The following is a 144,179-nucleotide window of genomic DNA, read 5'->3' as shown; positions in this document are numbered from 1 at the left end:
ACGGCGCCGCTACAAGGCCTGGGACGGCCGAGCTGACTGTACGGGACTTGGCGGCACCTTCCGAGGGGGAGAGAGAGACTCACCACCCCCCACGGTCGGATACCGCCTCCTCCCTTGACGCCTAGCCGAGTCACCGCCAGGGGCAGCGACAGATCAGCCCCACCGACGGAGGACGAGCACAAGTGCCCGAACCCCGCCGGCGACACCTCTCCGACACCACCCCCGGCGGCATCACGACTGGGAATGGCTCCTCAAGTGCGGCGCCCCACTGAGTGTCCCGCCCTTACAGAACTCAGGGCCAAAGAGGCGTGTTGCCCAGCCACCGCGACTGGCTCCGCACGGTGGGGGGCTCAACCTCCAGGATCCCGTTGTCCTGGGGTACGGGTCGGCTCGCCTAGCCTAGTAAAACCGGCTGGTACCCGAGGGGACGCCACTCCCCTTACACTAGCCCAAATCGGCTGTGGTCCTGCGGGTGCAAAAACGACGAAAAAAAGGGGGAAAGGAACCAGAAAGCTGTGATCGAGCGAAACGCGGACATCCGGTGAGAAGCAAAGCAAAAGCAAACAAAGACCGCTCAAGAGAAACAAAACCACGGAAACCAAGAAAAGTCGGGCCGTACCATCTGTCCATCCAGTGATCAAGAGCAAATCGTAAGCAAGCGTGGGTCAAGCTGGGGCCGAGGGGGCGCTACTCCCCTTGCTGGCCGAGGCCAGGGCCGACGCGGGGCGAGGGCCCAAGGAGCCCAGTCCAACAGCGACCCAGGCCACTGCCAACCCCCTGCGGGGCCAATCCAGCAGGCAATCCATCCGGCAACCAAAGCAAGTCCAGGTCAAACGCGCGTCAAGCTGGGGCCGAGGGGGCGCTACTCCCCTTACTGGCCGAAGTCACAGCCGCCGCAAAGCCGGGGCCAGATGACCTCGGCTAAGCAGCAGCTCTGACCACGGTCAGCCCCCTGCGGGGCAAGTGGCCCCAGGCGGCCGAAGTTGGCGTTTTCGGACCTCTGATGACTCCCGCCGACCCTCGTTGACTTACTGTGCCTTATATTGTCCTATTGGTCCTATACCCTGCTGACCCCCCTTACCCCAAGTGACCCAAGGTGACACCCGTTAACCTCTGGTGACCCCCTCGACCTCAAGTGACCCTTTCTGAACTTTGATGATTTCCGCTGTTGACCTCTTTTAACCCCCTGTTCCCTATGGTGACCCCTCAACCCCCGCTGACCTTTGATGACTGAGTGTCTCAGATTGACGTCTTTGACCCCTTGTGACCCCCTCTGACATCTGATGACCTGTGGTGACCCCCTTTCGACCCCTTGCTGACCTCTGGCGACTCCCTCTCACCCCGAATGACCTCTGGTGACTCCCTCCGACTTGCTGATCTCGTGTCTGACGATGACTCCTCTGACATCTGATAACCCCTGACCCCTGTTCACCTCTGATGACCACCCACTGACCTCTGGTGACCTCTACTGACCCCGGTATCCCTTCGTCAGGTGTTTGTGCTGCTCCAGTTCGACCCGGGCATGGAGTACATCCCCAATCGGGGCACCAAGGTCGACCTGAGTCGAGAGGACAAGTCCTGACTGCTGCTTTGCAGTGCGCTCACTGACGGGCCCTACTCGCACATCTAGCCGCTGGTGGCCGCGGCGGCGCCCTCAGCGCCCTCAGCGGGCACCCGCCAGGCTGATGGAATTGTTATCCTGGCTGGCCGCGAGAGTTGGCGTTGGGGCAAAAACAGCGGACGGAAGACGCTGTTGGCTGCAGAGGGCATGAAGATGGACGACTACAGAAGCTGGGACCATTTTCAGTAAGCATTCATCTCGAATGCAGCGAAAGAATGAAGCCGAAGTTACATCTCGCTCATCATCGAACGGGGGTGGGGTGTTTGACTCGGCGTTTGGGTCGGGCCGCTGGGGGCGTCGCCAGGCCACGCGGCTGGAGGGGCTGTCTGTGAGCGCACTGGCACCGCCTCTGTCTGTCGGTGGCGTGGGCATATCAAGGCGGCGGGAGGCCACTCCCGACCTCCCTGGATGCACATTCAGTGCCTGTGGGATGGGCGACACGGTCGCTATGCGCCGGTGGAGTTGACACGAGCGTTTGTTGTGGTTTGGTGATGTTCGTTCGCCCGAGTGCGTGTTGTGTTGTGCCAGGGCCGGATGCTGTTGTGTTGTAAGTGGATAGAGATGTCCAGAGCGTAGGACCGTTGTGCGCGTGCGTCGTCGTCGATTGGTGATTGGCCGTTGCCGCGTTATGTGGTATCACTGCTACGCATATGTTCGCACCACGACTGAACTTTCAGCAAGCACTTCTGCTGAGCACCTGGGAAGGGCGGCGCGGGACGCCACCAGGGCGCACCACGGGATCGGTCCCCAGTCCCCTCGAGTCCCCGCGTGCCACTATGTCCCTCTGCCCTCCGAGCACCGTGAGACGTTCGAATCATTCCACTTCACCCGGCCCGAACCGCCGGGTCTGCGCTCCGCTGCGCTGCGCGCTCCGTGATATCTAGATGTAAGCTACCGTACCGATCGCGTCACCCCACTGTGTGGATGACGTCACTGGCCGCGAGCTGCCTTTTCTCTCTGGAGTGCCGCGTGAAGACGGCGCTCTGAAATCAAACTCACCCTGTGTGGTTTTGTTTGAGACTGTCACTGTTCCTTGAAGTGCGATCTTTCCATTCTTCGATATTATCATCACTTTGACATAAGAAAACACCTTTTGGTATCAGCGTCTTGTTAACCTACGCTGAAAGTGTGGACACTAACTCAGACTTTTGAAACATACAAACACGAAACAAGACTTTTCCAACTCCTACAAACCCGCGTCTAACTCTACAAATATGCCGTATTCTCTGTCTAACCCAAAGCCCGCCTCTGGGTGCCCGTCATTGCCTTGTCTGTGGTTCACTTGTTCGTAGTGAGTCCTGTTCGCCTTCCTGTCTGTACGCAATGCTCCGCGCCAGCCGTTCGCACCGTCGTGTTTCTACCTGTATTACACACTACACATGGGTGGGAAAAAACGATTTTATCTGTCAACGAAGACTGTGTACCTACGGATGCGCGCAGGTCGAGGCGGCGGGAAAAGCAGAGGATGATACGCCAGGAGCGTGGAGAGGCAATGGCGCCCAGGCAGGCGGAAAAACAGAGGATTTGTTGCCGGCGCGCCGCTCTACATGCGTATGTTAATCATTTTATTAATACATTATTTTTAAGCACTAAGCAGATAGCTGTGTTTTGCTCCATGACTGCAGTATGGTATGATCGAGTGTTGAGCTAATTCGCGATGGAAACTAGGTGCGATGGTGGCAGAGCTGGATTGCATGAGGTCACGAGAAGAACCGAGGCGAGCCGCAAAACACGTGACCATCCCTCGGACACGTCGCACAAATCCCTCCAGAGACATTAGCGTAACGACTGAGTCCACCACAGCCGGGTTTCGGCACCGATCATGTATTTACAGACGATTTCAAGTGACCACAAAGTACACACTGATGCCACTGCCATCCTCTATACCTGAAACACAATAATGACCATTAGGTTATCACATTTCGCTGTGCATTACAAATGAAACACAACAACGACCATTAGGTTACCACATTTCGCTGTGCATTACAAACGCACAAGAAACATACCTAGGTACGCACAGTTTGTATTATAATCATTTCAAATACAATTCACCGTTCGTAAAAAAATCACTGACATCCGGCATTAAAGATTCCACCGATATTCCATAACATACGAATGCTGCCGTGAAAAGGAACTCCATAACCATCATTTTAGGGATTTTTATTTATGTTTTGCTATCCAATAACGCAGAATTCCGAGCCGGACACATCCGTGTTTTGTTTATGTTAGGATAGGAACTTGATTTCCCGCAGATAGAATGCTATTCCTGTGATGGATGATGCTATCCTTAGTTACTTAACATTGAGAACGTAAAAAAGATGAAAACGCGACATGAGGGTAAAGAGTTTACTTCCTCAGCCAACCCAGCTCCCATATAGGCCATGTCCCATCTACTCTGAGCATAGAAAAGGGAAAGAACGCGCATTTAGACACCATGGTGTTTAATGTAGGTATGTATATTGTGTTTATCTACGGAGTACAGTAGGTGCTGTAGGTCCTATATTGTGCTGTATTTTAGCCGGTATTCGCCGGAAGACCTCCTCACGGCCATACTACGGACTGCCTCCCAGCCCCGCTCGAGCTCATCGATCCCAACCGGGTCGGTCAATGAAGAGATCCGTGAGTGTGCTTCGATGTGGTCCAGTTTGAAAATGGTACAGAGCAGCCGGAGCCCGCGTCATTCTCAGTCACAGGCAATTGTTGCCTTCATCTTCCAGGGCCCTGTAGAGAGAGCAAATCGAACTGTGCAGGAAAAGCTCACGTGCTGGAGGGCGGATAACACGCCTGCCGACTCCCTGAATCCCGACGGCACGTCTGAGAAGATTGGATGGTGTGATGTAGGCATTGGAGTTAGCGCCACGAGCGTCACCTGGGTAGCGGTGGAGTTTTGCAATGTAGCAACCCTGGATGTTGTTGTCTCGTTTTGTGTTGAACGCGAGAGTGCAAGGAATCGCCGCGTTTAAGGGCTTATGAAAGGGTACAGACATGAGTATTGAGTAGGTACACGAAAAAGGAAGTTGGAAGTAAGACTGATATAAAGACTAAGGATATCACGAAAAAGGAAATTGGAAGTAAGACTGATATAAAGACTAAGGGTACACAACAAAATGGCGACGAGGAACAAAAGTGAGGGACTGCTGCGATGCATGTAAAGGACCACGCCGTTGCGCCAAAATTGTATCAATTTAAGGTTGAGTGCAAATTACGAAAAGCGAAGTGCGCCACATTTCTATTATTGGGAAGACATCGAAAGACTGAAGAGAAATTGAAAATCGGTGAATATGGCTAGTAATCTACCACCACCCATGGGCCTGCAAAAAGGTGAGGAATTTTCCCAGTGGATAAAATCAGTAGAAGTGTACTTGGGTCAGGGTGCCATAAACGTTGTGACACATAAACGTTGTGACACCGGGCCGGAGAAGGTCGCCGCAGTCCTGACAGGCGCAAGGTGCCCCTGAAAGGACTGTGGTGCCCCTGACAGGCCCGCGGTGCCCTTGCTAGGCCTGTGGTGCCCCTTGGCAGGCCTGTGCTGCCCCTAGCGGGCTTGTGGTGCCCCTGCTAGGCCGCTGGTGCCCCTGGGCCCTGGCAGGACTGTGGTGCCCCTGACAAACCTGAAGTGCCCCCCAGTGGCGTAGCCAGAGATCAGCGAAAGGTGGTGCTCGCATGGTGCTCGAGGGGGCGACTTTTTCCCTTGAGAGGGGCGCCATTGTCAGCTAGTGACAGGGGCGTCAGTCTAAAATGTAACGTCATGTTCATCCATGATGTATTAGGTGTTGCAAAATACGAGTGTAAGAACCAGCTTTCGCCGATTTTTCATAAAATCCAATTAATGCAATTTACAGCCCGGTGTTTTTTTATCAAAAAACCTTGATCTTGATAACTTTTAAGTATGATATAGGAAGCGAGCTCGGGCTACAGACATTTTATTCTCAAAATATGCATCCATGCGAATTCGAAGCGGTAAAATGTACGTTGATCGATAGGCACAATCTATATTCTTTGCAAAAAAAAAAAAAAAAAAAAATACAGGCTTACTCACTGATCCAAAGTGACCTGTGGGCTGCAGCCTGTGGTCGACCGGGGTGGCCGTGCTTAGAATCTCAAACCGCACGTATGTAGGATTCACGCTACGACTCATTGCCTAAATTGGGATCAAGGAAAGACTTGAACATTTAAGACCATGAGATCTAAACTCATTGTCATACCAGCAGCGACTGCAGTCAGAGGCGACCGAACGCGATACGTTCTGGATTTTTTCTCCACAAATCACCTTTACAATACGATGTCTAGTGCGTGCAGCCCCTACTTGTGGACATGCATGACTGCCTCCAGTAACTGACTGTCACTAGCCTCCAGAGGGCAAAAACTCCAAAAATTGCAGTTTTAATTAAAAACATTTTTTTTTTCTGCAATAACTTTTGACTCAAGACAGTGACATTTATTTTGCTAGCATCGTCTTCCTCTCGTCGAAACGCGTCGAATGAATTATTCGTTGACCTTGAAAGGTCATTTTGAAAATTTGACCTCATGCCAAGGTCATGACCTGACCGGAAAGGGTCATGCTGCATACGGTCGATCCGTATTGTCGAGCTGAATACATCTGACGTGTTTTCATCGCCCCAGCACGTCTCTATCAAAAGTTATAGCCAAAAAACTGCTGGTGACCGTTCATGACCTGAGGATCCTTGTTTACTAAAATACACTGGAATGGAATGAAATGGAATGACCTCAGAGGCAGACAGAGGAGTCACAGGTGCAATTTTCCGATTCAGTGTGCCATGTTTACCTACCTACGAACTGATGTTCGAGAGGGTTTTGAACACCATAGGTCAAAAAGAGGCACATTTAAATTTTCTCCCATTGACTCTTATTTAACCCGCGCCCTGCTGGGGGGAGGGATGGGGCAGAATCTGCCTCCCCCTCCCGTTTTTCGCCAATAACTGCTAAACGCGTTGCGCCAGCGACGTCAAACTTTCAGTGCCTTATCATACATAAATTTCACAAGTTCCCTGTAAATCTGAGCGAAATCCGTCGGATTTTTTTTTGTTGAGAAAATGACGTTTAAGTGACGTCATGTCACGCCATTTTCGCTTTGAAAACTGCAAAAGTTCAAACGCCGCTAACATCTTCATTTTAAAAGAACCAAGACGTAACAAAGAAGGTCATACGTTATTTTACTTTGTCTATCAAATGGCTATCTCGGTTTTTTGAAAATCTTGGATTTTGCCCCAAAAGTTAAACTGATTTTTTTTTTTGGAAAATTCAATGTGAAATCCAAAATTTTGTGTTAATCGAAAAAACGGAATATATGTTAGAGAAGTGGTTTATGTGCACATGCATACCAATTTTTAGAAGAATCGGTTAAAAAATGTGGGAGTTATTCAAACTTCTATGACGTCACGACACACAAAATTTTCGAAAAATGATTTTTTGGAACTTCTTAACCTGATACGGAAACAAAAATAGCACCATTCGATTGGCCGTGAAAAACTGCATCAGATAGACACCTTTTTAGGTCTTAACAATCAAATTCAAAATTTGACATCACTTCACCTGACCTTGACCTGACCTCGATCTGAAATTCATCCAGATGTGTTCCATATCACTAATTGAGTGTGCCCATTGAATTCTATGAATAAAGTAACCCATAAAACATGTCTCGCACATGCCCTCTTCTATATTTCGTATTTGGTGACCTGACCTTGACCTTTGCATGACATTGTATGCAACGCGTCTTGTCTTGGTAGCCTAAGAACACGTTTTGGGCAATCAGTCTCAGTCCATTCTTCGACAACTACGATGCAAGGCCGATACTGTAGAAACTTGCATTATGTACCCTTACCTGACCTTGACCTGACCTCTGACTAGAGGTGGCAAAAGGTGATAATTTTGGGAACCAGACCCGACTGGACATTTCTGGAACCAGTCGGACCCGGTCTAAGTTGGAATCGGAACCAGTTGAACCCGTTCCCCAAAAGTCAATTAATACAAGCTACTTGTAGGTATCATTAGTTACCTCATGTAAAACAGCCTTTTTCCCACTGGAAATACTCATGAGCTACTGTATGCAAAGAAACATAGGCAAGTGTTTTCTTTCCATTCACTTCATATTTTGCAATAATGTGTATGTGTACAAGGTGTATATGTAGTTAGTTTATGGTAGGACCCGGATGGACCGGTCAGAAAATTTTCAGGAACCGGTCTGGACCCATATGGGTCCAGACTGCAGGGTTGTGCTTGACTCATGAGTCGAGTCAGAAATTTGACTCAACTCTGACTCAAATGAGTCAGATTTGAGTCGAGTCGGATAAAATGTTGAGCTGTTGAGTTGAGTCAGAGTTGAGTCAGACAAAAATATTAAGGCGTTGAGTTGAGTCAGAGTTGAGTCAGTAAAATAACTTGACATTGAACTGAGTCAAACACCCCCCCCCCGCTTAACAACTTAGCCCTGGCCCTGCTGCTGGTTTTTTTTTCACCCCCCCCCCCCGCTCAACAACTTTTTTATCTGAGTCAATTTTGAGTCAACTCACTTGACTCAACAAAAAATTTGAGTCAAGTTTGAGTCAACTCATATTTTCATTGAGCCGCTTGAGTCATGAGTCGAGTCAAAGGAAAAAATCAGCTCCTTGTTTGAGTCAGAGTTGAGTCAGGGCTTTCTGAAGTTGAATGATGAGTCGAGTCGGCAAATTTTTTTGAGTCGAGCACAACCCTGCCAGACTGGTTCTTTGGACCGGGTCCTCGGGTCCACATTTTGCCACCTCTACCTCTGACCTACTAAAGCAAAAAATCGGCCCTTAAGATCTGCCTTCTTGAGAGCTTTCGATAACCGTTTTCCCCGTCCTTCTACGACCATCGGTTCGGAAGTTAGACAGGGGGCAGAATCTGCCCCCCCCCCCCCCAACAGGGCGCGTATGGCTGAATAGCCCAGCGGGGCGCGGGTCAATGGAGAGGTCGCAAAATTGACCTGACCTTACGAAATACGAGTAGGTCACCAATATCAAAATTCCGAGATATACATTATACATTGTGCACATACTGTTACTCTTATCATCGCTGAATAAGTTTCAAGGCATCCACAGTGATGCAAATGGGGTTCACGAGTGGCCATAAATACTAAAAAGTCAAGTTTACCAAACCGAGTAAATCGTGATATGGCCACCCAAAGAAATGTTTAGGGCATCTGAAATCACATAGCTTTAATGTTTTTGTCAAAACCGGCCTCGTGCATGATTGTCAGAAGTCGTGACATTTTCTATGTCGTAAAATGCCTGTCAGGTACTTGCAGGTTCAAACGCCGCTAGCGTGCCGCGTTCATTTCATACAAACTGCAAAAATTATACACCGCAATGATCCCTAAAGCCTGCTGCTTCTAATGCCGGGTCACGAAAAGCCGTATCTCTTTTGGTTTGGCGGTGAACTAACCATCTGTCGTGCTGCAATCGCTGTTTTTTACTTAAAATTATTTGCTTTCGTTTCACCTACAGTAGTTAACATACCTAGTGTGTGCCCCTTAGTCCACTTAGTCTTAGCCTTCTCCAATCATTTCTGAGCCGCACCGTGAAAGAATTAAGGCGTTAGCACAGGGCAGACCGGCGCTATAGAAGTTTTTGTCCGGCGCGGTCGGGTGTCGCGGTGGGCGGCGGGTGGGCGGATTGCTTTCACTACAGATTCGCAATTTCGACAGACGTTTGACTTTGACCTGCTATAAGTGGGGCACGTTGGCGTGCATACCCCAGCGGGACACTGGCTTAGATCAAGAATATATCAACTCTTCTCATTGTGCTTTTGCGTATCATGCTATACCTACATGAACCGCGCCACCCCCACCCCTACCCCCCTCTTCTCCCACCCCTCCGTAGCTGTTTGTGGTGCTTGTCTGTAGCTGGCCTTTTTTCATTGCGAATGCTTGCTAGTCACGCCATTCAATTATCGGCAGACGAGGCGGTGGAGAACCTGCTGTACCTGGCCAGAGAGGTGAACAGCGTACTGCATGTGGAGGAAGACTCCGGTGAGCCAGATGCCTCGCAACCAACTATGGTCATGCGGGGAAATAAGATATCACTGTACGTAGAAGGGAAACCATCCTCGAAGGAGATGCGGAGGACTCCAAAGATTTCCTCCTCCTGTGGGGCATAGCCTTCTATGTTTTCAATAAAAAAACAATGCGGAAAGTAGCAAACACAAATTGGTTCCTGCGCTCTAAAATATTCATGCTCAAGGAAGAGCGGACGCCAAATCCTGCGGTGGTGAAAGATGATATTTATTCACTTTCGATGATAACACAAAAGCAAATATTCTAAATAGACAGACGTTTCGGCCACAGGGTGCCTTCGTCAGTGACAATCCGATATACTAATACATTAATAAATAAATCAATATAATCTTTTACACTTTCAAAATACACATGACCTGGACATTTTTCAACCATTCTGCACATGAGACTCGAGATTATAAAAAACTAAATATACATTTTTGACACGTTCAACTTTTAAAGCATGACCTTTCGATAAGATGATAATTGATATGCTACACTTCTTTTTCTCTTATACAAACATACACAGCACAATTGTCGGGCATAACTGTTATCAGATGTCGTTCAGTCGTATTCTTCCTTTCGAGATTCATTCTTAAATGTTTCATTTTTTTTCTCTCTCTCTTCTTTCTTCTCCTTTTCGTTTTCCTTTCTATGTTTTCTTAGTTTTCTTTAACGCCATTTTGGCTCCGGATTTTGCCCATGTAAAAAAGCCCGGCTTCTCATTCACTGTGTTTTCCAAAGAGATGTGAGCTGCTTCCAAAGCCTTTCGTATTGATTTGGACATTCCTTTTTCTATGACCTCAGCCTGGTTCCAGTTCGGTAAAGTTTCACATGTTTCGATGTGTAAGACCATTGCATTTGAACGATTGTGATTTCTTACGTCGCGCTTATGTTCTTTTAGTCTTGTTTCTAAACCTCTTCCAGTTTCTCCTATGTACGACTTATTGCAAGCTCCCGAGCAGGGAATTTTGTACACTACACTTTCTTCATTTGTTATTTCACGTTTTCGTCGAGTCAAATTCGCAATTTTTCTACCAGAGACTACTGCTACGTTCGATCCGATGTCACGAAGCTCGTTCGATATCGAGTCGGCATGTTTCGAGTGAGGTATAGATATAAATCGTCCTCGTTTCTTTTGTTCTTGTTTTCGTTTTTTCTTTTCTTCCGCACTTCGTTTCCATATTTCTTCTGCTTTCTTTTTTGCCCTAATAATGAAGCCTTTTGGATACTGTAACTTTTCAAACGTATCAAAGATATGTCTAATCTCTTCTGTTAGAAAGTCGTCACTGCAAATCCGGAAAGCTCGTAAGAAAAATCCAATCACTATACCACTTTTTACGCGCTCACTATGACCCGATAAATAGTGTACGTAATCTTCCTTGTTCGTTGGTTTGCGGTACACTGAAAATTTTACCCCACTTCCACATCTCATTATGAGTGTGTCCAGAAAAGGTATTTTTCCGTCGTTTTCTCGTTCGATCGTAAATTGAATGTTCTCTTCCACCTGATTGAGGTTTCGTAGTTTTTCGTCAAGGCAAAGATCTTCCGGGACCACCACTAACACGTCATCAACATAACGGAGCCACGTACATTCATTTCCCATAATGCTTTTAAATCTGTTTTCTTCTAAGCGCTCCATATAAAAACAGGCAGCCACAGGACTGAGCGGAGAGCCCATCGCAAGTCCACTAAGCTGGGCATACTCTTGTCCGTTGAAAGAAAAAGCATTGAAATGCATACAGAGTGAGATTAATTCTAAATAATGTGCTTTCGGTATCGGAAGTGATCGTTCGTCTAGCATATCAACCACCTCGTTTATCGCTTCCAATGCGCCTTCAACAGGTACGTTGGTGAATAGAGATTTTACGTCGAAGCTCGCCAATTTCTTGTTCGACATGTCGATGTTCTTAAGTTGTTCTATTAGTTCGGTTGAGTTTCTCAAATTTGCATCACTAAGGGATCCGAGTGCCCGTGTTAGAGGTTTGGCTAAGACTTTCGCGATTTTATGTGGCGCGCTGCCTATCCCTGATATAATTGGACGCATCGGGTTCCCTTCTTTATGTATCTTTGGCAGGCCCTTGAGCTGGGGAGACTTTGGAGACTCTTCCAGTAAGTTGAGGAGCTTTTTTCCCTTCTCCGATTTTCTTAAGATTTTCCTTGCGTTCTTGTTGAAGTGTGTGTTTTGCTTTTTACAGAAACCTGCTGCTTTTTGTGAATATGTTTCCACATCGGCCAAAAGATCGTTCAGTTTTTGATGATATGTTGGACTATCCATAATGACGATCCCACCACCCTTGTCTGCTTGAGTCACTAAGACATTTTCATCCTTTGACAGTTCTTCCAATGCTTTTAAATATCGTTTCGGCAGGCTGCTCGGTTCGTTATCGCTTAATATTTTGCATATCGCAAGGATGCCCTGAATAAACCCTTTGTCGGCTTCGCTGTCCTCCCACTTATAGTTTCGATCAACATGTCCCATGTACGAATATCTGTCTATCCCAGAGTCAAACTTCAGTCCCAGTGACAGTGCTTCTTTTTCTGTTTGAGACAATGGACGCCTTGAAAGGTTCGTAATGATGTTGACATTGCCAGCATTTTTCCATTTGCTTTTGTCGCAGAGTTGTCTCAGTTTTTGATTCAGATTGTTTCGCTGTCGTTCGTTTAAAGTCGCAAGTTTCGATTGGAGGTGGTTCGGTAGTCGTATGCCTGTAAGCTCGTCTCGAAGTTCGTAGAGCCTGTTCTTCAAATCTTTACAAGCTTCTTCCAAATATGCCCTTGCTGCCGTACTAAATGGCTTTTTCTCCGCGTGCAGTGATGTCGGCGCTGACTTCGGTAATACCATTTCATCTAAGCAGTCGTTCAAAAACTTGTATCTGTTCAGGTTACTTGCTATCTTTTTTCTTAAATTGAATTCCTTCATTACGTTAACGTTACCATCGTTGTGAATTGACGAATGTATCGTGTCAGACATTGTGATATTTATTCACTTTCGATGATAACACAAAAGCAAATATTCTAAATAGACAGACGTTTCGGCCACAGGGTGCCTTCGTCAGTGACAATCCGATATACTAATACATTAATAAATAAATCAATATAATCTTTTACACTTTCAAAATACACATGACCTGGACATTTTTCAACCATTCTGCACATGAGACTCGAGATTATAAAAAACTAAATATACATTTTTGACACGTTCAACTTTTAAAGCATGACCTTTCGATAAGATGATAATTGATATGCTACACTTCTTTTTCTCTTATACAAACATACACAGCACAATTGTCGGGCATAACTGTTATCAGATGTCGTTCAGTCGTATTCTTCCTTTCGAGATTCATTCTTAAATGTTTCATTTTTTTTTCTCTCTCTCTTCTTTCTTCTCCTTTTCGTTTTCCTTTCTATGTTTTCTTAGTTTTCTTTAACGCCATTTTGGCTTTTCGTAAAGGCACGTTACGAAATTCTGAGGGGTATACGGCGCACACTAGCGTGTACCCAAACATGTTTGCCATAAAATTCTAGGAAGAAAACCACCGCCTTCTTGGCTCGTTTTTCCGCTATTGGCGATCGCGCAAAAAGTGTCCAAAACCCCGTTGACTTAACATGGGCGAAAATTGAAATGCACGTGCCACGTGCCACGAGGTTTTAAGCGAGTAGCGACCGGTGCCATCAGGTAGATCGCCTGCTGGAGCCCATACCCTGAAATTTTTACGAAGATTGAGCGATTCGTTTAGGCCCCGGTCAAGTTGTACTGATTCGCGGCCAGACTTTGCCCGAAATTGAAGGATTTTGCCCGAAAGCTCCGGGCAAAATCCGGAGCCAAAATGGCGTTAAAGAAAACTAAGAAAACATAGAAAGGAAAACGAAAAGGAGAAGAAAGAAGAGAGAGAGAAAAAAAATGAAACATTTAAGAATGAATCTCGAAAGGAAGAATACGACTGAACGACATCTGATAACAGTTATGCCCGACAATTGTGCTGTGTATGTTTGTATAAGAGAAAAAGAAGTGTAGCATATCAATTATCATCTTATCGAAAGGTCATGCTTTAAAAGTTGAACGTGTCAAAAATGTATATTTAGTTTTTTATAATCTCGAGTCTCATGTGCAGAATGGTTGAAAAATGTCCAGGTCATGTGTATTTTGAAAGTGTAAAAGATTATATTGATTTATTTATTAATGTATTAGTATATCGGATTGTCACTGACGAAGGCACCCTGTGGCCGAAACGTCTGTCTATTTAGAATATTTGCTTTTGTGTTATCATCGAAAGTGAATAAATATCACAATGTCTGACACGATACATTCGTCAATTCACAACGATGGTAACGTTAACGTAATGAAGGAATTCAATTTAAGAAAAAAGATAGCAAGTAACCTGAACAGATACAAGTTTTTGAACGACTGCTTAGATGAAATGGTATTACCGAAGTCAGCGCCGACATCACTGCACGCGGAGAAAAAGCCATTTAGTACGGCAGCAAGGGCATATTTGGAAGAAGCTTGTAAAGATTTGAAGAACAGGCTCTACGAACTTCGAGACGAGCTTACAGGCATACGACTACCGAACCACCTCCAATCGAAACTTGCGACTTTAAACGAACGACAGCGAAACAATCTGAATCAAAAACTGAGACAACTCTGCGACAAAAGCAAATGGAAAAATGCTGGCAATGTCAACATCATTACGAACCTTTCAAGGCGTCCATTGTCTCAAACAGAAAAAGAAGCACTGTCACTGGGACTGAAGTTTGACTCTGGGATAGACAGATATTCGTACATGGGACATGTTGATCGAAACTATAAGTGGGAGGACAGCGAAGCCGACAAAGGGTTTATTCAGGGCATCCTTGCGATATGCAAAATATTAAGCGATAACGAACCGAGCAGCCTGCCGAAACGATATTTAAAAGCATTGGAAGAACTGTCAAAGGATGAAAATGTCTTAGTGACTCAAGCAGACAAGGGTGGTGGGATCGTCATTATGGATAGTCCAACATATCATCAAAAACTGAACGATCTTTTGGCCGATGTGGAAACATATTCACAAAAAGCAGCAGGTTTCTGTAAAAAGCAAAACACACACTTCAACAAGAACGCAAGGAAAATCTTAAGAAAATCGGAGAAGGGAAAAAAGCTCCTCAACTTACTGGAAGAGTCTCCAAAGTCTCCCCAGCTCAAGGGCCTGCCAAAGATACATAAAGAAGGGAACCCGATGCGTCCAATTATATCAGGGATAGGCAGCGCGCCACATAAAATCGCGAAAGTCTTAGCCAAACCTCTAACACGGGCACTCGGATCCCTTAGTGATGCAAATTTGAGAAACTCAACCGAACTAATAGAACAACTTAAGAACATCGACATGTCGAACAAGAAATTGGCGAGCTTCGACGTAAAATCTCTATTCACCAACGTACCTGTTGAAGGCGCATTGGAAGCGATAAACGAGGTGGTTGATATGCTAGACGAACGATCACTTCCGATACCGAAAGCACATTATTTAGAATTAATCTCACTCTGTATGCATTTCAATGCTTTTTCTTTCAACGGACAAGAGTATGCCCAGCTTAGTGGACTTGCGATGGGCTCTCCGCTCAGTCCTGTGGCTGCCTGTTTTTATATGGAGCGCTTAGAAGAAAACAGATTTAAAAGCATTATGGGAAATGAATGTACGTGGCTCCGTTATGTTGATGACGTGTTAGTGGTGGTCCCGGAAGATCTTTGCCTTGACGAAAAACTACGAAACCTCAATCAGGTGGAAGAGAAAATTCAATTTACGATCGAACGAGGAAAACGACGGAAAAATACCTTTTCTGGACACACTCATAATGAGATGTGGAAGTGGGGTAAAATTTTCAGTGTACCGCAAACCAACGAACAAGGAAGATTACGTACACTATTTATCGGGTCATAGTGAGCGCGTAAAAAGTGGTATAGTGATTGGATTTTTCTTACGAGCTTTCCGGATTTGCAGTGACGACTTTCTAACAGAAGAGATTAGACATATCTTTGATACGTTTGAAAAGTTACAGTATCCAAAAGGCTTCATTATTAGGGCAAAAAAGAAAGCAGAAGAAATATGGAAACGAAGTGCGGAAGAAAAGAAAAAACGAAAACAAGAACAAAAGAAACGAGGACGATTTATATCTATACCTCACTCGAAACATGCCGACTCGATATCGAACGAGCTTCGTGACATCGGATCGAACGTAGCAGTAGTCTCTGGTAGAAAAATTGCGAATTTGACTCGACGAAAACGTGAAATAACAAATGAAGAAAGTGTAGTGTACAAAATTCCCTGCTCGGGAGCTTGCAATAAGTCGTACATAGGAGAAACTGGAAGAGGTTTAGAAACAAGACTAAAAGAACATAAGCGCGACGTAAGAAATCACAATCGTTCAAATGCAATGGTCTTACACATCGAAACATGTGAAACTTTACCGAACTGGAACCAGGCTGAGGTCATAGAAAAAGGAATGTCCAAATCAATACGAAAGGCTTTGGAAGCAGCTCACATCTCTTTGGAAAACACAGTGAATGAGAAGCCGGGCTTTTTTACATGGGCAAAATCCGGAGCCAAAATGGCGTTAAAGAAAACTAAGAAAACATAGAAAGGAAAACGAAAAGGAGAAGAAAGAAGAGAGAGAGAAAAAAAAATGAAACATTTAAGAATGAATCTCGAAAGGAAGAATACGACTGAACGACATCTGATAACAGTTATGCCCGACAATTGTGCTGTGTATGTTTGTATAAGAGAAAAAGAAGTGTAGCATATCAATTATCATCTTATCGAAAGGTCATGCTTTAAAAGTTGAACGTGTCAAAAATGTATATTTAGTTTTTTATAATCTCGAGTCTCATGTGCAGAATGGTTGAAAAATGTCCAGGTCATGTGTATTTTGAAAGTGTAAAAGATTATATTGATTTATTTATTAATGTATTAGTATATCGGATTGTCACTGACGAAGGCACCCTGTGGCCGAAACGTCTGTCTATTTAGAATATTTGCTTTTGTGTTATCATCGAAAGTGAATAAATATCACAATGTCTGACACGATACATTCGTCAATTCACAACGATGGTAACGTTAACGTAATGAAGGAATTCAATTTAAGAAAAAAGATAGCAAGTAACCTGAACAGATACAAGTTTTTGAACGACTGCTTAGATGAAATGGTATTACCGAAGTCAGCGCCGACATCACTGCACGCGGAGAAAAAGCCATTTAGTACGGCAGCAAGGGCATATTTGGAAGAAGCTTGTAAAGATTTGAAGAACAGGCTCTACGAACTTCGAGACGAGCTTACAGGCATACGACTACCGAACCACCTCCAATCGAAACTTGCGACTTTAAACGAACGACAGCGAAACAATCTGAATCAAAAACTGAGACAACTCTGCGACAAAAGCAAATGGAAAAATGCTGGCAATGTCAACATCATTACGAACCTTTCAAGGCGTCCATTGTCTCAAACAGAAAAAGAAGCACTGTCACTGGGACTGAAGTTTGACTCTGGGATAGACAGATATTCGTACATGGGACATGTTGATCGAAACTATAAGTGGGAGGACAGCGAAGCCGACAAAGGGTTTATTCAGGGCATCCTTGCGATATGCAAAATATTAAGCGATAACGAACCGAGCAGCCTGCCGAAACGATATTTAAAAGCATTGGAAGAACTGTCAAAGGATGAAAATGTCTTAGTGACTCAAGCAGACAAGGGTGGTGGGATCGTCATTATGGATAGTCCAACATATCATCAAAAACTGAACGATCTTTTGGCCGATGTGGAAACATATTCACAAAAAGCAGCAGGTTTCTGTAAAAAGCAAAACACACACTTCAACAAGAACGCAAGGAAAATCTTAAGAAAATCGGAGAAGGGAAAAAAGCTCCTCAACTTACTGGAAGAGTCTCCAAAGTCTCCCCAGCTCAAGGGCCTGCCAAAGATACATAAAGAAGGGAACCCGATGCGTCCAATTATATCAGGGATAGGCAGCGCGCCACATAAAATCGCGAAAGTCTTAGCCAAACCTCTAACACGGGCACTCGGATCCCTTAGTGATGCAAATTTGAGAAACTCAACCGAACTAATAGAACAACTTAAGAACATCGACATGTCGAACAAGAAATTGGCGAGCTTCGACGTAAAATCTCTATTCACCAACGTACCTGTTGAAGGCGCATTGGAAGCGATAAACGAGGTGGTTGATATGCTAGACGAACGATCACTTCCGATACCGAAAGCACATTATTTAGAATTAATCTCACTCTGTATGCATTTCAATGCTTTTTCTTTCAACGGACAAGAGTATGCCCAGCTTAGTGGACTTGCGATGGGCTCTCCGCTCAGTCCTGTGGCTGCCTGTTTTTATATGGAGCGCTTAGAAGAAAACAGATTTAAAAGCATTATGGGAAATGAATGTACGTGGCTCCGTTATGTTGATGACGTGTTAGTGGTGGTCCCGGAAGATCTTTGCCTTGACGAAAAACTACGAAACCTCAATCAGGTGGAAGAGAAAATTCAATTTACGATCGAACGAGAAAACGACGGAAAAATACCTTTTCTGGACACACTCATAATGAGATGTGGAAGTGGGGTAAAATTTTCAGTGTACCGCAAACCAACGAACAAGGAAGATTACGTACACTATTTATCGGGTCATAGTGAGCGCGTAAAAAGTGGTATAGTGATTGGATTTTTCTTACGAGCTTTCCGGATTTGCAGTGACGACTTTCTAACAGAAGAGATTAGACATATCTTTGATACGTTTGAAAAGTTACAGTATCCAAAAGGCTTCATTATTAGGGCAAAAAAGAAAGCAGAAGAAATATGGAAACGAAGTGCGGAAGAAAAGAAAAAACGAAAACAAGAACAAAAGAAACGAGGACGATTTATATCTATACCTCACTCGAAACATGCCGACTCGATATCGAACGAGCTTCGTGACATCGGATCGAACGTAGCAGTAGTCTCTGGTAGAAAAATTGCGAATTTGACTCGACGAAAACGTGAAATAACAAATGAAGAAAGTGTAGTGTACAAAATTCCCTGCTCGGGAGCTTGCAATAAGTCGTACATAGGAGAAACTGGAAGAGGTTTAGAAACAAGACTAAAAGAACATAAGCGCGACGTAAGAAATCACAATCGTTCAAATGCAATGGTCTTACACATCGAAACATGTGAAACTTTACCGAACTGGAACCAGGCTGAGGTCATAGAAAAAGGAATGTCCAAATCAATACGAAAGGCTTTGGAAGCAGCTCACATCTCTTTGGAAAACACAGTGAATGAGAAGCCGGGCTTTTTTACATGGGCAAAATCCGGAGCCAAAATGGCGTTAAAGAAAACTAAGAAAACATAGAAAGGAAAACGAAAAGGAGAAGAAAGAAGAGAGAGAGAAAAAAAAATGAAACATTTAAGAATGAATCTCGAAAGGAAGAATACGACTGAACGACATCTGATAACAGTTATGCCCGACAATTGTGCTGTGTATGTTTGTATAAGAGAAAAAGAAGTGTAGCATATCAATTATCATCTTATCGAAAGGTCATGCTTTAAAAGTTGAACGTGTCAAAAATGTATATTTAGTTTTTTATAATCTCGAGTCTCATGTGCAGAATGGTTGAAAAATGTCCAGGTCATGTGTATTTTGAAAGTGTAAAAGATTATATTGATTTATTTATTAATGTATTAGTATATCGGATTGTCACTGACGAAGGCACCCTGTGGCCGAAACGTCTGTCTATTTAGAATATTTGCTTTTGTGTTATCATCGAAAGTGAATAAATATCACAATGTCTGACACGATACATTCGTCAATTCACAACGATGGTAACGTTAACGTAATGAAGGAATTCAATTTAAGAAAAAAGATAGCAAGTAACCTGAACAGATACAAGTTTTTGAACGACTGCTTAGATGAAATGGTATTACCGAAGTCAGCGCCGACATCACTGCACGCGGAGAAAAAGCCATTTAGTACGGCAGCAAGGGCATATTTGGAAGAAGCTTGTAAAGATTTGAAGAACAGGCTCTACGAACTTCGAGACGAGCTTACAGGCATACGACTACCGAACCACCTCCAATCGAAACTTGCGACTTTAAACGAACGACAGCGAAACAATCTGAATCAAAAACTGAGACAACTCTGCGACAAAAGCAAATGGAAAAATGCTGGCAATGTCAACATCATTACGAACCTTTCAAGGCGTCCATTGTCTCAAACAGAAAAAGAAGCACTGTCACTGGGACTGAAGTTTGACTCTGGGATAGACAGATATTCGTACATGGGACATGTTGATCGAAACTATAAGTGGGAGGACAGCGAAGCCGACAAAGGGTTTATTCAGGGCATCCTTGCGATATGCAAAATATTAAGCGATAACGAACCGAGCAGCCTGCCGAAACGATATTTAAAAGCATTGGAAGAACTGTCAAAGGATGAAAATGTCTTAGTGACTCAAGCAGACAAGGGTGGTGGGATCGTCATTATGGATAGTCCAACATATCATCAAAAACTGAACGATCTTTTGGCCGATGTGGAAACATATTCACAAAAAGCAGCAGGTTTCTGTAAAAAGCAAAACACACACTTCAACAAGAACGCAAGGAAAATCTTAAGAAAATCGGAGAAGGGAAAAAAGCTCCTCAACTTACTGGAAGAGTCTCCAAAGTCTCCCCAGCTCAAGGGCCTGCCAAAGATACATAAAGAAGGGAACCCGATGCGTCCAATTATATCAGGGATAGGCAGCGCGCCACATAAAATCGCGAAAGTCTTAGCCAAACCTCTAACACGGGCACTCGGATCCCTTAGTGATGCAAATTTGAGAAACTCAACCGAACTAATAGAACAACTTAAGAACATCGACATGTCGAACAAGAAATTGGCGAGCTTCGACGTAAAATCTCTATTCACCAACGTACCTGTTGAAGGCGCATTGGAAGCGATAAACGAGGTGGTTGATATGCTAGACGAACGATCACTTCCGATACCGAAAGCACATTATTTAGAATTAATCTCACTCTGTATGCATTTCAATGCTTTTTCTTTCAACGGACAAGAGTATGCCCAGCTTAGTGGACTTGCGATGGGCTCTCCGCTCAGTCCTGTGGCTGCCTGTTTTTATATGGAGCGCTTAGAAGAAAACAGATTTAAAAGCATTATGGGAAATGAATGTACGTGGCTCCGTTATGTTGATGACGTGTTAGTGGTGGTCCCGGAAGATCTTTGCCTTGACGAAAAACTACGAAACCTCAATCAGGTGGAAGAGAAAATTCAATTTACGATCGAACGAGAAAACGACGGAAAAATACCTTTTCTGGACACACTCATAATGAGATGTGGAAGTGGGGTAAAATTTTCAGTGTACCGCAAACCAACGAACAAGGAAGATTACGTACACTATTTATCGGGTCATAGTGAGCGCGTAAAAAGTGGTATAGTGATTGGATTTTTCTTACGAGCTTTCCGGATTTGCAGTGACGACTTTCTAACAGAAGAGATTAGACATATCTTTGATACGTTTGAAAAGTTACAGTATCCAAAAGGCTTCATTATTAGGGCAAAAAAGAAAGCAGAAGAAATATGGAAACGAAGTGCGGAAGAAAAGAAAAAACGAAAACAAGAACAAAAGAAACGAGGACGATTTATATCTATACCTCACTCGAAACATGCCGACTCGATATCGAACGAGCTTCGTGACATCGGATCGAACGTAGCAGTAGTCTCTGGTAGAAAAATTGCGAATTTGACTCGACGAAAACGTGAAATAACAAATGAAGAAAGTGTAGTGTACAAAATTCCCTGCTCGGGAGCTTGCAATAAGTCGTACATAGGAGAAACTGGAAGAGGTTTAGAAACAAGACTAAAAGAACATAAGCGCGACGTAAGAAATCACAATCGTTCAAATGCAATGGTCTTACACATCGAAACATGTGAAACTTTACCGAACTGGAACCAGGCTGAGGTCATAGAAAAAGGAATGTCCAAATCAATACGAAAGGCTTTGGAAGCAGCTCACATCTCTTTGGAAAACACAGTGAATGAGAAGCCGGGCTTTTTTACATGGGCAAAATCCGGAGCCAAAATGGCGTTAAAGAAAACTAAGAAAACATAGAAAGGAAAACGAAAAGGAGAAGAAAGAAGAGAGAGAGAAAAAAAATGAAACATTTAAGAATGAATCTCGAAAGGAAGAATACGACTGAACGACATCTGATAACAGTTATGCCCGACAATTGTGCTGTGTATGTTTGTATAAGAGAAAAAGAAGTGTAGCATATCAATTATCATCTTATCGAAAGGTCATGCTTTAAAAGTTGAACGTGTCAAAAATGTATATTTAGTTTTTTATAATCTCGAGTCTCATGTGCAGAATGGTTGAAAAATGTCCAGGTCATGTGTATTTTGAAAGTGTAAAAGATTATATTGATTTATTTATTAATGTATTAGTATATCGGATTGTCACTGACGAAGGCACCCTGTGGCCGAAACGTCTGTCTATTTAGAATATTTGCTTTTGTGTTATCATCGAAAGTGAATAAATATCACAATGTCTGACACGATACATACAAGGTGGTGAAAGAGTTCGCGAAGATGGCGGAGTAGAGATTCGGAGTAGAGATTCGGAGTAGAGATTTGGGAGGAGATGGGTATACGCGGATGAAAGCGAAAGCGCCTCTCACTTCTCCGCGCTGTGACAGGGCAGTCAGCCCGATGGTTTGTACAGAAAGTCATATGTTCCCGAGTGCTGTTACAGCATTTTACGGGCGAGGGTTAATGATGTGATGCTGACAGTGAAGACGTCTCATATAAATGCTGCTTTCATGGTTCCGTTGCGCCATATCGGTGTAAAGAAAGCGTCATGGTTTTGTCGAAGGAGTCATACAGTCACATTTGAGGTTGAAAATGTGAATAAATTTGTATGTTTTCTACGAGGTCTGTCTATGTACGAGTTTTTGACCGTGGTGCGAACGAGGAGGGTTGCGGAGGAGGGAGTAATGGAGTGTTGCGTGGAGGCGTAATGGAGAGTTTACCGGGAAGTTTCGTGGGAGAGTAATGGGGAGTTCACGCGAGAGTTCTGTGGGGGAGTAATGAGGAGTTCACGCGAGAGTTCCGTGGGCGAGTAATGGGGAGTGAAAGGGAGTTACGGGGGGGGAGTAATGAGGAGTAATGAAGAGTTCTAGGGGGAGTATTAGGGGGGGGGGAGTAGTGATGGGTCGAGAGAGTTATGAAGAGTAATGGACAAGAGTAATGAAGAGTTCCAGTAAGAGTTATGAGGAAGAGTAAAGGGGAGTAGCTCCCTGGAGTTTTAGGGAGTCATTTTTGGTAACTCTCGATAACTCTCCCAAAGGGAGTAAATGTTTCTCTCAGTGTAGTTTTTGAACAATAACTTTTGATAGAGATATGGTAGAGAAATGAAACACCTTTTATAATTATTTTCCTTCTCAACAATACGGATCGACTAATATGCAATATGACCATTCCCGGTTAGGTGATGACCTTCACCTTTGGTCAAATTCTCAAAATGCCCTTTTAATGTCAAATACTAATTCATATAATAAGAAAGAGCCATCGAATGCGCTTTGCTGCGGGGCTGTATAGCTCAATCTCTTTCTGAATCCTGACTTACGCGCCGCTTTGTCGAAAAATGTCAAAATCGGCGAAATTTGATTTTCGGTTGTCTCTGGTGACCTGACGGCTGACCTTCGACCAGTTCGACCTAACCTTAAAAATGGTTTAAGTAGTTTTGCAAAAGTTTTTGACGCTCTTTCGAACGCCACCTATTGCGGGTCTCAAAGTGGCCCACAAGCTGAGTTAGAAGTGGGTGTTCAAACACTCCCAGCAGGTTCAATTAAAAACAAAACGCATACGCCGGAGGCGGCACCGCACTGCTAGGCGGGGGTGGTATCGCAATAATGGGCGGCACTGTGCTGAGACGCACCACTTGCATTGAGGGGTGGCATTGTACGGTGAAGGGGCGGCGTCGCATTGAGGGGTGGAACTAACGAGGTTGCCTTATAAGAAACGCTTGGCACATCCTAGCCCAGCTCGGCGCCGCCTGGCTGCTACATCTTCAAAAGGGCCCTTGGTTTCGATGAGAGAGCCCCACTGTCAAATAATTACCTAGCGTCAGTGGATTCTGAGGGGGGGGGGGGGCGCTAAGATCTTGAATGGGGCGGGGCGACTGAAGTCTCCATTCAGATGGGCGTCAGTGACTACTGGAGGGCGTCAACGAACTCGGATAGGGCGAATGTGATCTTCAGAAGGCCACAGGGTGATCAAGAGGGGTGTAATGCTTGGATGGGATCACTGCTGCCTTCAGTAGGGCGTCGGACGCTCTGAAGGGGCGCCATTGATCTCGGATGGTCCGACTGTTATTTTCGGAGGGACACCAGTGGTTTCAGAGGGGCGCCATTGATCTAGGATGGGGCGAATTAAGTCCCGGTTCCGGTGGGCGCCAGTGGCTCTTGAGGGGCGCCAGCGATCTCTGATTGATGGGGCGACTGTGATCTTTAGACTGTTTTGAATGCACCATTGGGCATGGATGGGGCCGCTGTTGCCTTCAGCAGGACGCCGGACGCTCTAAAGGAGCGCCTTGAGCTTGGGTGGGGCGACTGTAGTCTCAAGGGGCGTTGTCTCGGATGGGGCGAATATGATTTTCAGAGGGGCGCCGGGTACGAAGGGTGCCATTGGTTTCAGAGGGTTGCCATCGATCTTAAGATGGGGCAGCTATGATCTCCGTTTAGATGGGCGCCAGTGACTTTTGAGGGGCGCCAGCGACCTCGGATGAGGACGACTGTGATCTTCAGAAGCGTTCCGGACGCTCTGGAGGGGCGTCATTGGGCTTGAATGGGGCGACTTCAGTCTCAAAGGGGGGGGGGGGGCGCTAGTGGCTCTCTTGAGGGCGCTATTGATCTTGGATAGGGCGACTGTGATCTTGAGAAGAATGCAGGTGCTTTAGAGGGGCGCCAGTGGTTTCAGGGGCGCCATCGATCTTGGATGGGGACGAATAGGGCAACTGTGAACTTCAGAGGGGCGCCCTCAACCTTTAATGGGGCGACTGTTCCGTTCAGGTGGGTGCCAGCGGCTCTTCAGGGGCGCCATCGACCCTGGGGGTTCGGAATATTCTGGTTTCCGGAGGGGCGCCCTTCATCATTGGGGGGCTCAGGTCCTATTTGGGGGTGCCCTGGAGGACATAGGGATTAGGGGTGTCCAGGCACCCCCAAAGAGATATTGAGTTCGATCCCTGCCTGCACATCACTTTTTAATTTATGTTCCCTGTGTAAACCAGCATCAGCCTAGTCGGCGCTAATTGGGGCGCCATCTGGGCGGCTGGGCGGAAAGGGGGGGGGGCATGGCCCCCCTGAATACGCCACTGGTCCCCCCCCCACCGCAAGGTATCACATTATTTACACGTGTTGTATGGCAGGACTCTTGGGTTGTTCTTTTGTTACAGACTTTTTTACTTCGATTATTTAGAGGTCTTGTGTTGATCATAAAATGCTAACTAATTTAAATGCATTGAGGACACGAACAGTCCATGTATCTGATCGAAATACCGCGCACACTTTCTTCCTTATCAGCTGTTGCTGTGCAGTCTGAAGTTAGAGGTCAACATACATTTGGACTGGGTTCAGGTGCCACGGAGCATCTGCTATGTCCGTTTCAGCGGTGGTGCCGGCGCCGTTGGAGACGCCGGCGACGCCTGCCCCGCCAGTCAGCGGCAGTGCTGCTTCCTGCACTTCTGGCCAGGCGCCGTCTCCATGGTATGATTCGCTCTCGCGATTTGAACATGATTTCTGAGCCGGCTATACCGTCGTCTATCATGTGGTTTTCATCCAGTACCTTTAAACCATTCCACTGCGCCTCCAGTTGACCAGTTGACTGTTGTCTATTTCAGCGGTGCTTCCGACTCCGCTCGTGGCGAGGCCGGCACCGTGGGTCGGCCGGGCAAGAGGAGCGTCAGGGGAGCCGGGGTTCATGAGTGGCTCTTATCATGGGGCCCATCTGTGGGCCCATCCACTGGTCCATCTGTGGCTTGCGGTGGTGCCCGAGCGCGCGGTCGCAGCTGGTAGTCTACGGCCCAGGCTACTATGGCCCACTGAACCTCAGCCGTCGTTAGCTTCCGCTGTGATTGTCGCTGGTGGGTTTTATTGTTAAATATGGTCTACCATTTAACCCGGCACCGCCTGGGCTATTTCCGTACCCACGACAGCCTGGGGGGTCGGATCCGACCCCCCCCCCTGTTATCTCGAGAACCAATGGTCGTATCGAGCCCCGCGAGGCGGCGTTCGAAAGGTCCCAAAGCACTCTTAAGATTTTAAGATTGAGGTCAACTTTCGGGTCAAGGTCAGGTCAAAGGTCAAATTCAGGGGTTTTGCATGATTAGGCTTACGGACAGCGGAATCGATAGCTGCTGCTCGAAACTCACCACAAATGACCTCAAAGACCTAGTGAAGGTACCATGTGCGTATAGGGGTCATACTAAGTACGGGTCAAGGTCAGGTCAGGTCACGAAAGGTCACGGTTTTCACTTTTTGCTACATGGGCGTGCGACACATGTTTTATGGCTTATTTTTCACGCCAAATCCGATGAGAATGGTTATATGTGACCCCAAGTCACTGTGCTGGTGATAAGTGTGCATTGAAAGCATAAAAAATCGTTTATACCATACATAACTAAACGAGGGCTGAGAAAAAAGGTCAATTTTTCAACTTTTTATTTTTGACATAAAAATGCACTTTTCTAGACGAGCTTTGTCCCAGAAATCTAGTGGTGCCATTTGTTTTCACATGCGATGTTCAGAAGTGCCTCTAATTCGCGAAAATGCTTATGACGTCACCATGCCCTATGCATGTTGGAGCTATTTTTTACAATTTGGGGGTCAAAAATCAAGATAGAAAGTTGAAATTTGGGACATCTAATGTTCTAATAGAGCTCTATAACATATATTCCGGTTTTTTTTGGAAATTCTCAAAATTTTGGATTTTATTAGCTGTTTTCCAAAAAAAAAATAGTTTTTTGAATTTTTAGGGGTGAAAAACGCATTTTATGGAAAATCCGAGATAGCCATTTTAAAGACCGCGTTGAGCTGCGTCTTTTCATGTCCTTAATTTGCAATTTGCTTAGAACCTCGATTTTTGGCGAATTTTTAAACATTTACCATTTTTTGACTGAAAACGCCATGTAGTTACATCACTAAAATCGATATATCTCAAAAAATTTTGAAATTTTTTTCTTAAAAATTGCACAGGAGACGTCAAATTGATGGGGGAGAAGGTATGCCAAGTTTCAAGTTGATAGCGCAAGCGGTTCATGAGTTATTTAAGAAAAACGGAGGGGGGGGGGTCGGATCCGACCCCCCCCCAGGCGGTCGCGGGTTAAGGTTATTATTGGCCATGCAATTATTTTGATTGATTCTCAGTGTTTGGTAGAACACCTATCTGCCGGTGTATTGAAGCAATGGACCGCGTTAGTATCGTTCAAGCGACTGCTAGAAAATTGCTGTAAGTAAGCTCATCCATTGTTACTTCGGAAATACGGAAGGCTTCCTTATGTGAGCTCGCTGCAAGACCGTGTGGACGCCATCACCGAGTTCCCGCGACCTACCACCGAGAAGCAGCTGCGCAGGCTCATCGGAATGACGGCATACTACCACCGCTTCGTGCCAGATACCGCAGCTCTGCTCCGTCCGCTCCACCAGCTCCTGACCAAGCAGCCAGGCTCTAAAAGCAAGAAGCCGGTGACATGGACGGACTCTGCTGAGGACGCGTTAAGAGCGCGCTCGCCGCTGCCGGTGCGACGGCCCGTTCCGAGTCGTCGCTCGCTCGGACAAGACGCTGAAGCTCGACCTCGGCCGCCGCCAGGACGTAGTCTCAGTCGAGCGTGTGGAACCGGCTCACCTCAACCCAGCGGATGGAGACTGTCACAGCGAACAGCACCGACCACGCTCCTCGTCTACTGGACTATCGCTGGCTGTCCCACGCCCGCGCGGCCGCTCCTTGGTCCGCGACCGCGCTCCCAGGCGCCGCAGCGTGGCGGACTGTACCTCAGTCGTCATAAATCTGCCCGAACATCTTGATCGGCACTTCCAGAGCCGGACCTGCCTTGAGGTATTGCATATTTTTGGTTGTGGGTAAACAAAAAGAATTATGAGCACTTCTCGGAATTGAAACTAATATCAGTGCTAATAAGCACATTACAATCACACTCATCAGTCCCAGGAAGCTTACGACGCGGCGGAGGTGGTGCTTTGTAAGTGAGGCAAGTGATTTGTCAGTCCGGGAGAGTCAGAGCAGCCAGCAGCCAACTCACGACCAGACATTTTGTGTGCGAAGAGCCGAGCGGATAAAATTAACTCTTAACACATTGCTATATTTTTTGTAATGCTATATTATAAGTAAGAATAGGTATTAACAAAGCGGTGTTACCTATATGGTTACATGCGCCACCAAGGACGCTCCTGGTGAGGACGGTTCGGTTGGTGGCAGGCAAGTGATTCGTCAGTCCGGGAGAGTCAGAGCAGCCAGCAGCCAAGTCATGACCGGAGACATTTTGTGCGCGAAGAGCCGAGCGGATAAAATTAATACTCTTTTAACACGTTGCTATATTTTTTGTAATGCTATATTGTAAGTAAGAATAGGCATTAACAAATCGGTGTTACCTATATCGTTACACGCGCCACTGAGGACGCTCCTGAGAGGACGGTTCGGTTGGTGGCAGGCAAGTGATTCGTCAGTCCGGGAGAGTCAGAGCAGCCAGCAGCCAAGTCACGACCAGAGACATTTTGTGTGCGAAGAGCCGAGCGGATAAAATTAACTCTTTAACACATTGCTATATTTTTGTAATGCTATATTATAAGTAAGAATAGGTATTAACAAAGTGGTGTTACCTATATGGTTACACGCGCCATCCAGGACGCTCCTGGAGAGGACGGTTCGGTTGGTGGCAGGCAAGTGATTCGTCAGTCCGGGAGAGTCAGAGCAGCCAGCAGCCAAGTCACGACCAGAGACATTTTGTGTGCGAAGAGCCGAGCGGATAAAATTAACTCTTTAACACACTGCTATATTTTTTTGTAATGCTATATTATAAGTAAGAATAGGTATTAACAAAGTGGTGTTACCTATATGGTTACACGCGCCACTGAGGACGCTCCTGGAGAGGACGGTTCGGTTGGTGGCAGGCAAGTGATTCGTCAGTCCGGGAGAGTCAGAGCAGCCAGCAGCCAAGTCACGACCAGAGACATTTTGTGTGCGAAGAGCCGAGTGGAGAAAATCAATTTGCTCTTTTTGTCATTACCAGAGAGCATTTTTGCTGAACGTCGGTGGACCCGACATACGCGGCGCAGTGTGGCGGTGGATGCCCAGACTCCTCGACCACCAACTGGCTACGACATTCAACACGACTGGCGCCAAAGGGAAAGCGAAGCTTGGCGGAGCGAAGATGGTGGTCAAGAAGGTCTTCGAGCAGACCTTCCTGACCACACCGCTCTGGTGAAGTCTAATGTGATCGCTCTGATTGAGTTTGTCAGGTATGTCAGCATCAGGCAGCCTGAGCGTTCTGCAGACTGGGCTTCCGTGGTGAGGCGGCTAGAGATTTGGGAACGCAAAGCATCTTCCCGGGATCTTCACCGAGCTGCTGACCTGCAAGACAAGATGGGAGAGGATGGATACCTGCCATCCAGAGAAGAGCTCAAGACGCTCCGCACTCGTACACTTTAGGAGCTAGCCAAGGCCACGGCAGAGCTTCCGAAGAATCGCAGTGACGCGTTGAAGGCACGGCGGCTCATCGCAGTATCACTACTTATCTTATATCTTATATCATATATTACTTATATCGCAGTATATCATATGCAACGATAGATGAGTATAGGAGGATGCGTGACAGTGCCCTCAGAGTAGCGGAGCATATATCGAAAGCGTCGTACGGATCCCTAAATCTCGTTGTGCTCGAGCAGCTACCCTACCCCCATGTGTCTGTGGAGTCGTTCCGGCCGTTACTCGTCGGAAAAGACGCTACGGAAAATAGGCTGCTCCCCTGTGCCAAGGTGTGTAATGACGTCGCTGCTGTGTGCGCTATGTTCGGGCTGCGGTCATGCGATCCAACACTCATGAGAAAGGCCATGAGCTCCACAGCATACAGTAACGAGACGGAAGCCTCGCGTCGTAAGATAGCAAATCACATGACGCATCGGCCAGAGACCGCCTACAAGGCGAACTCAGCAAAAAAAAAAAGCGGATGCATAACAAAGCGTTTGTACTCTGACTTTGCCGATGTATGGGGGGGGGGGGGATGAACAGTGTAACTAGTAACACGAAAGAGGAGTGTCCACCAGTCATTGAAGTGGGTTGGGAAGTGAGCATCGTCCCTAGTCCTGCGGCTGTGATGGCTGTTAGGATGTCCTTTTTGGAGGCACGGGTCGGAGCTCTTGAGAGAAAAGATCGTAGGCGCATGTTTGTTGGTAACACCGTGACAATGACTGAAGTTCTCCAGTTCATGTCACGAAATAAGCCAATGTTCGATCACAGGTCGCCGAAGAGTGCGGAGGGAAAACTGAGGAGCCTCTTCTCAGATTTGCCGCCAACAACCTGGCCAGTGGCCAGCGCTGAGTCAAATGCCCGCATTGCAGCCATCGCGGGCTGGCGGACAGTGGTCGGACAGCAAGCACAAGTGGCTAAGCGGACACCGCTCAAGAAATGCCTCCGACAGACGATGTGCCCGCCGCCTTCGATGAACACATACCGACTATCCTTCCGCTCGCCCGTCCGTCCGACCGTCCGCCTCTTCACAACCACACATCGCTCCTCTCCATTTCCACTAGGTGCGTATGTGATAATACCTGCAAGCGACTGAGTGCGAACGACCTTATGTACTCCTCAAATTGTAATCGATGTCAGGTCCGTACATTGTTCCTGGTGTGTTTAAGCTTGGTGTGTTCTTCACATAGAGGGTGACTTATATAACGGACATTCAGTGTGGGTAACATGAACTCAGACGACGGGTGAACAATGGCGCGCGCGACACGCGCACACGCGTGCTCTCCTGCACGCTAATACTCGCACAACACTGTCCACTGTACGGTGGTTGTTATTCCAGATTCGGCAGCTGAAATGCAAAAAAAAAAAGTTTGTTATCCAAGTAAACGCGACCGGGGCAACGCGCACCCCCGAGGTAATGCGCCCCACGTCAATTTCTTATATTTTTTAAGTTCTTGCCGACCAATGAACAGGCTCTCCAGAAAGCTCGTCTATTATTTCTGCTGTATCATTTTTTTTTTCTTTTTTTTTGGCAAGATTGATCGGAGGGTGGAGCTGCTCTGAGGTAAGTTTTGTTTTATGTGGTTTTCATGCAATATTTACGACTTTTATAACTAGTGAGTTGGTGGTCGGTGGCGCGGGGCTCGATTGCGGCCGCGCGCTCACTCTGGTTCACGCGGCCCTCTCAGGTCGCTGCCGCAGTCCTCGCCTGTTTGTTTTCGCGTTCCCCACCCACCCACCACTGTTTGGGGGTCTTTTTCTACGCGCACCACACTCGTAAATCAAGACGTTTTTTTACAAAATGTGATTTTTTTCAAAGTAAGGTCCCCGACGTTTTTCTACTTGGGACATTTTCCGGGTGAGGACACACACGACAGGGTTTCTAATTTGGGTGGGGACACCATTACGCCTCGCAGAGGGGATCGGGAGTGGTAGCCCGTTAGCTGGACAGTCTCTGGTGAAACTTGTGTTATGTCCGTATTCTGTGTTTTCTTTTGGGCTGAATATACCGATAGCCCCTGTTTGTACAGTTACAATGTTTTTTTTTAGGGGGGATGACTTTGAGGTATGAATGGCACGACATACATATTGTCTGAGGAGCCAGCCAATTCCCTATTCTTTTGACAGCAAGAAGAGGAAGAGAAAAATATCGTTCATCTCCATTGTCTTACTCTATGCCGACTTAAAGATAGGGTAAGACGTAAACAGCGGAAAGAGAAGTACCGGCAAAATCTTCTACGGCAACAGCAGGTTAGCAGTGTCTTTCAGAACAAAGACACTGCTAACCTGCTGTTCCTCCTCATGGGGGTGGTGCATTACGTGTTCAATCAGCGAGTGTCTCGGGCGGTGCGTTCCACATTGTGGTTTTTGTCGCGACTCATCATGGGCCTGCCGGAGGAATCGACTGCCACAGCCGACGCTCCGAGAAATCTGGCTAAGCTGCAGTTAAATCTCCAGCGTCGGGAAGTGAGGAACGGAGCGCGCGGGTTGCGACGAGAGCGGGGCGCGCACAGCCGGCGAGTGTGCCTGTTTGTCGGAGCGGAGCTGCAGCAGGACGGCACATGGCACATGGCAGAGCACGTGTTTGTTTGTTGATTGGGGCTTTAGGGCGCGCCGACTGCTAAGGTCATTTTGCGCCCATAACGTCGTACTAATAAAACAAGTGTGCCACAAGAAAGAACCTTCTAGATACTAAGACTAGAAAGTAAGACTCGATATAAAATAGCAAGGTAAGATAAGACAGCGCAAAGGTGTCGTCCTAGACAACTGACTAGATGAAAGGACTAGAGAGGGCTAGTTGGGTTGGGGTCAGGTCGAGTAAATCACTTGGAAGTTGATCGAACGGATAAAAGAAAAGATGTTGCCGGATAAAACCCAGGGTGACTCGTCACCCAGTAAGCGGCGGATAGTGGTACCCGGAGCGATGCGCCCGAGGTAGCGTGTCCGGTTCGGTTCAGCGAGAGGACAAGATAAAAGCACGTGAGAGACAGTGAGAGGCACGGTACACCTGCGACAGGTGGGCTGCTCTTCTCCGCGGAGGAGATGACCATGCGTGGCATACGTATGGCCGATGCGCAGCCTACATAAGACGACTTCGTTATGTCTGTTACTTTGCATGGATGACGACCAAGGCTCGAGAGTTGGCTTGATATCTCTCAGCTTACTGCTCGCGCGCGAGTCCCACTCTGCCTGCCACTGCGAGAGCATGGAAGATCGTACGACGGGATAGTAATCCCGGGCAGGCAGAGGAAATCGCCGAGTGTAGGGCGCTGCGGCAGCGCGTCTCGCGGCGGCGTCAGCAAGCTCGTTGCCTTGGATTCCAACATGACTGGGAATCCAGCAAAACCGGATAGTTTTTCCGGACTGTTCCACCGAAGTTAGCCGAGTTAAAATGTCCTGAATGATCGGGTCGTCAGGATTAAACCGTCGTAAAGCCAACAGACTGCTTAGTGAGTCTGATAAAATCAAATAGAAAAAACCGTCGGACACCTCAATAAAACACAGAGCCTTTTCGATGGCGACTAGCTCTGAGGAAAACACCGAGGCGCTGGGTGGAAGGGAAAACGAGCGGGTGTCCCGACCAGCGACAAAAGAGCAGCCCGCTCCCTCGGATGTTTTTGAGCCGTCTGTGTAGACTGAAATAAAACCATCATACGAGGCTATATGCTCCAAGGCTCTGGTTTGTGCTTCATAGGACAGCAGGCTATCCTTTTTTACTTCGGAAAGCGAGAGGTCTACCTGCGTCGGGGCGTTTCTCCAGGGTGGAGAAGGCGTTTCCCAGATACGCCGAACGCCGCGCAAGGCTATATTCGATGTAGAGAATAACCCTCTCATGCGTGCTCCGAATGGATGACTCGTCCCATTACCAGATGAAGCAATGTGACGCGAAAAGACGTACGGGTACGTCGGATGCGTCGGGAATTGACGTAGTTTAAGAGCATAACGCATCCCCAGCATCTGACGGCGGAGAGAAAGTGGCGGCTCGTGCGCCTCAGCAAGAATGCTGCTCCTGGGCGAGGTGCGGAATGCTCCGGTGGCTATTCGGAGTGCTGCATGATGGACTGTATCCAGGACCTTCTTGCTGGATTCACTCGCTGAATCATAGACAAAGGAAGCGTAATCCAGCTTCGATCGTATAATCGATCGATAGAGAAGAAGAAGGGTCCTGCGGTCCGCACCATAAGATGTGCGGGCGACACATTTTAAAACGTTCAGGGATTTAAAACATCGTTCCCGAAGCGTTCCAAAATGTTCTCTATACGTCAAACGACTGTCAAAAAAGATTCCAAGAAACTTCGCCACCGGCCGAGTAGGAATCACCTGTCCATGGAGCTTGATTCCCAAGGCTAAGTCGTCACAGCGGCGGCGGCAAAAGCGCATAGCGACGGTCTTCGTTGTTGAAAACGAAGGCCGTTGTCGTCGCTCCACCTCTCCAGACGGGTTACAGCGAGCTGCAACTGTCTGGCAACGTGACGGGCGGTCGTAGCTGAAAACCAGATCGCGAAATCATCGACAAATAGTGATTTGCCGATAGATGGTGCGAGATTGTCTCCAATGTCATTGATCGCCACAGCGAACAGCGCCACACTGAGCACTCCGCCCTGAGGAACTCCGTTCTCCTGAATAAAACTGCTCGAAAGACGGCTGCCAACACGGACTTTGAACCGACGACCCGATAAAAGTTCTTGATAAAGAGACCCATTCGGCCACGTATGCCGTACTTATGTACTTTGGAAAGTATTCTGTGTCGTAACACTGTATCATAGGCCGCCTCAATATCAAAGAACAGTGCTCCAAGGTGCTTCTTTTCAGTAAAACAGGTGCGTATCTCGGTGTCAAGGGCTAAGATGTGGTCCACAGGGCTGCGGTGTTTTCTAAAACCGCACTGGGCGTTTGTAAAAACACCGTGATGTTCCAGAAACCAGCTAAGACGCACATTGACCATCTTCTCCATCAGCTTTGATAGCGATGATGTGAGAGAGATGGGCCGATAATGGAGAGGGTCATGTCCCGACTTGCCAGCCTTCAAGATAGGAATGATAATGGCTTCCCGCCAGGTCTCAGGGAAGGTGCCAGTCTCCCAAAGCGAATTGAAGGTTGCTAGCAGCGCCTCGAGGGCAACTGCGGGGAGATGACGGAGCATGTCGTTGTGGACAGCATCCGGACCTTCTGAGACGCTGCGCAACGAGCTGATGGCAGACGTAAGCTCAACCATGGTGAAAGGCTCATTGTACACGAAATTTTCAGCTGTGCTGAAGTTCACGGCGGCTGGTGCAGGTCGTGAGGACTCTCCTCGGCAGCGCTGATAGAGTGCACGGCCTATCGTCTCTGCGACGTCTGAAGGGTGAGATATGTCCGTGTTGTTCACTCTTAAAACCGGAAGCGGAACAGAGCTGAACCGGCCTTCAATGCGCTTCATGCGTGCCCATATCTGGGTCGTAGGAGTAAAACGGTTTAAGGAACTTACGTAAGTGCGCCATGAAACAGCCTTTGCCTCTTTTAAAACGCGTCGGGCAAAAGCCCGCGCTTTCTTAAAAGCGATGAGGTTCTCAGTGGTGCCACTCCGGTCAAACTTTCTAAAAGCGCGTTTCCTGGCACGAATCGCGTCTTCGCATTCCTTGGTCCACCACGGAACAGGAGGACGACGAGGCTGGCTCGACGTCTTGGGTATGCACCCGTTTGCGGAATCAATGAGTAGGGACGTAAACTCCTCTGTGGATATCACAGAGGTGTCGGCTCTGGATAGAACAGAGGCCTCTACGGCGGTCTGGAAATCGCCCCAGTCGGCCTTCCGAAGATTCCACCTAGGTGGACGGCTGCCTACTACTGGGGACTCCTGGTGCTCCAGCCACACCGGGAAATGGTCGCTCCCGAGTGGGTCGTTATGGACGAACCAGTTAAAAAGCTGAGCTAGCTGCGGGCTGGCTAAGCTCAGGTCCAGAGCCGATGTTTGACCGGAGGGTGTTGTAAAATGGGTGCGCTGTCCTGTATTTAAAATACAGAGCGCCTCATCGCGGATAAAAGATTCTAAAAGTCGACCACGAGTGCCAGTCGTGTCGCAACCCCACGCCAGGCTATGGGCGTTAAAATCGCCGACTAGCAGGACCGGAGGTGGAAGTTCATCGACAAGTCGATGTAGCTCAACCACCGGGAGCGCTCTACCTGGTGGTAGGTATAAAGAGCACACGGTCAGTTCCCGGTGGTTGAAATCAACTCTGGCGGCCACCGCCTGCAGGGGAGTCTGCAGCGGCACCTGGCGCGCAGGTACGCTATGGTGAACCGCCAGAAGCACACCTCCATGGGCAATGGTCGGGGTATCTAGGTCTCTTCTAAAAACAGAGTAGCCCTTGATGACTAAGGTGACATTTGGCGCTAACTTGGTCTCCTGGAGACCTAAAACAAGGGGTGCGCGCCAACGGATAAGAGACTGTAGGTCCTGGTAGTTGACCCGGAGGCCTCTACAGTTCCACTGTAGAATAAAAGGCGTGGTTAAAAAGGCGCAAAAAGGGCGCGTATAACATGAGGCAAAGGCGCACGCAGATACCTGACTGGCCACAAAAAAGGTAAAAAACACCGAGAGAAACGCACCTGGTAAAAAAGCGCAATAGCGCGAAAAAGATAAAAGGATAAAAGAGGAAATGACTAGAGTAAATGACTAGACTAAGTCCTCTTTTTCCGAAGAGGCGCTCCCCCCGTAGCGGATACGGGGGTGCCCCGAGCCCTCTCGGTGGAGTCTGCCTTCTGCGGAGGCAGATCGGGCGTGACTCAAGCCCTGCTGGGGCTTTTTCGCCCGAGGAGCGTCACCCTCCGAGGGCGACCAGCTCGGGGGCGTCTGCCGTTTGGCAAGGCGCCCCGGAGCCGCAGGGGGCTGAGGCTGCCCCGACGGGGATGTCGGGGCGGCGGCCTGTGTCCTTGACACAGGTGTGTCTGGCAGCGACGGCGGAGGTCGCCGCCGCTGCGAGAGCGAGGGAGGGGGCGGGGACCCATGATGGGCCGAGTCCCCGCCTGAGGGGTCTCCGGGGTGTCAGCGGCGACAGCCGCATTGGCACTCCCGGAGGCGGAGGCGGCAACAGAGGCCTCCTTAGCCTCGATGGCCTTTTGAACGAGGCGAGCCCTCCTCGCCTCTCGTGCCCTCCTCTCCTCCTCTCCCCGCCGCAGAGCCTCCTGCACCGCCGTGGGCGGTCGGGGGCGGGGCGGGGTGGATGGCGCCTTACCCTGCGCCGGGGGGCGCCGACCACCCTGTCGGCGCTGGACGACGGTCCAATCGTCTCCTTCACCGCTCGCATCTGGAGCGGGACTGGGTGGACCCCACACTGACTCTTGAGCAGTCTGCTCTGTGTCACTCGGCGGCGCACCAGGCGCCGAAGAGTCCGCGGAGTCGAACTGTAAGATGCTCCCCGCACCAAGGACAAAGCGGCCGCTCATCTGATGACTCTGATGACTGTTCTGATGTACGAAGTGGGTTCCAGCAACGGCTACGAACCAGCGGGGGAAGAGACAGCTGGGAAGCGTGCTACAGAGTGGGAGGGGGAGTACTATCCCCAGCTCTGCGGGCAGCATGCTACACCTCCGCGAAACCTTCTCGCCCGAGCAGTGAGCCGCGTTGAAAGAGAAGTGCGGCGATTAAAATACATGTGCAGGGTCGTCAGCATGAGCGTCGTTTTCCGGAAAATAGATGTGACCCGTCGTATGACTATCAGACTCGCATAGCTATCAGACTGATTGATAGCCATGACTCGCACAGCTATCAGACTGACAGATATGATATCACCGATATGCCATCCAGGACGCTCCTGAGAGGACGGTTCGGTTGGTGGCAGGCAAGTGATTCATCAGTCCGGGAGAGTCAGAGCAGCCAGCAGCCAACTCACGACCGGAGACATGTTGTGTGCGAAGAGCCGAGCGGACAAAATTAACTCTTTTAACACATTGCTATATTTTTGGTAATGCTATATTATAAGTAAGAATAGGTATTAACAAAGCGGTGTTACCTATATGGTTACATGCGCTACCAAGGACGCTCCTGAGAGGACGGTTCGGTTGGTGGCAGGCAAGTGATTCGTCAGTCCGGGAGAGTCAGAGCAGCCAGCAGCCAAGTCACGACCAGAGACATTTTGTGTGCGAAGAGCCGAGCGGATAAAATCAACTCTTTAACACATTGCTATATTTTTGTAATGCTATATTATAAGTCTGAATAGGTATTAACAAAGTGGTGTTACCTATATGGTTACACGCGCCACTGAGGACGCTCCTGGAGAGGACGGTTCGGTTGGTGGCAGGCAAGTGATTCCTCAGTCCGGGAGAGTCAGAGCAGCCAGCAGCCAAGTCACGACCGGAGACATTTTGTGTGCGAAGAGCCGAGCGGATAAAATTAACTCTTTAACACATTGCTATATTTTTGTAATGCTATAATCTATATTATAAGAAGAACAGGTATTAACAAAACGGTGTTACCTATATGGTTACATGCGCTACCAAGGACGCTCCTGGAGAGGACGGTTCGGTTGGTGGCAGGCAAGTGATTCGTCAGTCCGGGAGAGTCAGAGCAGCCAGCAGCCAAGTCACGACCGGAGACACTTTGTGTGCGAAGAGCCGAGTGGATAAAATTAACTCTTTAACACATTGCTATATTTTTGTAATGCTATATTATAAGAAGAATAGGCATTAACAAAACGGTGTTACCTACATGGTTACACGCGCCACTGAGGACGCTCCTGGAGAGGACGGTTCGGTTGGTGGCAGGCAAGTGATTCGTCAGTCCGGGAGAGTCAGAGCAGCCAGCAGCCAAGTCACGACCGGATACATTTTGTGTGCGAAGAGCCGAGCGGGTAAAATTAACTCTTTAACACATTGCTATATTTTTGTAATGCTACATCATAAGTAAGAATAGGTATTAACAAAGCGGTGTTACCTATATGGTTACACGCGCCACTGAGGACGCTCCTGGAGAGGACGGTTCGGTTGGTGGCAGGCAAGTGATTCGTCAGTCCGGGAGAGTCAGAGCAGCCAGCAGCCAAGTCACGACTAGAGACATTTTGTGTGCGAAGAGCCGAGCGGAGAAAATTAATTTGCTCTTTTTGTCATTACCAGAGAGCATTTTTGCTGAACGTCGGTGGACCCGACATACGCGGCGCAGTGTGGCGGTGGATGCCGAGACTCGTCGACCACCAACTGGCTACGGCATTTAACATGACTGGCGCCAAAGGGAAAGCGAAGCTTGGCGGAGCGAAGATGGTGGTCAAGAAGGTCTTCGAGCAGACCTTCCTGACCACAACGCTCTGGTAAAGTCTAATGTGATTGCTCTGATTAAGTTTGTCAGGTATGTCAGCATCAGGCAGCCTGAGCGTTCCGCAGACTGGGCTTCCGTGGTGAGGCGGCTAGAGATTTGGGAACGCAAGGCATCTTCCCGGGACCTTCACCGCGCTGCTGACCTGCAAGACAAGATGGGAGAGGATGGATACCGGCCATCCAGAGAAGAGCTCAAGACGCTCCGCACTCGTACACTTTAGGAGCTAGCCAAGGCCACGGCAGAGCTTCCGAAGAATCGCAGTGACGCGTTGAAGGCACGGCGGCTCATCACAGTATCACTACTTATCTTATATCTTATATTATATATTACTTATATCGCAGTACGTCATACGCAACGATAGATGAGTATAGGAGGATCCGTGACAATGCCCTCAGAGTAGCGGAGCATATATCGAAAGCGTCGTACGGATCCCTAAATCTGGGTGTGCTCGAGCAGCTACCCTACCCCCATGTGTCTGTGGAGTCGTTCCGGCCGTTACTCGTCGGAAAAGACGCTACGGTAAATAGGCTGCTCCCCTGTGCCAAGGTGTGTAATGACGTCGCTGCTGTGTGCGCTATGTTCGGGCTGCGGTCATGCGATCCAACACTCATGAGAAAGGCCATGAGCTCCACAGCATACAGTAACGTGACGGAAGCCTCGCGTCGTAAGATAGCAAATCACATGACGCATCGGCCAGAGACCGCCTACAAGGCGAACTCAGCAAAAAAAAGCGGATGCATAACAAAGCGTTTGTACTCTGACTTTCCCGATGTATGGGGGGGGGATGAACAGTGTAACTAATAACACGAAAGAGGAGTGTCCACCAGTCATTGAAGTGGGTTGGGAAGTGAGCATCGTCCCTAGTCCTGCGGCTGTGATGGCTGTTGCCTGTTACGATGTCCTTTTTGGAGGCACGGGTCGGAGCTCTTGAGATAAAAGATCGTAGGCTCATGTTTGTTGGTAAAACCGTGACGATGACTGAAGTTCTCCAGTTCATGTCACGAAATAAGCCAATGTTCGATGACAGATCGCCGAAGAGTGCGGAGGGAAAACTGAGGTGCCTCTTCTCAGACTTGCCGCCAACAACCTGGCCAGTGGCCACTGCGTATCAGACTGAGTCAAATGCCCGCAGTGCGGCCATCGCGGGCTGGCGGACAGTGGTCGGACAGCAAGCACAAGTGGCTAAGCGGACACCGCTCAAGAAATGCCTCCGTCAGGCGATGAGCCCGCCGCCTTCGATGAACACATATCGACTATCCTTCCGCTCGCCCGTTCGTCCGAACGTCCGCCTCTTCACAACCACACATCGCTCCTCTCCATTTCCACTAGGTACGTACTAGGGTTACCCGCGTGCTCCGCAACGCGAAGGGGGGATTTTTTGACCCGTGGGTATTGGGTTGGTCTTTGTCGATTTGGTTGGTATCCATTTCGTTCGATTGCTTTTTGACGGCCAAACATTTTGTAATAAAACAAAAAAGATACATCGCATCGAGGTGCCCGTGTCGTATTATCATGCGTTCTACTTTAGAATGATTCGAAAACTGGCGTGAAGTCTTTTGAGGGCCATCGATGAATTTCGCTAAAAATGACGATGCAATGGTTTGGAAAATTTACATTTTTAAGAATACTGTTGCTCATCATGCAAAAATGAAGACTGAACCTTGGTCAGAATTGAATGCTCTTTCCAACGGTGCCATTTTTAATTGCCAGATACATCAGATCATGGAGCAAAGCCATTTTGATGAACAAAGTGACACAAAATTGACAAACACCATTTTCTCCCGTGATTTGTACCACCTTGATTTGGATCAATCAGCTTTTCACAATTTTTATATGATAGGCGGTACATTTCTCTTGCCAACAGGCGTTGTTCCAACTCGCTCCGTTTAACGGTCACCTAAAAATAAAATCAATTCCAAAATCCCTCAAAAACCGCAATTTTTCAAATAAAAGTGCCCTCTCCGGTGCACGTGGCGCGTGCTATCCTCTGCATTGCACACCATTCAATAGCCCGTTCAATTCTGTACACGATGCTGTTTTCCCCGTGCCGGTCGGACCCCTGGTCACCAAGATATTGCACGGGAACTGGACCCGTGTCGGCCAAAATTAGCCGTTTTCGCCCGATTTCGCACGCCGATTTATACATGTAAAGTCTATGACGCGAATTTGCACTTTTTGAGCACGTGCCACGCGCTCCCTACCAATCCGATCGAGCTGAGACCCCTCAAAGGCACGTCGCGCATCCTTGATCTATAAGTTGTGCAAATTTCACCGGGCTAGGTGCAACGGTCTGGCCTGTAGTCCACGCAAAGCACGACCAAGTCGGGACCTCGGTAACGGACAGACGCACCCTCCTCAAATAGTAATATAGATGTGATAATACCTGCAAGCGACTGAGTGCGAACGACCGTATGTACTCCTCAAATTGTAATCGATGTCAGGCCCGTACATTGTTCCTGGTGTGTTTAAGCTTGGTGTGTTTTTCGCATAGAGGGTGACTTATATTACGGACATTCAGTGTGGATAACATTATGTACTCAGACGACGGGTGAACAATGGCGCGTGCGACACGCGCACACGCGTGCTCTCCTGCACGCTAATACTCGCACAACACTGTCCAGACTGTACGGTGGTCGTTACTCCAGATTCGGCAGCTGAAATGCAAAAAAAAAAAAAAAATATAAAAACATGTTTGTTATCCAAGTAAACGTGACCGGGGCAACGCGCACCCCCGAGGTAATGCGCCCCACGTCAATTTCTCATATTTTTAAAGTTCTTGACGACCAATGAACAGGCTCTCCAGAAAGCTCTCTGGTTGACGCGGCCCTCTCAGGTCGCTGCCGCAGTCCTCGCCTGTTTGTTTTCGCGTTCCCCACCCACCCACCACTGTTTGTTTTTTTTTTCTACGCGCACCACACTCGTAAATCAAGACGTTTTTTCACAAAATGTGATTTTTTTTTTCAAAGTAAGGTCCCCGGCGTTTTTCTACTTGGGACATTTTCCGGGGGAGGACACACACGACAGGGTTTCTATTTTGGGTGGGGACACCATTGCGCCTCGCAGAGGGGATCGGGAGTGGTAGCCCGTTAGCTGGGCAGTCTCTGGTGAAACTTGTGTATGTCCGTATTCTGTGTTTTCTTTTGGGCTGAATATACCAATAGCCCCTGTTTGTACAGTTACAATGTTTTTTTTTTTTTGGGGGGGGGGGGTGACTTTGGGGTATGAATGGCACGACATATTGTCTGAGGAGCCAGCCAATTCCCTTTTCTTTTGACAGCAAGGAGAGGAAGAGTAAAATATCGTTTATCTTCATTGTCTTACTCTATGCCGACTTAAAGATAGGGTAAGACGTAAAAAGCGGAAAGAGAAGTACCGGCAAAATCTTCTACGGCAACAGCAGGTTAGCAGTGTCTTTCAGAACAAAGACACCGCTAACCTGCTGTTCCTCCTCATGGGGGTGGTGCATTACGTGTTCAATCAGCGAGTGTCTCGGGCGGTGCGTTCCACATTGTGGTTTTTGTCGCGACTCATCATGGGCCTGCCGGAGAAATCGACTGTCACAGCTGACGCTCCGAGAAATCTCGCTAAGCTGCAGTGAAATCTCCAGCGTCGGGAAGTGAGGAACGGAGCGCGCCGGTTGCGACGAGAGCGGGGCGCGCACAGACGGCGAGTGTGCCTGTTTGTCGGAGCGGAGCTGCACCAGGACGGCACAGGGATAACACAGGGTGCATTGGTGCATTGAGGTGCAGGGGCATTGAGCGTGACGTACGTGTTTCTTTGTAATCCCAAGCTGGGAATCGCTAGCCTTTGGGCTACTAGTCAAACACTCAAAGACACGGCTCTAGATTACTATCATAAAGTATCTCCGTATGTTGACTCTTGGGCACGCTTCCAAGCTCCCATATCCCATCGCTATCACTATCTAGATGACGCAGATACAGTCAAACAAAAGCTAGGGACATTCGTTCAGAGGCGGAATGAATCGATTCCCCACTACGCCGAGCGACCTCAGACGTTCTCTCGGCAAGCCTACGAATATAAAATGGATGAGTGTAGTGAAGTAGAGGCGATTACTAAGATCTTTTTACCATGTTTGTTTGTTTATTGGAGCTGTAGGGCGCGCCGACTACTGGGATCATTTTGCGCCCATAACGTCATACTAGTAGAGCAAATGTGTCAAAAGAGGTAACTTGTATTTTATCGACCAAGCGTTTGTGGCGGCGATATCTATTCCTGTACCTCGAGCATCCAGCATTGTCATAATTTACCTATTCACAGATATGGAAGGAGCTGGCCCGCGTGCGCTGTTCAAACACGACTGCGGAGGACGAAAGGCGGGAAGCCCGTGAAGAACTGAGGAAGATGACTGCGAAGAAGCGGAAGCGCACTGGTTGCTTGAGTTTCAAAGATGTGTTAATCGATTGGGTATCCCAAGTCATCATGCCTGCGTACATGACGGTCTAATATTGCCCGCATCCAGTACTGCAGTGGCTGCCCCATGCGCCGCCACGGCCCCTGCCGTTCAGACGAGCCATCCCCAAACGGACTTGGCCCTGAATTAGACACTGGTGAGGGCGTTCCGGCTTTGGGCGACTGATGTCACTGTACGTGACCAAGTGAAGACGATGAAAGGGAAGACGTGCACAGTCACACAGAAGAAGCAGTGAACAAGGTGTGGAATAAGAGAAAGATGAAAAAGGAACAATACAGAAGGAAAGAGGGACTCATGAATGAATAAAAATCCTAAAGAAACAAAGAAATGAGAAAATGTTTCAGATGTGGCAAGACCAATCACCTGATCAAGGTATGTAAGGTGCCCAGCTATGTCAAATGTCATGCATGTAATGAGATGGGGCATCTCAAGGCTGCTTGCCGGATGAGCACTGATTAATGACTTTGTTCAGGATGCGGAAGCACATGCTTCAGACGCGGAGGACAGGGAGTACAAAACTGGTTACATATTAAGAAATAAAACCTTAATGTCGAGGATAACTAGTCAACCGTAATTTGTCATAAAAAAGAAACGATTAACAGAAATCAAGCGAACGCTTGACAACGCTGGCAAGACTTCCTTTCCGCTAAGTAGCGATCAAGTGCGACGAGGATTCTTTGGAGCGGGAAAAACTGTTCGAGACGGAAAGACATTTGCGTTTTGACACCCCAGGAAGCATGGGACGAGCAAGGAGTGGCAGAAGCGGAGCCAAACGGGCGACGCGGGGAGTGGCAACAGCCGAAGTCAGCCCGACCGGGGATCAGGAACGGGCTCACGTCATTGACGGAGAAGCCCAACCGCTAGATGGACCCGCGATACCGGAGGATGACAGCCCCCTGAGGCATCCTCAGATGAGGATAGGGACGGCGCCGAGGAGACTGAGTCCTCCTCCTGAGGCTCCAGCGCCGCCAGTCCTCCCGCTCAACGGACAAGAGGAGGAAAACCCGCTACGCCGCGCCGGCGAGACCCGGCCTTCAGCCGGCACGGTCACGCGCCGACATGGAGCCGTAGTGGACTACGTGCATGTCGGACAGGCCCCAACGCGCTGCATCCAGCCGCCTTCGCCCCGCCGGGTGAAGCTACCAACCGTCAGTGCAAGCACCCTTCGATGGCTGGCCAACCGAGCTAAGGTGGTGGCCGTGGAAGATGTTCTGGCTCCCCAGGAGTTTAGTGGCATCGGCACGGCGGCGGGACCGTCAACACCGCAGCTGGCCCCGGCCGAGTACCTTCGCGGCGTCGGAGTCATCGCGGCCTATAGGGCCTACTTCTTCCCCGAGCTAGCGGTACAGTGGGCCACGCACATGGTCTGACTCCAGGGACGCGCTGCAGGCCTGTCCACCGCCGCCATAAAGCAGCTGGACGGACACGGCAGGACACTGCTCGCCCAGTACCCCGGCGAGTACCACACCCCGGCCGACCTGACGGAGAGCGTGCAGGCTCTGATGCCGGCACCGCCAAGCCGCCAGGTCTACGCGGCCCGCACGACGACATACCGCCCGCTGAAGGCAGCCGCCTATTCCAGCCCAGGGAGCCAAAACACTGCTCCTTCCGCTGAAACGAAGGGCGAATGTGGCATCGCCCCACAACGGGGCGTCCTGCAGGTTTGGGCACAGATGTCGGGAGTGCGGTGGCAGTTATCACTCGGCAACAGCGTGCCCGATGACCCGCCGGTTCTCGGGAAACGGCCCGCGCCCGCTGATGGGACACCCGTCTACAGCGGCGGGCCGCCATTAATCGCTATGCTGGAGCGGTTCCGGGCCTTGCAACCGACCTTACAGTCTACACCAACACGAGCGCCGGCAGCGATTCGGGAGTTCCTGGCCAACACGATGGAGGACTGCGACGGGCTGCGTCATCTAGACGGCCTAGCGGAACAGCTGGTCGTGGCGGGGCTGGCTCCGGCGACGGTACAGTGTGTGCATTGTGCATTATGTCGACATAAAAAGTGAGCATGATTTCTGTGCTTTTCTGATCCGCAGGGTCAGAAAAACAGTATCCGCTATCCGCTCGGTATGCGCCGCCCACTCACGTCGGTGCCGCGCGCACGAATGACCCGTGCTCGGGTTCTGCAGACCCGACGAGCGGGCGGTATGACGCAATCACATAGGCGGCGCTAGCTCTCACCGCGAAGAAAAGTCTGTCGCGGAAACCACAGCGCCCACGGTAAGAGCTGTTGTTGACTTCGAGGAGGATCCTCAGGCCACGATACTTTGACGAAACCATAACGTCCGTGAAACAGTTGTGCGCATGGGAGCTCGGGGATGAGCTAAATCCGCCTAATCCACCACAGTCAAGTGTTTGTTTGCTTGTTTGGACTGTGGCGCACAGTCTTGTGTGTAAGCGAGCGCGAGGGAAGGGTGGCAGTGCTGCACTTTGTTCACACTAAATATCTGAAAATCAGAGAGCATACGCCGCGTGAAGAGTAACTGGGATTCAACGTACCTATGACATCCTGAGCATCGCGCGAATGAGCCGCGGATCAATCGTGACATGCCCATGCTGTTTACAGCGCTCAAAAAGTCAAAACTTGGCAGAGCAGTGTTCAAATGTAGTGTACGGAATGCAACGCTGTATTCATTGGTGTTGTAAATAATGTAAACATGTAGCGGCGGCATTGAATTAGCTTCGACATTGTAGATGACGCCACATGTCAGCCCGATACTCATGGGTTGACAGTCTGCGCTGACCGTTGTCGCTCGTGCGCCATTTACGTGTTTTGTAAAGGTGAACAGACGTTTGAGACGAAGGTGATGTCGATTTTTTTACGTGCCACGCGGGCAGTCGAGTTCGTATCGCAGAGCGGTGACAGTGTTGGTTACAGGCGCCGTCGATCGTCGTTGGTTCGTCGGTATCAGTATTGGATGTTAAAACCAATAGGTACACTGAGGAACTTGAAATGCCTGTCAAGTGCAGTGGCAGTGCGCTGATGAAGTTTCGTAGAAAATGAAAGCACACGCACAGTGAAGCAGGCTATGTTCGATCGTTTCGTAACAGGTGTATTCATTTGTGTACGAGCTGCATGAGGAACTGTGGAGGCGCTTAAGTATATAATTAGAGACTGACAAGTTTTGATGAGCATTTAGGATTTATTATGATGAGACTATTTGTATATGCCCATGAATAAGCAATAAATGCGAAACGTTGGACAATACCTCATTTTTCAATATTTAGCTTCGGTCAGTTCCAAACAAATGAATAATTAATTCGTGGAGGTGCCTGTAGACCTACGGTACGCGTAATCCAGGCCAGACGCGTGATTGACTGGCGGCCAGCCAGTGTGTTCAAAACGCTAAAGGAGGCGCTAGGTCTCTTCGAACTCCCCGCACATCAGGCTGTCCGCCAATACCCTAATGTCTGCTAGCGGAAACCCATTGAAGTTACTTACAATGTAACCACGCGAACAGAGGGCCATGGGAACTGTATGGCCGACACAACAATTGGGATATCTGTACAACCCCTCCGATCAACGTCCGGCAAGGAGAAATACAATTCACAAATATTTGAATCAAATACCTTGACTCTGGGCACACGGCTATGAGAGCCGATGCCACACACCAAGTGATTCATAATAAGATACCCAAGGCACAAAATGTCTGCAACTGCGACGATCCTGATGGGCCTTCAAAAGGGCAGCCTAATGCGGGTCCTTTCGATAAACAGTGACGACTTCTTCGACTAAGAAGACGGAATAAATCGAAACAAACTGTTATTACAGAGCAAGAAAGGCAAACGAACCATCTTGCATAATGTTCACGCCATGCAGGCCAGACTAATTTGCGGCCAGTGTGTTCAAAACGCTTGAGGAGGCGCTGAGTCTTTAAACTGTGAAGAAATTCGACTCTCTGCAGTCTGCACATCAGGCTGTCCGGCAACACTGTTGGTGATGATAGAGGTTGAGCCACTGCGCGGCGGTGAGGTACGTGAAGGACAGGACATTGCCCTTGCCGTTCTGTTATTGCCCCTACCCTTATGTTACCTGGACGGCGGACAGGACAGAACAGTTGGGATGCGGTATCCCATCCAAATGCCGAATGCAACATCGTGGCTGAGCGAGTGCTGCGAGCAGCCTACCACGTGATTTCACCGTCAGGATCGTGCCTGTCATTCGAACGACTCATCTACCTGCTCAACAAGTGTGGGGTGAAAGTGGGGGAAAAATCATAGCACAGGGCTGATGGTTAAAGCGAGAGATGCTTTTCATGCCGTAGTCCTGGACAAGATTGCCGATATCGTTGATGGTGAGCCGTGTGTAGCTGTAATGGCTGACAAAGTAACCAACAAGCGTACTGTCGACATCACCGCGATAAATGTCGTGATGCCAGAAGCACCGCCGGAAGCAATGCTTCAGAACGTTGTGATCGCGGCCCCAGTTCTGAAGGCCCACGGCGGGGAAGGACTTGCTCACGAGTTGAAAGATAGTTTGGCCAGATGGGTGTGACGCGACCTACTCAAGTGGCTTCCTTTAGCGGCGACGGCCAACATCACCATTTGAGTGTCGGTGAGAAGCTCTCCAGGACTCTCGCACAAGACAGTGTCGAATCATTCAGCATGCCATCTGTGTGGGAGCCAAGTCACCTCATGCATCTCGCTGAGCAGAACTCTAGGAAGGCAGAGTCGTGTCTGTGGGTCGATGACAACATCACCGACATGCACACCGTCAGTCAGCGGTTCAGGTATGGCGCTGGCTTCGAATCACTGCTGACAGCAGAGGGCCCTGGAAACCCCAAACATAATTATCATCGCAAATCCGTCAAATTTTGTTACGAATTTGTTTCAGACAATGCCATTCCAAGAGTGACATACAGCTACGAGCTGTGGCATGTCACCAAGCTAATGGGCAAGGACCTGGACAAATCAGCCGGCACAGCCAAGACGAAAAGCCCTAAAGTCATGGGTACCACTCATCAAAAACCACTTCTGGTGGAGTGCTGGGCAGTGGGCAGTGTGGCGGCAACCCAGATGTCATGCAGGCAAGTGAAGTTGAGGTGAAGGAGGGGAATTTCCCTGGGGCGGGGGAGGGGGCGCATATATTGACTGCGCATATATTGACAGGATTCGTAACTTCTATTAGACATGATGTGTTATCGAAAAATTGGCAAGAAACCAGTGTTGGACTTTGGCGCCACATGCGGATCAGAGAATGCCGCCCCACAGGTCAGCCGTCCCTCCAATAGATCCGACCCTGCTTGTGTACATTTTATCGAGAATGTTACTGTGCTGATTATGTCAAAGCACAACATTCAACGCTGTTTATGTGTTATTGAAATGTCACATACAAACATGTCACATATGTGAGATGTTATAAGCGGATATCTCCTACAGCAAGAACGCGATCGCGGTGACGAACATCCCCGCCTGCTTCCCCCTGAGACCGCACTCGCGTGGAAGATGCTGCAGACGAAGGAGGGGAGGACGTACGAGCGCTTCATCTCGAACCTGTGGGCGGTCCAGTTGGACCTAGACGACAGTGTCACTAACCACAATGCACACACTGTACACTGTCAAATGTATTGTTTATTGTATTTTTTAACATTTAATGTCCGTCCGTGTTGATGAACGGTGACGACTTCTTCGACTTAGAAGACGGAATAAGTCGAAACAAACCATTATTACAGAGCAAGAAAGGCCTACGACACATCTTGCATAATGTTCACGTCATGCAGGCCACACTACTTTGCGGCCAGTGTGTTCAAAACCCTTGAGGAGGCGCTAGGTCTCTCGACTGTGAAGAAATTCGACTCTCCGCACATCAGGCTGTCCGCCAATACTCTAGTGTCTGCTAGCGGAAACCCATTGAAGTTGCTTACAATGTAACCACGCGAACAGAGGGCCATGGGAACTGTATGACCGACAGAACAATTGGGATATCTGTACAACCCCTCCGATCTACGTCCGGCAAGGAGAAACACAATTCACAAAAATTTGGATCAAATACCTTGACTCTGGGCACACGGCTATGAGAGCCGATGCCACACACCAAGTGATTCATAATAAGATAGCCAAGGCACAAAATGTCTGCAACTGCGACGATTCTGATGGGCCTTCAAGAGGGAAGCCTAATGCGGGTCCTTTCGATGAACGGTGACGACTTCTTCGACTTAGAAGACGGAATAAGTCGAAACAAACTGTTATTACAGAGCAACAAAGGCCTGCGACCCATCTTGCATAATGTTCACGCCATGCAGGCCAGACTAATTTGCGGCCAGTGTGTTAAGGTCGTTCTCCACGGTACATGTTTTGCGCGTTTTTAATGACGTCTTAACGCTTTTTTGATGTTTTGCGAGTTTTTCATGATCCGGCGTTGATCTGTACCATTGAATGGGAGAGCACAGAGCAAAGCTTTCAATAATGGCCACCAGGTGGCAGCAAGGGCGTTACTGCCGATCCATTTGCTGTCACAGCCGGGGCCGGGTATCACGGAGCGCTGGCAACGCTGTTGGCGCTTTTGGTTTCATACTTGTTGCACACTACCATGCTGTTGGAGATATAGGGGTAGTGTGTGACAAGTGAAATCAAGGCAGCGCTCCGTGGAACACGGCCCGGGCTGCGTCCGTTACCCAAGTCCCAGCAATTATCGCGCATCATGCTGACGTGCAACTGGCTGCTGCTGATGTCCAGCTGCTGGCAGACCAGCTTCAGGCTCATGCCGCCATGCCATCAAATGAAACCAAAGCTTTCAATCATTTGATAGAAAACTATCAAATGAACCCTTCCGTAACTCGACTCTTACTCAGAGCAAGAGTCACATCGCAAGGTCAGGTCACTGCCGGCGAGAGCCGATACCAGAGGCACGCATTCATCCAATATTCTCGCTTCTAACGTCAGAAAAGAAACTATGCGAACAGATATGGCGAAAAATAGATGTGCGGATAATTTCGTTACACCCTGTACGAGTTCCTTTAGACCATGCCCGTATCCTGTAACCAGCTGCAGACAGTACTCGTTCGTTTCTATTCATGCCAATGAACTTATGACTTATGAGCGTCACTGCGCGATGGCGAATACAACACATGGCTTTTGAAGCAGTGTATGATAGTCAACAGCGGTGTACTGAATGACATCGACACATAGCAGAGTACTAGTTAAACCACTTCGACAAGGCAAGCTCCAAAACTCACAAAACAAACAAACAAAGCATTCAATACCACCGATTACCAAATAACATACAGCTTTCAAGCAATGCATTGTGCACGAGCATACACATGTAGCCCTCCAATGCACCATTCACAAATGTAGGCATGTACAATTAACATGAGACGGTGAAGCTCAGTTTGCTTATGCTAACGTCCCAGAGCGCGCACTTCCCCGCCACCTGCATGAGCGATTTCTGCAGGCTACAGACGAGACACACAGAACGGAATATGTCTGAAAGAACAGGTACGTAACTGGCATCGATTTGCCCCCTAAGAAACGAGTAAGTCTTGATCAGACCAGTCATACGCCCGACATGGATATGATCCCTCGTGATAGCGAGCGACTGAGTGCATTCAGCGGGAGAGAGCTGAGACTTCCCTTTAAGGAACGCTGGTGTTATGACACGTACATCACGACAGGCTAACAGATCTTGGACATTGAACCCTGGTGCTGATATTGACAGCACCATCAGATAGCCCCGCAGTGGTGCAGCACACCCCCCTTCAGTGTCGCACTCCTCATAAGCAGCAACGTCAGGTGGAGGTGGAGCACTCTTCTCCATTTCCTCTGCCTGTTGAGCCCGTTCTTGTACCTGTGAAAACAATAAAATTTGTATTAACTGCCTCATACATACTGTATACAGACTGACAAGGCATGAGATAGACCATTATCAGAAACTTTATGCACATCTTTTATTACCACTGGTTGGTTCTGAGCAATTAACATCTGCCAAAAGATGAAAACACTTAAGATTGAACATACAATATGCCCAGTTAAGTATACTTTTGTGACTTGTCTGTGAGTTGTGGGATAAAAAAACTTTCAAAAAACAAACTTTGAGAAGTGATCCCCTTACATCTGCCATCCAAATCACAAAACAGAGAATCTCCTATCCTGTCTGGATCTGACAGTGTCTGTCCATTGCTCAAATGTCAATACCTAACGATAAACAGTTATAGATACAGGGTGTTGCAGATAAATCCGACACTTGAGAGGCAAAATACGAAATCGGCAATGAAAGCATGAATATTGCACACACAGGCCTGGCATTTTATTCAGCACCAGTTCGAGTCATATGCTGCACTTCTACTCGATGTAACCGCCGTCGGCGGCGACGACCATCTCAAGCCGAGGGCGAAATGATTCGCACGCCTTGGCGACCGTGTCCTTGTCTACGGCGGCGAACTCTGCCACGATGGCGGCCTTGAGAGAGTCGACGGTATTGTGTGCGTGCTTGTTGCTCTTGGCCTCGATCACGCCCCAGAAGAAATAATCGAGGGGGTTGCAGTCAGGTGAGGAGGGCGGCCACAAGTCCGGCGACCAGTGGTGAGGGACGTTGTTGAGCAGCCACGCCTGCGTCGTCCTGGCCTTGTGCGCCGGGGCGGAGTCTTGCTGGAAGACGTGGGGGCGTCCGTTGGCGATCCTGTGTTTGTGTTTTGGGGGAGGCAATTGATCATAGAGATGTAACATATTGCCCAACTTTTCATCGTGAGCATAGCACTCGAATAAACACGTTTTTTCCAAGTGTCGGATTTACCTGCAACGCCCTGTATATAGTGTCACAAGGCACAAACCTATTCATCTTATCTGCAGGTAAAGGACAGCATCTAAGCTCTGCATAGTCGTTCACTGACCAAGCTGTCCAACAGCTGGCCATGTTCCGTTTCCTTGCGCCTAGCCTGCCTACGAATTGCTGAAGCAGTTGAAGCTGGTGCTTTGCCCTGAGTAACATATGGAATAACCCTCTTCTTCAGCCTCTTCTGCTGTTGTCTGGCCCTTGACAATGCGTGACGTATTGTTTATAGCACTGTGAAGTGTGTTTTCTTGCCTTAAACTTTGATGGATCATGAAGCATACGTACCTCACCTATGATGTTGATGTGAGATGTCTATGAAGCATGCAATAGCTGGTACAAATACAGGTAGTTGTATAATTCTAAGATTAAATGATTGTTGACCTCTGTAGTATTTAGGACATGAATATTCCATGAAAAGCAGACCCATTTTTCGTTTGATACTTACCTATGGTGGTAGCCGGTAGGTGACTTCCCAGTTCCCCGGGTGGGGAATGATAGGGTATATCTTAGATACAAAGCTGCGCATGACCATAAAAACTTACCGTAGGCAGTATATTCCAAAAAAATCATCGTCGGTGAAATGTTTCCGACACACAACCAAGTGTTTGGTGGGATGAAATCCGTTGCAGCCTGAGCCATATCTTCCTCGGCCTCTTGTCGCGAGAAAATACAAACCCACCATTCTCTGAGCAGCCATAGACACAACACTGAGCCATTTTCTTCCAAATTTAGGTTTTATGCCACATGTGACTCACTACTTCCTCAATATTTCACCCACTTTCACCGCACGGCACGGCTCCGAACGGCACCGGCGCAAATTGAATCAGCAGGAACGCCTACAGTGACACCTGGCGGCCAAAGTTCCGTGTTATCTCCCATTACACGGTGCCATCTCCACGGCGGAAGATTTGTCAAAAATCGAAAAACGCGTGGCTTCATAAAATTAAAAAACTGCAAAACTCGTAAAACGCGTCAGTTGTGTCATGCAAAACTCGTAAAACTTTTAAAAAGCGCAAAACTCTCATTTGTAAAAACGAGCGATTTTATCCAAACATTTGGATCGAATGAAAGTTTTCCGGTTTTTGAGAAGGTTAAAGAGATAATCATTCTGCTATTAATACCATTTTACGGTGAAATAGATGCAATGGAAAGTGTGGAAAGCGATGAAACGCAATTTGATTAAGCCGATCATGGCAAGTACTCAGACAACCATACCAATAACTTCTGTTGCTATTCCAACGATGTGGATGTCAAATAATTACATAGTGAGTCTATGGATAACAGATATCACGATATCAGATCATTTCAGATAATTGATAATTAACTGATGTCATAGCGGTGATAACAATAGGGTAACGTGATGATACCCCTATAACTATCTTTACAGCGAAAATCGAGGGGTTAATAGAAGCCGTGCGCCAGATACCTGCCCTGTGGGACAAGAGGGCCACGGCATACAGCGCACGATGGCCGGAGAAAGATGTTCTTACTCTGAAATTGAAATTGTTCTGAAATTGTAATTGTTCTGAAAGACTGACACACTAAAACCGTAAAAAGCGAAAAACTCGCAAAACCCGCAAAAGCGTCTGTTAAAAAGCGAAAAAAGCGCAAAACTCTCGTTTGCTAAAACGCGTAAAAACCGAAAATGTTTACACGTGGAGACCGTACTTAATAAACGCTTGAGGAGGCGCTGAGTCTTTAAACTGTGAAGAAATTCGACTCTCTGCAGTCTGCACATCAGGCTGTCCGGCAACACTGTTGGTGATGATAGAGGTTGAGCCACTGCGCGGCGGTGAGGTACATACGTGAAGGACAGGACATTGCCCTTGCCGTTCTGTTATTGCCCCTCCCCTAAAGTTACCTGGACGGCGGACAGGACAGAATAGTTGGGATGCGGTATCCCATCCAAATGCCGAATGCAACATCGTGGCTGAGCGATGATGATGATGATGATTTGGAGTGACAGGGCGCACCAGCTGCGAGGCTATATCGCGCCCATTTCTTATTTGACTTCCTCAGTGTCGGGCGTTAAAAATCACCTGAAGGCCGGAGGCCGCAATAAACGAAAAGAGACGAGAAGAGTCTAGCAAAGAGGACTCGTCACCTAAGACTGCTCTCAAAGAAAGCTGGGCTCCGCGCAGGCCCAGAAACTTCAGCCGCTCAGCTTCCAGTCTCGGACACTCCAGAAAAACGTGTCGGACGGAAAGTCTGTCGCCACATCTCGCACAAACAGGTCTTGGGCCGACGCCAATAAGGTGTCCATGGGTACCGAAAGTGTGCCCTGTGCGAAGCCGACAGAGGATAACCTCCTCTCGACGCGACTTGCGCGACGCAGACAACCAGGTTGCCAAACCCGGTTTGATGCGTAGCAGCTTGTTTGTCTGACATTTGCTCCAATCCTCCTGCCACTTTCCGCGGAAGAATGAGCTCACCGCAGGGAAAAAGTCCCTGGCCGGTAGAGGGAACCGGCGGGAGCAGGGCTGCCGCGCCGCATGGTTCGCAGCACGGTCCGCCCGCTCATTGCCAGCTATACCAACATGGCTAGGAATCCAGCAAAAGTCACTGAGGTACCCTCTCGGTCGAGAGCCGTCAAACGGAGAAGAATCTCCTGTACGAGGGGGTCAAGTGGATAGAATTGTGTCAAGGACTGGAGTCCGCTCAATGAGTCGGAGAGGACAAGATATGACCGAGCGGGATGAATCTGGATAAAACATAGAAGCTTGAGGACGGCGACCAATTCGCAGGTAAAAACGGATGCATGTTTAGATAAAGTAAAACATCGCACAGCGTCGCCGCAGACGAAGGCACAGCCAGCACCGAGGTCCGACTTGGACCCATCGGTGTATGCCACGGCATGGCCTGAATATGATTCAATATGTTCCAATGCCTTCGCCTTGAAGGCCAGAGGCAGAATTTGGTCTTTCCGTGTGCCTGATAGGGTTAGGTCCACAGAGGGGACAGATAACCTCCAAGGCGGTTCAGGCAGGATAACAACTCGCATGATGTCCCGAGTGCTTAGGCCACAATCTCGGAGGAGATCGGCCGTTCGGGTGCAGAAAACTCGAGAGCGGCTCCTCTCGTCGCCATCAAAGACTGCTAAGAGCGACCTGGAGAAAGCCGGTCCGTGAGCAGGATGGGATGGGAACTGACGAAGTTTGATGGCGTATCGCATGCCCAACATCTGCCTTCGTAAGGCCAGAGGGGGCTCGTTCGCCTCAGCTAACAAGCTGACGACAGGAGTAGTTCGGAAAGCACCAGTCGCAATGCGAATCGCTGCGTGGTGGACAGTGTCAAGGATAAGCTTGGATGAGGATGCAGCGTTGTCAGATAAAAGATCCATAGTCCAGACGGGACCGCACCAGAGACCGATAAAGAAGGAGTAGCGTACTACGGTCAGCGCCGTAGGACATGCGAGCGACACACTTCAGAATGTCAAGAGCTTTAAGACATCTGTCACGGAGACACTTTATGTGACTTCGGTATGTGAGTCGGCAGTCAAGAGTCATGCCAAGAAACTTGGCCTCCGCAACCACTGGTATGGCTTCACGGTAGAGCCTCACCACCATGGGTGCAGTGGGGCGACGCTTACGGGAAAACTGCATGCCTACCGTCTTTGCAGAGGAGAACCGGAAGCCGTTCTCCTTGCCCCATGCCTCCACTCGAGCAACTGCCATCTGCAGCTGTCGCTCCATTGATCGAGTCGACGCCGCACTGCACCAAATAGCGAAATCGTCGACGTAAAGAGCGCGGCCGATGGCTGGAGAGAGGACCTTTTCAATGTCGTTGATCATGACACCAAAAAGCGTCACGCTGAGCACACCGCCTTGTGGGACCCCATTTATCTGGGCGAACCGCTCAGATAACTGGTTGCCCACACGAACACGGAAGAAACGATCACCAAGAAAACTGCTTAGAAAATGACCCATCGTGCCTCGAATGCCTAGCTTATGCAGCTTCTGTAAGATACCGAATCGCCAAGTGGTATCATACGCTGCTTCAATGTCGAAGAACAAGGCGCCTACTTGACGACCTTGTTTAAAATTCGAGCGGACAACTGAGTCAAGAGTAAGAACGTGGTCGACAGTACTCCGGTGCTTTCTAAAACCACACTGAGAATTGGCAAGAAGTCCGTGCCGCTCCAGATGCCAGGTAAGTCGGATATTCACCAGCTTTTCCAACAGCTTTCCAAGGGCGGATGTGAGCGCAATTGGGCGGTAGTGCAGAGGGTCCAAACCGCTCTTCCCTGCTTTTAGAACAGGGATGACAACTGCCTCCCGCCAGGAGTTTGGGTAAACACCCGTCATCCATAGGAGGTTGAACAGCTGAAGGAGAGCATCCAGAGCAACCGGAGGGAGATGGCATAGCATCTCATTGTGGACAGAATCCGGGCCTTCTGCGACACATTTAAGACAGCTTATAGCTGACTTGAGCTCAACCATTGTAAAAGTATCGTTGTAGCTCAAAACGTCGGAGGTGCTAAAATTGACCCCAGAAGCTTCACAAGACGAGCGGTGCCTGACAAAGGATTCGTCGAGGGACTCATCACCACACCGCCGATAGAGGGCGCGGCCTATCTCCGAAGCAACGGCGTTTGGCTCCATGATGTCCCTTCCATCCACCTTCAGCACGGGTAAGGGTACAGAGGAGTGCCGGCCCGAGATGCGCTTTATGCGCGACCATACTTCGCCGATTGGAGTAAAACGATTAAGAGTGCTGACATATCGTTTCCAAGATAAGATCTTGGCCTCTTTGATAGTGCGCTTGGCAACCGCTCTGGCTCTCTTAAAAGCTATCATATTGGCCGTGGAACTATTCCGCTGAAAGGCACGGTAGGCACGCTTTCGGGCACGAATTGCATCAGAACAGGCATCACTCCACCACGGAACTGGTGGTCGTCGGGGCATACCGGAACTGCGGGGTATGCAGGCTTCGGCAGCCTCGACGAGTTTGGACGTGAAATCATCGACTGACAAACTGTATGTTGGAACATCTGAGAATGACTCTGTCAGTCTCGCCTCGAATTCGGTCCAGTCTGCCTTCGTTAAGTTCCACCTGGGTGGCCGACAGCCAACTGAGCCATGCTCCCGGAGGTCCAGCCAGATCGGAAAATGGTCGCTGCCCATTGGGTGCGCAGCAACGCGCCACGTGAAAAGAGGAGCGAGCTGCGGACTGCTAAGACTGAGATCTAGAACTGATGTCTGGCCAGAAGGTAGAGTAAAATGAGTTGGAGCACCGGAGTTAAGGACGCATAAGTCCTCATCGCCAATAAAAGATGCTAAAAGTCGACCACGGGTGCAAACTGTCTGACATCCCCATGCAGAGTGGTGAGAGTTAAAATCGCCTAGAATCAAAACTGGCTGAGGTAGCTCTGCCAGTAACATACGAAGATCCTGCACAGGGAGAGACTCCCCTGGTGGGCAGTGAGCGAGTGCTGCGAGCCGCCTACCACGTGATTTCACCATCAGGATCGTGCCTGTCATTCGAACGACTCATCTACCTGCTCAGCAAATGTGGGATGGAAAAGGGGAAAAATCATAGCACAGGGCTGATGGTTAAAGCGAGAAATGCTTTTCATGCCGTAGTCCTGGACAAGATTGCCGATATCGTTGATGGTGAGCCGTGTGTAGCTGTAATGGCTGACAAAGTAACCAACAAGCGTACTGTCGACACCACCGCGATAAATGTCGTGATGACAGAAGCACCGCCGGAAGCAATGCTTCAGAACGTTGTGATCGCGGCCCCAGTTGTGAAGGCCCACGGCGGGGAAGGACTTGCTCACGAGTTGAAAGATAGTTTGGCCAGATGGGTGTGACACGACCTACTCAAGTGGCTGCCTTTGGCGGCGACGGCCAGCATCACCATTTGAGTGTCAGTGAGAAGCTCTCTAGGACTCTCGCACAAGACGGTGTCGAGTCATTCAGCATGCCATCTGTGTGGGAGCCAAGCCACCTCATGCATCTCGCTGAGCAGAACTCTAGGACCGCAGAGTCGTGCCTGTGGATCGATGACAACATTACCGGCATGCAAACCGTCAGTTAGCGGTTCAGGTATGGCGCTGGCTTCGAGTCACTGCTGACAGCAGAGGGCCCAGGAAACACCAAACAAAATTATCATCGCCCTCAAATTTTGTTACGAGTTTGTTTCAGACAAGGCCGTTCCAGATGTGACATACAACTACCATCTGTGGCATGTCACCAAGCTAATGGGCAAGGACCTGGACATATCAGCCGGCACAGCCAAGACAAAAACCCTAAAGCCATGGGTACCACACATCAAAAACCACTTCTGGTGGAGTGCTGGGCAGAGGGCAGTGTGGTGGCAAGTGGCAACCCAGATGTCATGCAGGCAAGTGAAGCTGAGGTGAAGGAGGGGAATTTCCCTGGGGCGGGGGAGGGGGCGCATATACTGACTGCGCATATATTGACAAGATTCGTAACTTCTATTTGACATGATGTATTATCGAAAAATTTGCAAGGCACCACTGTTGAACTTGGCGCCACATGCGGATCAGAGAATGCCGCCCCACAGGTCAGCCGTCCCTCCATAATAAAAATTATAGATCCGACCCTGCTTGTGTATATTTTATCGAGAATGTTACTGTAATGATTATGTCAAAGCACAACATTCAACGCTGTTTATGTGTTATTGAAATGTCACATACAAACATGTCACAAATGTGAGATGTTATAAGCGGATATCTCCTACAGCAAGAACGCGATCGCGGTGACGAACATCCCCGCCTGCTTCCCCCTGAGACCGCACTCGCGTGGAAGATGCTGCAGACGAAGGAGGACGTACGAGCGCTTCATCTCGAACCTGTGGGCGGCCCAGTTGGACATAGACGACAGTGTCACTAACCACAATGCACACACTGTACACTGTTAATTGTATTGTTTATTGTATTTTTAACATTTAATGTCCGTCCGTGTTGATGAACAGTGACGACTTCTTCGCCTTAGAAGACGGAATAAGTCGAAACAAACCGTTATTACAGAGCAAGAAAGGCCTACGACCCATCTTGCATAATGTTCACGTCATGCAGGCCACACTAATTTGCGGCCAGTGTGTTCAAAACCCTTGAGGAGGCGCTAGGTCTCTCCACTGTGAAGAAATTAGACTCTCCGCACATCAGGCTGTCCGCCAATACTCTAGTGTCTTCTAGCGGAAACCCATTGAAGTTGCTTACAATGTAACCACGCGAACAGAGGGCCATGGGAACTGTATGGCCGACAGAACAATTGGGATATCTGTACAACCCCTCCGATCTACGTTCGGCAAAGAGAAACACAATTCACAAAAAATTGAATCAAATGCCTTGACTCTGGGCACACGGCTATGAGAGCCGATGCCACACACCAAGTGATTCATAATAAGATAGCTAAGGCACAAAATGTCTGCAACTGCGACGATTCTGATGGGCCTTCAATGCTTCAAGAGGGAAGTCCAATGCGGGTCCTTTCGATGAACGGTGACGACTTCTTCCACTTAGAAGACGGAATAAGTCGAAACAAACTGTTATTACAGAGCAAGAAAGGCCCGCAACCCATCCTGCATAATGTTCACGTCATGCAGGCCAGACCAATTTACGGTCAGTGTGTTCAAAACGCCAAGGCAGGCGCTGGGTTGCCCTTGCCGTTCTGTTATTGCCCCTGCCCTTATGTTACCTGGACAGCGGACAGAACAGTTGGGATGCGGTATCCCATCCAAATGCCGAATGCAACATCGTGGCTGAGCGAGTGCTGCGAGCCGCCTACCACGTGACTTCACCATCAGGATCGTACCTATCATTCGGACGACTCATCTACCTGCTCAGCAAATGTGGGGTGAAAGTGGGAGAAAAATCATAGCACAGGGCTGATGGTGAGCCGTGTGTAGCTGTAACGGCTGACAAAGTAACCAACAAGCGTACTGTCGACATCACCGCGATAAATGTCGTGATGCCAGAAGCACCGCCGGAAGCAATGCTTCAGAACGTTGTGATCGCGGCCCCAGCTGTGAAGGTCCACGGTGGGGAAGGGCTTATTCACGAGCTGAAAGATAGTTTGGCCAGATGGGTGTGACGCGACCTACTCAAGCGGCTTCCTTTAGCGGCGACGGCCAACATCACCATTTGAGTGTCGGTGAGAAGCTCTCTAGGACTCTCGCACAAGACGGTGTCAAATTATTCAGTTTAGGTATGGCGCTGGTTTCGAATCACTGCTGACAGCAGAGTGCCCAGGAAACCCAAAAAACAAAATTATCATCGCCCTCAAATTTTGTTAATTTTGTTACGAATTTGTTGCAGACAATGCCGTTCCAAGAGTGACATACAGCTATGATCTGAGGCATGTCACCAAGCTAATGGGCAAGGACCTGGACAAATCAGCCGGCACAGCCAACACAAAAGCCCTGGGTACTGTGCATTGCGATTGATGACGCTGCTACCAGCGCTGGGGTGTACCAGCTTTGAAGTTTGATGATTCCATGCGCTCGCGTTGCTTTCTTTTGATACTGATACTGTTCAAGAGCTGCGAGGGGCGCGGCGATAGGCGGCCCGAACGGGCGTCTTCTGGGTCAGCGCCAGCAGCGTGCTGCTGCCACCTTCTGTTTCGTCGTTCGTTTTTTTTTCGTGATGTACAGTCGGCCGGTGGCGGTGCCCGAGCAATGCGAGATAGTACCGTATGCCAACCGCCGGGTGACAAGTCAACCCAGTCGTGCTTGAACAGAAGTTCACAGAGAAAAGCGCAGAAGACTTTGTTGACAGGGTAGCAACACAAGTGACAGCGGGAACATCCAAATCTGACAGCAGACACTGTCTTGCGGTAGAGCGTGACAGGTTCAAGATGTGTCCTGCTTGTGATGAGCCCTCAGCTCGCCCAGCTGTGCGGCGCAAAGACTCACTCCACTATGTGCCTTCCGAGCACACAGGAAACGTAATTGTTCAAGGGCCAGTTTTACCAACAGAAAAATAGCCGTCTGCCGGATTTGTTTTGCCTCAAGACCGTTTCACATAAAGAGCGTAAAGCTATTGACACGTAAGCGGGCTTATACATTGGCTTTACCTTTACCGTATGTGAAACGGCCTTAAGGCAAAAAAAAAAATCCGGCAGGCGGCTATTTTTCTGTTGGTAAAACTGGCCTCAAGTCGTTGAAGGGCACCCGGAAATGCCAAACTCGTATGCGAGATGTAGAAGGGTACTAGAGCACATCCAGCCAGCAAGCCAGGGTCGGCCAGGGTCGCAAGTTTCTCTCCCAGACGCCATGTCTCGAGCATCGTCCCGGGCCCCCACCCCGGAGACAAACTCCAGCCAGTCCGATGCGTCGTCGGTGACTCACCTGTCCGACTCGAGTTCGGGTCTGAGTCCCCCGAGAAAGGTTCCCCGTGTCGTGACGGTGCGTCTCTGGCAGCCTTAAGTACGAGCGAGTCGGAGACCGGGGATTCTGATTTTGATCCCGACAAACCAGGCCCGTCGGGACTCCCTCCCCCGGAGACCCGCGTGTCGACCGACAGCGAGTCGGAAGGCTACCCTGATGGGGTGCAAAAAATGCGTTTCCCTCTGCCTTGTGAGTACGATACAAAGTACGACTATGTCATGTTCGGTGACCACGAAGCCGACCCCAACTATTCAGATTCAGAGGCGGCGCCCGAGTCCGAGTTTGAGCCTTCACCTCAAAAGGCACCCCGCCCGACTCCTGACACAGCCATTCCCGGCGGGAGCGGACGGCAAGCGTCCCCTCCCGCCGGCCCCAAGGCACCCCGCCCGACTCCTGACACTGCCATTCCCGGCGGGAGCGGACGGCAAGCGTCCCCTCCCGCCGGCCCCAAGGCACCCCGCCCGACTCCTGACACTGCCATTCCCGGCGGGAGCGGACGGCATGCGTCCTCTCCCGCCGGCCCCAAGGCACCCCGCCCGACTCCTGACACTGCCATTCCCGGCGGGAGCGGACGGCAAGCGTCCCCTCCCGCCGGCCCCAGTCCCGTCGAGGCCGGGCCAGTCAGAGACTGGGTGCCCCCGGCGGACTGGACCATTAAACGCGGATGGCTGTGGTGCCCTAAGTCATCAAGAGGTTTCAGCAGACGGTCTCTGTCCAAACATGTCCGATTCTGCCGGCCCTGCCCCCTGAACCTTGAGCGCAAGGCGCTAGCCGAGGTTCAGACGTGGCAGGCACCGCTGGCCGAGGAGCAGATCACGTGCTCGTGTGACGCAGTCATCAAAAAGACCGAAAAATACGGCCTACAAAAGTCAGTGCAGCGGCACGTCAAAAACGTTAGGTCGCACCAAGGCGGCAACGTGTCGTCGACAACTGACAAGGTGCTAAACAGCGCCTTCCAAACTGTCTCCACATCAAAGCGCACCGCAGAGACCACCGGCTTTGCGCGTGTCCTTCACTCGAAACACCACGTCCACGCTGCAACGCTAGGTAATCGGATAGACGATATATCGGTCGGTAATAGGAAAGAGATTAACTGCGTACCAGAGTTGGCCGCGGCCGACATTGAAAATCCTGCCGGCTTTGATTTTCAGTCAGACTGGCTAGGCGAGGAGACAGACCAGTAAATCCCGAGTTGGTGCGTCGTAATTATCGTAGGCTAGTTACCAGTGGTGCAGGAGACGTCGCACACGCGCCGTTGGCTGCTCTCTCAGGGCGTCAGCGCGTGCTGTCGGCGGTTTTAAAGCGCCATTTAGCGAAACAGAGGAAATTCGCTTGCTCGCGTCGCCAGTGGGATGCATACGATAGGATAGGCTGCTTAAGCAATGGCGTCTGGCGGGTCCATCGCGTCAGGTCCCACCCGTCAGACCGGATATTGTAGACTTGCGGCAAACGCCGCCGAAGGCACTGCGTGCGTACCTGTTAGGAGATCCCGGTGCCGGCAAGTCTTTGACGTTGCGTTCGGCCGTGCAACGGCACAGAGAGATGTTTATTGTGTGATGCTTTTGCTAAGTGGACTGATGTAGTTAAACTGTCGGCGCCGACCGGAGGCGCATCTTTTTACATGGCGCACGGCGCCACTACCATTCATCGCTTGTACGCCATCAGCGTTGGCCAGACAGGGGACGAGCCGCTGGTCGAGGATAGCCGTCGCTTTTCGCAACTTTGTGATAGCCTGAGTACTGAGCTAGGCTTGATAATTTTTGACGAGTTTTCAATGATTCAGCATCGCATGATGCGTTGGGTAATGCAGCGTCTCGGTCAGGCAGGTGTTAACATGGATCACATAGGTGTCCTGTTTGTCAGTGATCCAGCGCAAATTTTTCCAATCGGGGATGTTCCTATTTGGAGCTTGCGTCAGCGCACGGATGACGGTAATGCATGCTGTGAGGCGTCTATTTTGGGTATGGCAGCTTTCCGTGAATTATTCAGAATGCCGGCGCTGAACACTTTGCCAGGGCATGAAACGTGGAGAAAAACGCTAGGTGTAAACCGCGCTGATCTTAGTGACCGCGTTCGTGCGGAAGTAGCTCGTTTTCGCGCCGCCGCGTACGACGGCGACTATGAAACTGTTTATTTAAATGAGGTGCGTCGTACTGTTGAAAATGACCAAGTAACCGCAAAATTTACTAGGGAGATTCTTCCTTCTATGAGATACGGTAAGGCCACCCCGGAAAAACTTCAGTGGCTCAAGGAAAACTGTGCCACAACTGAGGACATGTCTGCTGATCCTGCGTGGAAATGTGCTATAACGTTACATGGGTATCACTGGTTTAGTGAGTGGGCTGCAAACCGCTCAACAGTTGAGTCTGATAATGCTCGTGCTCTGGTTAATTTTGCTGCAGATAGGAGCGCTCACGTCATGGCCGTAAATTCACAGCACATTCCAGCCAGGAAGGCTCAGAAATTACAAAAATTATCGGCAAAAGAGTTTTGCGCGGTGCCTTCGGTTCTCTTTGCGTGTAGGGGTCTGCCGCTGATGCTGCTAGAAAATGTAGCACCCAGCTTCGGGCTATTTAACGGGTCTCAGGTAGAGTTTGTGGGTCCCCTATATCTAGAAGATGATTTGCTCGTGACTATTAGCCGTCGCGACTTAGCTGAAAAAGTGCGTGTTGAAGGTGTGACACTTATGGAGCCTATCGACACGCCCCATTCAGATAGGGAAAACGTCTATCAGGTGCCGGTGGGAAGCGTCATCGTTAAAGTAAATGGCAATGATTTTGAGGGTAACTGTCTGGATGAACTAGTGGCCACCGCGGACCCTGTTAAGCTAGTTTTGCGCACACCAAAATGTGCGCCTCATTTGCCCGAGTTTACTGTCGTTCGTGTTCCTGGCTATACCGCCAACGGTGGTCAAAACGTTCTAGGCACAGAAGACGCAGATGATCTTGTTCCCATCCGTGCAGTAAAACGCGGCCGCGCATCTCGCAAAAAGGGTAGCGCTGTTACTGAAGGCAACTGTTCTGAATTTCGCTTAGGTTTTCCGCTCGAGGGGGCAGCGCGTTTACCGGCTTTAAAGGTCAGGGTGCCACTTTGTCTCGGGTAGAAGTTAAAGTAAAGGAATGGGTGGGCAATCCGGGCTTTTGGACTGTCGTAGTTTCGCGCGTTAAACATCCAGAGCACATGTACATTCCTGAGACAGAATGGCCCACCGCGCATGAAATAAATGTTCAGCGCCTTAATGATGACGTCATTGAAGCAGAATTTTTTGAGCGCCAAATGCGCATTAATGCCGCCAAAACGTGGCGTCTTTACGTTGAGATAGAGGGCGGAGCTGAATGGTCACGGGAGGAAAATATTATTGCAGATTACGTACACAGGGCGTGGAGACAGCATCATGTTCAGGACGTAGAAGAAATTGTTTTGCAATGTCTCGCTGCTTCCGGCAGACATGAAGAAATGGTGGAAGTCGTAGCGGTTATAAACAAAATGTTAGCTACAGAAGAAGCCTGATACTCGCCAAGCCCATCTATTTGACTCAGTCTAAACACAGACAGCTAGAGATGAGTGTTCCTAAGCGTAAGCGGTCTTCAACCGGGGCTAAAAGGTCAGCGTCCACTTCAGTTAGTCGCGGACGGCCCGCCAAGAGGGGTCGCAAAACTGGTAGGCCTGCACAGTAATGCTATCTTTTCATCGGATAGAAGATGACCGACACTTGGTCACGCGCGTGTCAATGGGCTCCACAAGCAGGTTACGTTACGTGTTTGGAAGCAGAATATCACAGACTTGGGTCGGTGTTGAATCCGCGGTCTGCGAGGCCCAGGCCAACCGGTATTTCTTTCTTCCTGCCCTAAGCCCCTTCTACCCTAGGAGTTTCAGGAGTTTCTTCCCTTAACACACCCATCAGCAGTGCACAACTGAACATTTTTTACGCTGGTCCGTTGCCATTAACAACGCTCATGGTGTATGCACCAGCTGGTCAATATGCGTCATCATGCGCATGTACAATGCAGTTTCGTCGGCTAGGTGTCAGTCAATCTTTCAGGCAATGCATAAAAATTGGAAGTTGCCACTGCTGTATAGGAATATTGGCGCGCGCGGTTTCGGCTTTAGTGGTACTCGCCTTCTGCGGCCAATTTCTGCGGAAGATGCCGGAGAATATGTGTTTGCTAGCCGTCTGGAGCATTTCAACGCGCGTCTAAATGATAATGTGCATCATGGCGGCATAGCTGCCGACGAGTTTCAGCGTGTCATGTCGGCTCGTCAATTTTTTGATACTTTTGTAGTCTCTGAAAAAAGATAGGTGATCAAAAGGTAATGACAATTGGGCGTCGGTGATCCAGCACAATTTTTTCTTCAATCGGGGATGTGCCTGTTTGGAGCCTGCGTCAGCGCTCGGACGACGGAAATGCATGCTGTGAGGCGTCCATTTTGGGTATGGCAGCTTTCCGCGTACTTTTCAGGATGTCTGCGCTTGACACTTAGCCAGGGTATGACACATGGAGAAACACGCTAGGTGTAAACCGGGCTGCCCTTATTGACCGCATGCGTGCGGAAGTAGCTGACCAGGTAGCCACAACATATACTATGGAGATGCTTCCGTCTATGCCATACGGCAAAGCCATCCCGGAAATTGTCAGTGGCTCAAGGAAAACTGTGCCACAGCTGAGGACATGTCTTCCGACCATGCATGGAAAAACGTTTAAACATTACACGGGTAGCACTGGTTTAGCGAGTGGGCTGCAAACCGCCCAACAGTAGTGTCTCATTATGCTCGTGTTCTAGTTAATTTTGCCCCATATAGGAACGCTCACACCATGGCTGTAAATTCACAGCACATTCCACATTCCTCAGGTACCCTGATCACCAGAGAAAGTGATCCAACTCCTCCTGAGGTGGTAGGGTTTGTGAAAGTACGAGATGCCGTCGGCCTCATGTTCCAGTCGGGCTCAGTGCTCAGAGTGATCCTCAGTGCCGGGATGCTCCTGGGATCATTCCACAAGTGCATGGACGTCAGTCGCGAGCGGATGCATAGTTCACGGATCCAGGCCAGAGTCCTCATGAAGCGGGGACTAGCGACTACATGGGCTCTCTTCCCGGAATCAGAGGAGCATATGTTCTTTTGCGAGCCAAGCCACATGTCGCTCCTGGTGAAGGTGGTCATCAGTAGATACCTCCGCGTGCGCCTGTATCACTATGCGAAGGTTCGTACGCAACACATTCTTGGTAAAAGCTATACTCTTGAATAGCCAGTAGGTAGCCATCACTTGTGGCTTTCTTACGGAAGTCGTGTATTGCCTGACGTGTGCCGGAGATTATGTGTTGCGTGCATTTGCAAAGGATGAAATATTGGAAATACCGACAGTCCATCAGGTTTTGATGTTTTTAGTCACTTTCTTATAATAATATCATGTACAGTTACTACAAACGTCATATTATACGGTCCAGCCTAATACTTGATTCCATACTGATTGTCCGGGGCGGGGGCGGCGAGGTTTCCTTATCCCCGGCCGACTTCCTGCACCTGTCGGCTGTAACAGGACCGATACGCCACCATCTCTATGGGGTGTGGGGCCGCGGCGCCGGACACCCGCGCGGGAGGCGGGGCGGCGGGCCACCAGAAAGGCATTGTCTGCCTGGGTGACAGTCACGCCAGGCGTGTCGCCCAGTGCCGACCGGCCATCTCCACAACAGGGGCTGTGGTGCAGGCCGTCCACGTGGCCTCAGGGCGCGACGGGTGGGGCTACCGTCGAGGACTGCCTGCAGATCCTGTCGGCTTTCACCCGGCGGCAGCTGGGTCCTTCCACTTCGTCGATCCTCTCCGCCCCCGAGGTCGTGGTGGTGTCCCTGGGGGAAGGGGTAACGCGTTGGCCCCCCCGGGTGACACCCCACAGCGCGCACGAAGATGCATCCGCCGTGGCCGCGGCGGTGGCCTAAAACGTCTGGTGGCTGGTCAGCTGCCTCGCGTTGTTCGGTGCCCCGGAGAACACCGTCGTTTTGATGACGGTGGTCCCGCGGGCCCAGCTGTCGGACGCCGACCTGATGGTCTGCCGGCAGCTGTCCAACATCCTGCGAGGCGTAGCGGCGAACTTCGGTCCCTGCTGCGTCCTGCTGGACGTCGAACTTCTGTTGCGGCCGAGAGCACGAAGCCGGGTAGCTGGCGCCACCGCGACTCTTGCCACGGTCTCCTGGGTGGTACGGTGGTTCAAGCCGTGGAGGATAGCTCCGGCGATGCTTGGTCTCTCTCCCACTGCCTTAAGAACTCCCGAGGTTGGGGGCCAAGGACAGGGTGACTCGTCACTCAGCAGGTGGCGGACGGTAGTTCCTGGAGCAATGCGGCCGAGGTAGTACCGTATGCCAACCGCTGGGTGACAAGTCAACCCAGTCGTGCTTGAACAGAAGTTCACAGAGAAAGGCGCAGAAGACTATGTTGACAGGGTAGCGACACAAGTGACAGCGGGAACATCCAAATCTGCCTGCAGACACTGTCTTGCCGTAGAGCGTGACAGCTTCAAGATGTGTCCTGCTTGCGATGAGCCCTCAGCTCGCCCAGCTGTGCGGCGCAAAAACTCGCTCCACAATGTGCCTTCAGAGCATACAGGGAATGTAATTGTTCAAAGGCCAGTTTTACCAACAGAAAAATAGCCTTTTGCCGGATTTGTTTTGCCTCAAGACCGTTTCATAAAAGAGCGTGAAGCGATGGACACGTAAGCGGGCTTTACACGTAGGCTTTACCGTTTATGTCCGTTTACGACGTATGTGAAACGGCCTTTTGGCAAAAATTCCTGCATGCGACTATTTTTCTGTTGGTAAAACTGACCTCAAGTCATTGAAGGGCACCCGGAAATGCCAAACTCGTATGCGACATGTAGAAAGGTACTAGAGCACATCCAGCAGCAAGCCAGGGTCGGCGAGGGTCGCAAGTGGCTGTCGGTTGGATGCAACGGCCAGGAAGAGGATCATGAAACAGCGCTCCGAGGACTGCCATCCAGATACCAGCCAGCAGGCATTTCGAAAGGTCCTTGACTGGGTCCTGCTGCAATCACACTGCGAAGGGAAGGATGCGCGAAGGAACTTCAAGAAAGATGGAGAAGGTATGCATTGCGATTGTTGACACTGCTCTAAAAAAAAAATGACGAAGCCAACTCTAAGACGAGTTGACGCGATTCTGTCCGTGAACGTCAGAGCCATGCGGATGAGCCGCTGGAGCATTTCACGATTGATCGTACTGCTTTTTCCAATTTGACACCCTATTGGTACATACTTGAAAACCAATATACCTATTGGTTTTCATCACTGGTTGTAAAATACGTATTCAACACTACCGATGTGGCATGTCATGCCTCTCTTAATTCAAATTCTTGGATTTCACATTTTCATGTGCTGCTGTGCAGCTGAAAGATAACTATTGCAAGGTAAGCAAAGCAGATGCAATTTGGGTGTTAATGACATATCTCTATGCATTGCCACGATTTTGCAGACTGCAAACGGACGCTTCTGGGGGTCACCAAGCTACTGTCTGTGATACATGACGTGCATAGACGCCTCACCCAGGTTGAGAAGGCGCTCCACGAAGGAGGAGCCACTAAGCGACAATTTTGCCGTCTGAGGAGCCTAGAAGACCTCAAGGAGGCGGAAAGTGATCTAGCCAGGGATCAGAGGCAATGCATAGAAAATTGGCAGTTGCCAATGCTGTACAGGAATATTCGCGCGCCGATTTCGGCTTTAGTGGCACTCACCGTCTGCGGCCAATTTCTGCCCAAGACACCGGAGAATATGTGTGTGCTAGCCGTCTGGAACATCTCAATGCGAGTCTCGATGAGAGTGTGCGTCATGGCGGTATCTCCGCCGACGAATTTCAGCGTGTCATGTGGGTTCCTCAATTTTTTTTCTTCAATACTCTTGTAGACTCAGCTAAAATGCAGCATTTTTGCGCGCATGAGCACAAATGACCTTTCTCGCGGTGAGCGCGAGCCTAGCGCCATCTACGAAGTGACTCGGAGTGAGAGCCGGCTGCGCCCGGCCATTTCACCGCGCGCGTTCGAGGGGCACGGAAAAAGGCGGAACAGCGTCCACCGTCCACCCCTCCGCCGCCAACTGGGCAGATTAACGATTCGTAAAATGTATGTTGCATTTTCATATACAGTGCTGAGTATCACAAGCTACGATTTCATGTATGCGTGTTATCATCGGCCATGGCTTTCCCTCACCCAAAGACAGGGTGTGGGAAATGAAAAATACATGGACCCAGAACCACACCACTGTCTTTGCAAGCGCGAACATACGAGAAATGGCAATTGGCAGGTGACCAAAATGTAACGTCAATTGGCCGACGGCGTCGCCAGGTCTGCGGATTGCAAGTGTACATCCATCTGACGCCACACTACGGTAAAAGTAGCGCTAATTCCTGTAGGCAGGGGCTTCTGGAAATACGCCCGCGATATTGTTCTATGGTGTGAACCCTCCTTGCTTGCAGAGGACCTGATGCCGTCTCAGCAGGCTTGACCGGCCGAAGTGTGTATCCATATGATTTCTAGGCATCATCGTCTCTTGTCAACAGGTTTAGACGTTCCAGACTTTGTGCGGCGGCATTATAATCATTTTCACCCGTCAGACGCCAACGACAATTCGAGTGCGTCCGATTCGTCGGATAGCGACGACCCGGACCCAGAAGATCAGGTAAATGTAGAAGAAAATGAACCGGTGGAGCCGGAAGCGAGTGCAACGATTTGCACGATCGTCTTTATCTGACGGCATTAGACGCAACGCTAGGTAATCAAATAGACGATATGTCGGTCGGTAATAGGAAAGAGATTAACTGCATACCAGAGTTGGCCGCGGCCGACATTGAAAATCCTGCCGGCTTTGATTTTCAGTCAGACTGGCTAGGCGAGGAGACAGATCAGCAATTCCCGAGTTGGTGCGTCGTAATTATCGTAGGCTAGTTACCAGTGGTGCAGGAGACGTCGCACACGCGCCGTTGGCTGCTCTCTCAGGGCGTCAGCGCGTGCTGTCGGCGGTTTTAAAGCGCCATTTAGCGAAACAGAGGAAATTCGCTTGCTCGCGTCGCCAGTGGGATACATACGATAGGCAGGTGAAGCAGTGGCGTCTGGCGGGCTCATCGCGTCAGGTCCCACCCGTCAGACCGGATATTGTAGACTTGCGGCAAACGCCGCCGAAGGCACTGCGTGCGTTGGAGATCCAGGTGCCGGCAAGTCTTTGACGTTGCGTTCGGCCGTGCATCGGCACAGAGAGAAATTAGTTCAGTGATGCTTTTGCTAAGTGGACTGATGTAGTTAAATTGTGGGCGCCAACCGTATGCGCGTCTTTTTACATGGCGCACGGCGCCACTACCGTTCATCGTTTATACGCCATCAGCGTGGGCCAAATAGGAGACCAGCCGCTGGCCGAGGAAAGCCGTCGTTTTCCTCAGCTTTGTGACAGTCTCAGTACTGAGTTAGGTTTGATAATTTTTGACGAGTTTTCCATGATTCACCGCCGCATGATACGTTGAGTAATGCAGCGTCTCGGTCAGACAGGTGTTAACATGGATCACATAGTAGTGATCCATGTTATCCTATTTGACAGTGATCAAGCACAAACTTTTCCTATCCTATCGGGGATGTGCCTGTTTGGAGCCTGCGTCAGCGCTCGGACGACGGTAATGCACATGCCCCCGCGGCAGGCAAGGAGTCTCATGCAGAGGGAGTATGGGTTCCAGTCGCCCAACCCTCGCCGTCGCATGGACAACGTCCCACGGCCACCGCCAGTGGACTCCACAAACTACCCACCACTCATACCACCCACCACACCCACCACACCCACGACAAACACGAGCAAAAGCAGCACACCAACCACAAAACAAGCATCAACCACACATTACCGTCGGACGACGGTAATGCATGCTGTGAGGCTTCCATTTTGGGTATGGCAGCTTTCCGTTAACTATTCAGAATGCCGGCGCTGGACACTTTGCCAGGGTATGACACATGGAGAAACACGCTAGGTGTAAACCGCGCTGACCTTAGTGACCGCGTGCGTGCGGAAGTAGCTCGTTTTCGCGCCGCTGCGTACGCCGGTGCCGGTCGGCATCGACGACTCACGCAGAGTGGAGGCGTTGACATTCAACAGATGTACATAATTCACGGTTGTGAGATACTCAGCAAGAAATGTTGTGTACAATGGTTCCTGTGTTGATTTAAAAAAAGAAAAAAAAAAACATGGCAAAGACAAAGCTGAAATCTGTGATAGGGGAGAACATCTGATTCTGAAAAGAGGGCTGACATGCTAGAGGTCTGTGAAGACCATGGGTCCTTGAAATGGTCTTCGGCAGCGGCGACCCACGCTGACGCTCTTGTGTTTATGGACGTGCGCGGTGTAACTGGTGGATGGAAGCAGAGCGTGGGCTACTTCTTGTCAAATGGACCAGTGAAAGCGGTGAACTTGAAGAGCCTGCTCTTGGACTGCATCTCTAAGCTGAAAGAAGCTGGCATGAAGGTGGTCGTCAGGGTATGTGACCTGGGCGCCACCAATCAGCAAACATACAGGATGTAGGTGTAACAGATGGGAGCCATAGCTTTTCCCACGACGCGACGGTAAGCAGGTGGTGGCGCTCTCTGATGTGCCATACTTTTACAAGTGTGTCAGAAAAACGACGATCAGCTATGACATCTTGGTTGACGGGAAAATAGCAATGTTGTCAATGAGCCCGATAAAACGCGAACCCCCCGGCCGACATCGCAAGATGAACGCTGTCCCCGACGTAAGTCAAGGCGTAATGCCTGGCGGAGTATCTCCGCCACCTTCTCTTTCCCCCGCTTTCCTCCTTTCTTCTTGTTCCGTTTCTTCTGTCGACCCCGCTCGTAAGAGCGGTGGTCCCTTGACTGACACTATCTCCGGTCTAAATTTTCTTCTGCCGGTCACCGTCACTGGGGCGTCAGCCCGGGTGGCCGCCTCGGCGTTGGCTGAGACTTTGGATTCTGCCGGAACTCCTTCTTCTTCAAACGGACAGATCTCGAAGAAACAAGTCATCGTGATCCCACTGACCACTGAGTGGAAGAAGAAACCACTCGCCGAACTGGACATCGACAACTGGCTAACGGAGACACGGACGGTCCGTCGTAGACGGACCCACTGTACGCAAAAGGTGCATGAGTGTTTGGCGTGCAAGAGTGTTGTGAATCTGTGCGTGTGTGGGGAAGTCGACGACGATGGCGACAACGTCACGCCGTTTGACTATCGTGTGAGAGTGGAGAGTCGGTGGGAGCCGTTTGGGGGACTCTCATCAGGATCCAGAGGGTCCGCAACGTCGTTCAGAGTGCGTCGCGTCCCAAAATTTCGCGTTTTCGCATCGGCCCGGCACGTTCCAGTTTCGTCTGACTGGCGTTGCGATTGTCAACAGACGGCCACCCACACGACCGGAAATCGGTTTGTGTGGGACAACAGCCGCGATACAGAGCTCTCTGAGACACCTCACGTCCACTTTGGTCGAACCCGGCGACCTCAACCGCTGACTCTTGCGGACTTTTTCCCGAAAGAGTTCTTTGAGACCAAAAACGAGAAAGAAATTCCTTCGCTGACACCAACGATCGCTCATTCGGGAAACAAACTCAACGATCAAAAGACTGAGAGTGTCGGATTCATGTTTCGACCAAATGACTTCCCGAAGCTACCGTGCCGACACGACAAGTGGGTGAACCAATCTCCTTCGCCGGCTAGAGGTAAGCTCTATATAGCACCGGAAGTGCCTACAGTCCACGCCGCAGTCCACCAATATGATCACTAAAAAAAAAAAAATGTCAATGAGCCCGCTGGCCTCTAGCCTGTGCAACAGACTAGATGCCGCTGAACTCACGGACATGGTGTGTCCGTGCAGGGGGTCGAGTACAGGTCGCAATATAGAACCACCATCATCCGGAAGTTAGTGTGAGATCGCCCAGAGCGGGAACTCGGCCGCGGACACTAGCGGCACAACAGTGAAGTAGAGTCACACCGTCGCTCTCTCCGAAGCTTCAACCGCAACAGATCACTGAGAGCTGTACCCAAGCTGAAGTCGGTGCACATACGTCCTGATACCTTCAAGAAAATGTCTGTCGGCATGGCAACTCAGGTGCTGAGGCGCTTAGTCACTGCAGACCTGAGCCTACACGCTAGGCGGTATGTCAGGTAAATGCCTGAATTCCCGGACTTTCTTTTTATTGCTGAAAGTTCCAACATGTGTGCGTCCTACAGCGGCACTGTTGAGCCTTACATCAATATTATTTTAACATTCACATTTGCTTTAAAAAGCCCATTAAATTATCTCTCAATATGGTTCTACATATATTGTTCATATATCAATATTGCATAATATTGTTCTTTTTAAGTTCTGCGCAGCAGACGAGTTCGCAGCCACTCTGCTGTACCATCAGGTGCCACGCTACTTCACCTGGCAGCAGCCCACGCGCAGCTGGCGGCGCCGGCGTCGAGGCGCACCTCACCCAGAGGCAGCCGGCATTTTTGTCGCGCAAGCCATCGGGCGCGTCTTCAGTGTGAGCCCGCGCGCTGGAGAGTCCTTTTTGCGTCTTCTGCTGCACCAGGTGCCAGGAGCACGGTCCTATGAAGACCTCCGGACCGTAAACGGCCGCGTCTGCGCCACCTTTCAGGCCTGTTCGGCGCTCGGCATGCTGGAGGACAGCCAGCACTGGTACCGGGCCATGGCGGAGATGGCCGTCATCTGCTTCCCCCGACAGCGGCGGCGCCTGTTCGCCCTCATCGCCATCGAGGGCCGCGCCACCTGCGACCTGCAGCTGCTGTGGCGCACCTACCGGGCGGCCATGTCTGAGGACGTGCGACGGCGGCTTCAGAGACATGGTCAGTTGAATAGGATGGATGGGCGGCAGCGGCGAGGACGGAGACGGTCTTAATGACCCCGTCTACACCGAAGCGCTCCGCCTGATCGGAGCACATATCCAACGTATCAGTGGCCACAGGCTGGCGATCGTCGGCCTGCCGCAGCCACCGGGAGCTGGCGGCCGAGCACGTGCCGCTGCTGACCCCCGACCAGCGCGCCGTGTTCGGCGAGGTCAGCCGACGACTGGCCACCGCGCCGGCGAGGGAGGACTCAAGTTTCTCTCGGCGCCAGGAGGTAAGTTCCACAGAAGAAAGAAACTACCGCTTGCATTGGTGAAACAGTTAACTGTTGGATGACGTACTTACATTGGTACACGTACTTGCATTACATTGGTCGAACGCACCTTGCTGCCGACGTTGCTCACCGGCGACATGCGCTACATGGTGTATAAGCTGAATGACGCACTGGCGTACGTGCGAAAGTTTCGCGGCGGCGACCTGTTTCTCCCCCTCACCTGGAACCCGCTCTGACCGGATATCACCGAGACACTCCAATGTCTCTAACCCGGAGTGTGTACGATTAGCCTTGGCTAAGCTGGCCGGCAGCACTGAAGTTATTGCAGCGCTTTAGGGACGTGTCTGTCGCTGATTCTTTTTCACTGGGCCTCGGACGGATGGCAAAGCTAATGTTAGTGCTTGGATGAGCTGCGCTAGCGAGCAGACAAGAGGGCAAGAGCAGGCGACGCACCCAGATTCCTCAGAAAGGAATCAGGAAGCCGAAAATGAAGTCGACGTCCTGCCAAACATGTCAAACGAGGTATCCGGAGTCGAAGTCGATGTCTTGCCAAACCCGTCAAAGGAGGACACCACCTTGGTGCAGCATGTGTCAGACACGTTGGTGCAGACGCAGGAATCGTCATCAGGGAGGAGAGAGCCCACCAATAAATAGATCGATGATGTGCCGGCTGGGATACTCAGCTTACCAAAACCATCACCATAAGTGAGGAGCAGGAAAAGGCGATGCCCGAGATAGATTTTGACGAGTTCGCCAGTTAAAGAAAAGCTGAATGCAAAGAAGGTAACTGAAAAATCGCGCGGAAAATAACGGAAAAAGGTGTCAAGTCGGTTAAGCAGAAGAAAGCAGGGAACGAGAAATTTGGGAGAATCTCGAGAAGAAAAGTCTCCGGCAATGACAACCGGACGTGCAATACCTGATGACGTCCCATCTGAATCAAGACTGCCTGGAAAACCTCTTCTCCCAACTCCGAGCGATGTGCAGAGCAAACTTAGCTATGTATGTATGTATGTATGTATGTATTGACGATCAAGAGCAATCCACAATCGGCGTGGCGATTACACTCCGAGTCCGAGTAAGTAGCTCCAGACGCCGTGGAAGCGCGTGCACGACTAACGGATACTTCTGATGGCCCCGTCACCGCTAAAGGCAGCGAATCACCGGTAACCCGTACAGCTGGAAGCCGACTGCTCATTCCTCAGCACGGGCTGGAAGCTGGGCCCAATCTTACCAAATGCCGTGAATGCGTATTCACGGCATCGTGAATGCGTATTCACGGCATTTGTTAACATTCATAACTATTCCACATTCATTTATTCATCCCTTCAGGCAACATTCATAATCACACCATGAAACTCATTCGACGAGATAAGCTGGACGTAAATAATAATATACCGTTAATATTATTACCGGTAACTTCGGCCAGTGCTGCCATATCCTATCCACGGCATTGGTAAGATTGAACCCTGGAATCGAGCTGTCCAACTACGTCAGGAGCGCCGCCATGAAACACCTGGGCCCAATCTTACCAAGTGCGGTAAACTCATCTTGTGGTAAACTACCCTAAAACGAATCTAAAAAAATAAGCAAGTTATAGCCTTTGGCTCATTGTATAATTGACAAAAGAAATGGAAAAGAATAATATGTGCATATTATTCATATCATTCTCAGGCACACATTATTCTTTTCCATTTCTTTTGTCAATTATACAATGAGCCAAAGGCTATTACTTGTTTATTTTTCAATCGTAATGGGGCTCAACACAATTTTCAAAGAAACCCTCAATATTATTCAACAAAACGAATCTAGTTATGATGCTTTCTACTGCTCCCTGTCATTATGTTATTTGGTGAGTCTCACTATGCCTTTGATTTGTGTGATGTACATGAACATGATGATTATGATGATGATGGCCATGTCCAGGTCCAAATGTCCATTATTGAAAAGTGATTCTTCAGATTTCGTGGGCATACCTCATGTTATGGCATTTTGCTGCCAAACTGTGTACTGTGTAGGTATTACAACAATGGTATTAGAATAAGTATACCATTGTTCAGTACGAGTATACGAGGGGCCTAGCTTTCAGACAAAGGATTTTGTATTTTTGTTGTTAATAGAACAGTTGAAAGCTGGGCCAAATCTTACCAATGCCGTAAATAGGATTTGGCAGCTCACTGGGCGGAGTTTACAGCACTACTATCAAGTATCAAAGACAACCTTTTATTTACATCCAGCCACAGACTTCTCTATACATATATATATATATATATATATATATATATATATATATATATATATATATATATATATATATATATATATATATATATATATATATATATATATATATATATATATATATATATATATATATATATATATATATATATATATATATATATATATACTATATAGTATATATATATACATAGACTGTATAGAGAAGTCTGTGATCCAGCTTATCTTGTCTTATGATTTTGGTCGCGTCAATGATGATGAATGTTGCCTGAACGAATGAATAAGTGATTGTGGAATAGTTCTGAATGTTACCAAATGCCGTGAATGCGCATTCACTGCATCAGGTAAGATTGGGTCATGGTGACGTCTCTTTCAGGGAGAGATTTCGTCTTGATCGGGGTGCAGTTGAAAAGGTGCTGGATTTTGTCGCACCGGACCTGCAGCATGATACCGACAGAAACCACGCTCTCACCCCGAAACAGCAGCTTCCTCTCACCTTGCGGGAAGTGTGCCTTGCAGCCTGCCTGCATTTATGTGTGTGTGTGTGTGTGTGTGTGTGTGTGTGTGTGTGTGTGTGTGTGTGTGTGTGTGTGTGTGTGTGTGTGTGTGTGTGTGTGTGTGTGTGTGTGTGTGTGTGTGTGTGTGTGTGTGTGTGTGTGTGTGTGTGTGTGTGTGTGTGTGTGTGTGTGTGTGTGTGTGTGTGTGTGTGTGTGTGTGTGTGTGTGTGTGTGTGTGTGTGTGTGTGTGTGTGTGTGTGTGTGTGTGTGTGTGTGTGTGTGTGTGTGTGTGTGTGTGTGTGTGTGTGTGTGTGTGTGTGTGTGTGTGTGTGTGTGTGTGTGTGTGTGTGTGTGTGTGTGTGTGTGTGTGTGTGTGTGTGTGTGTGTGTGTGGTGTGTGTGTGTGTGTGTGTGTGTGTGTGTGTGTGTGTGTGTGTGTGTGTGTGTGTGTGTGTGTGTGTGTGTGTGTGTGTGTGTGTGTGTGTGTGTGTGTGTGTGTGTGTGTGTGTGTGTGTGTGTGTGTGTGTGTGTGTGTGTGTGTGGTGTGTGTGTGTGTGTGTGTGTGTGTGTGTGTGGTGTGTGTGTGTGTGTGTGTGTGTGTGTGTGTGTGTGTGTGTGTGTGTGTGTGTGTGTGTGTGTGTGTGTGTGTGTGTGTGTGTGTGTGTGTGTGTGTGTGTGTGTGTGTGTGTGTGTGTGTGTGTGGTGTGTGTGTGTGTGTGTGTGTGTGTGTGTGTGTGTGTGTGTGTGTGTGTGTGTGTGTGTGTGTGTGTGTGTGTGTGTGTGTGTGTGTGTGTGTGTGTGTGTGTGTGTGTGTGTGTGTGTGTGTGTGTGTGTGTGTGTGTGTGTGTGTGTGTGTGTGTGTGTGTGTGTGTGTGTGTGTGTGTGTGTGTGTGTGTGTGTGTGTGTGTGTGTGTGTGTGTGTGTGTGTGTGTGTGTGTGTGTGTGTGTGTGTGTGTGTGTGTGTGTGTGTGTGTGTGTGTGTGTGTGTGTGTGTGTGTGTGTGGTGTGTGTGTGTGTGTGTGTGTGTGTGTGTGTGTGTGTGTGTGTGTGTGTGTGTGTGTGTGTGTGTGTGTGTGTGTGTGTGTGTGTGTGTGTGTGTGTGTGTGTGTGTGGTGTGTGTGTGTGTGTGTGTGTGTGTGTGTGTGTGTGTGTGTGTGTGTGTGTGTGTGTGTGTGTGTGTGTGTGTGTGTGTGTGTGTGTGTGTGTGTGTGTGTGTGTGTTGGTCATTTATGCTCGAGCCAATGGCAGTCACGCTTCCGATGATATGACGTACATCTGTATGAGTCACGTATATATGGATGTGTCGTGGAGTCGGCCGGTGCCACCCGGCCCAACAGTCCGTCTCTGGATCTCGCCAAAGTCAGTTTTTACTCTTGTCCTGTCTTTAAGTCTGATCTGGAGTCTCGGCAAAGACTCTGCTAGACTGTGTTAGCTCTTTCGTTTCTGTGGCCGTGAAATAAATACATATGCACAGTAGGCCTACAAAATAAGTCCCCGCCGTATGCGGGTCACCAGTGCAGTGGGCAGTTAGCGCCTGAGCCCTACTCGGGCGCCACCTGCCCGCATACGGAGATGACTTATTTTGTAGACCTACTGTGCAGGCCTAGCTTTGTATCTTATATTGTTTTATTATTCGAATCGGTTGGTTGAACCGGAAGAACAAAAGGTACATAATGGTACTACATAAATAATGTAGTAAATCACACATAAAAACAGGTATTTTAGTAGAATTGTATCACATCCTGCCCTACCAGCGGGACGTGTTCCGCAACATAGCCTCGCTGCATGGGCTATGCGACGACTTTCGGCAATGACAGTCGGACGTGCAATACCTGATGACGTCCCATCTGAATCAGGACTGCCTGGAAAACCTCTTCTCCCAACTCCGAGCGATGTGCGGAGCCAATGTGACTCCAAACGCCGTGGAGGCGCGTGCGCGACTGCGGATTCTACTGATGGCCCCGTCACCGCTGAATGTAGCGAATCACCAGCCACTCAGGACAGCTGGAGGACAGTGGGTTCATAGAGTTTTTACCTTATATATGTCTTGTATCGTGCGCGTTCCGCAGTTCCGCAGACGGGTATCTGAGCAACCATCGCGTACAACCCGCGATGGCTACAGAGTTGGTGCTGACCGCCTTTTACTGGTTGCATCATGCTCTTTCACCAGCCGCCTGACCGCTTGCGACTGTGATAAGTCTATCACGACCGAAACGTTCAGTCTGTTCGACGCCGAACAGTGTTCAGAGAAAGAGGTCCCCCGTCGGAAACTGTGACAGCCGGGTTCCTGGAGCGTTGTGAATCGGTGGACGTGCTGGGCTACAAATGCAAGGGAGTGATTTCCATCACGTCATATCTCTGTGACACCCTTAGCTACAACTACATCACAAAGCCGGTCCAGACATACCCGTTGTCGCTCTCGGTGCAGGACTGCGACATGGCCGTGCGAAAGGGATGTGGCTGAATAAGGTGGGGACCATGTCACCACCATCAAGACTGCAGTGGATTCCAACGAGTTCAAAGCGTCCAGCCTTGAGTTTCCAATTTTCTAAGTTTCCACTGGCCGTTCGATGGTCGCAGTGTCGCGCGGCGGTACAGTGTAGCGGCGTGCAGGAGTATTTGTATGAGACTAGCGTCGCGGTTCGAGGCCGCTCCGCGCAGCCGCCGGTGTCCGCGTGCTTGAAACGTGTGAATGAATGAATGAATGTATTTTCCTCGACCCCACTCGGGGTATGGGAACTTGGCTGGAACATATTTACATAATGTACAACATACGAATGAACACAAATGATACAAAACAAGGTGACGAACAGTGATACAAAAAAGCACGCACATCGTAGGAAGGATCTAGGCGTTGAAGTGAAAAAAGAAGATATAAGCACATCCCAAAGAGTGAAATCCAAAGGCAAAAGAGGTGACCCCATCCTGGTTCGGTTCGTGAGGAGAGAAAAGAAACAAGAGCTCCTGAGGAAAGAAAACTCTGAAGGAGATGAAAAAAGAAATCTACCTAGAAGAGGACCTGACAAGGATGCGCGCTGCAATCTTCTACGAGCTGCGCAAGGCGAGAAGATCCACTCCGCGTGGACCTTCGACGGCACACTCTACTGCAAAACAAATCCATCACAAGTAAAGGGTGTGGCAGTCAACTCGCCTGACGACTTGTTCCACCTGGGCTGGAGTGAAGAAAGGCTGGGTGAACTCTTCCGGAGGTTGGCAGCGGGAGACACAAGGAAGAACATGTAGGAGGATGACGATCCCAGTCGCCAACAAACTATGTAAATACAGATGTAAGGCAAGTCGCTAAGTGTGTTGTCACGTGACTGCGCCGAGCCGAGGTCGGGGTCACTCGCCGGCCAGTGAGTCAGTCGTTGTTCGGCACTGGCTCGCTCCTGGTCTCCTTTGTCTCCTTTGCCTTGTTGCACCCTGAATAGGTATTCTGAACCTGTACAGGTATCCTCATCCCACCGATATGTTAACAATTTAGTAATGGCCCGTGCGGTTATTTTCATGCTTGTATGCAATTTGCAATCGATGTTGAAATGAATACTGAGCATATATAAACGGCTAATCAGCTCATTCGCATTGGTTTCAATTGAAGGCTGAATCTGAAAACCTAAACGAGAAACGATATCGTAGCCAACACAGTTCTTTATCGCTGCAATTTCATCTCACAATACAGTCTACTAGCCTGAAATCGTAACACCGACACAGAGCGCGGCCTCACGGACCCAGGGAGCCGCCGTCAGACGTATCGCGCTGCCGGCGTCGTTCACCGGCGGCAAGCGCTACATGGTGGAAAAGTTGAACGACGCGCTGGCGTACGTGCGAAAGTTCGGAGGCGGTGACCTGTACATCCCCTCACCTGCAATCCGCTCTGACCGGAAATCACAGAGACAATCCACCGTTTGTAACCTGGGCAGCGATCTCGAGACCACCCGGAGTGTTGTTACGGAGCGAGCGAAGCGAGCGGAGTCTTACGTAGAATAACGGAAATTTCTGAGTATGAGCGGCCGGCCGGCCGGCCGGCCGGCCGTGCGGACGCTTTTGCGAGGCTTATATCTCAGCAACCACTTGACCGATTTACACGGGGTAATTTTTGTGGGGTAGCTTCATTCCTTCTACCAAGTATTGGACTATTCCCGATGCATGTGGGTGACCCCTTATGCACGTGCCACGCGCAAAACGAAGAGGTGTCAGTTTTGTAATTGTTGCAATATCTCGGTAACTACTTGGCCGATTGCGCTGAAAGTTGGCATGTAGGTAGGCACCCACTAGGCACTGGATATCCATGTGCCAGAGTTGGGGTGCTGCTGCACGTGCGCACGTGCAGGGGGCGTTTCCAGATCTCGAGAACGGCTGGACCGATGGCGCTCAAATTTGGTACACGGTTAGGGACCAGTTAGTAGGGTGCCGTGCACAAGTCAGTTGGGACCCATTCTGCACGTGCGCACGTGCAGGGTGCCGCTTCCAGATCTCGAGAACGGCTGGGCCGATTGTGCTCAAATTTGGCACATCGCTAGAGACCGGTTAGTAGGGTGCCGTGCACAAGTCAGTTGGAGGTACCCCTCGAAATTTCGCACGTGCAAGGCTCACCCTCTCGCTCGCTCCGTTAGTCGCCCCAAAAGGCGCTATACTGGTGTATAAGCCTTGGCTAGGCTGCCGGCAGTATTTTAATTATTGCAGCGTTTTAGGAACGTGTCTATCATTGCTTTTTTCCCTTTCACGGGGCCTCATTGTTGTTCTTATACAGCCTTGTGGTTGTGTGACCGACCGTGTAGCAACAACTGCGCAATACAACTCTTATTAATATTCTTCAGTTAAATATTCAGTATATCTTCAGGAGAGGGACGGTAGTCGGGGAACGGTGTCTGTCCTGTTGCACGGTACTGGTCGGCGCCATGTCGTTGGTCGAACAGTGGGGCCGTTTGTGCTGCGGGATAATTTTAGTAGTGATGGTGGGAGCGGCATTTAGTGGTTTGTACCACTTGGTTTACCAGCTCAGCCAAGACATAAACGTCAGTGGGTGCACCGGTGTCCCGGTGATTTATTAAATATTTACTGAAGATGAAGTAAATATTGGCGGTAATACAAACAGAAGTAAAGCAGACATATCTCACGACACAACCAAATTGGCGACGATGATGAGATATCATTCCGTTGCCATTACCTATCGTCCTATCATCCGAGAGGTGATAGACGTGGTAGGAAGCAAACACTACCTGGTTCAGGTACATCACCAGGTGTGGAAGCACCATATCGACCAGATGCTGCAAATACCAATGACGCTTCCTCGTCATCCGCGTCCGACTATGCAAGAAGAAGAAGTCGAATGCATCCGACGGGAAATCGCTGTTGCCGAAACGGCCCGCCCTGACCCGCTATCTGCAGAGCAGGAACCGCCATCATCAACCCCGGAACATGAGAAAGAACCAGCACATGAGCCGACGCCTGTTCGCTACCGAGCGGCAGCTGAACGGGCCGCTGACTCGCCCCCAGAAGTCCAGCGCCGCTATCAGCCCGACAGCCGGTGCCGGAGCCTGCAGTGGTGCTGAGGCGCTCCACCCGGACACGGGTACCAGTGAAACGCCTCAACTTTCTCATCATTAACTTTCACATCATAATTTGTATTTATTCAAGGATTTGGAACAATGCTTTTGATCAATGCCAAACTTCATTGTTTTTAATCCTGGATCTGCCCCTGTGCAAGGTAATACTTTGCATGATTTGACATAACAGCATAAGTTCCATTTACTCAGTTGCATTAGGACTCTGCTGGAGTTTGCTGATGACAAGATGCCTGTCGCTGGCAGCTGTGGGAGGATCCCAGTGTCCACCAGGTCAAGATCCGACGCCGCCACGTCGCCGTCGTGCGACGGGGGTGGCGGTCGTCAGGATGGAAGACACCCTACTTCCCATCTGGACCGTGCGGTCGGAGACTGGTAACCCCTCCGGCGAGCCGCACACCGTGAAGCTACTGCACCGCGCCTGTCCACCCGTAGCGCAGTGCCAGCAGCATGCCGTGAGTGCGACATCTGCGTGCATATGGTTCAATGCGACTGTCACGACTCCCGGCTCAGTGTCAGTGCGGCTAGCGTTCGTTTTAGCGAAGTGCTCTGTTGTATATAATTGCCTTGATGGAGATTCATGTGCTGCCACTCGAGTGTCAGTGTACGGCTTTATGTATCAACCTATCGTATATGGCTGTCAGAGGTTATTTGAAGCGCCATCACTACTGAACTGGGTTGAGCGAATCATGTGACCAGTCCCGATAAACGTAGCGTTTCGATGTCGTCAGTCGTAGACGTTTGTAAACCATTCGTTTCGGAGTGTGTTGTGCTGTTTGTGGATCGCAAGTTGTTTGAGCAGTTCGCTTTTATGCATCGTAAGCTGACAGAACGCTGGTCGTACACGAGCCATGTGTTTTCCTCGCCCCTAAAGGGTTATTACGTACCTATGCAGTTAGAATGTGTCTCGAGACGCTAACTAGTCGCACTTGGTTGTCAATAACATATCAACATCATCTCCAAGGGCTACATGCTCTTCCAGCAGCTGTTGCTGGACGCGTTTGCTAAGGTGAAGCCGGATCGGCTTTGCTATCTGCGCCACAATCAGGACGCTCTCCGGGCCGACACAGTGCGCGGCCTGACGGACGCCATACACGCCGGCGACGTCCAGGGAGCCGCCGTCGGACGTATCGTGCTGCCGGTGTCCTTTACCGGCGGCACGCGCTAATGGTCACCAAGCGAACGCGGCGCGTCGAAGTCTTCGCCAGCAGCGCGAGGCACAGGTGGAGGCGGAGAGACGGACTGAGCGTGCGGAAGACGCCCGGCGTCACCAGCAGCAGCGCGCTGCCGCCCGTGCGAGGCCAGCCTCGCTTGCGGCCCGCCAACTGGCGGACGTTTTGTCCGGCGAGCAAGTGGTGGAGGCCGATAACATCGGCGCCTTGGATCAGGTGTGCGTGGCGTGCGGCGCCTTACGGTGGGCGGGTGAGCGCGCCACGCTCTGCTGCGCGGATGCTAAGGTGCGCCTGGATCCCTTGCCAGCCCCGCCTCCTGCGCTGCGCCATCTCTGGACCAATGAAGGCTTAGAGGCGCGCACCTTCCGTCAGTACGTCCGGCATCTTAACTCAGCGTTGGCCCTGTCGTTTCTGTCCACGCGTAAGGCGCCGCCGCCTGCAGGCACCGGCGGATACGCGCCGTGTGTGGTGGTGCAGGGGCGACTGTATGTAACAAAGTTCATTCCCAGCCCCCTGCCTTACTTACGATGTCCTTTTATGGCCCTCGTTCCTTACCTGTGACGCCTGTCCTGATCCGCTTCTGATTGGTGTTATGATATGACGTACATGTGTGACGTATATATGTGACGCGTGCCGAGCCGCAGTGGGCACAGCCCCGACCGGGTGAGAAAGTTCTGGACCATCTGGCAAACCCATCGCACCCGCGGGAGCTGCTCTCCCGTCGGGCTATTTTGACTTTACACTCTGTTCTCGGACATTTTCGGCCATGTTAAAGGGACCCTCCCACCTTTAAAAAAGTTTATGAATTGGCATGAAAGTGATGTCGCTCGGTTCAGAAAGAGCGAAAACGAATATCTACCAAATTTCACCGAAAAATATTCACCGGTTTTCAAGATATTAGACTTTTACTTTTGTTTACTTTTTGGGATCTCCGCTGTTCCTAGCGACTTTATTTTAAAGTGCGGCATTTGTTGCGCGCAACGCAGCATATACCACCGCGTGCTACAAAACGTTTTAGTCAAACATTTAACGGACGTTCGAAAGCCTGATGACGTCATCAGATTTAAGTGCCTATACCAATACATTGTGGCACTTATTTGCACAGATGTCAAAATCAAACTCAAATTTCTTTGCGATGAAGTAATTGCTGGAGAAACGGTTTTCACGGCACTGACTTTCAAAGAACGTCCATCAAGATGGCTATCTCAACTCAAATCTAATGTTAAGGTGGGACAGTCCCTTTAAAACTGCTGCCGTTTGACCAAGTGTGACAAGTATAGTGAGAAGTGAAACAGCGTATTTTGACTATCACGAACTTTATTACAAAATTTTGGTGCCGTGTAGCCCGGATTTCGTCGGGATTTTGTCGGACAACGGACGACTACTGCGCACCGATCGTCGAACAGTGAGCCGTTCTTTCCTACTATTTTCCTTAAAACAATCTCGCTTTCATTTGATTATTTTTGTATTTGACTCGATAAATTGTACTTTATCTTTTTTGAACTGTTTGTGGTTGTGTTGTTTCATGTCTTGTGTATTTAAAACGTGAACATGTCTCAGGAAACAATTGCGACCGCCGCGCTTCAGAGCCTTGTTCAGGAAATTCGAGTCTCAAGCCTCACCAAACATGTTCGGACTTACCAGGGAGAGGGAACTGCGAAATTTTACAACTGGCTGACCGACATGGATTAACTTTCCAGTACCATTGATTCAGACCGAATGTGCGTACTGGCAACACTGACTCTGGGGGGACCGGCTGGACTGTACGTAGCACGACTGACAAAGACACCGATAACCTGGACCGACTTACGCAGACGATCTGGCAAACCCATCGCACCCGCGGGAGCTCTCCCGTCGGGCTATTTTTGACTTTGCACCCCGTTCTCGGACATTTTCGGCCACGTTAAAACTGCTGCCGTTTGCGGGGCTCTGCGGTGGGCGGGTGAGCGCGCCACCCTCTGCTGCGCGGGCGGTAAGGTGCACCTGGACCCCTTGCCTGCCCCGCCTCCTGCGCTGCGCCATCTGTGGACCGATGACGGCCTAGATGCACGGACTTTTCGTCAGTACGCCCGGCATCTAAATTCAGCACTTGCGCTGTCATCCCTGTCGGTGAGAGACGTCCCGCCGCCTGCAGGCACCGGCGGATACGCGCTGTGTGTGGTGGTGCAGGGGCGACTGTACCACCGACTTGGACCGCTGGAAGCCCCTGAAGACCGGCCACCCTCCTTCGCTCAAATATACATCAGCGATCCGCGGGCCGAAGATTCCGATGCTAAAGCAGCGGTACGGCTTGGTCACGTGCGCCTGCAGGCGGAGACCTCTGCTTCCGTGCAGGGTCGCCTGCTGGACCTGCTCCGACAGCTTCAGGAGATGCTGCGCCACTGCAACCCCTGGACCTACGAGTTCAACATGGCCGCTGAGATAATGTCCCAGGAGGTGGAGCACAGGCGCCTCGTTATAAATATATAATACAGGGTGTTACTTATTGCTAGGAAGATTGTCATCGAAGTAATGGAGGAAAATCTAATGCGCTATATCGGCATCCATCCCATGAACCTGTTTGTTCTGGATCTGATCACAAAGAAGGTCAACCACCGTCAGAGAGGGAACGGGCTAACTAAAAGAGCAGCTGTGCTGCTCGTGCTATATAAAATACGAACTGGTGTCCCGAATGACATGGTGGCCGACATGTTTGGTGTAGACACTGGGGCTGTCAGCCGTATATTTGCACGCATTGTGCCCGTGATGGCGGATTGCCTAGGTGGTTTAGTGCGCTGGCCAGAGCCAGAAAATATTCGCAGCCAGTTACCACATGCTTTTAAGGCTAACCACCCCCACGTTCAAAGTACCTATCATCGACTGCCTTAAGGTTGAAGTAGAAATGCCTTCACTTGCAGTTGCTCAAAGCATGTCGTGGTCGGAATATAAAAAGACCAATATTGTGAAATACTTCATATCTGCCACACCCGAAGGGTTTATCAACTTTATATCGGATGGAAAACCTGGTAGGTGTTCCGATCTTGTTTATCACGCAGGAAATGAGTGTACCCCATATGACAGGAACAAGTGACAGAAAATCAGCCCACTGACAATTAAAACTGATTTTTTCACTGGCAGGATACTGATGTCGTCGCAGTCGAGCAGAAAACCAGAGGTCAGACAACCAGCAAGCTGTGGCACGCGGAGCGAAGCCTGCAGATCACAGCGTCGAATGTCTCGACGATTATAAACATGAAAACCCGCGACCCTCCCCATCTAGCTGCCGCTCTGGTCGGGAAAACAGGAGCTCCGCAGCTTGCGGCGACAAGGTGGGGACGAAATTTCGAACCACAAGCTATCAAACGGTACAAGAAACACACTGTGGGTGAGGTAAGGAAGAGCGGGCTCGTCATCCATCCAGACTTAGAGCCCTCGCAGCATCGCCCGGTGGCATGTTGGGGGATAAACTGATCCAGGTGAAGTGCCCCTACAGTATAAGGAAAAGTGTCATAACACCCTCACACTACTCCCACATCGAGGTTAAATGGCTCATGGCTCAACCGAGTCGCCAGCCCAATTTGATGGGTGGCAGGCATACTGTACCACGGCTGAGGTAAGACACGCTGTCAACGGGCTGGTAAATGAACCACTCATGGCAGCTCTGCAAAATGTCAATGACGCCGCCGCCGCCCGGTGTCGGCACTGCCAGCACAAAGGAATATGCGCAATGTGTTACGTGTTATGGCCCAAAAAAAAAACGTTAGAAGTGACAAAGACTCATTCGTTGAGCATTTGTGTTGAAGCAATGGGTGGTGGGAAATCTTTTCCAGAAATTATTGTCCAAAAACTTTAACTGCAATACCTGCAATTTCCTATAAAAATGAATACTGCAATATTTGAATATGAAAATACATATGCTCACTTCATATACAACGTAAGGGAAGAATAAATAAAGAATAAATAAGTTCAGGATGACGAATAAAAAATGCTTGCTTTTGAACACTCGCCTTAGCATGTTCTAAAAAAATCACTATGCAGGATTATTATGACTTGATATTTTACATTATCCAAGTCAAGTGGCTGGTGAAGGTAGTAAGTACATGCTTCCCAGTTTGTTCATCAAGCTGGCAATGAATGTACCCCATATGACAGGAACAAGGGACAGAAAATCAGCCCACTGACACTTACAACTGAATTTTTCACTGGCCGGATACTGATGTCGTCGCAATCGAGCAGAAAACCAGAGGCCAGACAACCAGCAAACTGTGGCACGCGGAGCGAAGCCTGCAGATCACAGCGTCGAATGTTTAGACAATTCTCAACCTGAAAGCCCGTGACCCTCCCCATCTAGCTGCGGCTCTGGTCGCGGGAACAGGAGCTCCGCAGCTTGCGGCGACAACGTGGGGACGAACTTTCGAACCCCAGGCCATCAAACGGTACGAGAAAAACACTGTGGGTGAGGTAAGGAAGAGCGGTATCGTTATCCATCCAGACTTTAGAGACCTCGCAGCATCGCCCGATGGCACGGTGGGTGATAAACTGATGGAGGTTAAGTGCTCCTAAAGTATAAGGAAAAGTGTCATATCACTCTCAAACTACTGACACATCGAGATTGAATGGCTCATGGCTCAACCGAGCCGCTAGCCCAATTTTATTTTTCATGTCTTTGTACTGTCTTGTTTTCCAGGTTTCCAAAGGATCACTATTCATCAGCATATAGGAAAGATCCGTGTAAGACGCCCAGGGTCGGTAAGAGGCCCCATCGCTTTTTTACCAAACCAATAATGTTATTTATTTTTTAATGCTCTTGTAAAGCAGAAGCTCTCTTGAAAAAAACAACTCACGAAACCTGAGGTATCAGGTGCGTCGCAGCGACTTTTGGTAAGGCTGTTTCTGTTTTTGCCCCTTTACTTGCTAGATATATGCATCTTTATCACCCTTATACCGGGTGGCCCAGAAAAAACGTTCCCAACTTTAAATCAATATTTCTCAGAAAGTGATAAAGATACAACATTGAAACTTCGAATAGTCAATGCGGCACACATTTTCAGTACCTAAATGGTGTGATTTTCATGGTGTTCGGTAAATTACTTTTTAAACGGTTCGTGTTTCAAGCATGCCATGTAAAAATTACTTTTTTGCTCCGATGTTTACTAAAAAAATGTGAGTGAACACTTTCACCCCGCGGCACCGCGGCCTAGAGCCATGACTTCTACTGGCAGCCAGTCTCATTGATGGTTCGGGTCTCAGGATGACACATTCCCTCAGGCAACCACGATGGTTCTGTGCCAGCGGCATCGGAAGAAGTTTCCAGTTTTCTAACCATCTTGTGGCTCAAATGCTTTTCTGGCTGACATTCCTGGGAAAAGGAAGCTTTTCAACCAGTTTTTTTTTTGTCATCTGCTGGCAATGTTGTTTTTCATAAGCTATTCTGTGGTCTTCTGGCACAGGAACCAGTCTGCTTTTAGTTTGTTTTCCTTATCCGGTCGATTTGCTGTTTGATCTACTGAAAGGAGGGTAATCAGCAGTAATCCATGCACCGTGCCACTCCTGCTCGAAACATGATTTGGTGTTGAAACGAATGGCATCCATGAGCACCATTTTGGCTCAGTATTTGAATATTTGGCACATAAGTGAGACAAAATATTTAAAATAAGAACATACGTGTTGGTTTCATTCACGTGCTCTATTTTTTATTCCTTTTTATAACATGGGACGTCTAACCCAATCATCACTATCGTTTGACATCGGCAAAAAAAGCAAAAACGTCTTGCTTAATTCAACTCAAGATTGCCAGCTTGAAAATGATGGTATAGTGTTATAATTTGGCATACCAATGCGCAAAGAAATGACGCAAACTTGATGAAAATTTTGGCTCGTTATTTGTACTCGTATTTGATATATAGGCCTCCAAAGTTCGGAACGTTTTTTCTGGGCCACCCGGTATATCTGAAAAAACAATGGCTATCAAATACAATCTTATCTCATCGAAATTGTCACATGTTAGCTTCAGAATGAACAGGGTCCATTCTGAAGCTAACATGTGACAATTTCGATGAGATAAGATTGTGTGTGCATGCGCTGTGAGCATGCATCATTTTCCCATACATATTTGCATTCAAAATGAATCTAGGGGGTACACAAACCATAAACTTGAACCCCCCCCCCCGGGTGTTTTACAAGTCAAGTCGACTTGTAAAAGGCGCTTTGCGAACACAGCTGCAAGCCTTTTATTTCGAAAAGCTTAGCAAATACAGTGTCATCGAAACCAAAAACACTTCCAAAGCGCTCGAACAATGCGTAAACTAGCACAACCAAACGCTGATGACCAACGAAAATTGTACCTATTACCTCTTAGAAAAGAAACAGAAAAAAAAGAAACAAAAACAAACCCCTTGAAAAAAAGAATGCCACGCCTGCCGCAGCTGCAGATTTCAGCGGCACACGTCACAGATGAACGATACCTGCCTCGCGTCTGCATCGAAGGGAGGGCCTCTTAAAAAAATGCAGTGTTTTAACGTCACAATATTTATGGTTTATGAGACATTTGCTTCCTGGGGCGGGGGGGGGGGGCTTCCTGCACCACTCTCCACTACGAGTGGGAAAGAGAAGGCTGTTCAAATTATGAGATGCCAAAGCTCCGAAGGAGGTCAAAGATGCAGTGCAGTTGGCCCATTCAGTAGAGTTTCACTATTGGGTCTCATGCGGAGTGGAGGAACACGCTGGATTGAAGTGGCCGGTCTGGAGTAGCTGCAGTTCATCGTAAGTGCTGACTGTGGACGAGTAAGAGCCCGAGTTGGCCCCGGTCGCTGGCCAAAGCCCATCGCCAGGGGTGGTAGTAGACGGTGGCTGTGATGTCTGGTGACGCCTATGTGTGAAAAGGACAAGTTACAAACAGAGAAAACCGGCAAATACTCCCTGTGGAAGGGTGACTGGTAAGACCCAGGGCAAACACTCCCTGACACGCTACTGCTGGCAGAAGACATAAGTGAAAACCACAGGCCTACTGTACCACGGCTGAGGTATGACACGCTGTCACCTGACTGGTAAATGAACCGCTCATGGCAGCTCTACAGGATGTCAATGACGCCGACGCCGCCCGGTGTCGGCACTGCCAGCACAAATGAATATGCGCAATGTGTTTCGTGATATGACCCAGAACAAAACGTTAGAAGTGACAAAGACTCATTTGTTGAGCATTTGTGTTGAAGCAATGAGTGGTGGGAAATCTTTTCCAGAAATTATTGCCCGAAAACTTAAACTCCAATACCTGCAATTCCTAAAAAATGAATACTGCAATATTTGAATAGGAAAATACATATCCTCTCTTCACATACAACGTAAGGCAATGCTTGATTCTGAACACTCAGCTTAGTAGGTATGTTCTAAAAAATCACTATGGAACATTATTATAACTTGTAATTTTACATTATCCAAGTGGCTGGTTAATGTAGTAAGTACATGCTTCCCAGTTTCTTTATCACGCAAACAATGAATGTACCCCACATGACAGGAACGAGGGACAGAAAATCAGCCAACCAACATTGACAACTTATTTTCTCACTGGCAGGATACTGATGTCGTCGCAGTCGAGCAGAAAACCAGAGGCCAGACAACCAGCAAGCTGTGGCACGCGGAGCGAAGCCTGCAGATCACAGTGTCGAATGTCTCGACAATAATTAACATGAAAGCCCGCGACCCTCTCCATCTAGCTGCGGCTCTGGTCGCGGAAACAGGAGCTCCGCAGCTTGCGGCGACAACGTGGGGACGAACTTTCGAAACCCAAGCCATCAAACGGTACGAGATCTATCCATCCTTAAATCCCGACAGGAGGATACCCTCCGTGCTGTCCTCTCCTACTTCACATCCAACTCCTTAAAAATGAACCCATCCAAGACCACTCTGCTCCTTGTCGGCACTGCCCAAAACCTTAAGAAAACCTCATCCTTCCACCTTAACCTGCCAGGCTACTTACTAACACCCTCGCCATTTGTGAAGATGCTGGGAGTGACCCTAGACCAGGGGTCGGCAAATGGTGGGGCATGCCCCCTTTGGGGGTAATGGCGCCCTTCGGCGGGGGGTAATGAGGGCCTCTGAGATAGCCTCATCTTTTTTAGAATTAATGGCTCCCTTGATGGGACAAACATCGCAACTGTTTTGCCCCAGGATTCAAAGATTAGTCGAGGTCAAACGCACAAAGCATGAACTGATTAGCTGGCGCATGCCAATTTTCATGTAGCTGCTCACCATTCCGTACAGTCGTGGAAAGTAACTGTCATGTACCTACTAGCCGGCGCTCGTCTCACATTGGCGTTTTCACAGTCACTAACGCGAGGGAGAGGAGTCGTCCATTACACCCTGACCTGAGCGTCTCGGTCTCTGAGCTGGAGCTTTGCAGAAAAATTGAGCGTGTTGCCCGTGAAGATAAGCAGCCGCTGCTACCCAATTTAAAGGTCGTTGGTCATTGGGTGACCTCCCATAGGTCAATAACAACTGCCGAGTTAATCGGGTCCTGCTGTAACTTCTTGAAGTGAGATTTTGTGGCCTGCCATGATCCCAAGAAAATCTCACAAATCAACGGTTATTTGGGTTAAGGTCATGCCATTTTCAGGACAGATAAAAATGATCGGCTCGATGGTACAGTTTTTTTCGTGATCCGACCCTTTTAACGTGATCTATTCTCGAAAAATACCCGCTACCCATATACGTATGGGGGTTAACCCGCGCCCTGCTGGGGCTCCTGGATTTCCACGCCCTGCTGGAGATGGAGGTAGAACACCCCCTATTAACTTGGCTCCTGGGTCACTAGCGAAACGCCGTAGTCGGCGATCGAAAGAGCGTAAGAAATGATGAAGAAAAAACTATGGTCACCTTTTAGGTCAAATCAAAGGTCAGGTCACCAGAGGTCATCGAACGTAAAATTTCGCCAATTTCCAGGTCAACCTTTGACAATTTTCGACAAACTGGCCTATAGCTCAGGAAAGGATAGAGCTACAGCGCTGCGGAAAAACGCATTCGATAGCTCTCTTAACGTTTTTTCTGATGCCTGCCCTCAGATTCAACCGAAGGTGGTTTAGCCTGCAGGAGACAAAAGCTACCAAAATGTACGATGCTTGCTGATAGTTTTTCTTAAATAACTTTTCACTCAAAACTTGCAAGAGCTCACTTTTATCAGCATCGTGATCCTCCCGTCGAGAAGCATCGAATGTTTTGTTGCACATCAGTCGATCCATATCGTCGAGCTGAACACTTATAAGGCATTTTCATCGCTCTGGGATGCCTTTATCAAAAGTTATTAGCGAATAGCTGTTAGATACCATTCATGACCTGAAATGACCTCAGGGACATACAGCGGGGTTACGGGTGCAATTTTCCGGTTCAGCGGTCATGTTTACTTGTAAATAAGAGTGTCACAGTGTTAGGAATGACACTGGTCCAAAAGAGGCGCCTTTCAATTTTGTACCATTGACTTTGCGCCCTCTCCCATTTATAATGGGAGAGGGCGTGAAATTGACCTGAACTTTGGTCACCGACATCAAATCTCCGAGATACAAATTTTGTACATGTTGTTGCCTTTATCAATTCCTGAAAGTTTGAAAGAGATCTGTCACTCAATGCAGCTAAAGTAGGCGTTGCAGTCTTTACTGAGGTGAGGTCACTTGACGTGATCGATCTGGTGACCTGACTTTGAGTGACTCTGGTCTGAAATATTCACAACATGTGCAGAAACGATGTATGATAAAATGTTCCAAAATGGTGGCGCTCCGTGCCAACGTTTTTGAGATATTTGCGAGAAACCGCAGGGGAGGGGCCTGCGGTTTCTCGCAGATATGGTACCTACCCAAAGAGTCACGGAAAAGTATGGAATTTCAGTAACATTGGTTGTATCACCAATGGTGTCTGGTAGGGTGGGGGTAATGGCCCTGCCTGGCGCCAAAAAAGGGGGCACGACCCTGGAGGACCTGCCGACCACTGCCCTAGACCCCACCTTATCCTGGGAAAAGCACATCTCCAACGTTGTCAAAAAGTGCAATTCCATCCTTATATGTCTGTATAAAATTCGCCATCATCTCAGTCCCGACATCCTTAAGCTCCTTATCCAGTGTCATACCTTTCCTCACATCCTGTACTGCCTCTCTGTCTGGGGTGGCGCCGCTGCATGCCACCTTCGCCGTGTGCAGAAGGCGATGAATTTTGGTGCGAGGGTTGTCTCTGGCGTGCCCAGGCATCACCATGTATCGCCGATCCTAGCTGCGCTGGGCTGGTGTGACGTGCGCGAGCTGGTTGAGCGCCGTGACTGCCTCGGCGTCTACAGGGCGCTGAGGGACCCGCACGCTCCCGCGGCGATCCGCTCCCTGTTCGTCCCTCGTACAGCGGTTTCCCGGCGCAGCACCCGGTCGACTGAGGCGGGCGCTCTCGAGCTGCCTCCATACCGCCTGTCCGCGTCGCGCCGCGCGTTTTCTTACCGAGCGGCCGCGGCGTGGAACCGCCTGTCGCCGGCTGTCACCGGCTCTGTAACCCGCGCCGAGTTTCTGCGCCGGCTATCGAACTAGTCGAGGGTCTGGTTTGTCCGACTTTGGTCCGTGTTTTTATATACCCATCTCTTGATTGTGATTTACTGTGATATTGACTGTGTTATGTTTTTATCTATGTACTCTGACTCGGACTAAATATTAAGCCACTATGTGGAAATGTCCTCAATACACCGAACTTGAACTTGAACTTGAGAAACACACTGTGGGTGAGGTGAGGAAGAGCGGTATCGTTGATCCATCCAGACTTAAAGCCCTCGCAGCATCGCCCGATGGCACGGTGGGTGATAGACTGATCGGGGTGAAGTGTCCCTTCAGTATAAGGAAAAGTGTCATATCACCCTCAAACTACTCTCACATCGAGATTAAATGGCTAATGGCTCAACCGAGCCGCTAGCCCAAGTTGATTTCTCATTTTTCTGTAATGTTTTATTTTCCAGGTTTCCAATGGATCATCATTCATCAGCATAGACGAGTGGGAAAGAGTTGTGAGTAGGAAAGAAAAGTCTGAGATGCCAAAGCTCCGAGGGAGGTCAAAGATGCAGTGCAGTTGACCCACTCAGTACAGTTTCACTAGTGGGTCTGATGCGGAGTGGAGGAACACGCTGGATTGAAGTGGCCGGTCTGGAGTAGCTGCATGGTTAGTGCTCATTGTGGACGAGTAAGAGCCCGCGTTGGCCCCGATCCCTGGCCAAGGCCCACCGCCAGGGGTGGTGATAGACGGTGGCTGTGATGTCTGGTGACGCCTATGTGTGAAAAGGACAAGCTACTAACAGAGAAAACCGGCAAATACTCCCTGACACGCTGCTACTGGCAGAGGACATCAGGGAAAACCACTCTGCTGGGTATCAGGCCTACTGTGCCACGGCTGAGGTAAGACACGCTGTCAACGGGCTGGTAAATGAACCACTCATGGCAGCTCTGCAGGATGTCAATGACGCCGACGCCGCCCGGTGTCGGCACTGCCAGCACAGATGAATATGCGCAATGTGTTTCGTGATATGACCCAGAACAAAACGTTAGAAGTGACAAAGACTCATTTGTTGAGTATAAGTGTTAAAGGCAATGAGTGGTGGAAAATCTTTTTCCAAGATATTATTGCAAGAAAACCTAAGCTCCAATACCTGCAATTCCTAAAAAAATGAATACTGCATTATTTGAATAGGAAAATATATATCCTCCCTTCATATACAACGTAAGGCAAAGAACAAATAAAGAATAAATAAGTTCAGGATGACGAATAAATAAAATAAAAATAAATGCTTGCTTTTGAACACTCGCCTTACCATGTTCTAAAAAATCATTATGGCGGATTATTATAACTTGATATTTTACATATCCAAGTGGCTGGTTAAGGTAGTAGGTAAGTAAATGCATGCTTCCCAGTTTGTTTATCACGTTGGCAATGAATGTACCCCATATGACAGGAACGAGGGACAGAAAATCAGCCCACTGACACTTACAACTGAATTTTTCACTGGCCGGATACTGACGCTGCCGCAGTTGAGCAAAAAGAAAACCAGAGGTCAGACAACCAGCAAGCTGTGGCACGCGGAGCGAAGCCTGCAGATCACAGCGTCGAATGTTTAGACAATTCTCAACCTGAAAGCCCGTGACCCTCCCCATCTAGCTGCGGCTCTGGTCGCGGGAACAGGAGCTCCACAGCTTGCGGCGACAACGTGGGGACGAACTTTCGAACCCCAGGCCATCAAACGGTACGAGAAAAACACTGTGGGTGAGGTAAGGAAGAGCGGTATCGTTATCCATCCAGACTTTAGAGACCTCGCAGCATCGCCCGATGGCACGGTGGGTGATAAACTGATCGAGGTTAAGTGCTCCTAAAGTATAAGGAAAAGTGTCATATCACTCTCAAACTACTGACACATCGAGATTGAATGGCTCATGGCTCAACCGAGCCGCTAGCCCAATTTTATTTTTCATGTCTTTGTACTGTCTTGTTTTCCAGGTTTCCAAAGGATCACTATTCATCAGCATATAGGAAAGATCCGTGTAAGACGCCCAGGGTCGGTAAGAGGCCCCATCGCTTTTTTACCAAACCAATAATGTTATTTATTTTTTAATGCTCTTGTAAAGCAGAAGCTCTCTTGAAAAAAACAACTCACGAAACCTGAGGTATCAGGTGCGTCGCAGCGACTTTTGGTAAGGCTGTTTCTGTTTTTGCCCCTTTACTTGCTTTGCTAGATATATGCATCTTTATCACCCTTATACCGGGTGGCCCAGAAAAAAACGTTCCCAACTTTAAATCAATATTTCTCAGAAAGTGATTAAGATACAACATTGAAACTTCGAATAGTCAATGCGGCACACATTTTCAGTACCTAAATGGTGTGATTTTCATGGTGTTCGGTAAATTACTTTTTAAACGGTTCGTGTTTCAAGCATGCCATGTAAAAATTACTTTTTTGCTCCGATGTTTACTAAAAAAATGTGAGTGAACACTTTCACCCCGCGGCACCGCGGCCTAGAGCCATGACTTCTACTGGCAGCCAGTCTCATTGATGGTTCGGGTCTCAGGATGACACATTCCCTCAGGCAACCACGATGGTTCTGTGCCAGCGGCATCGGAAGAAGTTTCCAGTTTTCTAACCATCTTGTGGCTCAAATGCTTTTCTGGCTGACATTCCTGGGAAAAGGAAGCTTTTCAACCAGTTTTTTTTTTTGTCATCTGCTGGCAATGTTGTTTTTCATAAGCTATTCTGTGGTCTTCTGGCACAGGAACCAGTCTGCTTTTAGTTTGTTTTCCTTATCCGGTCGATTTGCTGTTTGATCTACTGAAAGGAGGGTAATCAGCAGTAATCCATGCACCGTGCCACTCCTGCTCGAAACATGATTTGGTGTTGAAACGAATGGCATCCATGAGCACCATTTTGGCTCAGTATTTGAATATTTGGCACATAAGTGAGACAAAATATTTAAAATAAGAACATACGTGTTGGTTTCATTCACGTGCTCTATTTTTTATTCCTTTTTATAACATGGGACGTCTAACCCAATCATCACTATCGTTTGACATCGGCAAAAAAAGCAAAAACGTCTTGCTTAATTCAACTCAAGATTGCCAGCTTGAAAATGATGGTATAGTGTTATAATTTGGCATACCAATGCGCAAAGAAATGACGCAAACTTGATGAAAATTTTGGCTCGTTATTTGTACTCGTATTTGATATATAGGCCTCCAAAGTTCGGAACGTTTTTTCTGGGCCACCCGGTATATCTGAAAAAACAATGGCTATCAAATACAATCTTATCTCATCGAAATTGTCACATGTTAGCTTCAGAATGAACAGGGTCCATTCTGAAGCTAACATGTGACAATTTCGATGAGATAAGATTGTGTGTGCATGCGCTGTGAGCATGCATCATTTTCCCATACATATTTGCATTCAAAATGAATCTAGGGGGTACACAAACCATAAACTTGAACCCCCCCCCCCCCGGGTGTTTTACAAGTCAAGTCGACTTGTAAAAGGCGCTTTGCGAACACAGCTGCAAGCCTTTTATTTCGAAAAGCTTAGCAAATACAGTGTCATCGAAACCAAAAACACTTCCAAAGCGCTCGAACAATGCGTAAACTAGCACAACCAAACGCTGATGACCAACGAAAATTGTACCTATTACCTCTTAGAAAAGAAACAGAAAAAAAAGAAACAAAAACAAACTCCTTGAAAAAAAGAATGCCACGCCTGCCGCAGCTGCAGATTTCAGCGGCACACGTCACAGATGAACGATACCTGCCTCGCGTCTGCATCGAAGGGAGGGCCTCTTAAAAAAAATGCAGTGTTTTAACGTCACAATATTTATGGTTTATGAGACATTTGCTTCCTGGGGCGGGGGGGGGGGGGGGCTTCCTGCACCACTCTCCACTACGAGTGGGAAAGAGAAGGCTGTTCAAATTATGAGATGCCAAAGCTCCGAAGGAGGTCAAAGATGCAGTGCAGTTGGCCCATTCAGTAGAGTTTCACTAGTGGTTCTGATGTGGAGTGAAGGAACACGCTGGATGGAAGTGGCCGGTCTGGAGTAGCTGCAGTTCATCGTAAGTGCTGACTGTGGACGAGTAAGAGCCCGCGTTGGCCCCGATCGCTGGCCAAAGTCCACCGCCAGGGGTAGTGGTAGGCGGTGGCTGTGATGTCTGGTGACGCCTATGTGTGAAAAGGACAAGTTGCTAACAGAGAAAACCGGCAAATACTCCCTGACACGCTGCTGCTTGCAGAGGACATCAGGAAAAACCAATCTGCTGGGTATCAGGCCTACTGTACCGAGGCTGAGGTGAGACACACTGTCACCTGACTGGTAAATGAACCGCTCATGGCAGCTCTGCAGGATGTCAATGACGCCGCCGCCGCCCGGTGTCGGCACTGCCAGCACAAAGGAATATGCGCAATGCGTTTCGTGATAGACCCAAAACAAAACGTTGGAAGTGACAAAGACTCATTTGTTGAACATTTGAGTTGAGGCAAACTATGATTTGGCAAGTGTTGTACAAAAGAGAGGAAATCTATCTGCGGAGAAGGGATAAAGTCACTGCTCGTTTTACGTCCTCGCTGGTTGCACTTCGATCTTTCGTTAAACCAGATTTCGCCTCGCGGAGCAGTGCTTTCGGAAGTAGAGCAAAGCTAGGGCGAATGAAACATGCATATCGCAAAACCTGTCGTGGAGGTAAATGCCTCGCCAAGTACAAACAAAAGGCTTCCAATGCTCGTGTAGATATATCTTTGACGGATGTTAGAGGAACAGATCATGGGTCGCTGTACATGGTCGGGTTATCAACAGCCCAGGACCCATCGCGCATCTCTACCAGCCAGGAACCAGAACGCGGCTTGACGGGCTGAGATCCAGCGCGCACCTCTACAACCACCCCGGTGGTTGTAGAGGTGCGAACCCACCCACAACCACTACCGTATAGAATGAGATAGATCAGTCGTCTGCTATCTGAAAACGCCAGATTGGAACAAAAACTAGATAGCAGCACTGAGCGTGGCAAAAAAGGACGCTTAGGGAACTCGAAATCCGGTGCTTCAAGAAATTTCATCGAGCGCCACAGGAGCTGGGTGAGACCCAGCATGCGTCTCACCCTAACGCCATCTCGACCTCAGGCCGGGCAGCCCAACGTCCAGCGCCTCTCCGAGTGACCTGAGCTCTCTGCCAAACAACTGGATCACCACCATCCGCCGAGGCCAGCTGTTTGTTCCCTAGTTGAACTCTGAAACCGCTGAACGCCGGTGACTCCGTGCGCATGCAGCCCATCGGGAAAACTAACTCAGCGTTCGGAGTCTCTCGGACGACGAAGATTCTACGTCGTCCGGCCAATCCCGTTCAAGGTCAGCGGGGGCTTAGCTGCGGTTATGGAACGGGATTGGCTGGACGACAAAGAACCTTCGTCGTCCGAAAGACTCCGAACGCGGGGTAAGGTTCCTTGGAAGAAGGCCATCGTCACCAGCGAAGTAAAACCTAGGAGCTAAGGGTAGAGAGCGAGGGAGTCATCTAATGGCGCAACCGACAGTTCCTCGGGGCGCACCAGCACACCAAGCCGTCGTGCCTCCAACAAACGCCCGAGGCGACACCGACTGCGAGCCCGAACCGGATGCCGACTCCAGCAGGAGCGCGCACCGCGACCGCCGGGGAACACGCCAATGTCCAAACGTGTACCCGCTCATGGAGACATGTCCGTGCCCCTGTGCGACTTAACCTGTAGATTGTAGCATAGAAGACATAGATGGAGCGTGAGACCTACGTGAAGTTCGGTGTTAATGCACAGCAGTGGATGATTAGACGTAAAGGAGAGGGGTGTTACGTGATTGTAATTACTGGTCAGTTATCACGCACTGAAGCGTGTCGCAACTGCGCAACGTTTGTCAAAGTTTCTCCCGCTCGTCTCTGGTCCTGTGTAAATAGCGCTGCTCTGCCTGTTCGTCTATCTGCCTAATACAGAATGGCCGTTTGATAAGAAGCTGCTGTTGTGGGGCCGGACGTGCGCGACGAACTCAATAGGCTGTCGCGTGTTCAGTCAGCACCGTGTGTTTGGAGAGGAGACATCTTGTACAGCTTTCCGACTCATTGCAGTCGTGCCCATTGCAGTGGAGACCTCCGAAGTGCTCGGCCCCACCACCTCCAAATTCATCCGCGAGCTGGGCCAGCTTATCACCACCCGTACCGGCGAACGACGCGAGACCGAATGGCTTTTACAGCGACTCTCGATCGCTGTTGTGCGAGGCAACGCCGCCGCGGTTCTCGCCACAGCCGCCACAGACCGGGCGAGGGCAGACCGCCGACAGCAGCCACCACCAGACGTGACAGGGGTGCGCACCCGGCCTTCGCCTCCTCCGTCTGCGACGACCGGCCGAGCCTCAGCAAAACAGACAGCAAGTCAGGCCTCACCCGAGTCATCAGCTAACGAGCTGCTGGCTCTCCTGTCGGAGGTGGCCTAGGCACCACCCAACGCCAGACTGTCCCACTGCTCACTGCCCGGCCATGTGGTAATATGCCCTAAGAACCCTCCGCGATTCTGACCTGTTCTGTTCGGAGGTGGGAATATGCTTTCCGACAGTTCGGCGCATTTTATTGAACTCAAGTCGCAATAGATTTGGCTTTCAACAAGTGTCCTTTACCTTCCTCGTCCAGCACGTAGCGGGCCGGGATAACAGCACAGCTGACGCCCTGTCCCTTACTTGTACTTGTTGGGTTAGGGCGCATAGCCTCGTTGGGCTCAAGCGTCCGTAACCCGCCCTGTCCCGTATGCAGCTGGAGCGGTTCTGGGCCCTGCAGCCGGCCGGCCGGCTGGCTCCCACCAACCCGAGCGCCGGCCGCCATCCGGGAGTTCCTGACCAACCCGACAGAGGACTGCCAGGCGGTGACGAGCTGCACCATCATTCTAGACGGACTGGCGGAGCAGCTGGTCGTGGCGGGGCTGGCGTTTTTTAAGTGCCTTTTCAAACTTACATCGTGCCAGGTCAGGTGCTGCCAAATGTTTTCATTCAGGTAAGGACACTCAGTGCTATGCTGCTATCAGGAATATGACACCCCTCAGGTGCCTCCCATTGACCCTCATCTCACATCGGTCAGAGAAGTCCTGTGATGAATGATGCTCAACAAGCAACTCTGTCATGTAAAACTGATGAAGCCAGTGCGTGTACTCTTTTGCCAGCTGCAAAAATTGATGTGTTGGTCCTGGTGGTCAGAAAGTGCAAGCCACTGCCATTTTGGACAGAAGCTCCACATCACGTCGGGCAGAGGCATGGCTTCCACAATCAAGGACGTTCTGCTGAGGTATGGGATCCCCTTCGATAGGCTCAGAGGCATGTCTTTCGATGGGGCAACGAACATGGCCGCCTATTAAAAAGGCGCCCAGGCTGTTCTCAGGCAAGAACAGCCATACGCCGTCTTCGTTCACTGCGGCGCACACTGTGTGAACCTCGCCGGCAAGGACGCTTTCGGTGATTCCATGCTGTTCACCCACGCACAGTCCGTCCTGAAAGTGCCACGCATCGGTGCGATGGACCCATCAAGCCCGACTGAGGAATGGTTGCTTAATTTGAGAGTCACTTAACCAATTGACCTGGCGGTGGAAGAGGCTGTCAATTGGTTCGGTGATTCTCAAATTTAGCAGCCCTTCCTTGGTCGACTGAATGCACAGCAAACAGTGAACGAGGGGTCGGGATGCTCTTTTCCGACCACAGGGAGAACACAAAATGACACGATCACCGACAAAGACGTTCAAACAAGTACGATTCACACGCCTAAATCGAATAAACTACCAAACACAAACGGCCGTTATGTGCGAGTTACGAGGCTCATATTCACAAAGCAAAACACGAATGAAGAGTGAGTGCGTCGGTTAGCACGTACAGTCTGTCTTAAAAGTACCGCGCAAAGTGACGGTGGATCCATCAAGCCTGACCGATGAAGGACTGCTAAATTTGAGTCACCCCGAAACAATGGACAATGGACATCCTCGTCCCTTCCCCAGGTCAATTGGTTCGGTGACTTTCAAATTATAGCAGGCCCTTCCTCGGTCAGGCTTGATGGATCCACCGTAACTTTGCGCGGTACTTTTAAGACAGACTGTACACGCACAACATCCTTCCTTACTTTAACTGGTTCGGGGGCTCTGGTTGGTCAGTCCTTCGTCAGCCAGCGTCATGGCCAGACCAGAAGCCATCCTGGAGCTTGAAGCGATCCTGCGGAGCTGACTATGTCAGCTTCGTCCCGCATTGCATTTTAGAAATAGACCTCCGGGAATTATCTGGTGAAGACGAGGAGGGGCGGGAGCAAGTACTTGCTCGGCAGCTGCCCACTATCGACCGCAACCACCAAAACGATCCGGAGGCGCAGAGGTACGTAGCTAGTTTGTTTCTTGTTTGTGTCATGCTGATGTTTGTGTCTGCTGCTCCTCTCACTCAGCTTAACACAGTCTAGCTGACGATATTTCTTCTGAGTTCAGAATCCTGCGAGTCAGCGCCGAAGTCCTCGCCGCCCGGTGGGCCACATACCGGGCTTGGCTTGACTCTGACGGTGGGGCGGCCCAGATGTTGCGGCTTGTCTGGGCCCGTCTCCATTTGGGTTCTGGCTCAACGATGCCCTCCGTTACGACCTGGCCGCGGCGGCGGCTCGGCTCTCGCCACTGCCGGGGCGCCAAGCGGCTCTGGAAGCGGAGATTTTCGCCGCCGACGCCCTGCTGGCAGAAGAACGAACCCATACCGCCGCGGCCGCAGCGGAACTCCGCGCCTCAGCAGCTGAAGTGGTCTGGCTACGAGACCGGCAGCAGGAGGCGGAGGCTCGGGCAGCGTATAGCGCCCGGCTCCATGAAGAGGCGGACCGGCGGGCGGGCGCGGCGGAGGCCGAGCTCGCGGCCCTCCGCGCCGAGTGTGGCGGCGCGCGGCGCTCAGCCCGCAGGGCCCGCCGCGCGAAAGTGGCGAAAGTGGCCACCCGCCGCCGTTTTGAGCTGTACGGCGCGGACTCGGCCGTCAGGCCCGGGGAACACTTGCAGCACGCGCGCCAGCGCCCAGTGACCTCGGGGCGTGTCAGACTCTGCTAATAGCACTACGTCGCCGACTGTTAGGTTCCGTTGGTCAGCTTGCCATTTTTTCCTGTGGATCAGGGTATGGAGGTACTCCCTTTTCCATCTTCTCCAGAATCCAGAAAAGCTCCGCTGCTGACGAGGAACTAGACAAAATGCAGAAGGACTGGTGGACAACTGAATCCTTCGGAGCCAAGTATGAACGGTCAGTGTCACAGTCGAAAGAAGACCGTCGAGCGCAAGAGCTTCTAGAGTCAACAACCACCAAGTTAACCGGCAACCGTTACGAGACTGGCCTCCTCTGGAAGACTGACGACGACACGCTGTTTCCAGACAACAAGGTGATGGCTACAAAGAGACTACACGGCACCGATAGGCGTCTGGTAAACGATGAAGAGAAAGCGCAGCTTACCAGGCCACGATCGATGCATATGTAAAAAAGGGCCACGCCAGAAAGCTGTCCAGGGAGGAGGCACAGCTCCGGCTGCCCAGACGCTGGTTCCTACCACACCATGCCGTGACTAATCCCAATAAGCCAGGCCGCTTCAGGATAGTCTTCGATGCGGCAGCCAGATCGTACGGAACATCGCTGAATGACAAACTCCTGACCGGACCAGACCTGCTGAAGAACCTCACCGGCGTCCTGCTCCGTTTCCGAGAAGAAAAAGTCGGCATGGTGGCAGACATCCAAGAAATGTACCACCAGGTCCGTGTCATCGAGAAGGACCGACCTGCGCTCAGCTTCCTGTGGCGCGACCTGGATCAAACTAGAGAACCAGACATCTATGAGATGCAGGTGACCATCTTCGGCGCCAAATCGTCTCCAGCGTCTGCCAACTACGTCCTCCAAAGAACAGTCGCGGACCATGGAGAAGACTGCGGGCTACCAAAGAAGGCCGTGGAAACTGTGAAGAACAGTTTCTACATGGACGACTTCTTACGATCAGAAGAACATGAAGATGATGCATTGAAGACGACGAAGCAGGTGACAGAGACACTCTCCCGAGGCGGCTTCCATCTATCCAAGTGGGTAAGCAACTCGAGGCGCGTCCTGGAGAGCATTCCCCGAGAGAAGCGCGCCCAGCCGGAACTAGACCTCACAGAAGCGGAGCTGCCCACACAAGGTGCCTTGGGAGTGGTTTGGGATGCTGAAAAGGACAGTCTGAGCTTCAGATTCCGAGACTCAAGCGTCCCGATGACAAAGCGGGGAGTCCTCCAAAGGACTGCGTCGATCTTCGATCGTCTGGGGATCGCCGCGCCTTTCGTCATCAGAGCCAAAATGTTCATGCAGCAGCTCTGGACCAAGCAACTGGACTGGGACGAGCTGGATCGTGAGGAGCAGAAAGAATGGGAAGAATGGCTCCAAGAACTGCCAGCACTGAGAAACATCAGTGTCTCACGCTGCCTCCGTCCAACATCAAGTGACACAATTGCGCGCGAGCTTCATGTCTTCTGCGACGCATCAGAGGGAGCGTTCGGAGCAGTCGCTTATCTCCGTACGACCTCACCAGACAGCACGCATCACTGCTCGTTCATCATGAGCAAGACACGAGTTGCACCGCTGAAGAGACTGTTGACAAGCGGCAACGCGGAACACCAAGCTCGAGAGGACGGTACTAGTGTAAAAGTGCTCATTAAACGCTTTTCCAAGAAAACCTGTGCTTTTATCATGCCGGACTCCGCGTGGTGAGAGCACGCGTTCCCGGTTACAACAGTCCGAGTTAGAAGCGCGACGGGCGCTCGGTGTTTATGAGGCTACTAACGGGTATGGCTGCGGTTGGTGGCAGGCCGAAGTCAGTGAGAGGACCGGCCGCATGCTGCTATGTGCGTTCGATAAACTTGAAACTAAACAATGCTGTCATAGGCCAGGGTCCGGGTCATATAGAGCCCCTTTACTGGCTTTGCGGTAAAGTGATACTTCTTGGAAAGAGCAGCCTGACAGATGGGTTCATATAGCCATCCTTGTACATTTCACCAAAGTTTCCAAAAGTGTCACTTTAGCAAAAGTGAAACTAGCAAAAGGGCTTTTCTACAATGCAAATACAATAACACAATCGTACACAATAATGACTTTAAGCAAGTCAGACCAATCGCTGTTGGTTGCACATATATCCAGTCATGCACCGAATGAAGCTGCGGGACACTGATGTCTCCCGCGCTACATACCGACGTCGGCACCACCTGACGAATAATATTTTGCGCTCAAAGTTCCACCAAGCGCCCACTGTCATCCAAGCCTTTAACCTCGACCCTGTCTTCCTGGGGCGGGATGACGTCCACCCCTGGCAAATGGGATGGAGAGCCCTGGCAGGATCCCTAGCTGCCCTCGGCTAAGTAAAAGATCGAGTTACTTAGAGTTACCGAGTTAGCATCGAGTTAGTATACACTAAATGACTTTACGCAAGTCAGACGGTGGTGTAAGACCAATCGCTGTTGGTTGCGCCTACCGTAGGCTAGCGGCCGGGCTCGCCCTGAGGCCCGCAGGGCTGAAGTGGGCGAAAAGCTGAGGCCCACGCAGCTGGGATACGGTACGCCGGGAGGATGTGAGACAGCTGCCCATGCAACACGGGCTTTCGGTCGCGCGCTCGAAACAGAAAGTGACATGGTGAAAATTGACTGAAGAATGCCTTCAACACGGTTCGCCGCGGGCATTTTCTGCGCCGAGTAAGGGAGAGTGCGCCATCAATATACCGCCTGCTATGGCATGCTTGCAGTGAGCCCTCACTGTAAAGCAGTGTCCCTGATCCGAGAGCTTGGCGCGTTTGAGCACTCCGTCGGGAGAAAAATGGAGGGCATAGTGGCTCTGACAACGGCTGTCAATTGCCGCAATGCAGGGAAACGCCCCCTCCGTCCTACGCCCGTCCTACTGACATACAAATTGTATATGAGCTAGGCTCAGGAATCGCGCGATCGGAGGGAAGAGGGCAAATGCAACAAGCTCTGCTTAGCGGGGCTCTGTCCTCGTGAATGCTAACACGTAAACAGGTTCAGATATAATTATTTTTTAATATCGCGAAAACCATGTTTAACTAAATTAATGGTGAAATTGCAAACACCGTGACGACCTCTTATATTATCCCAATTCAAGCAACGCAAGTGTCCGCAAGGGTACTAAAACTAACCAGAACATAAGAACGGCTCTCTTGTAAAATGTTAAAAATGTCACCTACGATATCGATTTCCTTTTCACGGCAGCATAGGTATTACCAAATTAACGCCGGATCACACTGGTTGTGCAGTAAAAGCAGATGTTGAGATGTTCTGGCTGAACAGCACTTATTACATAGGCACTAACAGATTTACAACTAACATATTTTCATGTATGACTGGAGTTGCTGCCATACTGTAGTGAGTTATGTAAATATGTAGCAGCAGTCACGTTTCAAACCGGAACTACGAAGTGCCCTCTGTGTTCAGTCTGACTTAAGTCAAAAGTCCTGAGTTGAGCACATGTGAGTTTAACATACTCTGTGCCGGTGACAGATATCAATTGCATCCCACTCATCAAATTACTAGTAGATTCACAAAAAGTCACCCTAATTTTTCGAAACAGATAAGTATTTTAATTGTTCCTTCCATGCCCCATTGCGAATCCTTCAATACACTACAAAGGGACACATCGAAACAAATGTAAAAATACCCAATCCCTAAAACGAGTTCACTCTACCCTACCACTATACCATTCGGTATATTCGTAAAGTCTCTGGTCAATTTATCACCACCGCGGCACTTCACTGTAGACTACAGATATTTAGACTCTCTGATCCGTAGACTAATCCGTAGACTCGCATAATTGCAGGCTGTCTAATTTGAAGACCATCACCGCAAACAATCCCTCATCTGAGCCAGATTCCGAGAAAAGACTAAGGACTAACCGCTATGGTGTCTGTTTTCCGCTCGCCAACTCGCTCCGACTCCGTCTGTGGTACTGCTAGTGGCTCCTGAAAAACAGAAGACGCACAGAGCGGGTCAGGCATAGGCGGTGGAACGGGGGGGGGGGGGGGGGCTCCCAAAATAGTATTTCAGCTTGGTTGTCAGAGGGGAAATTACTCTTCAACAGGGCGAATGAGAGTGGTGGGGGGGGGGGGGGCGGGGGGCGGACTTAAGTGGTCATCGGCGAGGGAATGAGAGTGGAAAGTCGCCTCGTCAGTCAGATAACCCCAAAAGGAGAGGAATAAGGATCAATATAGCATTAATTTCTATGCAAGTGTGGTAAATGTAGGACGTAAAACGACCAGCCATGCAGATGCTTTTCTAGGTAAAATTGGGAGTGGTAAATTGCTCTTAAAAGCAGCTAGAGATGATCGTGCAAAATAATTTTCATTTGGATGTCGTTTCCAACCCAAATCAGCAAAATTGAGACACTCGAGACAGGTAATGCCGATTTCATCGCGGCTGGGATCAGTAGTGTCTTTGCATTTTGTTACAAATAATGTTAGGTTTTTTTCTCGAAATTGCCAGAACTGTATCACAAATTACTATCATGAAGGCCGATATTCCATCTCTGGCTCAGTCAGATAAAAAATGTACACAATCAAGAGAAGCAGCACAAATCAACAATACGATGATGCAATCCTGCGAGCGAAGGAACAATTATCCGCGATACCCAGTCCACGGTAGGGAGGAGATGAACCTTCGGGCCTCGAGTCAACCTACCTGGGTCGGTGGTTACGCCTCCTTCTGACGTAGCTTCTCCACCAGGAGCCGGGCCGCTCCGGTAGCCGACTCCAGACACCCGTCCATGTTGGAGCGGTTGAACACATCACCGGCGGCCACTACCAGGGGCTGCTCACTGAGCACCACGTGGCCGGGACGGCCCGGGAACGGCTCCGTCACCTGAGCGGGGTCAGATGGGGTCAGAATATGGGGTCAGATGGGGTCAGTATAGGGTCAGATGGGGTCAGTATCAGGTCAGTAAGGAGTCAGTATGGGGTCAAAATATCGCGTCATAATATCGGGTCAGACTGAGTCAGATCGCTGAGTAAGACACTGTCAGATGAATTGTGTTTCCTATGGTTAATGACTTAGTTCTTCTCACTTGGTTAGGATGAGTCAGCAGCGATTATGGCTCAGATAATGTCGTAAAGGGTCAAGTGTGTCACGCGGTCAAATGGGTCAGTGCCTAACCTATTTCGACCACGACTCAATACAATTCGCCTCACATTCACCAGTCGTACCTGCGAATAGCGCCACTTCTGGCATTTGACCGAGGTGGGCGCCGGCCAATCAGGGAACAGCTCTGTGACGTGGCGCTCCAGGATTGGCTGCACCTCGGCGGGCGTCTTCTCGACGTGCTCCTCCCCGAACTGGACGCTGGTGTGGACCACCACCGAACTGGGACCGGAGGCTGGCGGGCAGAGGCGACCGGTCAGAACCTATAGAACGAATTTATTTATTTTCGTTTATTTCAAAAAATCGCCGACGGAATTACCCATTGAGTGACGAAATCAATATTTAAAACGGAATAATGTGAATCTAGGAAATTCACCATAGGAAATTCACCATAAATCTAGTGACACTGACTTCCTGTACTAAAATAAAAAAAAACACGAAGAGTGAGTAGTCCAATAAAGAGGAGTTATTAATAAGCTATGAGATTTGTAGCAAATCTATTCCTCGCGATTTTCGTCTGATGTCACACCACGAATGCACAGTCTCGCGCACGGCAGCCCCGTCCGTGCCCCACTGGCTCTGCCCGCAGCCCGCCCACCCGCCGGCGCCAACGTCGGCCATCCGACCTCGCAGCATCTCATCGCCAGCTGATGATGGCTCGGTAGCACTCCCCCTCAGCCCAGCCCCAACTGCACCAGCCCCGCCACGTACTGTACACGTACACATGCACGCTACAGCTACAGAGATGATGTACAGTCAATGAACCTTCAACCAGCTTAACTAACGCTCAAGTGATTGCTAGTGATCCACCGACCTCGGATGACTTTCAATAACCCCCACGTCATCCCATAATTGCCTGATTGAACTCGCAATTACACTTAACAGACCACAACCAAGCTTAACAGCAACGACAACTCTCCATTACCAACATCCACCAACGTATTCCAACGCCTTATTATGATTAATTTACAACTTTCACCCCCCCCCCCTTCCCCTTTCATTCACTCACCTTGTCCGCGTTTGACGTTATCCACTGCCACATACCGCACCACGGGGTGGTCCGATACATACTTGGCACCCCAGTCCACCTTCGGGCCTCCCCCGGCGCCAAAGAACAGACCCAGGGCATACCGGGAGCTGAACCGAACCGAGCGGAGGCCAGAAGATAGTGCGGGGTTTGACTCTGGGGACGAATAGAGGGGGAGAGATGGGGGTAGTGCTGTTGATGGAATGAACGATGATGAGGCAGGTGTCAGACATGGAATCATATAAGATTGCCAACATTTGCCTAATTATTCATGCAAGCACACTGTATTACAAGCTATCACATTGGAAACATGATTATAAATGTTGTTGTCGAGCTAGGACGGATTCATGTTTGGCATGCAATGATTTACACACGAGCCAAGCTTTAAGTATTATCATTATATTGGGAAGCTGACGAAGAAGGCTGTAATATTCCTAAATCTCCCTATAAAAACACAAAAATAATATGTAAATAATTGTATTGTAGTAATGATTGTAATAATTGTAGGTGATATTTGGTATTGTAGTATTCTAACTTCTTTGCATGGGGCAAGTTTCATTGTCTATTCTATCCTTCACGCGGCGAGACAAGCTGGTAAATGTCAAGTTTAAGTCCTAAGAAGATTTCATTGATAAATTTTTCATATTTTTACATTATTTGACATCCTGAATTCAAAAATGATACTCATATGTCTCGCAAATAAAAGAAAAAAACATAATCAAACCTGACCTAACCTTACCTACTTACCTATAACCTACCAACCTACAACCTACAACCTACCCTAACCTAACCTAACCTACAAACCTACCTACCTACAACCTAAAACCTACAAACCTACAACCTAACCTAACCTAAAACCTAAAATTTTTGCTGTTTCATATTCGTATCAACAGCGTCACAATTGTAGTTAGGACCTAAACTTGACATATACCGACAAGCTCTGTACAACAAGCTCAAAGAAAACATCTTTATCCTTCACGCGGCGAGACAAGCTCTGTACAACAAGCTCAAAGACCTTACAACCAAAAGACCATGCAACCTTACGAGGTAATAACGACTAATTCCCTACTCAAGGCCCTATACTGCTACTTACCCATAAGCGTAACTTTATATCTCTTTGTGGGTGCTCAAGCACCCCCAATCCTGAGCTCAGCACCCCCTGCCTTCTTAAAGCACCCCCAGCCTCCTCAAAACATTCCCAGCTGACTCAAGGCCCTCAATAATCAGAATGTCCATCTCCTAGTACTGTAATGAGCCCAGTGAATCATGCAAATACTATGCTACATACATACATACATACATACATAAAGGTTTATTTGACCACGTGACAGTCAACGACTGGTAAAAAGGCCGTACATGAGGCGAGCTGTGCAATGGTGGCACCACATGAAGAAGTGAAAAGCATCACAAAAATTAAAAACACAGTGCATTTCAAAAGAGCTCCGAACATATCTACGTGGGGATCACATCTTGTTCATTAGATCTTAGATCTATGAGTACAGGCACAGTGGACTTTTTGTACCGCTCAGTTTTGGCCCGCGGTACGACAAACTTTCGCTGCCGGCGCAGAGGGCGCCTCACATTTGCCAGCTGCTCGCCCGGGTACAGTGGGTGGGCGGGGTTGGCGAGGATGTCGGCCGCCAGCTTGCAGAGGACAGAATCGCGACGCTCGCTCAGAGTCTCGAGGTTGAGGAGCTGGCAGGCAGAGGCGTAGTCGGTGTAGTTTTCGTATCCTATCATGATTTTGCAAGCTCTTTTCTGAACTTGCTCGATTGCTTGTGCTTGTTGCTGTGTCAGTCCCGTGTGCCACAGTTGAGAGCAGTATTCCAGACATGGACGAATGAAGCTGATGTAGACGGCGCGGATATCGCTCAGATCTGCATGGAACTGACGGAGGACTGTGAGCATGAACAGCCTGCGAGAGGCGTTTTTTGTGATATGATTTGTATTTGCCGTCCACTTTAGGTCAGAAGTAATATGGACTCCGAGAAGTTTCATGGTAGAGACGACAGGTACTGGTTCGTTGTTAATGATTACTGCGCCGTCCATATCCGTGTTGTGAGAGAAGTTGCAGATGAGTATATGACACTTTTTTTCCGTTGATCTTCATGAGATTGTTCTCTGACCATGTTTCCAGAGTGGATGCGGCCGTCTGGGCTTTCTGAAGGACAATGTTTGCATCTCTTGCAGGAGACAGGATGCCGATACTGAGGTCGTCCACATACTTCCATCGATGATCTTCGGTAACTGCACAGTCATTTATATGAGCCAAAAATGCAATCGGGGCGATTTTTGTCCCTTGGGGCGTTCCACACGTGGTAGTGAGCTCTGATGAGACAGGATTCGAGCCACCAAGTCGAACGACCTGTTTCCGCTCGTTGAGGAAGCTGGCTACTGTAGGCACGATGGAGGGACGAACTTGCTGGTCCAGTAGTTTCCTGAGCACGACATCATGGCTAACCAGGTCGAAGGCCTTGGAAAAATCGATCGCCAGGATGGCCGCAGCGTTTGAAGAGCTGTCTGTGTTCTTAGCCAGGAAGTCATATAGCGAGATCAGGTAATGTACCGTAGAGTAGCCTGGCCTGTTTCCGAACTGGTGTGGGTCAAGTGATGGGGTAATGTCAGCCATGATCCAGGTTGTCAAAAATCCTTCAAAGATTTTGGAGAAGAGCGGGGTGAGTGAAATGGGTCTAAGATCGTTGAAAGAGGTTGGAGGGTTGACCTTGGGAATGGGGGTGATGAAGGATAGCTTCCAAGCAGACGGAAATTTTCCGGAGGATAGCGAGGAGTTGAAGATGTGAGTGAGTGGCTGCGATAATTCGAAGGCAAACTCCTTGACCAGCCGTGCTGGTAGCTCATTCGGTGTGGTGGAGATGTTGGAGCGGATGCTGCTCAGTTCCCTCTGGACGTCAGCTCGTCGGATGACCGGTGGGGGTGCGTCCGCCGGCAGGTAGGCAGGGAATTCCTCCAGGTTGAGTGCCGGCAGCTGGGATGAGATAGATGCGAAGTGCTGGTTGACCGCTTCCGCCAGCGCCCCACCAGTCTCATACTCAGCGAAGTTTAGCTGTTCGTTCTTTACTCGGCCGGTCAGACTCTTGATTTGACGGTACCAAGTAGCCGGCTTTGCTGTCCTCAATCCTCGTATTTTCCTGTCGTAGAATTCCGCCTTGGCTTTGCGGCACAGATGAGTGGCCTTATTTCGTAGATGTCGCCACCGGTCGGACATGCCCTCGAGTCGGAAAACTCTGTGCTTCTGGGCAATGGCGTGTCGGACGGTGGCGGTGATGTGAGGCTTCCCTCGATGTCGCACTGGCAATGTCTTGGTAGGCAGAAACCGGTCTAGAGCAGTGGAGAGCGTTGACTGCAGCACCGCCACCTGTTCATCGGGGGAAGACGCCTCATATACGGGGGTCCAGTCATGTGCTGTGATCCACCTGCCGAATGCTCTAACTCCCGAGTCCGGCAGCATTCGCACGGTCGTTCGTTCCCTCGGTGTCGGCTGGATGGTGCGCGGTCGAGCGTGCACGATGACGTGCTTGGAGCGCCCGAGGGGCGACAGCATCACAGGCTCGTGATAATAGTCACCCAGATCGGTCAGGATGAGGTCCAGAACTGAGTCCCCGTGCGTGGGGGCTGTTACAATTTGATGCAAACCATTGAGCCGGCAGAGGGACTCAACTGGAAAGCTGTTGAAATCACCGCAGATGATAAATCGAGGGCAGTCATACAGGGTACGGAGCTCATCAATGGCGAACTGAAGGTGCTCCTCGTATTTCACTCGCAGCTCTGCACACGAGCCTGGTGGGAAGTAGACTGTGGCGATGCAGATATTAGATGAACCTGCCGGAAGGTGTTTAGGCCGTAATTGAAGCCATATCACTTCAACGTCTTCCTCAGAGGGTTGGAGGCTATTCAGTAGCTTCACTGGAATGGACTGTCTGACGTAGCAGCCGACGCCACCTCCCCGACGATGCAGTCTGGGTCGCTGAAAGAAGCTGAAGCCGGGGAAATTTGCCTTGTCCTGAGCGACCTGCCAGACTTCCGAGATGCAGACAACGTCAGGGGCATACTCCAGTATGTTCGCGTATAGCTCGTCCAATTTATTGTTGAGTGACGTGGGGTTGGTCAGGAAGATGGCAGGTGCTAGCTGTTTCCCTGATCCCAGTACCCTGCGAGTCTCCGCGATGCTGAGTCGGGCTGGGACCGTGATCGTTCGCTGTTGGTATCCTGCATCTCTAATGGCGATGGGACGGGGCCGCCGGTTAGATCCACAAATGGCACGGATTGGCTGATGTGAGCGGCGGACCAAATGTGTCAGGCGCGCTGGGAGACTGCTTCGGATGGTCTGGGCGATTTTGCTATTCGCACCACCCCTCACCCTCTCACGCACCGCTAGAAGGTAAGCCCGGTCGTACGTGTTGTCAGCTGGCTTTCCACTGATGTATGAATGACCGATGCTTAGAGTGTGCCGGGGCAGACATCGGTTGGTTTCACCACGTGAAGGGTGGCGCTCTACACGGCGGGACCCACTGGCCCCAACGCCTTCCTGCCGGCTGCTGTCCGCTGGCAGGCCCGGCCCATCCCGGGGTTCAGCCGTCCGGTCTCGTCCTGCATGGGCGGGTCCGGGGCTGCCTGTTAGGGGGATCAGGACACGGCCGCGGCTCGGGCGCCGCTCGTACTCTATGGCACGTCTGCGGCGCGCCTGGACGTGGCGGCCGGCCCGTCTCCCCCTGCAGTGCTGCCTTACTCCGCCGCTGGGCGGGAGATTAATGGGTCTGTCCATGAGGGTTTCGCCACTGGTCCGAGTGTCCGACGACCGTCGGAGTCGACGACGGTGAAACGTGCAGCGCGTGAGGCGGTAGATGACGACCGAGCCGTGTGATTGGCTGGTGGAGCTCTTCTAAAACCGGTAGAATTTTGGTCGAACGAAACGAGGGCCATGGCATAGGCCTTCGGTGGTCTTGAAGAGTAAAAACAAACTTGAATATTATTCGCAAGCCCACTATGCTTACTCAATTCAGTGACTAAGAGAATATACATTGAATAAATCACCACAAATTAAGATGCATGATATTTGTGTTAACATTACATCTGATATTACCAGTAAAACGCCTTCTGGGCGAAGAACGAGCGAGCGAGATAGTGAGCCCTGCACGTGCGGAAAGGCGAGAGGGTACTTCCAACGGGCTTGCGCAAAGCACCCTTCTAACCGGTCGCTAGCGGTGTACCAAATTTGAACGCAATCGGCCCAGCCGTTCCTGAGATCTGAAAGCGGCATTCTGCACGTGCGCACGTGCAAACGGGGTCCAAACTGACTTTTGCACGGCACCCTACTAACTGGTCCCCAACCGTGTACCAAATTTAAGCGCAATCGGCCCAGCCGTTCTCGAGATCTGGAAGCGCCCCCTGCACGTGCGCACGTGCAGTAGCACCTTAACCGCAACACATGGGAATACATTGCCTGGTGGGTGCCTACCTGTATGCCAATTGTTTCAGCGAAATCGCCCCAGTAATTACCGAGTTATTAAAATGGGAACAAATTTGACACCTCTCGTTGTTGTATTTTGCACGTGCACTGGGGGTGACCCACATGCATCGGGAGTATCCTATTTTTGATAGAAGGGATGCTGCTACCCTACAAAAATTACCGCAAATCAATCGCCCAAGCGGCCGCTGAAATATGAGCCTCTCAAAATCACTACTTTTGCAAAACAGCTTGAACACCTTTGACTTTTCACGTGGCACGTGCCACGACGGTCACTGAGATGCATCAAAAGTAGTCAATTACGGGGTAGAAGGGATGGGGCTACCCAGCAAAAAAGACCGCAGGCCAATCGGTTCAGCGGTTGCTGAGATATAAGCCTCTCAAAAGCGTTACAGGCCGGGCCGGGCTGGGCCGCTCATACTGAGATTTTTCCGTTATATTGAAAAGACTCGCTTCGCTCGCTGCGCTCGCTCGCTCGTAATCAGGGGCCCGGGAACGATTTTCAAGTTTGGGGGGGGGGCGAGCCTAAAATACCTGACATGATGCATATGAAACAGTGGCATAGCTAGGGGTCTAAGGGGACACGCACCCCCTCCCCCCATCGGGCTCAAAGGGACCCTCGGGTCCGAGAGGCCCTGCGGCGCCATTTGACCGCTGAGGGTTATGGCCATATTTCTACTTAGAAGGGCCCCGTGGGGCTCGTTAGAGCACCTCATGGGCCCTAAATAGCCACACTAAGGTCTCCATAAGGGCCCCACGCCGACTTCTGAGGGCCTCTTGCGGCTTTTAAGGACACCTCGGTGGTCTCCAAAGGCCCGTTACTGGCCTCTGAGAGGTCTTACCGGCCTATGAGGGGATAGTTCTAGGGGCATTTCCCACCTGTGATGGTCCCACACTTATTTTTCTGAGGGCCCCATAACGGCAACTATGGGGCCCTCGTCGGTGCCTATGAGGGCCCACACCGGTGTGTCTGAGGGTTTCACACCCCCAACTCCGAGTGCCTACACCAGTGCCTATTAAAGCCAGTGCCTATCGGCGGCTCTGAGGACCCACCCAACACCTGCGCATATAAAGGCCACCCACTGATGACTTGAGGGCCCCACAACGGTGACCCTGAGGGCCCCACCGGCGTCTGACAGTACCATGCCGGTCTCTAGGACCCCGCAGGACTTCTTCTGCCGGCCTAAGCCTAAGGACCCCTTGCTGGTCACTGAGACCCCCTGCCGACTTGTAGACAGTTCGCGTCAGCAGCTCTAAAGGCCCCACACCCGTCTGTAACGGCTCTACACCAGCGTCTATGAGGGCCCGGAGCAACGCCTGTAAGGACCCTCATCGGCGCCTCTGAGAGAATCACACTAGCACCTCTGATCGCCCACACCGGCACCTGCATGGCGGCCCCACACCGGTGCCTCCCTTACCGGCGGCTCTGAGGGCCCTACGCCGGTGATTCTGAGGGTGCCACCGATAAATGAAGGCACCACACAAGCCCTTAGTGTAGCTGAGCTTTAATCTCATACCGGCCCTCCGAGGGCGCCACGTCAGTGCACTCATTGTCCCACACCCCTCCCTCACACCCGGAGCGGGTAAACTGTGTTATACCTATAGCAACGATTTTACCAGCGTTGTACGTTATGTATTTCTCAAAGTTGACTCAAAATGGTCCAGTACAAAATCTGGCCTGCCAAACTTATGGCCAAGGTCAGGCCCAAACACGTTTTGGGCAATCAGTCTCAGTCCATGACTCCATTCTTCGGCAACTACGGTGCAAGGCCGATACTGTAGAAACTTGCAATTTGTACCCTTGACCTGACCTTGACCTTCACCTCAAACTTTAAATTAAGTACATGTTTTTAGTTATTCGTGATGAGATCTTTCGATTGGCGCTAGAATTTTCCAAATCCGACCATTAGTTCGGGAGATAACAGGGGGTAAAATTTACCCCCCCCCCCCCAGCCCCGCGCGTTCGGCTGGAGACCCCAGCCCCCCATTGGGTGAGCCAAAATTGTTTTACAGTGGCGCTATTAAAACAAGCTCTCGAACCGATTTAACATCATTTCTTGCATGATGCCTGATGGTTACAGTAAAAAAAGAACAGCTAAAAAAAACTACAAAAACTATGGCATGCCTTTCTGAAAGTTATTGAGCACCCCCAATGATTTTTGGAAAACTACACCCATGTACTTACCGATATCCTTCTTCAGCGTTCCTCCAAGCTCGAGAATTTGCGGCGGCGGCATTGTGAGAAGAATGGCGTCAAACGACTCAGTCCGGCCGGTTTCCGTGGTAACGACGCACTGCGCGCCATCTGTTGACACCTACCAAAAACGCAGCTTCAGAAATCAGCCGCAATGGGGCCTAGCGGGTGGTAGTAGACAGTAGTGTCGAACGGCATTGCCAAGGCCCTAGGCATTGCCAGAAACGCAGGTTCAGCTTATGGGTGACCGTGAGTCATTCCGTAAACTTGGCTACAGTAACGGTGGAACACCTTCAATTAAGGGGGGCACTACCGACTTAATTTGGTCCCGTTCCTTCCATGCAACGCCCATTGGGCGAATGTTAACCCTCGCCCTGGCAGGGGGGGGGGTCGATGCGACCCCCCCCCTAAGGTTTTTCGGAGATAGCGTAAAAACGGCGGCGCGCAGCGCCGCCAAATTTGGCACAGCCTATGGGGCAACCTTTTTACATATGACCTGAAAATTTCAGGTCCGGGTGACCTTGGGTCAGGTCACCAGGTCAGAAAAACCGGTACAAGGTCATGGTCAAATTTCAATTTTCTTTTTGCACCTGTCCAACTCACAGTTTTGCACTGATTTCCTTCAAACTTTCAGGATGTGCTAAGTTCACCGAGTTGTATAACATATAGTTCGGGTTTTTTGAGGTCACTGACCTGAGGTCAGTTAGAGGTCATTACGTCGTAATGTTAAGCCTATGGGAAAATACTAAATTCGGAAAATACTGGAGATATCCGCTTCGTTCTATCACCTTTGTGCTTTGAAACCACAGTACTTAACAGCAGGTCACTTGGTGCTTCTTTGTTTGGTGTACTTATCCATGGGTCAGGTCAAATGAGGTCAACTGAGGTCAAATGACGTTTTTGCCAATAACTTGGCATATAATGACGCTAGAGCTTAAAAAATGGTATCATTGTGTTCCTGGTGATCAGCCGAATCGAATGATATGCGATATGATGCAATTTGGTTAACTTTAACTTAATTTATTCATTTAAGTTTACTTAAAATTTAAGAAAAACTTTAAGTACACTTAAGCAAGCTAAAAAGTATATCATTCGACGCGCCTTGACGCGCTGAGTTCACTGGTGCTTTTCTTTTTGCTCTATCTTAATTAGATCAAAAGTTATAAGCGAAAAACTTTTGACCTGTTTTTAGCGAAATTTTTGCATTTATACCCCCCAAAACCCCGCTAAATATTGACCTAGAGCAACCAAATTTGCACAGGGGCGAGAACTCCAGGGGGCCCACCTACCTACCAAATTTGGTGTTTCTAGGTGCCATAGGAGCCAATCGCGAGGGGGGGGGGTCGCATCGACCCCCCCCCCCCCTGCCAAGCCGTGTTATGAAAAATGCCCTGCCAGGGCGAGGGTTAAAATGGCACGGGGGGGGGGGCACAATCAAGTCAAAATCAAGGGGGCACGGTGCCCCCCCCCCCGTTCCCCCGCCTATGCTTGGCTATGACCTTGCAACCCTAGTGCTCAAACAAAAGGAACCAGCATCCTGCAATATCTGTTTTGCAATCTCTGCAAATACAATTCTGGCTCGAGTGGCATAAGCTCTCAGCAGCTCTTAGCTTGACTATCTAGTTACTTTTAGCTGACACGCCCAGCCATAATCCTGTACCTTTAGCACTCGCGACCTGCTATTATAATCTCACCAAGCCTCAGGTTCTTGCCCCACTAATTTCACTTCTGGTTCTAAAAGCACTCCTGATCTGCCCCTACCTTTTCAGTACAATCATTCGAATTTTGCCAATACCGCCGACCTTACTTCCAACGTTGCTTCTAAATCTCAAATGTTGGTACAATTTTTAATACCTATAAATTTAGTTCGAATGTTTGAATGGACGGATTGACAGAGCGGGGTCTCTGTCTGAGACCCGACTCATACCGTCCGATCGCGCAATTCTGGGTAACGGGAGAATTTGGATGCCAAAGTTTAACGTGCCCTTCAAAGCCGGACACGGCCTGCCCCACTCAACTGACTTCAACTGGCTGCGGCTGCTCCCACTAACCGCAGACCATCCCGTCAGGAGTCTCAAAGATCGGAGCGTCTCGAACCCGGGCTCTCACTACCGGGAGTCCACTGTTCTACCAACTGAGCTACTTAGGTCGGCTTTCTCTATTTCTCACTTCTCTCGCCTATTGTCCCATTGGTGATCTCATACTATACGCGACAATTCTCACTACTTCTCGCTACTCATAAACTCGCCAGTCACCAGCCCTCTCACCCCTATCTTTTTCATTCTCACCTCAGTCACCCGTTGATTAAACTCTGGTGTGACCTCGGCCCTGCTGAAGAAGTGTTTCACTAGGGCGCTGGTACCACGGGGAGTGACCAGGTGTTGGCTACCGGCCGGCGCCGGGCGGAGACCCTGTACGGTGGTTGTCAGAGGCGCCAACAGGCCTGCTAACTGTAGCTCGGAGTAGAATCTGCAAACGGGTTAGGAGAGATGGTAATTGGGCGTCACTTTTTTAGTCACGAATGCCTTGAAATCAATTATCCTAGGACCTAGAGGGACGCAATTATTTTGTGTTATGGCGGGGAGCGAGTAAATGAAAGTTGAGTCGAGTAGCGTCCATGTCACCAGCCAAGTTGCTGGGAAGTGGGACGGTGCTATAAAATCAGTGGTAATCGGTCTACACGACAATATTGAGCATCATTCATTGACTAGCGAGAGAAAATCGCGGAACAGAACATCACAGACTGAAAGGTAGCTCGCGAGTGAAAGAGGCTCGATGCCATCTTGCATAACGCGCACCGACGGGGGGGGGCGGATATCTGCCCCCCCCCCCCTGAGGTTTTTCGCGAATAGCGGGAAAAACGCGGCGCGTAGCGCCGCGAAATTTGGTACCACTATTCTCTCATCAATTTTACACATGGTGTGCAAGTTTGAACCTCCTAACTTTTAAGATAAGGTCACCAGGTCACTTTGAATGACCCAATCTCAAGTCACTTTTTTGCAACTTAGTCACCGTGCCAGAGCTACAGTAGATGTCGGAGGCCTTTGAAAGTCGCAGGATGTTATAAGGTCATTAGTAGCTACAATTTGTTTATCTCAGAATTTTGATATCGGTGACCTAAGGTCAGGTCAATTTCTCGACCTCCCCATTATAAGTCAATGGGGGAAAAATCAACTCCCTGTTTTTACCACTAAAACGGGTCGGAATGGCCCCATATGACATGACTTCATATACGATCAACCTTCACTACCTTGAGGTCTGTTTTGCTGTTGGGCAGCTGTAAGGTCATATGACGTCATCAAAGGTCACCAAAGGTTTTTTTGCCAATAACTCCGTACAGGAACAAGATACAGCCGCGCGGATGGTCTCATTGTGTTCAGCTCGTCAAGACGCATCGAATGATATACATGATGACCTCGAGGTCACGTGACCTGAGGTCAACCTTTGACCTTGATCTTTCGAGGTCAACATACAGGGTGTCCAGAAAAAACGGATACTATTATTTTTTGCTGTAATTCCGAAAATAAACACCGCACATTTTAAAATGGCACATGCTTGTATTCGCAAAAATATGGCAAAACAGACAGCATGTGCCACATGGCATGTAAACCCTTTGGTTAGTCGCGGCAGCTCCTCAAAGCAGATACTCAATGTGAGCGGCCTTCCGGCGGATCAGCTCCAGCACCAGCACGGTCGGCAGGTGACTGATGGTCATGTTGACCCTCTCGGAGGGCAGGCAGACAACTTTCCAACGACGCATTACAGTGCTCATGAGTTTTGCCAAATCTTGCACTATAAGCACATGAAGTTGAAAAAAAATCGGCACGTGCGTTAATAAATGCGACTTAATTTCCGTAGTATCTTTTTTTTCTGGACACCCTGTATATATCATTCGATGCGGATTGACGAGAGGATCACGATAATGCCCTTAGTTTGTTCCTATCTTGACTAATCCGTCGGTACTAAGTTGGCGCAGACCCCCGTCGGTGCGCGTGTTAACTAATGAAGCATGCGCAAAACAACAAAGGGGCCCAGCAAGCCACACAGGCACAGCACATAATAGATACCGATTTACCACAAAAAGTAGCATGCATGTGACCATAGGCGCGGGAGCCGGGGGGGGGGGCAGTGGGGGCAGCTTGCCCCCCCCCCCAACTCTGGGGCCGTGGGGGCGGTGCCCCCACAGCTTTGAGACGGAATACCACACTTTTTTTGCAAATGTTTTTTCTTTTTTTTGTTGAAAAAGCCGAGGGGTGAAAAATAAGTGGCCTAAAACCGGTGAGAAAACTAGATTTGGGGGTACCCTAGGTTGATCTCTATTATGGTGTGCCCCCCCCCCCCCAGTCGGAAAGTAGTTCCCGCGCCCCTGCATGTGACAAAGCCTTTCCTAATTCACACTCACTTGTTGTGAAGCTGCTGGAACTGTGGTGTCACAGTGATGTACTGTGCTCCAAGGTCCACGGTGCCACAGCCCTCTGGGCCGCGGGAGGTCGACATACGACCGCCTGAGGGCACAGACAGGTCAGATAGAGGGATCATAGGGTTACATATAGTGCCACCGCCCCCCCCCCCCCTTCCCGCCGCGAGAGGTCGACCATACGACCGCCTGAGGGCACAGAGAGGTCAGATTTGGAGCGGCACCGCTGCTCCCGAGGGAGCGCACCCCGTAGCCGGGTGCAGTGAGTGCCTTGGGGCTGGGTGGCCTGTCCTCTGGACGGGCTCAGCCCCGGCGACTCACTAGGGTGCCTGCCCAGACCAATGTCTCCCCCTATATCTTATCATCCTCCCGGCTCTGAAATGGTCTTGCCAGACCGAAAGGGCCTAACCCAACAAAACAAAACAAAACAAACAAACCTGTGTCAAAGAAGAGATGGAGAGACACTCGTTTCTTTTCTCGCTTCATCTGCTCAATCCTTCACTCACTCAGTTGCTCATCCTGTCATTCACTCTATTGACTCGACATTGAAACTCCCTCAGACACTTTAATTCACCTAATCATGGCTGTGCAGATAGCTACTTGCACCATGAGCTATGCACTGCACATCAGCTGCACGCCTAACCAACCTGTTACATCTATCAAGTACCAACTGACCCAAAACACTGGCCTGCAAAAAAAAAAAACTAGCCGACCTGTTTGAACCATTCCTATGCCCCCGCCCCAGTGACATGACATGTACCCCAGTGAACAATATGAACCCTTGGCCTAGCTTCCACCCCACTCCTACCAGCCGGTGCCCCCACTCACTGACCTGCGCCCCGTGCCTTATCCCACACCGTCAGTTGACATCTGCTGCCCAGCTCCTCTCGGAGCAGGGATGACGTCACTGCGGACGTCAGTCCGCCGCCCACCACCAACACACGTGGAGTCATGACCTGGCGAGAAAACGTGTGGGGCACAAGTAAATGGGTGGTGATCACAATCATATCATACTATGATAGTTAGAAGTCAGGCGTGGATAGGGGTGGAATCTGAAAACAGGGGGCCTTGGTAACAAGTGGATTCAGTCAGCGACGTACGATAGCTCCTATGCTTTCAAAAATAAAAGCACGGTAACAGATGGATATAAACACAAAAATGGCACTAACAGAGAAATAAATAGATATATATATATATATATATATATATATATATATATATATATTATATATATATAATATATATATATATATATATATATATATATATATATATATATATATATACTCAACTACCACTGGTGACGTCGTAACACGTTACAAAGGCACTAAAACTACTTCTTAAATGTTCAAATGGATGCCAAATTCGAAATAAGCCCGAAAAACTGCTCTAGAAACATGTATAACTCGGAAAAGTGAAACGAGGTCATCATAGGTCAATGAACTGACCTGACCTTCAGGTGACCTTGACACCCACCGTAATGCATGGGGCGAACATCATTTCACATTTGGACGTTTATAATCGTAAAAAAGACTAGAAACGCGCGGATAATGAGAGCTGACATACGCTGAATCGCGACTCCGGCCAAACATGGTCTCGAGAAATAGGTCACAGGTCAAAGGTCATTAGGGTCAGGGTCATGAAATTTTCAGAGTAGGTATCAAATTGATCAACTCGAGGGTACTGAAAGTTTCGTTGCGATCGGCCGCTTTTTACGTGAGTTATTTGCGAAAACCCATGGGGGTCCATCCGACCCCCTACACATACGAGGGCTAATATGCATTGAGCCACCAAAAAGCATCCGCCGATTTCGCTCTTTTTGCTCTTTTTCCACGTTTCTAGACGAATGGCATCATTTGAGGGGGCGCAAGCGCGAAAAAATACAAATTAAAATTTTGTATGGAAATAAGGACCACCCTAATATATATATATATATATATATATATATATATATATATATATATATATATATATATATATTTAGCCTTTTATATCTAGCATTGATATTTACTAAGCACTGCTAGCGCACCGGCGGCAAGCCGGCGAATAATCCAGTTAGTACTGCGGCCCAAAACAGGACGCCTGGGGCGATTTGATTAAGGATTTTAAATTCGCTTGATCTTATCACATGACAATCAGCCTGTTAAAGGCACCAAGAGGGGAAGAATATCCCAATAATCAAATGACTAAAAAATGCCCTTCAGCGCCGTTTTCAGACTCCACCATGGATATGTAGGGTGTGGTGTTAAGTGTGAACTGTGAGTGATGTGATGCATAAAATGTTTGTCTTACTCAGTCCTGAGAAATACAGGGCCCTGTTTCACCGGTGATAGCAGCACGCTGCTATCAAATTGCGCGAGCTGACGTAATGTGATGACGTCACACTTATGACGTTTCGTGTAATCCGTGAGCTTTTTCATAGCTACGTTTGGAACAGAGTTGCTGTCTCCTTGAATGCGTTTGATACATTTGTTTGATCGCACGGCCGTGAAGATGTTAGCAGCAATATTTGATGACATCACACAGTTTGACGACTCCATGGTTTATTGATGTTTCCATGGAAACCCAATTTGACACGTGTAATAGCAGCGTGCTGCTATCACCAGTGAAACAGAGCCCTGGAATGTGACTCATACCGAAAGAGAAATTAGATGCCGCAGGGGCGCAGGGCTTTCTCTCCAAGCTCCAAAGCCAGACTGGAAAACATCCATACACAACGCTGGACGCCCGTGAGACTCTCTTGCGCCGAAATTCGGCTTTTGCGCTGAAATTAAATTTCTGTGTGATTTGCGCCAAAAGTTAGGTGCCCATTTGTGCGAAAATTAAACCCTTTTTATATAAAACACATGTGCCGGTCCCATAGCTCAGTTGGTAGAGCGTTGGACTCCGCGTGGTGAGAGCACGCGTTCCCGGTTATAACAGTCCGGGTTCGAAGCGCGACGGGCGCTTGACATTTATGGGCCTCCTGACAGGTATGGTTGCGGTTGGTGGCAGGCCGTAGCCAGGCGAAGTCAGTGAGGGGACCGGCCGTGCGCGGCTATGTGCGCACGTTAAACTTTGGACTCTAAATTCTGCCATAGAACCGGAATTGCGCGATCGGAGGGTTGAGGGCAGGGTCACCGCAACAAGCTTCGCTTAGCGGTGGCTCTGTCCTTGCGAATCCTTCCTATCAAAAGGTTCGGACTAAATATATAAAAAAAAATGTGCACATCTACCCATCAAGGCTATATGAACCAGACAGATTGTTCCGGGGCCTTGTACGCTCCCCCATGTTTGACCGTCCAAATGAGTTTTTTATTTCCACGGAAACCCAATACCTCAATAGTCTTAGCGCACTCTAGCTTCATGCCGTGAAACAAAGCTGGAGCCGTGAGTTCCGGGCCACAAATTTGTACCGATGTTAATATCGGCGGAGCAGTATGTTTCAGGCTGGCGGGAGTCAGCGAGGGCCGGGCCGCGGAACAGCATGTGCTCCGGCACATCACCCTGTTCTCGGCACACGGCGCAGAGCGCCCGGCCGCGGGGCACCGCTTGTCTGGGCACTGCTGGCACGCCGCGGAGTGGAGACAGCCGATTCGGTGCCGTATTGGAGCGAGCGGCCCCATTGGCCCGCCCTCATCTGGTGCACCGAAATGGCATCCTCTCGGTCCTCTCCGGGGATAGGGAGCGGCGGCGTGCTCCCGAGGAGTGGCTTGAAATGAATAGTGATTCTGAGCAGTTGTCGCGCTCTGCGCCGCACAGTGCGATGCGAGGCCGCACAGTGAACCGCCCTGGTCAGCGAGTGGGCGTTCGAGGGCAGGCCGGCCGCGCTCCCATTCCCCTCGATACCGCAGTGGGCAAGAACCCAATGCGATATTGCTTAACGACGCTTGGCGATGTTCAACAAGGTCTTCTTTACCTATCTCCACGCCGAGGGTTGAGGCCTCACCTGGGCCCAGTTTCAGCAAGTGCGGTAAACTCAATTTGGGGTAAAACACCAAACTACCCCATTCTGTAACTGCAAAAAATAGGTACTACCCCAAAATTAAGTTAACCTAACTTGGTGAGGCTGGGCACTTGACTCAAGCTCACCAAGTTATGTAAACTTAATTTCGGGGTAGTATACTTGTAGTTATGTAGTGGGGTAGTTGGGTATTTTACTCCAAATTAAGTTTACAGCACCTGGTGAAACTGGGCCATGGGCAGCCGCTTCTCCGCTGAGATCGAGCGGCTCACGAGTTCGAGCACGCCACGACCGGGGCGGGGACGTCTCGTCCCGAAACCTCTCCAGAGCCGCCTGGGGGGCGAATCTGCTACTAGATTGAGCAGCGTACCGCATAAATTTGGTGATTGTATTTCGCCAAAAAATTATGCAACCACCCTGCGCCGAAAAATGTGTCCGCCGCCATGCGCTGAATTCGGCGCATGCGCTTTTTCCAGTCTGGCTCCAAAGTTCCTCTGATTTCCAACAAACTCTTAAAGGGACCCTCCCACCTTCAAAAAAGTTAATGAATTGGCACGAAAGTGATGTCGCTCGGTTCAGAAAGAGCGAAAACGAATATCTACCAAATTTCATCGAAAAATATTCACCGGTTTTCAAGATATTAGTCTTTTACTTTTGTTTACTTTTTGGGATCTCCACTGTTCCTAGCGACTTTATTTGAAAGTGCGGCAGTTGTTGCGCGCAAAGCAGCATATACCACCGCGTGCTACCAAATGTTTTAGTAAAAGATTTAAAAATCGTTAGATCTCCGCTGACGTCACAAATTCTAAGGGGGCATACCAATGCACTAGCCCCTTAGAATCCGAAAACTGCAAGTTTGAAATTCCATATCTCCGAATTAAAGCATTTGTCGATGTTGTGAGTGCCCAAACCGGTATTTGCAGGCCATGGCCACCAATTTGGCTATCTCAACTCAAAACTAATGTTAAGGTGGGAGTGTCCCTTTAAATGATACACTACTGACTACATATACGACACATGACGATTATTATAATCATTAAATGCTCAGGTTATGGATAATAATTAGCTAATAAAAAGAAAACTAACCGCCGCGGTGACTCCACTACTCGCCCAGCCACGCGCGCGTCAAAATTGGTGCGCAAGTAACGTAATATGCGCGCGTGTGCGCCAGTATCAAATTCAAGAAAATGCTCTTAAAACGCTGCTATGAGGGTAATGCTATACTGCAGCAGCCATTCCCCACACATGCACCGCGATAAGTGAGACGCAAATATGACCATTCCTATCGCAATAATGCATTTTAGCATCGATTTTGATTGTTGTGACCTAAGATGACCTCGGTGACCTTTAAAGGTCAACTTAACGTTTTCACTTATCGCATACACCGACCGTCGTATCACATATGAATCAGCAAGTAACCATTCGGTGGTGATCGAGATGAAAATGGTTACCTACCATTCAGGGGCGTACCCGGGCGGGGGGGGGGGGGCGGACGGTTCGCACTTCGCCCCTTCCCCCTTGGGGTTTTCAGGGCATCCGGATGGAATCAGCCAAAATCAAATCAGGGCCCCTCTGACTCCTCAGTAGAGAAAAGGCCCTCTGTAGAATGGAGGCCCCCGCGATTCCCCCCCCCCCACCCCCCGAGTCTCAGCGCTCTGTAGCTAGTGGTTGTCGACCGGTTCGGAGCATAGAGTCATTGCTCTGCTCCTGATTCCAGTTTGATTCCACGCCGCTGTGATGCATCGTGATGCTATGGATCGTATTTGGGCATTGGAGGGGTCCTCAGCCCAAGCGTCCTGATTACGCACAGGTCCACAAAAAAAGGCAGCGTGAGCCTTCATGCACTGCCTGACGGGACTTGTGTCTGTGTTGGTCAGGACCAGGAAAATACATACAAAGCGACCAAAAATACATCGTCGAGGCGGCAAAATTGCACAACTGCAGTAAAAAAAAAATAGCCGCTACGAGTGGGATATTTATTTTTATGGGTAGGTAAACGTCCGCTCACCCAACGGTGTAGTAAAACTCAGCACACGATATACAACGATCTGGCAAGGACTTCGTTGCAACTTGCATGCATTTTTACATGGGGCAGGAATGGCAGTGAAACATTCTTTATCACCTTAGTTCATTGTTAAATTTGCAATCACTTTTATAGCATACTTTAAAAGCACAAAACGCTCGATAGCCTTTGTAAGGCATCACTCAGGTATCACGCAGTTCCATTGCACATATGCTAAGAAAGTTGAACAATACGGTAATACCACAAGGTTTTCAATGGCACATTTCTTGAATGCCTAGCTCTATGGCTATACCGACGCAGTTTATGGAGAAGACGTACTAAAATAGCCGAGCTGGTGTCAAAACATAAATCGCCCACATGAGTTGATCACAACTCACAAGCGAAAATTCATGAAGAATTACTTGACGAGTAATCAACAAAAGGTATCACAGTAATGACATAACACTAACCACTTCCCGCGTAATGTGACGGGAAACCTGAAAACCCATACCTTCTAGGTAATGCGTAGTAGTCTTACCAAATACGCAGCGCTAAATAAGTCAGCAAGTACTATAAAATAAGCAACTAGCCCATTTACGCGCTTCAAGTCAGGTCATCGCAGCGTACTTCGTACTGTTCTACGCAAAGTTCTACATATTAAAAGAGCCTTTCAGGCTGTTACGTATGCACGTCTTCTGACGACAGCAATAAAGCGACATGCCGTCAATTATACAAACCGAGCATGATTGGTGTGCGCCGTATATATACGCTATCCATGCAACTCCCGCTGGCCCTGTATAAATATATCTTCCAATCCCCCAGACCTCGTTGTAAATATGTGTAAGCTCTCTCCCATCAGGCCCCTGCAATGAGTTTCAATTCGAGGAAGAGAGGTATAGACTATAGAGCTCCTTCTATCTGAGATAACACCCCCTGAGCTACCCCAAATTTGAGCCAGGCCCAGCACAGCACCCAGCCTGAGCTACTCCCAATTTGAGCTAGCACCCAGCCTGAGCCACCGTCATGCCTGAACTAACGCCCTGAAGGAGCTGCGCTCCGTCCGACCTAAGGTCCTGAATGAGCTACAGCCCCGTCCGACCTAACGCCCTGAATGAGCCATCGCCTTGCCTGAACCTACTTTTGGCTCACAGTTCAGCGTCGACGAAGATCTTGTGCAACACCACCTTTTGTGCGTCTGACAGGGGCAGCAGCGGGGGCCTCAGCGGACCCCCGTACAGACCATGCGCGTCCATGGCGGCTTTCATCCCAGGCACTCCCAATCCGCGAGTCACCGCGGCATTAGGGGCTACTAGTTTTCGCTGGAGTTTGGCCGCCTCTGTAAGGCTTCCTGAGCGCCACAGAGATTCTAGACGACAGACGGCCTCGGGGACGACATTGGCCAGCGCGCAGATACCTCCTACACAGCCTGAAAGGAGGGAGCGGTGTTAGCTGGATAGACAAACACTGCACAGCATAGAATGTCAGACATCACTGGATGGAAAACGTGGCAGGATGAGAAGGCATAAGTCATTACCTACATAATACATGGCATGGTAAAAGGTATTTATAGGAATAAGCTTACCTAGGAAAGGTGAAGGTATTGGTACTTGGTCAATCCGTCAAACACGTCAAGTTCCAGGCCAGCTGAAGCCGAAACAGGTGACAATTGCCGCAAATTTCCCAAGTCTTTCGGACTTTGCTAAGAAGCCGAAAATAATGATATTGCCATTTTAACATAACTATATCGCGAAATCAGCTGGTATCAATCAGCTGGCGCCAATCTAGGAGAACCATGGTGCAAGCACCGCACAGTGTCAATATCGACACCGATTCTATGTAAACACAAACAAAGGCTATTAAGTATCGCGGTTTAGTTTAGTTTATTAGGCTTCATATCAAAACGAATATGCGAACCATGGCTATGGAACCAGATGGCTTAGGAACGAGCGCGAAGCGAGTCTTTGCAATGCATAGGAAAATGTGAGCATTATCGCTTCAGCCCGGCCCGGCCCGGCCTGTAATGCTTTTCAGAGACAGCCGCTGGGCCGATTGACCTGCGGTCTTTTTTAAGGTAGTCCATCCTTTCTACCCCGTAACTGACTACTTGATACTTAGATAGAAAACCATCGCGGCAGGTGCCACGTGAAAAGTCCCGTTTGCTATCATTACTGGGGCGAATACATTTTGCCCCAGCCATTGTCGTCCCCCGCAAAGTCCGGGCAGTGCACTTCAACGTCCACATGTTACGGTTGCAGTGCTACTGCACGTGCGCACGTGCAAGGGGGGGGGGGGGGTCGCTTCCAGATCTCGAGAGTGGCTGGACCTATTGGGTTCATTTTTGGTACCTAGTTAAGAAACAGCAAGTAAGGTGCCGGGAAAAACTAAAACTCAGTTACTTTTTACACAGTTTGCACGTGCAGGACGCTTCCACTTCTCGAGAACGACTGGGACTTCAATTTCCCTTAAATTTGCTACACAGTTAGTGGTCGGCTGACGGTTAGTACTTGGTAGGTGGGCCCGCACAAGTTAGCGTAGGGTGCCGCGGTACACACGTCCTCGAAGATGAAATCACAAATATGCGATGGCGTCAATGTCGCGCGACTCACCGACTAGCAGAGCCGGCAGCAGGAACCCAGCCGAGCCGGCTAGCACCTGGAACTGTTCGTCTTTGGTGGTCTCCACTAGCTGAGCCAGCTTGCTGATCTGTCGAACAGGGGTAGTAGTACAGTGAGAGGGTAGCCAGGGGACTACGCTGCGGTTTTATATTTTCTCATCGTAGTTAAGATCCAGTTAGGAGTCACGTAACAGCAAGCTATGCTGAAAAAGCTACCAGAATGCCAGAGATGTATTTAAATTTTAACCAAAACCAAATCAACACTTGATACCCAGCTTACAAACAAAAACGTGCATAAACAATACACAATTTGCAATGGTGTCGCCATCCCGCCACGGGAGCTCTAGTGGCAGTTACTCACATCTCCTAGGCTATCCTTTATGCCGATGATGTTGGGGTGCGGCGCCAGTTGAGTGACCGCCTCCACGCTCAGATTTATACCCGTGTTGGCGGGCACGCTGTATAGAATCACAGGCACGGGGCTGGCATCGGCCACTGCAGTGTAGTGGGCAACCATCGCCGCGTCCTGGAAACGTAGGGATGTTATTGAATGTCATGGTACCATGTTGTCGCACGCCGTCGTACGTACATAGTACGATGTTATTGAGTGTCATCAAAACAGAGTAGGGTAAACGTCCTACAAACATCGCACCATCATGAAAACGTGAAGTGTTACGTACTGTCTCTCCTCCGAACACTGTACAGTGTACAGTGTCATTAAGCGTCCTTCTAAGCAAACAGGGAACACATTACTGGACGAGCTGCGTGTACTGTAGTGTTCAGCATCATCATTTTTACTACACACGCTATGCACTATCACCGGATGGTCTACAAACACTATGACCAAACACAAATAGCTAGTTCGTCTCGTCCATATCCTTCACTGCTAGCATTCAGCCTCTCCCTTGCTCTCCCCCAATCTATAAGTATCTCGAAAACACCACTCATCTTCCCTTACGTTCATCGACGCCTTGTAGTAGCAGGGCGTAACAACGACAAGCGCATCAGCGCCGGCCTCTGCCATCTGCTGCGACAGCTCCACGGTTTCCGCAGTCGACTCGCATCCCGAGCCGGCCAGGAGCAGTCGACCGTCCGTGACCAGGGGGCGGACCCGGCGTACCAGCTCCACACGCTCAGAGGGGGTCAGGTAGATGTATTCGCCGTTACTGCCCTGCACCAGGTATCCTGTGGGGGGGAGGAGGGGGGGGGGTACTGTTCTTTATCAGGCACCCAGGAGGGGGAAATGCCCTGCAACAAGCATCCTGTGGGGAGAGGGAAAGAGTTACTGTTCTTTACCAGATACCTTTTAGAGAGGGGAGACTATCAATATCTTTAAGAGGTACCCTGGAAAGAAGGGAAAGGGTTACTTACTCCTCTAGGTGGTTGGCTAAAACAACTAAAAACTTAATTAAGTCAAGTAGGTATAAATCATGCCATGTACCTATGTGATAGGTGCATACCATTAGCCTCACTTACCTCTAAGTGGTGATTGCTGATAGACCTTCATGTTTTCTGCAAGTTTTTCATAGTTAATGTCAAATTTGCCATCATCTGTGAAGGGTGTGCAAATTGGTGGATAAATGCCTTTAAGGTCCAGCTGATGAAGCCGCACTGACTTGCTTATACTCCTCACAAACTGCCTCTGCATAACTGATGAGGCAGCCAAAAATCTTCTAGCAAACATGGTTCTTCTGTGTGTTTAGCTGAAAAGGAAGATGTATATAATTTGTGATGTTCTCATGTACACAGAGCTGGCAAAGGACATAAAGTTTCCTGTTCCAAAATGTATCTCTTACCAAGTCTGAATGGTTTACCACACCCACATACCATGGTAGCTATTTGGTGACTTGAGCTCCTACTCAGGTCACCTATTGCATCAGCATACCTACCAGCTTCCTCAAGAGCCTGCTAGGCATACAAGAGTACATACACACATGACACAGATGATGGTCCATGGTTGGTGAAGCAGCTAGAGTTTTCATTTAACCTTTTGTGCTATATTTAAACCTTTCAATTATATCTCAATGGTAGGAAGACTGGCAACAACCAGCAGATCTGGGTATTTACTCAGGAAACTTGATGAGCATGTAGCAATCAACCATGGGGGATGTCCCATCTGACCATCCATGAGCACTATCAACCATGGGGGATGCCCACCATCTGACTACCCACATCAGCATCACCTGATTCACTAGTACCTATGAATTTAGTGATTAATCATGACTCTGAGCCTGATTGCAGATTGAGATATGCAAGAAAATGATTTTTTCAGGTTCCAGCATGGTCCTTTCTCACCAGTTCACAGCTGGCCTGAATAAAACTCACTCTGAGAATGTAGCCTTGGTGCAAAACTATATAAATACTTAATCAAAACCCCACTATATTGCCAGCTTGTCTCAGACATTGACAACCTGGGATTTCCCAAGCAGATCAAGAACTGTGAAACACCAGACTGGGTCCTGACAAGACCTGACAGTCCTGTAGCTCAGCTGAGAGTGTTGGACTACCAGTGATGAGAGCCTATGATTAACTCACTATAGTGCTGAACATATCACTATGAAACTTCTGACAGGGACCGTCCTGTCACCATGTTGGTGGAGAATCTGCAGATAGTTGAGGTTGGTTGAAAGGGACATGTCATGTCCTGCTTTGATGGGCACATTATACAATGGCATCTGAATCTTAAATTCTCCTGTCACCTAGAATTGTGCCAGCAGGCTGTAGGAGTCTCGGTCTACACAGCAGCCAGGCACTGCGCGGAACACAGTTGTCAATGCCTATTTACTTTCAAAACACTATGATAGCATGTTCATGCACTTGCAATTTGATTACATAGGTATCTTAGTCTATGAATGAGTGCGGTCAGGGTCAGTATCACAACTGCCACAGAGTTAACTTGATTCCTATAATATGGGCCCTGTTTCACCGGTGATAGCAGCAAGCTGCTAACGTGATAGCAGCAAGCTGCTATCACGTTTCGCGAGCTGACGTCATGTCGTGACGCCATTCTATTGTCATAATGGGTAGTTCCGGCGCACGATTGCCGCGACCTTGGCGGCGGCATTAAGTGACGTATGAGCCTAAAAGTAAGAGTTTACGCAGTCATGATAGTATATATATTTTTGATATATATTTTTTCAATATGATGTATTTAAAAGAAGTTGGGTTTAGGAAAAATTTGGACATTAACTTCGAACATTTAGCTGATGACGTAAAACAATAGCCCCGTTTACATAGGAGTTGCCAGATTCACATGCCAGCTCGATCTACTTTCAGGTGTTCGGCCTCCGCCATGTCGACAAATGCTGCGCAGCAAATACAAAATCCAGAAATGTGGTAATGGAGTGCTGGCCACCAAAAAGAAAAAGCCTGCCAAGTTTATGACGCTCTTCATGTTATGTAGTTTTGATAATAAACGACGCATGGGCTTCAAATGAATTGTATGTCGTACATTTGGGCATCATATGAGTTGAATATTGCAAAGTTTTTGCCCAACATTTTAGCATAAGACTAAGTTGTTTCAGAGGTGGAGATCTCGGGGGGGGGGGGGTCGGGGTGTCAGGACCCCCCTGAAAACGAATTACTGCTATGTAAGTCAACGGTACTGCATCCAGCCCGCCTCCATCTGCCCGGCCTGGACCCCCGCTGAAATTTTGACAGATCTCCACCCCTGAGTTGTTTCCATGAAAACGATGAAAATAAAGCTGATTGTTATGTTCGATGCACTCCTTGCGGCTTACATTTAGCGGATTGCATTTATTCATATTCTGCATTCATTTATAGAAAGATCAAATATATAACACCCCTTTTCCCGCTTACCTTCAACCTCTGAGCAGTGACATTTTCTTGATCGATTCAAAAGGCATGGAAACACCAAGCAGAAACTGAGTGCGTAAGATATTTGGTAGCAGGTATCACATACGCTCTAAATGACTTTCTAAGCAGATTCGAGAGTCAGTACCTAATTACCTCTAATCACGTTGCGCTCATTCATCAAGTCAAATACCTAAACCGATTGGTAGCGTCATCTAGGCGATCATAAGTGCCAAACTGCTAGTTGAAGACTTCTATTATAGATGGCACTGCTAGACAAGCCAGAGCTAAGCCAGAGGATTTTACCACCGCCGTGAAAAATTCCTAACCAAAGGCGCACTCCGGTCCCCTCAACATAAAACTCCCGATATTTCTCTGACCAATCAGAGTAAGCCTTGCTCGGCGCTGATTTGCTAATCAGAAAATGACGTCATTAGGGAGCCACGGCGTTCAAGCTGTTTTGTGGCGGTTCAAGTGATACACTTAGAAGTCATATTTTGATGTTTTTAGAAAAGTCTAGGATGAATGCTTTTATATTTTCAGAAAAGAACCCTTAATGTTGTTGTTGATAAACCCAACTTCGCTATTTTTGCCAATAGTAATAAGCCAGGAAATCATCTCTTGATGGGTCTTCACGCTAAATCTACCACCCCCAACTACGTCATCATCGTTCCTAAGCATGCTGTACTTGGTCATACTTCGTTGCCCAGCACTAGTTAGCCTTGATTTCCGCCAATCAGAGTGCAGAGCTGTCTGCCGAGAGACAGCAGTACTCGATATTAGTGGTGGGCCAAATACTTGTTTTCTAAGATGTTTTTCTTTCAAGCCTTTTATATCTTACTTTTGTTTATATTATATATCGTTTTATATTTTGTTTTTGTAAAGTATATCTGCATATATTGTGATTTATATAGCTTTACTTAGCTAATATGGCAAAGTGTTTACGAGGGGGTGCAGGGAGATATGGCAGCAGATATGGTGCTTGCAAATAGTCTTTGTACGCATGAAATAGTACCCTTTTTTCGAGCCGAAAATAGCCTATTTATTGCAATTTATTGATGTATTATGCCTGAATTCCGAGAAAGTGGTCTTTGTAGCATTGAATACAGTCACTTGTGTAGTTGCAAAAGGTCACTGGCCAGTTTTGTGATATCTCTAAGCCATCTAGGGAAATGTCTAAATGCTATGTAAACAGGGTTAACATTGCGGCAATCGTGCGCCAGAATTGCCCCTTACGTCAGCAGTATGACGTCATCACATTACGTCAGCTCGCGCAATTTGAGAGCAGCGTGATACAAGATTAAGCTAAATCCTGGATAACTTGTACATTTCATGCATATTGATTTATATCAATATAGGTTCACTGTAAATATCGTGTCCTGATTCGAAATATTGTGAAGAATTTCGATGCACCTGTCCTGGGTAAGAAAACAACATGAATGGCGAGTGCTATCCTATTGAAGAGGTTCCCTAAATTGCCCTAAATGCCCTAAATCAAAATACCCCCGGGCCGAATGTGGATGGAAATGTGGACTAACTTCCGGTACAAATAAACAAGTTCCCATCACGAAAGTATTCGATGATATCGCATTTTGATCAAAAGCTGACGTGTCCGGACAAAATTTCGTCTGACATTTTTTCGTCGGACAGTTTTTCGTCCGCAGATATTCGTCCGACTTTTTTTCGTCTCGCATTTTTTCGTCTGTACATTTTTTTGTCTGTGCATTTTTTCGTCTGTACATTTTTTCGTCTGTACATTTTTTCGTCCGGACATTTTTTCGTTCGTATATTTTTTCGTCTGTACATATTTTCGTCCGGACATTTTTTCGTTCAATAAATTTTACGTCTGTGCACCCAAGGTTGAGTGAAAACATAATACAATGCTATTCAACTGTGAGGCAAATGACGTCATAATAATACTCGGGGCGAAAGCAGTGCAGTGCCGAAGGCAATGCCTTAGGAGAGATTACAGGCAATGGTAAGTCAAATATTTTTAGGTTAAGTGGTTGTGTATCTGGCTTCAGGCCGAAGGCCTGAAGCCTGATGCACAACCACTTAACCTAAAAATATTTGACTTACCATTGCTTGCAATCTATTCATGCAAGTAACTTTTTCCTTATCCCCCGGTAGGCAAACATCAGTAGGTAAGGTTAGGTAAGGTTAGGTTAGGTTAGGTTAGGTTAGGTTAGGTTAGGTCAGGTTAGGTTAGGTTAGGTTAGGTTAGGTTAGGTTAGGTTAGGTTACGTTAAAATTGTGGACGAAAAAATGTCCGGACGAAAAAACGCACGTACGAAAAATATACGAACGAAAAAATGTCCGCAGGGGCGGCGCCACGAATTTTTGACTGTGGGATACTATGGTGAAAAGGGCCCATGGATAGTGAAAGGGGCCCATGGTGAAAAGGGCCCTTGCTGAGTGAAAAGGGCCCATACATTTATCATGGCGTAATATTGAAGGCACTTGCAATAGCAATCTAATAGTCGACAGTGAAAGAATGTTTGACAATAGACAGGGCCGGGGTGTGTTTTTTCTCTCTTTGTAGGTGGAACACGGAACGCAGAGCGTTAACACAAGAGTTGTTAACGACGCGTTGTGTCGAAGCCTATTCTTAATTGACTTGTCCCGCCGTTCGTTTATCCCGCGCCCTGCTGGGGAGTGTTTGAACTTTGAACACCCCTCCTTCTGCGGTTTTTCGCAAATATCTCACGTTTTTGGCACACCTTATCATACATCTTTTTCGCACATGCTGTGAAAATTTTAGCCCAAGGTCAGGTCACCAGGTCACTTCAAGTGGCCTAGTCACCTCCTAAAAAGTTTCAATGCCTGCCATAGCTATACCAAGTGACCGATCGCTTTAGTTTAAAGCTTCAAGCGATTGATAAAAGTAACAATATTTACAAAATGTATATCTCGAAATTTTGATATCAATGACCTAAGGTCAGATCACTTTTCGGGTCTCTCCATTATACCTAAGTGAATGGGAGAAAATTGAGAAGCGTCTGTTTTAGACGAACGCCATTCTAAACATTTTCAAACACTGAATTACGAGTAAACATGACACGCTGAACCGGAAAAGGCACCCGTGACCCCTCGTTTCAAGAAAGCAGCGTTGCTGGCACTCGGCCAGAGGCGGCCCCAGTAAACATGACGACGTCGGCCCGACGTCGGGCCGAGGCTCGGCCCGACGTCGGCCCAACGTCGGTTCAACTTCGGCCCGACATCGGCTGGACGTCGGATATGCCCGCATGTTCCGACGTCCAGCCGAAGTCCAGCCGACGTCGAGCCGACGTCGGGCCGAGATCGTTTGCCGAGGTTGACGAGATCGTTTGTCGTTGGACCGACGGGGCCGACGTCGGCATGTTTATTGGGACAACGCGCCAAAAACATCAACCGGCGGCGGGATTCGAGCCCCCCAGTCGCCGACGTCGGCATGTTTACTGGGACAACACGCCAAAAGCATCTGCCGGCGATGGGAGTCGAATCCCGTGTCATTCGAACGCGAGGTTAGTGCGCTACCCACTACACCACGCAGCCAGCTAACGAATTTGGTTTGTTTTGTTGGGTTATGCCCTTTCGGTCTGACAAGACCATTTCAGAGCCGGAAGGATCATAGGATGGAGACATTGGTCTTCTTGGCGAGCACCCTGGGTCCAGTTCATACAGAGTCCCTGGTCCCATTGCTATACGTGACACTTATTGGAAAGGGCGACCCCACAATGGATTCATATAGCCTCTCTTACACACCTGCACCAACGTTTCCCAAAGTGTCCCTTTGATAAGTGGCACTTTGGCAAAGTGACACTTGCCGACTGGCCTTTCTATATGAACTGGGCCCGGTCCTGGTGAGTTGCCGGGGCTGAGCCTGACCTGACCAAAGGATAGGCCGAGCAGCCCCCAAGCACTCACCGCACCCGGCTACGGGCGAGCTCGGCTTACGGGCAATCCCAAATGGGATAAAGTTCCCCGTCCAGTCCGGATCAGGGGGTTGCGGCGTGGAGGAAGATTTGAGTTTCCTGAGGATATTTTGAATACAGAAGCTCTTTATGAAACATGAAACATGTATTTTATATTATTTTAACGGTCAAAACAGCGGCCGATGTCGGTCCGACGTCGCCCCGACGTCGGCCCGACGTCGGCTGGACCTCAGCAATTGCTCTCGGTCCGACGTCGGCCCGACGTCGGCTGGACCTCGGCTGGACGTCGGAACATGCGGGCATATCCGACATCCAGCCGACATCGTGCCGAGGTTGGACCGACGTCGGGCCGACGTCGGCATGCCGATGCCGAGTTGCCGACGTCACCCCGACGTCGGCCGACGTCGGGCCGACGTCGGCATGTTTACTGGGGCCATATATTGTTTTTACAAAACAAATCAGATGCGGGACAGAACTGACCTCACGAGCGGTCATCCGCTCGCCGCATGTGGCGGCCGGCGCCTCTAGCGCCGAGTGCCGCAACTACCTATGATTATGTCTCCGAGGTCATCTCAGGTCACGAATGGTATCTAACAGTTTTTCGCTAATAACTTTTGGTAGAGGCAAGGTAGAGCGATGAAAACGCCTTAGATGTGTTTGGCTCGACGATATGGATCGACTGATATGCAGCATGACTTTTTCCGGTCAGATCATGACCTTGACCTAAAGTCAAATTTTCAAGTTGACCTTTAAGGTCAAATTATAGTTCATTCGACGCGTCTCGACGAGAGGAACACGATGCTGGCAAAAATAATGTCGTGTCTCTCTTGAGTCAAAAGTTAATGAAAAAACTTTTTTCTTAAAAAGCGACGGAGTTTTGCCCTCTGGAGGCTAAACCGTTAACCTGAGGTCAAATCTGAGAACATTATTCAGAAAGGCCTGTAAAAGAATTATCGATTGCGCTTTTCCGCGGCGTTGTAGCTCTATTGGTTCCTGAGTTGTCCGTTGGCAGTTTCGAAAAATGTCGAAAGAGCAAAATTTGACATTTGATGACCTCTGGTGAGCTGACCTTTGACCTGACCTAAAAAAGTATTTTCATCATCGTTTTTGACGTTCTTTAGAATGCCGCTTACCGCATGTCGCTACGTGGCCCAGGGGCCGAGTTAGAGGGGGGTCAAACACGCCCCAGCAGGGCGTGGAAATCCAGAACCCCAGCGGGGCGCGGCCGCGCGGGTTATTACTTAGTACGGTACAGGGGAGGGTTCAGAAAATCTCCAGGGGAGGGGTATTCCAAATCGGGGGGCGTGGACCCACATATACCCCCATGTTTAGTCCGGATTTCGCCCACTATATGTTTGAGGGTTATTTTATTCTATTGCCGTCCGATGGGCCCTTCAGATGCAGTAAACGAGCCCCATGATTGCTTGACCAGGGCACTCTGAGCTACATGAAGACCCTCTAAGCTACAGAAAGGCTCTCTGAGCGCTTGAAGTGCCCCCTGAACGCTTGACGGGGCCCTCTTTGCCTTTGCCTAGAAAGGGCCTAGTCTGAACACATGAAGTCCCCTGAACACTTGACGGGGTCCCCCTGAGCTACAGAAAGGCCCTTTGAATATGCAAGGCCCTCTGAGCGTATGAATAGGCCCATGATCCCTTCATGAGGGCCCTCTGAGTGCATAAAGTACGCTCGACGGGGCCCTTCTGAGCTACAGAATGGGTCTGAATACACAACAGAGTCCTATAAGTGCATGAAGGGGCCCCCTGATCACTTAAAGGGGTCCCTGATCGCTTGACGGGTCCCTGGTTGCTTGACGGGGCCCTCTAAGCCACAAAAAGGCCCTATGAGTACATGACAGAGCCCTCTAAGCGCATGAAGAGGCCCCTGATCGCGCGTGTCGGGGCCCTCTGAGCTACAAGAAAACTCTCTGAGCATATAAAGGGCCCCTGAACGCCTGACAGGGCTCTCTGAGCGACAGAAAGGCCCCCAGCGCTTAAAGGGCCTCTGAACGCTTGACGAGGGCCCTAGAGCTACAGAAAAGCACTGAATACACGAGAGGACCCTTTAAACGCATGAAGGGGCCCCTGATTCCTTGACGGGGGCCTTCTGAACACATGAGAAGGGTCCCTGATCGCTTGACGGGGGCCCTCTAGGCCATAGGCGTAGGAACGTTTTCGAAAGTGGGGGGGCCAGGGTCCCAGAGGTCCAAAACCTAACCTACCCCCAAAATCCGATTTCTCCTCGGATTTCGGCCACTTTGTTTTCGCAAACATGCTCAGAGGTAAAAAAAAAATCGAGACAAAAAAAGAAAAAAATTTGTTGAAATTTCAGGGAGTCTCCCGTCCATAAGCTCAAACTGATGGACGCGTTCCCCTGACCTCCGCAGCCGTTGGCACCCATGCAAATTCCAGAGGCATCCAGCAACTTTTTCATTACGAGCAAGCGTGAAACGTGCAAAGCGAGTCTTTTCAATATACCTATAAAAATCAGCATGAACGGCCCAGCTAGGCTCAGCCAGGCCTATAACGTTTTTAAGAGGTTTTATATCAGCGACCACTGCAACTGGGCTGATTGACTATCACTTATCAGAGGCCGGTGTGGGATTTTTAGACGGTCTGGGCCTTCAGAGGCCAGTTTAACCCTCCACGGCCCGGTCCTATAGGTTTTCTACATACGCGCTGGCCGAAGGGGCGGGCCGGCGGGTACGACCCCCTCGCCGTTTCGCCCCAGGTGGAGCTAGCGCGTCGCGGTAAAACGAGCGTGTGCGCCGTTACGGGACGCAGAGATCGATACCCGATTTTATGGTCCTAGGTCAACCGGTGACCTCTGACACCGTTCCGTGCTTCTATCCTCAGGATACTGAAATCCTTCTCCTCCACACCGCAACCCCCTCCGGGCTGGACAGGCAACTTCATCTCATGCGGGCTGCTCCCTTGGAGCGGCACCGCTGCTCCCGAGGGAGCGCACCCCGTAGCCGGGTGCAGTGAGTGCCTTGGGGCTGGGTGGCCTGTCCTCTGGACCCTATATCCTATCATCCTTCCGGCTCTGAAATGGTCTCATTGGACCGAAAGGGCCTAACCCAACAAAACAAACAAAAACCGGTGACCTCTGAGGTCAGGTCAAGTGCCTCAAGGCACGGTTCCGTTTTTGGTGAATAACTTCGCAAAAAATGGCCGCAGAGCCGCGATTTTGCCAGCATCGTGTTCGCCTCTCTCAGGCGCGTCGAATGATATACTTTTTGTTTGGGTGAGGTAAACTTAGGGTGTTGACCTCGGCACTGGCGGTCCCAGGGGGGGGGGCCACGGGGGCCATGGCCCCCCCTTTGGTGCTGAAAGGTGGGGCCATACTATCTTTTGGCCCCACCTTTCAGATCGAACAAAAGTCCTAGAAAAGCTTTTCGTATGATTCATTTTCTTTTTTGCGCCATCAAAGGACGTAAATTTCACTCATGAGTGGGCTCAGTTTCGCATTCTGTCAATTTGGCGGTCAGCGTCGCTGGCACCGGTTCACGACTATCACGAGTATGGCCGGATCTTATATGGAATATCAGCGTGGGTTTACTTGAGGCTCTCGTAGGCCCAGCAATGGCTGGCATGAGACCCCCTTCGGCAGTGGTGGGTGGGCCCTGCTAAAGGAGATTGGCTCTAAGATACTAAAGTAAGACCTCATGGGTTGGTGCTGTGCACATCAGAAGCCCGGTGGTGACGCCGTATGCCGGCTTGGTTTCTTAAGGATTAGCTTGGGAACTCCGGGGCCTGCATAGAGTTTGCATGAGCTAGTATGTAATCTCAGAGGCATGTCTGTAGTGTGTACACAGTGGCGGTCGCGGGGGGGGGGGGACATCAGGGCCATGCCCCCCAAAGGTCAATAAAGGGGGCCATCATATCATTTACCCCCCCCCCCCCACCTCAAACAACCAATGGGCCCCCATATAGGTGTATGGAGCCCTGGCAATTATTCGATCGTCACGAGGCTCAAAAAACCCACGCCCAGCTATTAATATAGCTCCCACACCGGTCTTTGAGCGTCCTACACTGACCTCTGATGGAACTTCAGTGGCGGTCAAGCGCCCACGTTGACCGCTAAGAGCCTACATCAACCTCTGAGACCCCACATCTGGCCTATGCGGGCCCCTAACCGGCCTCAGGGGTCCCAACCGGCGTCTGAGGGTCTCACACCGGTCTCTGGTGGCCTTATTTCTGTCTGTGGTGTCCCAAGACGAGCCTTTAGGTGCCAATGAGGGCCCCGCACTGGCTGCTGAAGACCCGATGCCGGCCTCTAAGGGCCTTCATTGGACTCTGAGGAGGGCCCATCTTAGCCTTTGAGGGCCCTCTGCTGGCCTCTGGGGTCCAACGATGGCTCATGCCGGTCTTTTAGGGCCCCACGCTGACCTCTGAGAGCCCATGTTGGCCTGTAATAACCCACATTAGCCTCTGAGAGCCCAACTCGGTCACTGATTGTCTCAAACTACTGGCCTTTGTAGTTTGCAGGCCCTATACTAGTCTCTGAGGGCCCTAAACTGGCCTCTACGTGAAAACATACATGGGTGGGTTTCTGAAGATCAGAGGGCTCACGCAGTCTCCGGCACAGCCTTACGTTGGTCCTGATCGAGATTACTTTACGTCCTGATGGTCCCGCGCAGATTCCCTCATATTTCGACGTCGGGGCCCCATCAGCCGGTGTGGGTCCTGGGGCTGGCAGAGACTGATGAAGTCCTTAGGGCTCAGGGCCAGTCTTTTTAGCAGTAAGACTAGGCAGGTTGAGTGAGCCCCAATAGAGCCGTTGCGAAGCCCCGCAGGAGTCGCGCGCGGCCCTCAGATGCCAATTTTGAAAGCTCGGAACCTGTGGGGGGTCTCCAGAGGTCGGTGTACCTACTCTCTCCCGCCACCACACAACTAGGTTTGTTACCTATATGGGTAAATGTCATAGTCTGAAAATGCTCTCTGGGTTTCACATGCTTGTTCTAAGCAAGAGGTATCTGTACTTTTCCGAATTGTTTTATAGTGGTAAGGTCATGAATCCGCGTGCCTGACCTTCCAGTATACCTATGCTTATTGCTTCACCGATCCGTCGTCATGGTGCAGTGGGCCGACCGGTGGGAGCACCGTGGGACGGGAAATGGAACTGGTGATTTTGCCTTAAATTGAGCTTAAATATTTCACGCAAGAATCAGATGGATGAAGCATAAGTAATGCCAACTGCGCGGCACCTCGTGGACGTAAAAAATTAGCCGATCACCCACCCCCCCCCCCCCCTCCCGGTGACGGATAAATGTTATGTCCCGCGAGTGTGACTTTGGCCCCCCCCCTTTTGCTAGCGGCTGCGACCGCCAGTGGACCTCGGGTCACGGTCAGGTCGGCGTCCCCAGGTCACGAAATTGGTCGAAGGAGGTCATGTCGCATATCATTCGATTCGGCAGGTCTTCTTGAGTCCATAGGTGGCTTTCCCGACTCGCTAGCTCAATTTGATCGGTACCTAGTTATTGACGAAAAACTAATAAGACCCTTATAACTTCATAAATGACGTCGCGCAAGGTCAACATTGCAAAAGTGACGCATCGAACCTTGCAAGGAGTGCATGAAATCACGATTCGGTGTGCTTGAGATAGTTGGAGATCGATCATTCCCGGCGCCAGAAAAAGTTTTCAGTTTATCCCCATTGACTTATACCTAATGGTGAGGTCACGAAAATGACCTGACCTCATATGAACTTTAGGAAAAATCCGAGATATACATTATACAAGTTGAAAGACTCCTATTGGATACTAGGTCCTCCAAGGTTCATTTCCCTGTGAAATCTCCTCTGGCAGTGAGGGCGTTGCGAAGTTGCGACATCTGAAGACCGTGCAGAGGTTCACTTATGACCACATGGGTCAGTGACCTGATCTGACCCGAAAATGCGGTTGGTGTCAAAAGATCCCGTTTGATTCAAAGGTCAGGTATGCCAAGCTTCAGCTCTCTATCGCCGGCGTGTTCGGAGCTATCGCGAAAAAAAAACTATGGAGGGGCGGCACCCCCCCCCCCCCCGGCTGGCGAGGGTTAAGGCCCTCAGAGACCAGTACAGGGCCTGCAAAGGGCAGGATGAGACCTTAAGATGCCGACTTGGGCCATCAGAGGCTAATGTGGGTCCTTACAGGCCAGTATGGGCCCTCAGAGGTCAGTGTGGGACCCTAAAATGCCGGCATGGGCCGGTGTTGGACCCCAGAGGCCAGCAGAAGACCCTCAAAAACCAAGATGGGCCTCAGAGGCCAGCATCGGGTC

At 49.5% G+C, this 144,179-nt stretch overlaps 2 protein-coding genes across 25 annotated transcripts in view; one reads left to right on the top strand and one right to left on the bottom strand.

The window, feature by feature from the left end:
- Positions 1–3,217, top strand: part of LOC122387854 (calcium-activated potassium channel slowpoke-like) — a 98,104-nt gene extending 94,887 nt beyond the window's left edge. For all 13 annotated transcript variants that reach the window (XM_043378431.1, XM_043378428.1, XM_043378432.1 and 10 more), the window contains one exon: positions 1,493–3,217. In XM_043378431.1, coding sequence (XP_043234366.1) covers positions 1,493–1,582 — 90 coding nt within the window. In that variant the 3' untranslated portion in view covers positions 1,583–3,217. The remainder of the gene's footprint in view (positions 1–1,492) is intronic.
- Positions 3,218–41,186: 37,969 nt separating this feature from the next.
- On the bottom strand, positions 41,187–134,359 carry LOC122387851 (4-hydroxy-2-oxoglutarate aldolase, mitochondrial-like). 12 transcript variants are annotated; one of them, XR_006257695.1, is made up of 14 exons: positions 134,015–134,151; positions 131,672–131,898; positions 131,154–131,380; positions 130,557–130,721; positions 130,188–130,284; positions 122,469–122,592; positions 121,622–121,724; positions 119,508–119,688; positions 117,211–117,340; positions 109,523–109,696; positions 108,579–108,748; positions 108,058–108,237; positions 107,277–107,342; positions 41,187–41,361 (listed from the first exon to the last, which is right to left on the bottom strand). XR_006257695.1 is itself a non-coding variant. In XM_043378411.1 (13 exons), the coding sequence occupies exons 6-12, from the start codon at positions 122,587–122,589 to the stop codon at positions 108,070–108,072; spliced, it is 1,047 nt and encodes a 348-aa protein (XP_043234346.1). In that variant the 5' UTR covers positions 122,590–122,592; positions 130,188–130,284; positions 130,557–130,721; positions 131,154–131,380; positions 131,672–131,898; positions 134,015–134,151; the 3' UTR covers positions 106,456–107,342; positions 108,058–108,069. The 12 variants fall into 12 exon arrangements, 8 of the variants coding, with proteins under 8 accessions (XP_043234346.1, XP_043234347.1, XP_043234350.1 ...); XR_006257696.1 differs by lacking the exon at positions 41,187–41,361 and adding an exon at positions 58,470–58,725; XM_043378411.1 differs by lacking the exon at positions 41,187–41,361 and having other exon boundaries at positions 106,456–107,342.
- Positions 134,360–144,179: the final 9,820 nt, after the last annotated feature.

Source organism: Amphibalanus amphitrite, unplaced genomic scaffold (genome assembly GCF_019059575.1).
Source record: "Amphibalanus amphitrite isolate SeventyFive unplaced genomic scaffold, NRLGWU_Aamphi_draft 000300F_arrow, whole genome shotgun sequence".
Taxonomy (NCBI): domain Eukaryota; kingdom Metazoa; phylum Arthropoda; class Thecostraca; order Balanomorpha; family Balanidae; genus Amphibalanus; species Amphibalanus amphitrite.
Note: the sequence above shows the minus strand (reverse complement) of the source record. Positions and strands in the feature narration are given on the sequence as shown.

Bases quoted from the DNA above. Each gene is read 5' to 3' on its own strand.
- LOC122387851 (XM_043378411.1), bottom strand. From the start codon at position 122,589: ATGACTCCACGTGTGTTGGTGGTGGGCGGCGGACTGACGTCCGCAGTG. The intron at 119,689-121,621 runs GTGAGTGTGAAT...ACCCGTTTGCAG, and splicing joins TTCCAGCAGCTTCACAACAA to ATTCTACTCCGAGCTACAGT. The intron at 117,341-119,507 runs GTGAGAATGAAA...CGTTTTTGGTAG, and splicing joins TTAATCAACGGGTGACTGAG to GTGTCAACAGATGGCGCGCA.